Raw genomic sequence first — 109081 nt, 5'->3', positions numbered from 1 at the left:
TCTCAACTATCTAAACATTAAAAATATATATGTATTATGGACTACAGGGGCGCCTGGTTGGCTCAATCAGAAGAGGGTGCAATGCTTGATCTCAAGGTCGTGAGTTCAAGCCCCACATTGTATGTAAAGGTTACTAAAGTAAATAAATAAATAAACTTTTTTTTTTTTAATTTTTTTTTCAACGTTTATTTATTTTTGGGACAGAGAGAGACAGAGCACGAACGGGGGAGGGGCAGAGAGAGAGGGAGACACAGAATCGGAAACAGGCTCCAGGCTCTGAGCCATCAGCCCAGAGCCTGACGCGGGGCTCGAACTCACGGACCGCGAGATCGTGACCTGGCTGAAGTCCGACGCTTAACTGACTGCGCCACCCAGGCGCCCCAATAAATAAACTTTTTAAAGTAAATAAATAAATTATGGAGTACAGAAAAGAGTAAGTTGATGTTTGTCAATAATTTCAAACGTATTAATCAATTTATGTAATTTTGGGGTGCCTGGGTGGCTCAGTCGGTTGAGCGTCTGACTTTGGCTCAGGTCTTGATCTCATGGTTCTTGATTTCGAGCCTCATGTTGGGCTCTGTGCTGACACCTCAGAGCCTGGAGCCTGCTTTTGATTCTGTGTCTCCCTCTTTCTCTTCCCCTCCCCTGCTCATACTCTGTCTCTCTCGCAAAAATAAATAAACATAAAAAAATTATATGTAATTTTATGAAAAGGTAAAAATAAGACCACATTGAAAAAAATACATTGTTTAAAAAAAAGAAATCCTAGTAACTCGGTAGAGTCAGATACAGCTAGTATACTGATTAAAAGACATAAATAAGTACCAACAATAAGAATTCTGGTTAGGCTAGTTAGATGTTTGAATAATCAATATAAAGAAGATTTTATGTTTTAATATTTGCAGATCTATGTTACAATTTTTAGAATTTTATTTTTGAAAAAAGATTTGAGTAGATCTATTTATTATATGTATTCTAATAAATTAAAAACTAATTTATCTTTTAATAAATATTTCAAAATGTTAGGGAGCATCATTGAAAAGATGTGACCACCAGTTGACCTGAGAGCTGGCCCTGGGTGATCAGAGGATCCTTACCCCCTGCCCTGTGTTTGGTATGTGGGTTCCACTTGCCTTTCCCACTCCCAGAGACTGCTTCAAGGACATAGCCTTGAGATAGTGATGTGGTGCTGAGAACACCTGAACGGTATATGTGACTAAACCCAATTAGGCCATCTTTATAAACTCTTAAGGTGCACTGGGTGCATGCAGGGATCCATTCGCCTTGCTGCCTCCCTAGTGTGTAAGTTCCCTTTGCTTATTAAAACTGCCACCTCCCAACCTGGAGTGACTGCCTCTTTCTTCCTCTCTCCCTGCCCTCTGAGTATGGAGCTTTTTTTCAGATTTCACATGGGAAGCTCCTGAGAGGGTTTCAAACCAACGAAAAATATATATAATTTTAAGTATTTCAGCACCAACTTTCATTCCCCGGAACGTCCCAGTTTCAACAATAAATTATTTGGTCACCCTATATTTGGAATCATATACATTTTGCATGTGTTTTCTTTTTCCAACTGGCATTTTATGTTTAACATTTTCCCATGTTACAAATCTTCAAAACATCCCATGGAGTTTTCCATTTAAGATGGGCCTGTCCATCACTCTGCACTTGTCCCTGTCCTTCCTTAACAAGACTTTAAATAAACAACTCATCTTGAAAGTCAAAGACAAAGATCTAATATGCTTTACCGTGTTAAGATTTGTTCTTTTCCATTGATGTATTGGCGCTAGAAAATTGTTTCTATCCACCCCTTCCATGAATATTTTTAAAATGTTTATTTCTTTGGGGGGGAGGGGCAGAAAGAGAGAGGGACAGAGGATCTGAAGCGGGCTCTGTGCTGACAGCAGACAGCCCAATGTGGGGCTTGAACTGCAAGATCATGACCTGAGCTGAAGTCGGTCGCTTAACCGACTGAGCCACCCAGGTGCTCCCTTTACTTGATAATATATTTTAGGCAGTTTACTATGTAGATAAATTTGGCGATTTAGAGATTTTGCTTAAGCAATCCATTAACAGGAAGAGCAATGTTTTGTTTATCCTATCCAGCACATCTATATGAATGTTTAGAGCCTTCCAGTTGTACAAAATAGTGTAGTCCATGGGGAAAATTCCTAAACACACAGAGAGAGTTCTCACTCTTCTGAGTGTGAGTCTGCAATTTAAATTGATTTTTTTCCCCAAAGTTGCTAACTTCTCAGGAAAATCTTTCCCTCAAAGTTTCAGAAAAACAGGCTTTGCACTTCACATAATTTTATATATCCTGTATTTGCTTCGTTCAACAAATATTTATTTAATGACTACTAGATGCAGTGTCCTGGAGATTAAAATCTTACTGACACATTTATTGTTTGATTTCCTCCTCAAGGACTAAGTTATTTTGTAATGCTGGTGCCTGCTAAACATTCTACATTTCACTAAATCAGATGACAGGATAAATAGGACTTCCGGTTAATGATCTATTTGAACACATTTTTTTTTTTTTCAACGTTTATTTATTTTTCGGACAGAGAGAGACAGAGCATGAACAGGGGAGGGGCAGAGAGAGAGAGAGGGAGACACAGAATCGGAAACAGGCTCCAGGCTCCGAGCCATCAGCCCAGAGCCCGACGCGGGGCTCGAACTCACGGACCGCGAGATCGTGACCTGGCTGAAGTCGGACGCTTAACCGACTGCGCCACCCAGGCGCCCCTGAACACATTTTTTAAAACACATTTTAAAACACATTTTATTGGTCGCCATAAAATTTCCAATAATATCTACTAAAATGAGAACATAGAAAAGTAGACTCCAATTATTACTCCCTATTGGAAAAATGTGGTTTGTTTTTTACATTCAACAAATGCTTTTTGACTGTTTACTATATACAAGGTATAGTAATAGGTGTTTAAAGATGTAGTTCTTTTAGGTTAATATTATACAGATTGTGACTTTTTAAAATTTTATTTTTTGTTATGAAATATTTGTGTCCTACAAGACAGAATGAAGAACATTAATTAACACCTACACTTACATATCTAACACCTAGCTTTAAAAATATAACATCACTTGAATATACATCTCCAATATACCTTTCCTCAATCCCCAAAGGTAACTACCATCAGCAATTTGGTGTTTATCATTCTCACAAACATGTTAGTATTTCTACTATATACATTTATATCCATAAATAATATATATCCCTTTCATCAAGTTTTAACACTTTATTTTTTTTAATATAATGTATTGTCAAGTTAGCTAACATACAGTGTATACAGTGTGCTCTTGGCTTCAGGAGTAGATTCCCATGATTCATCTCTTACATACAACACACAGTGCTCATCCCAGCAAGTGCCCTCCTCAATGCCCATCACCCATTTTCCCCTCCCCCACACTCCCCCCACCAACCCTCAGTTTGTTTTCTGTATTCAAGAGTCTCTTATGGTTTGCCTCCATCTCCGTTTGAAACTATTTTTCCCCTTCCCTTCCCCTATGGTCTTCTGTTAAGTTTCTCAAATTCCATATATGAGTGAAAACATATGATATCTGTCTTTCTCTGACTGACTTATTTCACTTAGCATAATACCCTCCAGTTCCATCCATGTTGTTACAAATGACAAGATTTCATTCTTTCTCATTGCCCTCTAGTATTCCATTGAACATATAAACCACATTCTGTTTATCCAATCATCAGTTGATGGACATTTGGACTCTTACCATAATTTGGCTATTGTTGATAGCACTGCTATAAACATTGGGGTACATGTGCTTCTATGAATCAGCAATCCTATATCCTTTGCATAAATTCCTAGTAATGCTATTGCTGGGTCGTAGGATAATTCTATTTTTAATTTTTTGAGGAAACTTCACACTGTTTTCCAGAGTGACTGCACCAGTTTGCATTCCCACTAATAGTGCAAGAGGGTTCCCATTTCTCCACATCCTTGCCAACATCTGTTGTTTCCCAAGTTACTAATTTTAGCCACTCTGACCAGTGTGAGGTGGTATCTCAGTGTGTTTTTGATTTGTATTTCCCTGATGATGAGCAATATTGAGCATCTTTTCATGTGTCTGTTAGCCATCTGGATGTCTTCTTTGGGAAGGTGTCTATTCATGTCTTCTGCCAATTTCTTCACTAGATTGTTTGTTTTTTTGGGTGTCGAGTTTGGTAAGTTCTTTGTAGATTTTGGATACTAACCCTTTATCTGATATGTCGTTTGCAAATGTCTTCTCCCATTCCATCGGTTGCCTTTTAGTTTTTTTGATTGTTTCCTTTGAACACTTTTTTTTTTAGTGTTTATTTATTCTGAGAGAGAGAGAGAGAGAGAGAGAGCAGGGAAGGGGCCGAGAGAGAGAGGGAGAGATAGAATCCCAAGCAGGTTCCATGCTATCAACACAGAGTCCCATGCAGGGCTCAATCTCACAAACTGAGATCATGACTTAAGCTGAAATCAGGAGTCAGTTGTGAAAGAAAGAAAGAAAGAAAGAAAGAAAGAAAGAAAGAAAGAAAGAAAGAAAGAAAGAAAGAAAGAAAGAAAAGAAAGAAAGAAAGAAAGAAAGAAAGAGGAAATTAAAATCTGAATGGCTAATAACTATACAAAATATACTCATTTTCACCAGTAATCAGAAAAATGCAAAGTAAAACCACAGAGAGGTACAATTCCACATCCGTAATACTGCCAAAAAGCAACTGACTGAGCCACCCAGGCGCCCCAAGTTTTAACACTTTAAACAAAAGATATCATACTGCTGCTCATATCTTCTGCAATGTATTTTTGTCACTCATTATGTTCTTAAATTGTACTCACATTGATATATATTGATATATATAACTTAATCCTCATGAGGATCTATGTTAACCATCAGGTGGATGGATGGGTAGATAGATGATAGATAGATTAAATCAACCATTGTATGAACATACTACAATTTGTCCATTATCCTCTGAATTGACAGATAAGTTGTTTCCAATTTATCATGATTCAAACACTAGAATAATGAAGATTCTTGTAGAGGTCTTCTTGTGTACATGTATGATATTTATGATCTGTATCTGGGAGTGAAATTGTTGAGTTACAGGGCAAATGCACTTCAAGTTTATCAGATATTTCCCAAATTGCTCACCAAAATGGCTCTACAAATTTAATCTTGCACAGAAGTGTAGGGTCTGCTACTGATCTACTGATTCCCTCTTGGTATTGGCTGACTTTTAATTTTTGGCAGTATTGTGGATGAGGAATTGTACCCTCTCTGTGGCCTTGCATTTCACTGATTACTAGTGAAAATTAGCACATATTGTATTTTTATTAGCCATTCAGATTTTCATTTCCTCTGTCCATTTTTATTTTCTTTTTTTTAGAGAGAGAACTAACAATTATATTGAGTATATATACTATAAACACAGTATATCTCTCTATTTATATTTAGGCCTTCTTTATTTTTTTTAATTCCAGGATAATTAACAGTGATATATTAGTTTCAGGCATGTAAGATACTGATTCAACAATTCTATATATTACTCAATGCTTATCAAGATAAATGTACTCTTAATCCCCTTCACCTATTTCACCCATCCACCAACCCACTTCCCCTCTGGTAACCAACCACCTGTTTGTTCTCTACAGTTAAGAGTCTGTTTTTTGGTTTTTCTCTCTTTTTTTCCTTTATCCTCTGTCCATTTTTTTTTTTCAGATTTATTTATTTTTGAGAGAGAGAGAACACAAGTGGGGAAAGGGCAGAGAGAGAGGGAGACAGAAGATCCAAAGTGGACTCTGTGCTGACAGCAGCAAGCCTGATGCAGGGCTCGAATAACAAACCGTGAGATCATGACCTGAGCTGAAGTTGGTCACTCAACCGACTGAGCCATCCCTGTTCCCCATGCCCATTTTTCTATCATTGCTTCCTTTCTTTTTTTCTTTTTTTAAAGTAATCTTTAAATTTACTTTATGTGGGGTTCAAGCTCAATGAACCCTGAGATCAAGAGTTGCATGCTCTACTGACTGAGCCAGCCAGACACCCCTGTCATTGTTTCTTTTGCTTATAAGTTTTGAGTTCTATTTAACAATAAAACTTTGTGATATTTATGGAACCACAGAAGACCCCAAATAGCCAAAGAAACCTTGAGGAAAAGAAGGGAGGCATCACGTTTCCTGATTTTGAGCTATACTATAAAACTATAGTGACTAAAATAGTATGGTACTGACATAAAACTAGTCAACTAGACCAACGGCAAAGAATCGAGAGCCCAGAGACAAACCTAAGCATATACAGTCAACTTATATTTGACAAGGGAGCCAAGAATAAATCAACGGAGAAAAGACAGTCTCTTCAATAAATGGTGCTAGGAAAATAGGATATTCATACATAAAAGAATGAAGCTTTACCTTTATCTAACACCACCCACAAAAACTAACTTGAAATGGATTAGACTTAAATGTAAGACCTGAAACTATGAAACTCCTAGAACAAAATACAGGAAAAAGCTTCTTGAAATGGGTCTTAGAAATTATTTTTGTGGGGGTGCCTGGGTGGCTCATTCGGTGAAATGTCTGATTCTTGATTTTGGCTCAGTTCATGATCTCACAGTTCGTGGGTTTGAGTTCCACATCAGGCTCTTCACTGACAGCATGGAGCCAGCTTGGCTCCTCTCCCTCGTGCAAGCACACAAGCACATGTGCTCTCTTTCTCTCTCAAAAATAAACAGTTTTTTAAAAAAGAAATAATTTTTTTTTGGAAATCACACCTATAGCACAAGCAACAGGATAAAAAATAAATAAGTGGGATTACATCAAACTAAAAAGCTTTGCACAGAAAAAAAAATCAACTAAGTGAAAAGACAACCTATGAATGGGGAAAAAAAACCCACATTGGCAAACTATGTATCTGATAAGGGGTTAATATCCAAAATCTATAAAGAACTCATTCAATTCAATAGCAAATAAATAAATAAATAAACAAACAAACCAAATAATCCAATTTTAAATATAGGCAAAGGACCTGAACAGCCATTTTTCCAAAGAAGATACATGAAGGGCCAACAGGTACATGAAAAGATACTCAACATCACTAGTCACTAGGGAAATGCAAATTAAAACCACAATGAGATATCACCTCACACCTATTAGAATGTTCATCATCAAAAAGACAAGACATAAATGCTAGCGTGGATATGTTCAATATCACTAGTCATTAGGGAAATGCAAATTAAAACCACACTGAGATATCACCTCACATCTATTAGAATGGCCATCATCAAAAAGATAAGAGATAAATGCTAGTGTGGATGTAGAGAAAAGAGAATCCTTGTGACCTCTTGGTAAGAATGTAAGTTGGTACAGACACCATGAAAAACAGCATGAAACAACCAAGACATGGAAACAACCTAAGTGTCCATCAGTGGATGAATAGATACAGTTGTGGTACATAGATAAATGGAATATTACCCAGCCATTATGAAAACAAAACAAAGCAAGGAAATCCTCGTTTTGACAAAATGGATGAATCTTGAAGGCAATATTCTAAATGAAATAAGTCAGAGAAAGAAAGACAAATACTGTATGATCTTACTTATATGTGGAACTGGGAAAAAAGAATCCACGAAACTCATAGAAAACTGATCAGATTTATGGTTATCAGAGGCAGGGATGGAGGGTGGGGGAAGTGGATGGAAGCTGGAGACAAAGGAGAGGTGCTTGACTGCCAGTTGGCAAAAGCAGAGTTCTAATACCAGAGACTGAGTAGCTAGGTGACGTCATATTCACCTCTCCCTCTAAGGTCAGGAACACAACAATGTCCACTCTCACCACTGTTATTCAACATAGGATTGGAAGTCCTAACCTCAGCAATCAGACAACACAAATGAATAAAAGGCATCTAACTTGACAAGGAGGAAGTCAAACTTTCACTATTCATAGACCAAATGATACTCTATGGAAAACCCAAAAGATTCCACGAAAAAACTGCTAGAACTGATCCATAAATTCAGCAAAGTCACAGGATATAAAATCAATGCACAAAAACCAGTTGCATTTCTATACACCAATAATGAAGAAGCAGAAAGAGAAATCAAGTAATCAATCCCATTTATGATTGCACCAAAACCCATAAAATACCTAGGAATAAACCTAACCAAAGAGGTGAAAAATATATACACTGAAAACTACAGAAAACTTATGAAAGAAATTGAAGAAGACACAAAAAAATGGAAAAATATTCCATGCTCATTTGGGTGAATAAATATTGCCAAAATGTCCCCTGCTAGTGTATGCTCTCTCTCTCTTTCAAAAATAAACATTTAAAAAAAAACCGGGGCGCCTGGGTGGCGCAGTCGGTTAAGCGTCTGACTTCAGCCAGGTCACGATCTCGCGGCCCGTGAGTTCGAGCCCCACGTCAGGCTCTGGGCTGATGGCTCAGAGCCTGGAGCCTGTTTCCGATTCTGTGTCTCCCTCTCTCTCTGCCCCTCCCCCGTTCATGCTCTGTCTCTCTCTGTCCCAAAAATAAATAAACATTGGAAAAAAAAAAAAAAAAAAACTTACCTGAAATAAATAAATAAATAAATAAAGGATTCCTAGGTATTTTATATTTTTGTTGTTGCTATTGCAACACAAATGATAACATTTTTAAAAATTACAATTCCTGGGGCGCCTGGGTGGCGCAGTCGGTTAAGCGTCCGACTTCAGCCAGGTCACGATCTCGCGGTCCGTGAGTTCGAGCCCCGCGTCAGGCTCTGGGCTGATGGCTCAGAGCCTGGAGCCTGTTTCCGATTCTGTGTTTCCCTCTCTCTCTGCCCCTCCCCCGTTCATGCTCTGTCTCTCGCTGTCCCAAAAATAAATAAACGTTGAAAAAAAAAAAATTTAAAAATTACAATTCCTATATAATGTCTGAGATTTACCTCACTATAAGGTTTGACTTCAGAATCATGTTAATGTTTTATGTATTCAAAAAATAAAATCAATGAGCAAGCAAGGGGAGAAAAGATAAATTAAATACTAACAAGAAAAAAATACCCCAAACTATATTTCAAATGAATAATAAACACTGAATGGGGGAAAAATTAATGTTTGGAAGAAGTACTTTGACTACATATGAAACTACAAACTATATAGCTTAAAGACAAAACAACACAAGTAAATAATCAAACTCCCAACTGGTAGATATTTGTTATCATTGGATGGGTATAGGAATTCTAAAAATATGAAACAATGACAGAAATGGTTTATAACCAACTGAATAAAATAAGAATCCATGAATCCATTTTTATAATAAAAAATAAAGGAGATGGAAATTTCAACTTGTAAATGCAGATGTAATAAGGGAATTTAAAGTCACCATTCATTGGGGCGCCTGGGTGGCTCAGTCGGTTAAGCGGCCGACTTTGGCTCAGGTCACGATCTCGCGGTGAGTTCGAGCCCCGAGTCGGGCTCTGTGCTGACAGCTCAGAGCCTGGAGCCTGTTTCCGATTCTGTGTCTCCCTCTCTCTCTGCCCCTCCCCTGTTCATGCTGTGTCTCTCTCTGTCTCAAAAATAAATAAAAACGTTAAAAAAATTTTTTTTTAAATATATATATAAAGTCACCATTCATAATCATCAAAGTAATAACTCATTTTTAAAAGAAACATTAATAATTCTAAAATTAGCAGGTAAAAATTTGATGAGGTATAGGACATTTATATAATCTCAAAACACCCTCACATATTATTTATTAATTACAAAAAAAATTAACTTTATAGTGGAGAAACTTGGCGGGCTCTATTTTAACCAAGGGTTCAAACTTAACTACAGCACCAATGAGATAAACTGACATCTTTGCCCACTGATATGATGTGTTGAGAGGGACACAATATTACTTCTGTGGCATCTCTGCCAAAATGTATAAAATGGATTTGATCATGAGGACAGAATATACAATGCAAATGGGGGGATGCTTTAGAAAATACCTAGTACTCTTCAAAAAGGTCAGTATCATAAAAGATTTTTTTAATTAAGAAACTATTATAGATTAAATGAGACTACAAAGATATGATGACTAAATCAAAGGGTGATCCTGTATTGAATCAGTTGAAATGGAATGAATAATTCTATAGTTTAACTATCTAAAAACACTACTGATAGAATTCTGACAACTGAGAGAACCAAAAAATTAAAATAAATTAAAAACCACGTAAGTAAAAAAGCAGGCAATAATTAACTCTAAGAAAAACAAAAAAAAAATGGTACTATAAAGGAAAAATACTTGAATAAACAACAAGCAATATTCACTTAACAATGCAAACACTATTAATTTGACTGAAAATGAGATAAAATTATATTTAAAATATGGGGATAGGGGAAATGGCCAAGAAAGTGGCCTTTATATAATCTAATAGGAAAATCAACAGGATTTTCCTCAATAGAAAATCAATTGAGAATGTCTAAAATTAATAAATCAAGAAATAACAGTATAGAAAAACAAAACTGAAGGCATCATGACTCCAGATTTCAAGCTATATTACAAAGTTGTAGTCATCAAGACAGTATGGTACTGGCAAAAAAAACAGACATATAGATCAATGGAACAGAAAAGAAAACCCAGAAATGGACCCACAACTATATGGTCAACTAATCTTCAACAAAAGCAGGAAAGAATATCCAATGGAAAAAAAGATAGTCTCTTCAACAAATGGTGCTGGGAAAACTGGTCAGCAACATGCAGAAGAATGAAAGTGGGCCACTTTCTTACACCATACACAAAAATGAATTCAAAATGGGTGAAAGACCTAAATGTGAGACAGGAAACCATCAAAATCCTAGAGAACACAGACAGCAACCTCTTTGACCCTGGCCACAGCAACTTCTTACTAGACATATCACCAAAGGCAAGAGAAACAAAAGGAAACATGAACTATTGGGACCTCATCAAGATAAAAAGCTTCTGCACAGCAAAGGAAACAATCAAACTAAAAGGAAGCCTACAGAATGGGACAAGATATTTGCAAATAACATATCTGATAAAGCATCAGTATCCAAAATGTATAAAGAATTTATCAAACTCAACACCCAAAAAACAAACAACCCAGTTAAGAAATGGACAGAAGACATGAATAGATACTTTTCCAAGACATCTGTTCCAAATGACATCCAGATGGCTAACAGACACATGAAAAGATGTTCAACGTTACTCCTCATCAGGGAAATACAAATCAAAACCACAATGGTTTTTGACCCAAGCCAAAGATGCTTAACTGACTGAGCCACCTAGGTGCCCCTGATTTTTAACTTTTTAAATCAAAATAATATACACATACATACTTAAATGTTCAGTTAATACTCAAAAGCTTAAAAAGAAAAAACATCAGTTCTTTACCTGTCACGCCTCACACCTGTCAGAATGGCTAAAATTAACAAGAAACAACAGGTGTTGGCGAGGATGTGGAGATAGGGGAACCCTCTTACTGTTGGTGGGAATGCAAACTGGTGCAGCCACTCTGGAGAACTGTATGGAGGTTCCTCAAAAAACTAAAAATAGAACTACCCTATGATCCAGCAGTTGCACTATTAGGTATTTACCCAAAGGATATAAAAATACAGGTTTGAAGGGGTACATGCACCCCAATGTTTATAGTAGCATTATCAATAATAGCCAAACTATGGAGAGAGACAAAATGCCCATCAACTAATGAATGGACAAAGAAGATGTGATACACACACACACACTGGAATATTACTCAGCCATCAAGAATGAAATCTTGCCATTTGCAACAACATGGATGGAGCTAGAATGTATTATGACAAGTGAAATAATCGGAGAAAGACAAATACCATATGATTTCACTCATATGTGGAATTTAAGGAACAAAACAGATGAACATATGGAAAGGGTGGGGGGAAAAGAGAGGGAAACAAACTGCAAGAAACTCTTAATGACAGAATACAAACTAAGGGTTGATGGAGGGAGGGAGGTGGGAGATGGGCTCGATGGGTGATGCGTACTAGGGAGAGCACTTGTGATGAGCACTGGGTGTTGTATGTAAGTGATAAGACATTGAATTCTACTCCTGAAACCAATATTGCACTGTATATTAACTAAAATTTAAATTTAAAAAACAGACACCATATTATTTACAAATATAGAGGTTAATAGCAGAAGAAATAGCTAAAAGTTGAAAGCATTTACCTCCGAGGAGCAGCAATGAAGGGTGGGGAACTGATATTTTTTATTTTTAAGCTTTTGAGTATTAACTGAACATTTAAGTATGTATGTGTATATTATTTTCAACGTTTATTTATTTTTGGGACAGAGAGAGACAGAGCATGAACGGGGGAGGGGCAGAGAGAGAGGGAGACACAGAATCGGAAACAGGCTCCAGGCTCTGAGCCATCAGCCCAGAGCCCGACGCGGGGCTCGAACTCACGGACCGCAAGATCGTGACCTGGCTGAGGTCGGACGCTTAACCGACTGCGCCACCCAGGCACCCCTGAAACCAATATTGCACTGTATATTAACTAACTAAAATTTAAATTTAAAAAACAGACACCATATTATTTACAAATATAGAGGTTAATAGCAGAAGAAATAGCTAAAAGTTGAAAGCATTTACCTCCGAGGAGCAGCAATGAAGGGTGGGGAACTGATATTTTTTATTTTTAAGCTTTTGAGTATTAACTGAACATTTAAGTATGTATGTGTATATTATTTTGATTTAAAAAATTGAAAATCAGGGGCACCTAGGTGGCTCAGTTAGTTAAGCGTCTGACTTTGGCTTGGGTCATGATCTCATGGTTTGTGAGTTTGAGCCATGTCAGGCTCTCTGCTGTCAGCACAAAGCTTACTTCGGATCTTCTGTCTCCCTCTCTCTGTCCCTCCCCTCCCTTGCTCTTTTCAAAATAAATAAATAAACTTAAAAAAAAAAAAAAAGTACCATAGTACAAATCAATTTCAAGTAAGGATAAACAGGCCCATGTATTTCTCAATAGTCCTTGAGCAATAGTGTACCATGGCACAGAACAAGTATTTATTTACATAAAGAAATAACATCAAGACAAGTTGAATTGTTTTCAGTCTACTCTGTTTAATAAGGTAAAGAAGAATGACGCAGTTTGGAAATATCCTCATCAAAAAATGCTTAAAGTAATAAAAATTCATCACCTAAAGGAATAAGCTTTGGTTATCTAGAATGCAAACATGTTAGTTCCTAATAAGGATTACTGAGACACTAATGATCCATTTCAGACTTTGTCTTCTTCATTTCAAGAGCCATCAAACCAGTTTTCTTTAGACTGCCTGGGCTGGTTTGGGCCAAGATCTAGTCAATATGTAGTCTGCCAGTGACGTAGGTAAATAAGACAGAGGAATGAAGAAAAACTGAGAATCCCAGCCAGCTGAATATCGAGTACGGGGATGCACAGATATCAGAGCGTGTTCCATGCAGTCAGTGACCAGGTTCAGGTTTGTGCTACATCTCAACAGCCCTTGTTTGATGCCATTGTGATCTGTATCCAAAAAGAGAAATGGTGGTCAGCAATCTTATTCTTTGGATTTTAATGTTAAGCTCCAGTTATATACAGTCACAGAAGTCTAACTACATTTAATTTCTACAAGGATTAGGCTAATCAGACCTACGCTTCCCAGTGGCAGCCAATAGCCAAATGCAGCTGCTGAGCACTTAAAATATAGCTAGTATGACTAAAAACTGAATTTTTAAATTTTCATTTTCATTTTAAACCTCAATTCCATCATTGGAAAACATTTTAGCATTTTTGGAACAACATAGGTATGTGAATCTACTTTTGCAACTGGAAACATTTTAACAACTTATTGAGTTATAATTCATAAGCCATAAAATTCAGCCATTTAAAGTGTACAAGTTGGGGTGTGTGGGTGGCTCAGTTGGGTAAGCGTCAGACTCTTGATTTTGGCTCACAGTTCGTGAGTTCGATCCCTGCGTCGGATTCTGCGCTGTCAGCTTGAGATTCTCTGTCTCCCTCTCTCTCTGCCCCTCCCCTGCTCCCTCTCGCTTTTAAAATAAATAAGTAAACATTAAATAAATAAATAAATAAAGTGTACAAGTCAATGACTTTTAGTATATTCAGAATTGTGCAACCACCCACCCAATCTAAGTTTAGAACATTCTCATCATCCCTAAAAGAAAACTTGTACCTATTAGCAGTCACTACCATTTTCTGCCAACCCAACCAGTCCTAGGCAACCACCAATCTACCTGTTGTCTCTGGGGATTGCTTTTTCTGGACATTTCATATAAATAGAATTATACATTGTGATCTTTTGGGACTGGCTTCTTTTCACTAAGCAAAATGTTTTCAAACTTCATCCATGCTGTAGCATGTATGAGTATTTCACTCCTTTTTATTGCCAAATAATATTCATTATATATATATATATATATATATATATATATATATATATATATATATACACATATATACATACATATATATATATATGACTATATTCATTATATGACTTTATATTCGTTATATGACCTTTTGTTTACCCATTCATTAGTTGGTAGACATTTGTTTCCACTTTTCCACTTTGGGGATATTATGAATAACGCTGCTGGCAACTATAAATTTTATTAATCTACAGATGAAGTGTTTCCTAGGAAAATTTAGCATCCAAATTGAGATATGCTATAAGTATAAAATACATATTGGGGCACCTGGGTGGCTCAGTTGGTTAAGTGTCCGACTCTTGGTTTTCGCTCAGGTCATGATCTCATGGTTTATGAGTTCAAGCCCCAAGTCAGGCTCTGGGCAGGCAGTGCCATGCCTGTTTTGGATTCTGTCTCCCTCTCTCTCTGCCCTGCCCCGTCTGTCTGTCTGTCTCTGTCTCTCTCTGTCTCTCTCTCTCTCTCTCTCTCTCTCTCTCTAAGTAAATAAACTTAAAAAAAAACACATACCAAGTTTCAAAGACTAATAAGAAAAAGAATATAAAATACCTTATTAACAACCTTTCATTGATGATAAATAAATGAATGCCAAAATCATAGTATCTTGGATAGGCAGGATTAAATAAACTGTGCTAATAAAATTAATTTCACCAGTTTCCTTTTTTTTTTTTTAATGTGGGAACCAGAAAATTTAAGATTACACTTAAGATTACACAGAAGATTACACTTAAGATTACACAGAATCTGAACCAGGCTCCAGGCTCTGAGCTGCCAGCACAAAGCCCAACGTGGGGCTCGAACTCAAGAACCACGAGATTGTGACCTAAGCCAAAGTCAGACGCTCAACCGACTAAACTACCCAGGCACCTCTCAACTCCTTTTAAATCATGAAATACATATATCCTTTTATATCCATATATGCTTTACATAATGTCACTACAATAAATTCTGTTTTCCTCTTCATTTCTATTGTCAAACTATTATATATCTACAAGAGAAAAAAAATTCCCTAATACACAGTTGAAAACCTTAGGTGGGGAAAAGTTTACAACAGTAGCTGGCCCTCTGGCATGTTAGGAACTGTGGTGCCCTGGCCTGCTATGAGTTCTGAGAGGCTCAAGCACTGTTTTGTGCAGCTTTTTCTTGACCCAATTCTCTCCTGTGTTAATGGTCACCCTCTTAGGCCGGAAGACAGTGCTGTGTTAATGGTCACCCTCTTAGGCCAGAAGACAGTGCTGTGTTAATGGTCACCCTCTTAGGCCAGAAGACAGTGCTGTAGGTTGGGAGTCTTCTATCTGCCTTCTTTTCTCTGGACTACAATGTCACTCAAAGCCGGTGACAGGGCTGCTGCTACCCACCCATCACAGGATCCTTTCATGAAATGGAAAGGAGAGCTGCTGCCTTGGGCCTTGGCAAGCTGCTGACTTCTTTGAAGAAAAAGCGTCGCTTTCCCCAGAAGCTGAAACCCCATATTGATGTGCATGACTTACTTCTACTAAGAAGACTGCCTTGCCTTTACCCCCAAATTGCCTCCTCTTCCAGGTCCTAAAGATGACATTCTTACAAGAAATTGAACCATCTCACTCCCATGAAGCTCCTAAGGCCTGCACATGACTTCTAGTCTCTGGACACAGTCAATAGGGCCCTGCAAAGCTGGCTCTCACCCACTGCCCTCTACTCACACACATACACTCACCCTCCTCCCACAGTAAGAATGGAGTTGTAGCTGGGCCCTTTGTTACCAAAAAGACTGTATTTCAGTTGTGCAGACCTCCCACGCCAGCCTTGCCAAACTACAGAGGGGCACCCCTTTCTCGAGACCCAGAAGTTCCATGTCTCTAACCATGTAATACCTCCCTAGTGCTCAGGTGGCCAGGCCTGTAGGTGACAAGGCAGCACAGGCCTTGCCCCTAAGCTGTCAATATAACTTCTTCCTCATCACCAAGCCAACCATGAGAGCCCTGGGACCTTCTCAAATCCCTCTGGTCCCAGGAAGGCTTTGTTTCCTTAAACAGTTCTTAGTTCTCGGTTCTCAGAGCCTGCCAATCATTCCCCACCAACCCTCTTTCCCCTTTCTCATGCAAGGTTATCAATTATCCTATGAAAAGAAAAGCTCACAGGCATCAAAAAACTTCTGTCCGTAGGCCTCCTTAATATGCGCAGGGACTTCTTCCCAGGCTTGCTTTATTCTCCCTAAGGACCACGGCAGATCTGTCATTCCAGTTCTGAAGTAGCCAGGTTCAACGATGCTGATTTTCACCCTAAAATGTTGAAGCTCACGCCTGAAAATAAAAACCCTCGAGTTAACTCTTGATTGAGAGACAGCACATTTCAATGCTCTCAGGGAGGAAACAAAACAAAACAAAACAAAACAAAACAAAATGGGTTATAAAAATATCTCTACTGAATATTTTAAAGGATAAAGAAATGGAGAGGAAAAAACCAAAATTTTAAATATCCCTAGGTCCAAAAATTGGGACATGATTATATAAACTGCCATAACCATTCAATTCTACAGCCCCTCTTTTCACAGAGTTATTAAGTACCTACCACATGTTAGACAGTCAAGCCATGCAGAATACAAGGAATAATAAAGAAAATTAGCATTTTTAGAGCAGCTACTGTGCTAAGTATTTTACATGCACAGTCTCAGAAAATTAAGGCTCAGTTGCTTGCCTCAAAAAGCTCACAGTAAAGGAGTCCAACAAGTAAGCAAATAATTATAACACAACTCAAAAGAATTATAAAGCAGAGGTATTCCAGGGGCTACATGAGCAGAGAGCAGAAGGTACACAGATTTTCTGATGGAGTCAGGGAAGGCTTCAATGAGGAAGAATGTTTCAGGTGAGCCTTGAAGGATAAAGAGGAGATTTCCAAGTAAAGAAAGGGGAAGAGAGGAGTAGCAGGTAATAGGAATTGTACTCACAAAAGCATGGGCCTCTGAAAAATGACCATATGTTCTAAGACTCCAAGAGAACATTAACAGAATATGATATGGGCATTAAAATTGCAAGTCATTGGTCATTCCAGAATATTCATGTTAGTTCAACAAACAGTTCCAAAATATTGATCAGGGGCTGACTATGTAGCAGGCACTGTGCTAAGCACTGCCTTCACCAGAAGTAGGATGGCATTGTGCACCACAGGAGAGGTATACTCTAGGTGTTCAGCAGACAGTGATAAGGGGTGTTCCCTAATCTAGAGGTTCAAGTAGCCTCACTGGAGCAGATGAAGCCCAAGCTATGTCAAGGAGAAATCTTTGAAATAATGGTCCATAAGAATATAGAACACAAAGCATCATGACCCTCTAAAGCAGAGAGTGGTTCTCAAATTGTGCACCCCAGATAAATGGCAACATCAGCGTCTTGGGAGCCTGTTAGAAATGCAAATTACTGGGCTCCAGTCCAGATTTATTAGGTCAGAAAATCTGGGGGTGAATGTGTTTGAATAAGCCTTCCGGGTGGCTCTGAGGCATCCTAAAGGTTAAAAACCACTATTCTAATGGAAGAGCCTACCTTATCAAAGCAAAATCTAAAACCTTCCATGTGAGAAAGATTCTCCAGGTACCTGTGTGTGCTGGGAAAGAGGGAGGGCTATGCAAGCCACCCTAAAATTTCACTTCCCCTTGTAGCTTCCTCACTGTGATTCCCATCACACCACAACATCTACATTCCCTTTAAAACTCCAACTCAGGGGCGCCTGGGTGGCTCAGTCGGTTAAGCGTCCGACTTCGGCTCAGGTCACGATCTCACAGTCCGTGAGTTCGAGCCCCGCGTCGGGCTCTGGGCTGATGGCTCAGAGCCTGGAGCCTGTTTCCGATTCTGTGTCTCCCTCTCTCTCTGCCCCTCCCCCGTTCATGCTCTGTCTCTCTCTGTCTCAAAAATAATAAAATAAACATTAAAAAAAAAAATTTTTTTTTTAAATAAAAAAATTAAAAAAATAAATAAATAAAACTCCAACTCATATGTGGGACAAAACTTCCTTTCCCTGTTCAGCCTTAGCACAATTAAGGCATGCTGGAATTTTCTAAAGGAACTCATGATTTGAATATTGGATGGACAGGTCTTTGTTCTTGGTCTGGGAATGAGTCAAGGGGTTTGAGAAACCAGTTGTGAGTGGTGGTATATCAGCAGGCAGCAGCCCCATGGAGATAAACAAAATGTCAGTTAAACTGGAAGCCAGGCAAAGCGCTCATCACATGGTAACAACTCATGTAACTTCCTCAGTTATTTCCCTATTCCCTTCCTAGGCAGATAATACAATATGTATATTATAAGAGATATCTACCAGTCATGGCATGTGGTAGGCTAAATAACAGCCCCCAAAAGTAGCAGGTCCTAATCCCTGGAATCTATAAATGTTACCCTGTATGGCAAAGACTTTGTGGTTGAGATTAAGTTAAGGATCTTGAGATAGGGAGACTATGCTGGATAATCTGGGTGTGCACTAAGTGCAATCACAATTATCCTTATAAGACAGGCAGAGGCAGATTTGAAGGCCAACAAAGAAAGAGAAGGTAACATGACCATGGAGGCAGAGATTGGAGTGATGCAGTCACAAGCCAAGGAATGCAGAGAGCCAGCAGAAGTGCAAGAAGCAAGGAACAGATTCTCCCCTAGAGCCTTCAGAAGGAGGCTGGCCCTGTCAACAACTTGATTTTGGTCCAGTAATACTGATTTCAGATTTTGGCCTCCAGAACTGTGAGAGAATAAATATGTGTTGTTTTCAGACACTGTAAATTACAGCAGTCATGGGGTACCTGGCTGCTTCAGTCAATAGAGTGTGAGACTCTTGATCTTGGTATTGTGAGTTTGAGCCCTATGTGGGGTGTGGAGAATACTTAAAAAAATAGAATTCTGGGGTGACTGGGTGGCTCAGTCGGTTAAGTATCTGACTTCAGCTTGAGTCATGATCTTGTGGTCCGTGAGTTCGAGCCCCACATCAGACTCCGTGCTGATGGCTCAGAGCCTGGAGCCTGCTTCAGATTCCATGTCTCCCTCTCTCTCTGCCCCTCCCATGCTTGTGCTGTCTCTCTCTGTCTCAAAAATAAATAAACATTAAAAAAAAAAACAGAATTCTAAACAAAATTCACAGCAGCCATAGAAATCTAATACATGGTGCCTAAAATATTCACAGCTGGGGTGCCTGGGTGGCTCAGTCGGTTGAGCATCTGACTTTGGCCTAAGTCATGATCTTACTGGTCCCAAGTTCAAAGCCTGGAGCCTGCTTCAGATTCTGTGTCTCCCTCTCTCTCTCTCTCTGTTCCTCCCCCACTCACACTCTCTTTCTTTTAAAAATAAATAAACATTAAAAAAAAAAAATAGGGGCACCTGGGTGGCTTAGTTAGTTAAGTGTCTGACTTCGGCTCAGGTCATGATCTCGCAATTAGTGAGTTCGAGTCCTGAGTTGGGCTCTGTGCTGATGGCTCAGAGCCTAGAGCCTGCTTCGGATTCTGTGTCTCCCTCTCTCTGCCCCTCCCCTGCTCACACTCTATCTTTCTCTCTCAAAAAGAAACAAACATTTAAAAATAATAATTTAATTAAATTAAAATTAAAAAATAAAATAAAATATTTGTAGCTCATTTCCATGTGTGAAACTGTTCTAAAGTTAGCCCCTGACAAAGGGAAATCTGAGCAGCAATATTTTTTTTAATTTATTTATTTTGAAAGATAGAGAGCAGGGGAGGGGCAGAGAGAGAAGGAGAGAGAGAATCCCAAGCAGGCTCTGCACTGTCGGTGCAGAGACCTATGTGGGGCTCAATCCCATGAACTGTGAGATCATGACCCAAGCCAAGATCAAGAGCAGGACGCCTAACCGACCAAGCCACCCAGGTGCCCTGTGCAGCAATATTTTGTGCCACATGATTACACTATCATGTCCACAGCTGACTGGACCAGGGAGGGTACTTGATGAGAGGAAAGCCCACTTAGGACTGGAGAGTGGCTCTGCCTATTACTACCTATGTTATGACCACGGGAAATTATTGACCTCTGTGCCTCAGCTTCCTCATACATACAATAAGGATAAAAATAATATCTTCCTTGGGGCGCCTGGGTGGCTCAGTCGGTTGAGCGTCCGACTTCGGCTCAGGTCATGATATCAGTTTGTGAGTTCGAGCCCTGTGTCGGGCTCTCTGCTGACAGCTCAGAGCCTGGAGCCTGCTTCAGATTCTGTGTCTCCCTCTCTCTCTGCCCCTTCCCTGCTCATACTCTGTCTCTCTCTGTCTCTCAAAAATGAATAAACGTTAAAAAAAATTTTTTTAATAATAATAATAATAATACCTTCCTCATTGGATTTCAAAGAAGATAAATGACTTATTAGATATAAGGTACTTACAACAGTGCCTGACACATAATAAGTGCACGAAAATGTCATGTAATAGGTCACCTGGCACACACAGAAAATGAACACAGCTGATAGAGTCCTCTCTCTTAGGAACTAAAATGTACAGGGAATATAAAAAGGAACCAGCTGATAGAGAGGGACTAAGGCTGAAACAATGCATGAAAAAGAGAGAGGAGGTAGAGGCAGGGCCATTAGGTCGTGGCAAACTGAAGTTCTAAGAGAAGAAGTTCTTAGATAAAGGAAAGATATACAGAGTAAAGCAGATGAGCACCCAGAGAAAAAGAGAGTCACCGTGGAGAAGCAATGACAGTCTCACTTTGGGGGGGAAAGAAGACAGTTATCTTCTCTTCAGAAATGAAATTTTATTGAGGTGCCTGGGTGGCTCAGTCGGTTAAGCGTCCAACTTCAGCTCAGGTCATGATCTCACGGTTTGTGGGTTCAGGCCCCACATCGGGCTCTGTGCTGACAGCTTGGAGCCTGAAGCCTGCTTCAGATTCTGTGTCTCCCTCTCTCTCTGCCCCTCCCTGGATTACACTCTGTCTCTCTGTCTCTCAAAAATAAATAAACACAAAAAAAAATTTTTTTAAGAAATGAAATTTTATTAAAGAAAAATCTCGAGAATTAAACTATGATGTGGTGGCAGGACACAAAGACCTAGGGTCAAAACACAGTTCTGCCAAGTGCTGGTTGCGGCAGGTGAACTTTAGGAAAGAGACTTGAATCTGAGCCTCAGTTTCCTATATAAGCCAGATTAGTAATAGTATCTACAAATCAAGATTTTGGGAGTGATGAAATAAGATAATGTAGGTAAAAGCAATTATCACAATGCCTAAGACATATTTAAGGTGCTCAACAGTTGCTTTTGTTTTAACTTAAGAACATTGCCTCAGGAAAAAAAGAAAAAAGAAAGAAAGAAAAAGAGAACATTACCTCAGAACATCCGAAAAGGCTTCTACACCATACTTGGAGCTACAGTAAACTCCTCCAAAGAAAGCAACTCTTCCCAGAATGCTGGAGACATTAACAATCCTCCCCTGTGCTTTCCTCACCAAGGGAAGCATGCTCAAGGTCACCTCCATCAAACCAATGAGGTTCACTTTGAGGACATCCACGTAGGTCTCTATCTTCAGCCACTCAGTGCAGCAAAGTGGGTGAAAAATGCCTGCGTTGTTGACCAGGCCCCAGAGTCCTAAAACGAAGTCAAAGCAGGAATTCAGTTTCAGACAAAATTGACAGAACTATTTACCTTGATCAATCTTCCTAATGACAACAACAAAAAACGTTAAATAAAATATATTTTTTAATGTTCTGAAATACACCAGTTAACAAGAAAGTAAAATGGGTCAGGCCAAAAGCTAAGAAAAGGCAGGAATCCAGAAAGAGTAAATAGAATATCGATGCCCACTTTTGACTTGAGGGTATTTGCCAACCAGTGTAAATGTGAATTTCAGTATGGTCTCAAAAAACATACACAGTAAGATATGAGGTCCAGGGCCCATCTAAGGTAGGAATCCTAATAAAAAACACTTTCTTCGTTAAACTGGGACTTTTAATGGTTATGCTATCAGTATCAGAGTGAGACAGAAAGTCCTTCCAGGGACTGAAAGTAAAACTGTCTTGGGGCACCTGGGTGGCTTAGTTGGTTGAGCACCCGACTCTTGGTTTCAGCTCAGGTCATGATCTCATGGTTTGGAAGTTCAAACCCCACATCAAGCTCCGTGCTGAAAGTGCAAAGCCTGCCTGGGATTCTCTCTCTCTCTCTCTCTCTCTCTCTCTCTCTCTCTCTCCCCCTCTCCCCCCTTCGCTCTCTCTATATCAAAATAAATAAATAAACTTTAAATTAAAAAACCTGTCTGTCTTGAACTTTGGTGTTGTGGAGAGGGGGCAAGAATCAACACTGAAGAATCGTAACCACAAGCCACCCCTCATGAGAGTTTGCAGCAAAATTCCCACTATCTGGGTAGTCCAAAACATCAAGCCAAGATTCAATTCAAGATGGTCATGGCTTCTGAGCGTGCCTGACACCTGATAGAAGGAAACATGGATCCTCTCTGGAGGAATCTTCATGTCAGACTACAGGGAATCACCAGAGAGCTACTAAGAAAAATTGCAGTTCACCGTCACAAATCAAAATACACAAAGAAACAAGGCATTATACGCAAGAGCCAGCAAAATGAATAGACAGCAGAAAAAGACTCACAAAGACATTAGATACCAGAATTATAAGACATATAATATAAAATGTGTATGCTAAATATAAGGGGCACCTGGGGTACTCAGTCAGTTAAGTGTGTGACTCTTGGTTTCAGCTCAGGTCATGATCTCATGGTTTAAGAGACTGAGCCCCATGGTGGGCTCCTCACTCACAGAGTGGAGCTGGCTTGGGATTCTCTCTCCCTTTCTCTGCCCCTCCCCTGCTTGTACTCTCTCTCTCTCTCTCTCTCTCAAAATAAATAAATAAACGGGGCGCCTGGGTGGCGCAGTCGGTTAAGCGTCCGACTTCAGCCAGGTCACGATCTCGCGGTCCGTGAGTTCGAGCCCCGCGTCGGGCTCTGGGCTGATGGTTCAGAGCCTGGAGCCTGTTTCCGATTCTGTGTCTCCCTCTCTCTCTGCGCCTCCCCCGTTCATGCTCTGTCTCTCTCTGTCCCAAAAATAAATAAACGTTGAAAAAAAAATTAAAAAAAAAATAAAAATAAATAAATAAATAAATAAATAAATAAATAAACTTTTAAAATAAATAAATATGCATATTAAATATAATTTTAAAATAAAAGAAAGATTAAAACGATTAATAAAGGTATTATAAAACTGATCAAGCAGATCTGGAAAAGAACGAAAAAGAACTTCCAGAAATAAAAATCTTAACAAACTGTAATTTGGTAGACAGATTTAATAGCAGATAGACATGGCAGAAAACAGGAAGTATAAGCTGGAATGTAGAAAAAGGAAACTATGCAGAATGCAGCACAAAGCAAAAAAAAAGAGATGGAAAATGTGAAAGAAAAGAGACATAAGAACACAGTAAGAACTTCTTTTTTTTTTTTTTTTTTTTTTTTCCAGAGAGCAAGCCAGGAGAGGAGCCCCATGCGGGGCTGGATCCTATGTCTCTGGGATCACGACCCAAGCAGAAATCAAGAGGCTCAACTGAGCCACCCAGGTGCCTCAAAATAAGAAACTTCTAACACGTATCTATCAGAAAAGAAAAAAGAAGGGAAATGGAACAAGGGCAATATCTGAAGTAACAGTGGCTGAGAATTTTCCAAAATTGTTGAAAGACACTAATCCATAGATTCAAGAAGCCAAACAAGTCCCAAGCAGTATAAATAAAGAAATTCACATCTATATAGCCAAAATAAAGCTTTAGTAAGATCAAAGAAAGAAGGATGCCTGGCAGGTTCTGTCAGAAGAGCATGCAACTCTTTTTTTTTAATTTTTTTTTTAATGTTTATTTATTTTTGAGAGAGAGAGAGAGCACAAGTGGGAGACAAAGAGGGAGACACAGAATTCAAAGAAGGCTCCAGGCTCTGAGCTGTTGGCACAGAGCCTGATGAGGGGCTTGAACCCACAAACTGTGAGATCATGACCTGAGCCAAAGTTGGATGCTTAACTGACTGAGCCACCCACGTGCCCCCAGAGCATGCAATTCCTGATATCAGAGTCTTGAGTTTGAGCCCCAGGTTGGGTGTAGAGATTACTAAAAAAATAAATAAACTTTAAAAAAATTAAAATAAAATCTTTCCAATGTTTAAAAAAAATCAAAGAAATAGAATATCCTTAAATAGTCAGAAATAAAAGAAAGATTATTTACAATCTTACAAGGTAACAATTGGGCTGACAACTGACAACAGCAACAACAGAAGCCAGAAGACAATGAAACGATATCTTCAATATGCTGAGAGACAATAACTGTAAACTTAGAAATGCTTATCTAGCAAAAATATCTTTCCGGAATAAGGGCAAAATAAAGACACTTTAAGAAATGTGAAAAAAGAAGGGTGCCTGGTTGGCTCAGTCTATAGAGCATGCAACTCTTGATCTCACAGTTGTGAGTTCAAGTCCTGCCTTGGGTATAGAGATTACCTAAAATAAATAAATAAATAAATAAATAAATAAATAAATAAATAAATAACATAGAAATGTAAAAAAAGGAAGAAAAGAAAAACAGGGACACCTGGTTAGCTCAGTGGGTTAAGCATCCAACTTTGGCTCAGATCATAATCTCACAATTCATGAGAATGAGCCCCAAGTGTGCTGACAGTGTGGAGCCTGCTTGGGATTCTCTCTCCCTCTCTCTCTGCCCCTCCCAACTCATGCTTTCTCTCTCTCTCTCTCTCTCAAAATAAATAAATAAACTTAAAAAAAAAAAAACAGATTTTATCCACAACACTTTCTAAATTCTAAAGAATATATTCAGTCTGGAGGGAAGTAGTTTTATTTTATTTTTTTTAAGATTATGTTTTTAAGTAATATCTCTATCCAGTGTGGGGCTTGAACTCAAAACCCCCAGATCAAGAGTCACTCCCTCCACTGACTGAGCCAGCCAGGGGCCCCTGGAGGAAAGTAATTTTAGATGGAAGATTCTAAAAAGAATGATGAGCAAACAAAGTGGTAAACAGGAAATAAATCTAAACAAACATTATATATTGTAGGGCCAAAAAAAAAATAGAAATAAAATATATAACAGCAATGCCATCATGGGGGGGGGGGGGGTGCCGGGCAGGGGACAGAGTTCAAGTGTTCTGAGAGCCTTGAATTCATCAGAAGAAGGCAAAGATGTTAATTTTACACTTGAATGATTAAATATACAGTTAAAATTCCTAGAGAAACCACTAACGAAACAGAATATATTACTTTTGGGGCTCCTGGGTGGCTCAGTTAGTTAAGCGTCCGACTTCGGCTCAGGTCATGATCTCGCGGTTCGTGGGTTCGAGCCCCAAGTCAGCTCTGTGCTGACAGTTCGGAGTCTGGAGCCTGCTGTGGATTCTGTGTCCCCCCTCTCTCTCCATCCCACCCCTGCTTGTGCTCTCTCTTTCAAAAATGAATAAACATTAAAAAAAAATTAAGAAACAGAATATATTACTTTCAACTTAGTAATGGAAAAGGTGGAATAAAAATTCAATCAATTCAAAAGTGGGAAAAGAAGCAAGAAAAAATGGGACATATAAAAAGCATAAAAAGAATGTCATAGAAATAAATCCAAACATATGAACAATTAAGTAAGTGTAGATGAGTGAAATGTCCTAGGTAAAAAAAAAAAAAAAAAAAAAACTGCATTATTTTTTTACGTGTAGCTATATGCTATTTACAAGAGATTCATTTAGAACATGGGGATACTAAAATGTTGAAAGTATAAGGAAGGAAAAAGGCTCTGAGGGAACAAGTGTGTGTAACTGCAGGAATAGTGACATAGTGCACAGAGAGAAAGACTGAAACAAACAAAACAAAACAACAACAACAACAACAACCAGATTTGGTGAGGAAGAGGTAAGGTAAAGAGTCTTCCTTTAGGTTTGGTGAGTTTGAGGCACCAGCAGAAATTCCAGATGAGCAGTCCAGCAAGTAGTTTGAAATTCAGGTGTAAGGAACAAGTGATGATTTTAATATCAAGGGCACCAAAGTAACGAATAAAACTATGAGTAAATGAGATCCATTCAACATTTGTTGAGTCCTTAACAGGTACCTGGGAATATGTCAGAAACTGGAAATACAATAATGGGTAAGGGGGGCCCTCAAGGAGCTCACACTCTAGCAAAGTGTGAAACAATACCAATAACCATACAACAGAAATAAAGTGCTGTGCAAAGCGCAGAGGCTGTAACTATGTATAATTCCTAGCTCTGCCTGGAGTATACCCAAAAACAGGAAAGGATATATTGAAATCAATTTCCAAGTCAATTTTCACATGTAAGGCTGACTGAAGGAATGACTATATTTTAAATGGTAGCCAAGGGGAGAAGACTCAATTTCTTAAGAATACCTTGAAAATTCTTCAAACACAAAGAATTGTGGTTTTAAATATTCCATTGGCAAGGTGAGATAACAGCTTCAAATCTACTGGGCTCATTTTTCAAGGAAAATTGTTAAGGAAATGAAACACCACATAAGATCACGACTGTCCTTCAAATGGAAAAGTCAGCCTTTTAAACCCTGCTTTTGAGATCTTATACAGAGAGAGAAAACTTTTAACATCTTGATGCCTAAGTAAATGAAAGGAGAAAATACTTCTCTATACCTCTGTCTCCCACACGCTCCTTCACCCACTCGGTGGCCGCAGAGATGCTCTCTGTCTTGGTGACGTCCAGGATCACCGTCTCCAGCCTGTCTGACGTCTGGTCTCTCAGCTGCTCTGCCCCCTTCTCCGTCAGACACGCGGCCAGCACCCTCAAGCCTCGCAGGTCCAGCTGCCTGGCCAGCAGGTTCCCGAAGCCCGAGTCACAGCCCGTGATGAAGACGTACTTGTCTCGGAGGTCGCTCACCACCTGCCTCTCCCGGTACCAGCGCAGGAGGTAGTACAGGCCCACGAGGGCCGCCAGGTACAGCCACATGGTGAGGGGATCTCCTTCCCCTTCAAAAGAAAGAGAAGAGCTTTTATTTTATTCTGTCCTTTTTCCTTTAACCAGTTACCTATTGAGTATATGCTTTGTGCTAGGCATTGCCCCAGGTGCTGGGGACTCCATCTTCAGTAACACTCAAGGAACCACAGTCTAGAGAGGGAACTGGAAGGAACCAAACAAGTGCAATGCATTGTAGGGGGTGCCATACCGATATACACATAGTCTAATGAGGCTGCAAACCACTGCCCACAAAGTTAGAAATGGCTTCAGAGATGCAGTGATGTTGTAAATACTGCCTATAAGATAGCTAAGCATTCAAAAAGTAGACCCAGATGAAAGAACATTCTAGGCAGCAACAGTGTGTACATAAATGAAGTGGTGAGCAGCATAACTTCCTAATACCTATAAGCAGTTCAGCACCATGCAGTACAGAACATACAGAGGTAGCGAAGGCTCAGACTATGCGGTTCCTTGTGGGTCACACTAAGGAATCTGGACATTGTCTTATAGGTATCCAGAGTGTGCTATTATTGGAAGGTATTAAATAGAGGAGTAAGATTAGCGGATTTAGTTTTAGAGAGATCTGTCTCACAATGGGAGTGGAAGGTATATTTAAATGGACTGTGATGAAGGCAAAGAGATCAGTTAAGAGACCCAACTGTGCAGCCAAAGCAGCTTGTAAATAAAGACCAATCAGATGCATTGTTGAAATGATTATGCCTACATTTCTTCATGTAGTTCTAGAGAAACAGCCACCATTTTGGCACAATTTAGTGTTGGGTGAACTAACACATGATTCATAAAGACATAAAACACCATCAAAGATGGGTGAATCCATTAGGACATCATAAGGCCTGCACCCCAATGCCTGCATAAGGTTGGGTCGACATAATTCAGACTCCTTGGCTTGGCATTCAGGCCTTCCCGGTGCTCTGGCCCTTGACCTACTCCTTAGCCTTCTTTTTTACCACATCTCTCTTATACCTTACTCTTTACTCATAACAAGCAGCTTTCAGTACCCCCACACAGTACAGGCCTTTCATGCCACAGTACACAATTCTCTCAACAATTGCTTCTTTCCCAGACATCATCCACTTGGCAAATAACACTCATCTGTTAGTACTCAGCTGAATTAACATTTTCATTCAGCAGACATCAAGTTAACATCTCCTATGAGTCAGACACAATGTTAGGCACTGATACACAACAATAGACACAACAAGTTTCTATTATTCATTGAATTCACTGTCCAAGTGTGAAGGCCAACAAGAAAACAAAGCAACAGAATAGAAGTAAGGACAGGATGCTGTTGGAGCACTCTGGGGAGATCTGAGAAGGTTTCTAGAGAGAGTAAAATAGAAGTTGAGATCTAAAGGATAATACAATAATAATAGCTAACAACAATAATAGCATAACACTTGCTGTGTAACAGGTCCTGTTCTAGGCATTTCACATACATTAACTCTGTTCTCACAACAGCACTGTAAGGCAGGCCCTGTCATATCCCTGTGTTAGGTTCAAATGCCAAAACAGAATTAGACATGCAAGTGATTCCCTGGGGAAAATACCATTAGAGGATAAAGGGGAAAGCGTAGGAGTAGGTGATAATGCAGGTCTGATGCCTCCAAAAGAAGAGAGAGAAGGAAGGAGGAGTTGAGAGTAAGCTCCTTAAACTGCAGAACAGCAGCCAAGCCAATTGGGGATCTTTGAGTAAATACTGCCCAGGAGAATCCCACACTGGCCAGTACTGGCTGGGCTCTAGTACTGCCACCATACTCAGTCAACTGGTTGGCAGTGCCCAGAAGTGTGCCTCAGTATACACACCATATCAGATCTAAAGGCAACAGCTGGAGGCTGTGAGTAATGGCACTCCTCAAAGCAGATTCTCTTGAAAAGACATTTGAGGAACACACCTCCATGACTGCCACATTATTTTATAGATGAGCATTGAGAGATTAGGTATAGCTCTGGGCAAGTTGGGGAAGAGTGGTCCAGGCATAAGACTTTCCTGATCCCTCTTAACCTGACCCCTGGCCTAACAAATTAGACCACGCCCTCCCTGGCATCCCACGGCAGCCTGCACTCGCGTGTGTATCCTAATGTCCGCTAACTTGTTGCACCGCTTCTCCCCACTTGTAAACTATAAAGCTTTTGTGAGCCCGGTCTGTGTATTCATCCGCATCCGGCACAGTGAATGGTACATAATTAGTGCTATGTTGTTAGATAAATGCTGTTAGATAAATAAATTCGATGAAACTATCCGGGGCGGGGGAAACAAAGGAGAAGAAAATAACCAGAATAATGAGTCAGAGAAGTAGGAGAAAGCAAGCCAAAGGAAGCCAAGGGAATAGGGGCTTAATGCAGATCAACTCTGCCACATGGAGGTCCACTGAATATAGCAGGTTACTGGTGATCTAAATAAGGCTCTTAGGGAGTTAACAGTAAAGAAGTCAGACTGCAGTGGGCTGATGGATGGACTGGAGGGCAGGAAGCGGAGCCAAAGAGAGATTCATTTCAAAAGAGTCTGAGGAAAGAAGGCAGTAGCTACCAGGGGATTGAAGGGTTGTGATACTGTGATTTATAATAAGAAATACATATATGGGTGCTAAGCATCCGACTTCAGCTCGGGTCGTAATCTCGCCGTTCATGAGTTTGAGCCCCGTGTTGGGCTCTGCGCTGACAGCTCTGAGCCTGGAGCCTGCTTCCGACTCTGTGTCTCCCTCGCTTTCTGCCCCTCCCGGCCTTGTGCTCTTTCTGTCTCTCTCTCAAAATAAGTAAGCATTAAAGGGGCGCCTGGGTGGCTCAGTCGGTTGAGCCTCCGGCTTCGGCTGAGGTCATGATCTCACAGTTTGTGGGTTTGGGCCCCAAGTCGGGATCTGTGCTGACAGCTCAGAGCCTGGAGCCTGTTTCAGATTCTGTGTCTCCCTCGCTCTCTGCTCCTCCCCTGCTCGTGCTCTGTCTGTCTCTCTCAAAAATAAATAAATAAACATTAAAAAAATAAGCATTAAAATTTTTTTTTAATGGGATAGGTATTGAGGAGAAAACCTGTTGGAATGAGCACTGGGTGTTATATGGAAACCAATTTGACAATAAATTTCATATTTAAAATTTTTTTTTTTAACGTTTTATTTATTTTTGAGACAGAGAGAGACAGAGCATGAACGGGGGAGGGGCAGAGAGAGGGGGAGACACAGAATGGAAGCAGGCTCCAGGCTCTGAGCCATCAGCCCAGAGCCCGACGCGGGGCTCGAACTCACTGACAGTGAGATCGCGACCTGAGCCGAAGTCGGACGCTCAACCGACTGAGCCACCCAGGAGCCCCAATAAATTTCATATTTAAAAAAAAATTTTTTTTTAAATGCCCATACCAAAAAAAAAATTTTTTTTTTAAATGGGAATGCAAGCTGGTGCAGGCACTCTGGAAAACAGTATGCAGGTTCCTCAAAAAGCTAAAAATAGAACTACCCTAGACCCAGCAATTGCACTACTAGGCATTTATCCGCAAGATACAGGTGTGCTGTTTTGAAAGGGTACATGCACCCCAATGTTTATAGCAGCGCTATCAACAATAGCCAAAGTACGGAAAGAGCCCAAATGTCCATCGATGGATGAATGGATAAGGAAGATGTGGTATATACATACAATGGAGTATTACTCGGCAATCAAAAAGAATGAAATCTTGCCATTTGCAATTACGTGGATGGAACTGGAGGGTATTATGCTAAGTGAAATTAGCCAGTCAGAGAAAGACAAAAATCATATGACTTCACTCATATGAGGACTTTAAGAGACAAAACAGACAAACATAAGGGAAGGGAAACAAAAATAATATAAAAACAGGGAGGGGGACAAAACATAAGAGACTCATAAATATGGAGAACAAACAGGGTTACTGGAGGGTTTGTGGGAGGGGGGATGGGCTAAATGGGCAAGGGGCATTAAGGAATCTACTCCTGAAATCATTGTTGCACTATATGCTAACTAATTTGGATGTAAATTTAAAAAAAATAAAATTAAGTTAAAAAGAATTAAATAAATAAATAAATAAATAAATAAATAAATAAATAAATAAATAAAATTCTATAATTATAAAAAAAATTAAAAAAAGAAATATATATATATATATACAGTCTTTGTCCATTTCTGGCACAGTGTTCCTAAAACACTTGGAATTTCCTAAGTGATGTCTTGTTATGTTAATGAGGTTACTTTGGGATCACACCTAAGGATGAGGGAACCAACAATGTGGAGGGTTAGAACGAGTTCCACCCACACCTCCGCCTCTGGGAAGGGGAGAGGGGCTGGAGATTGAGTTCAACCACCAATGGTCGATGATTTAAATCAGTCATGCCGATGTAATGAAGCTTCTATTAAAAAACAGAATAAGGTTCAGAGAACTTCTCATGGACGTTAGGGGAGAGCCACATGCTGGGAGAGGGCATGAAAACTGCATCCTTTCCCCATTACTTGCCCTATGCATCTCTTCCGTCTAGCTGTTCCCGAGTAATATCCTTTTATAATAAACCAGTAATAGTACGTAAGATATTGTTGTGAGTTTTTTTTTTTTAATTCCAGTAGAGTAAACATACAATGTTATATTCATTTCAGGTGTACAATATAGTGATTTGACAATTCTCTACGTTGCTCAGTGCTCATCACTGTAAGTGTGATTTTTAAAAATTTTTTTAATGTTTGTTTATTTTTGAAGGAGACAGAGTGAGAGTGGGGGAGGGGCAGAGAGAGAGGGAGACACAGAACCCGAAGCAGGCTCCAGGCTCTGAGCTGTCAGTGTAGAGCCCAATGGCGGGGCTTGCATTCACGGACTTCAAGATCATGACCACTGACTGAGCCACTGAGGCACCCCAGTGTGCTCTTAATCCCCTTCACCTACTTCACTCATCCCCTCCACCCATCTCCCCTCTGGTAACCAGCAGTTTGTTCTTACAGTTAAGTGTTTCTGTGAGTTCTATGAGGTGCTCTAGCAAATTAATACAACCCAGAAAGGGGGCCATTGGAACTTCAAATGTGTAGCCAGTCAGTTGGAAGCACTGGTGATAATCTGGGCTGGCAACTGGCACCTGAAGTGGGGGTTGGGTAGCAGTCTTGCAGGACTGAATTTTTTTTTTATTTTTAAGATTAGTTTTCAGGGCACCTGGGTGGCTCAGTCGGTTGAGCATCCGACTTTGGCTCAGGTCATGATCTCACAGTTTGTGAGTTCGAGCCCCACGTCGGGCTCTGTGCTGACAGCTCAGAGCCTGGAGCCTGCTTCAGATGCAGTGTCTCCCTCTCTCTGCCCCATCCCTGCTCATGCTTTTTCTCTATCTCTCAAAAATGAATAAACGTTAAAAAAAAATTTTTTTTAAAGATTAGTTTTCTATTCTTTTTTTTTTTTTTTTTTAATGCTTATTTATTTTTGAGAGAGAGAGAGAGCAAGGGAGGGGCAGAGAGAAAGGGACAGAGGATCTGAAGCGGGCTGTGCGCTGACAACAGAGAGCCCACAATGCAGGGCTCCAACCCACGAACCATGAAATCATGACCTGAGCTGAAGTGAGACGCTTAACCACTTAACCCGACTGAGCCACACAGGCGTCCCCAGGACTGAACTTTTAACCTGTGGAATCTGTGGAATCTGATGCTATCTCCTGGTAGAGAGTGTCAGAACGGAGTTGAATTGGAGGACATCCAGCTGGTGTCACAGAGAATTGCTTGTGGGCAGGGAGAAATCTTCCCCCACTCCCCCACCAACACATTTGTAATTGGGTCCAGAACCACCAAGGGTGTAAGGGAGTAAACCTGAAGGAGCTAGTGAGGGAGAGAAAATAGTTGACAGAGATATTTAATGCTCCCTCCCTCTTCCCACATCTTTTCCCCTCTCCCGCCACCTCCCCATTCTCTCTCCCACCCCAAGCTTTCAGTCTTTCTCCAATCGGAGAGCCTTGTGTTCTGTAGTCAACTGCTTCTGTTCTGCCCAACCGGCATTCTCTGGTGCACTGTAGTAACAGGGCTTCCTCCTGCCTGTTAGTTGACTAAAAGAGTAATTTTCTGATGCTAATCAAAGATGAAAACCCATTTCCCCAATTAGAGGGAAGTTTAGGCCGCACAGCCTCCCTGGGTATTACTATTCAACCATGGCATACTTAGCAGCAAGAAGACTGCACTGGGAGAAGAGATTGGCCAGGCCAGACAGAATCTCCAAACATGGGCCAAACCAGAACACCAATCAAATATCTAAAATATCTAAAGATGCCTTGACTACTTCAAATATGGAACCCAAAGTAGCCTGCTTGTTTCTACAACCATTCATCTACAAAAGCTGTGCAATCATTTATGTTTCCGCCTTTGACCCAGGAGATGTATATGTTTTTACTGCTCTTTCTTGATTTATCAATGCTAGACGTTTTCAAGTGACTTCCTGTTACGGTAATAAGAACTTAGCTTTCTGACAATATTGTCAGTCCCTTTCCTTCTCCTCCACATGCTGCTGCCTGGTTAATTTTCTTTAAGGAGTTTTGAAGTTGAACTCAGAAATACCTTTATAATCACAATGCATAAATTAATATCTACTATTTACTCCAGGCCTGACCACCTCCCCCACCCCCCACCAACTTCATCTTCATTGTTTGAAGATGCTCCCCCACGAAAATCCTGAAAGTTGAAACAGCTCTGACTACAGCCCCCTCATCTTTAGGGCTTTTCCCCTCCTTCCCTCACTCCTCCCTGTCTCTTTCCTCCCACTGTGCTCTCTCTTTCTTCAGTCTATTATTACAGTCCTCTTATGGCTTCATTTACCACCTTACACAATCCCACGGCCAGCCACTTGAGGGGTGTTTTCCTGGCACCCCCAAAGCCTTTACCATCCACATTCCTAGTGCCAAGCGGAACTAGAGAAAGGCCAGAAAACAAACTGGTTATTTCTACAACAAATCAGTGATATCCCATCTTGGTTGGACTTTCATTTATACAAGATAAATCCTCTATCTGCCTCTATCTGACCCCTGTCCTATGTTTTCCCAATAACACCTGTTCCAAGTCTTTCCCAACCTTCTCAATTTCCCAACCTCATGATCGTCGGGCTCTCCTTCCACAGATGAGCTCACATCTTGCCTCCTTGCCAAAATCCAGATCAGCTCACCTTCATCCTCCTCACTTCCAAACCAATGGCCTGCACAATCTAATTCATACCCACATTTTGCCTCACGTTTCAGGGTATGCAACGTCCACTGCAGACATCTCTGTTCTAAATGTCTCTATACTGTCTGTCTTCTGGGCTGCTTCTTTGGTCTTTCCTCCTCCATGCTACCCTCCCACCTCCTAAATAACCATCCTCTTACCCCATATGGTCAAAATATTCAAAGAGCGTAAGTATGGGGTCTCTATTGTCTCATGGCCCATGCATTCCCCAAACCCTTGTACTCCATCATCCATTCCCATCACTCCCTGGAAACTCAGAGCTCACCAAGGACCTAGCAGCCAATTCCCAAGGCCTTTTATCTTTCTTCCTTCTCAGATATCACTGCAATAGTTAGCACTTTCTTTTTTCTAGTGATTTTATCTGATTCTCAGATTCCAACTGGGTCTTGGGTGAAGGAAGTGATTGCTTTCAGATCATGCCATGCGTTTGTTGGGGCCTGTCCATGACTCCCATCACCCACAGGGAAAGTCAAAACTCCTCAGCTTGGCACATAGTAATAATAGTGAACAGTCATTTAGAACTTAACTTGTGCCAGGCACTGTTCAAAGCAACACACACACATACAGATCCTCACATAAAAACCTCATGAGGTCTGTGCAATCATTGTGCCCATTTTTCAGATGTGGAAACTGAGGCACGGATTTAGGCAAAAATTAAGTCAATTGTCTGAAGCCAAACAGACGATGAGTAGTAGAGACAGGATCAAATCACTACACCCTACTATCTCTCCCCTGAACACTTTCCATGGTCTGGCTCTGGCCTACTTTTCACACCTAAGCTCCCTCCTCTCACAGTCAGAAGCCATCACCTGCTCCGTCTTGACTACCCAATTCTGGGAACACGTTCCATCCTCGACTTCCAAGATACTCCGCTTGCCTGGTTCTCCTGCTTCCCTCACGGCATCCCTTTCCTTCCTCCCCCTCGGCTCCTCCTCTCCTTCCTTACACCCTAAATGCAAAGATTCCCCAATGTTCTGTCCCAGAATCCTTCCCTGCCTGCTCCTCACTCCCTCCTTGGCAATCTCATTCCCTCTTAAGGCTTCAACTCTCCCCTCCACACAGCTATCCAGATCTATAAGCCCGACCTGACCATTTTCTGAGGCTCTGTCCTGCATTTCTAATTTCCTTAAATACCCTCCAGCCAGACGTTTAGCCAGATACTCAATATATCCAAGGCAGAACTCATCATCTTCTCTCCTAAAAATGCTTCTCCTCTAGAATTCCCAATTTCTATCTGTATTACATTTTAGTCTCAAGGCTCTGACAGTTCCTCTTCCTTGCCAAATGCATCCCTTGAGGAGATGAGGCTGTCAAGGAGCATCTGTCCCCTCCTCTTCATTCCTATGGCCACATCCATTGTTCAAGCCTTCAACACTCAGTGCCTCTTGCTTGGCCTATCATAGAAGCCTTCTCACTACCCCCACTGCGTCAGTCCCTTCCCCTCTCATCCACACAGTGCTCTCTGGTTAAGTTTCCCAAAGCACAGCTCTGCTGATCTTACTGCCTGAAAAGCACTGAACCTACTAAAAATCATCTAAATCTACGTAAAACCTTTTTTGGGTGTACAAGGCCCACTCACACTGCCTATGTTCCATCCAAACCAAAAAGCTTGTTGTTCTCCATTTTTTTGTGCTCTGTTCTTCCCACTCCTTTTCCATAAATGCCCTTGTTGCTCACCTCTGCATGTCAAATAGTATCTTGTCCTGGGGCGCCTGGGTGGCGCAGTCAGTTAAGCGTCCGACTTCAGCCAGGTCACGATCTCGCGGTCCGTGAGTTCGAGCCCCGCGTCGGGCTCTGGGCTGATGGCTCAGAGCCTGGAGCCTGTTTCCGATTCTGTGTCTCCCTCTCTCTCTGCCCCTCCCCCGTTCATGCTCTGTCTCTCTCTGTCCCAAAAATAAATAAACGTTGAAAAAAATAAAAAATAGTATCTTGTCCTGCAAGATTCAGCAGTTCACACTTCCTCCATACAAAGCTTTCTCAACCAGCAGATAGATCATCAACCAGCAGATAGATCTGCTCTCCCATAACAATCTATTCATACCTCTCCCATGTAACTCAGCTCTCCACCTGGACTGGTATGCCTGGCGCGGTTCTGTGAATGATTCATCTTTATAACGGACACAGCACCTACACCAAGGCTTCAGTCCAGGATGTAACTGAACTGAATAAACAATTATCCACTTCTGGAAGACCCTGTTTGTTTTTAACAAAACCAAAAAGCAATGCCACTGCACCCAACTGATTGACTACGATTATATGTCACTGTTGTATTCCCTGCATAATTTGTCTTTTTCTTGAAAGTAGTAATTATAATACAATACACAGTACATGTCCCTGCAGGCCTTTTCCTTCTCTGTAGATACTTTTTTTAATTTTAAAATGTTTTTTCTATTTATCTTTGAGAAAGAGAGAGTGGGGGAGGGGCTGAGAGAGAGAGGGAGACACAGAATCTGAATGAAGCAGGCTCCATGCTCTGAGCTGTCAGCACAGAGCCCAACGTGGGGCTCGAACTCATGAACCTCGAGATCATGACTGTAATGCCCGATGTTCTAAAACCTCCCACAAAAGACCACCAGAGTCGTGAGTCAAAGCCAAGCGGCAAGGGTCGTTTATTACAGGTTCGAACCTGGACCTCTGCGCACTCGTTGCCGGTGACGCTAAGAGGCCTCGATCAGAGTTGGTATAGGGTTTTTATAGACAGGGACAAACAGAAGCAAGCAAGATTACAGAAGCGAAGGACGCCAGTTAGTTTGTGTACAATTACTATAGTTACTCATTTCATTACATATCAGACTACATTCATTTAGGGAGATTTATAACCCATTCTACTACACGGCGGGTTACATCCAGGAAAGGTCTCACAATGCTCATAGCAATAGCAAACAAAACAGACTTCTCAGCAATTGTATTTCTTGTCAAAGATCCACAATACAGGTCCCTCTGACCCCTGGGTCCACTTGGCCCCCAGGAGGCATGCCAGATGATGACTGAACCTAGTCGGTTAAAGTAAGGCATGGGTTTCTAAGGCCCTCTTGGCCCCCTTCCTGGCACCTCGGACCCAGGCGAACACTTTTCTTCAAAACCACAAATGATTCAGGGAAACAACTAAGAGGTCGTGTCCCTGTAACTGTTCCACTTGAGGTGTTGAGAGATAAATGGCCTTTCGTGGAAACAGCAAGCAAAACAGACTTCTCCACAATACAGGAAGAGAGAACTTAGCTTTAAACTGTTTGGATTGCTCTTTTCAGTGACCTGAGCGGAAGTCAGATACTTAACCAACTGAGCCACCCAGATGCCCCTCTCTGTAGATATTTAGAAAGTATCTAATTCCACAAACACACATAGAAGCAAGTGTAAGCCAAGACAGCACTACTCAACCTGACCATTCTGCCTAGCACCTGGCTGCAAAGCCTTGCCCAGTCTTTGGCTCCTCCATCTTCCTCACGTTTCACACTCAGTCACTTTCCAAACCCTACAGATTTCTCTCTTTTTTTGGCAATTTTATACCTTTATTTGACCATCAGTGACTAGTTCTCATACACATTAACTATAGATTTTTGAAAGTGGTGGCAGGTACACAGGTAACCAACATATAGAGCTTGTTTGGTGAATCTTCATCCTCATTATGTTTTCTGGACAACCACGCATAGATATGGTATGGAACATTCTGTAAGGGTTAAACTGTGGTGTAGGGCTAACCTGTAGCCTTGGGAAATAACAGCTTTGTTTTGACACTGTAGGTTAAGAGATAACAGCCTTGTCCTATCAATCAAGGGAACAAAAGTTCAAGGGAAATCAACTGGATTGGTGTTTCATTGGATCGGGGCAAGGGCATGTTGAGAACTTTGAGAAGGTGGGCCAGAGGCAGGGTCAAGGAGGTCAACTGGCTGCGGCTTAACCGCAGAAGGTCTGAACTGTTTCCACCCCCATCTGGGGACTATTTCTTTGTTCTGTTCCCAGGTGATGATAAGATGATGTGGTCGGCTATAAAAACTCTGTACCCTGGCTGTTCGAGGCCGCACTCTGGTCAAGAGTGTCGGTCCCGATCGGGTTGGCCTTGCCTCTCATTGCAATAAACTTTGTTGTGACTGTCACTGGTGCCCGCAGCATTCTGTTTCAGGAGTCGTGTGGATGCAACAATTCCTTATTCCTTTAGCCCACATTCCTTAGTCCTTTAGCCCAGAGAGCTTTGTTAAGCCTGGTTGTCAACATGCACATCTGGAGCTCCTATCTCCTCATGGCAAATTTCCAGATCTCTTTGAGTGCCTGAGGGGCACTCATCCATTCCGTGGATGATACTCAATCCATTCCGTGGATGCACTTGTGAACGTGAATGGTGTGTTCTCTGGTCACTGCCTCCTTGATGACAGAACAACCCTCCTTCTTCTCACCACCCTTCTTTGTGGGAGCTATTCTGCTGGACCTTGGTTGGAAAGGAAACCAAACCTTACAGATTCTTTAATACTATTTCTCACTCCTCTGCCCTTTCTTACACTCTACCTGGAATTTTCCTTTCACTCTTCTCATCTGGCCTAAAGCCTCCTCTTAAATTTTTTTTTTAATCTTTATTTATTTTTGAGAGAGACAGAGCATGAGTGGGGGAGGGGCAGAGAGAGAGGGAGACACAGAATCCAAAGCAGGCTCCAGGCTCCAAGCTGTCAGCACAGAGCCTGACGCGGGGCTCGAATCCACGAACTGTGAGATCATGACCTGAGCTGAAGTCGGACGCTTAACCGACTGAGCCACCCAGGCACCCCTAAAGCCTCCTCTTAATTTGTCTCCTACTTTCCAGTTCATTCTACACACCACTGCTGGGTTAACTTTTCTCAGGCCCAGTCTTAGCCATGTCATTCCCCTTCAGCATTCCCCAGGGGCCCACCAGAGAAAGTATAATCCCTTCACCAGATGATTTTAGGCCCTGCATCTATAATCCAACTCACAAAGGCCAGTTTGCAGTTGTTAAATAGAAAATCACAAGCTCAAAATGGAGTCACTTACATTAATGCCCCAAACCATAAACCAAGACTTAATACATCACCTGCAGTTTGAACTCCCCCCACTCCTGCCGGAATGTAATCTTTAACCAGCCAAACTGGATTTCTTGGAAGTAATCCTCTCATAGACGCATTCCTCCTTAGAAGGGCAACCTTGCCTAGACAATACTTTCCTTTTTATAATACATTTCTCTTCATGCAATGCCCTCTCTCTGCCTTTCCTTTACTGAAGCTCAGTGAAGCTCCCCTCTGCTTGCTAGATGGGATGCTGGTTATTTAAGGGCAGAAAACTTAGGACAAAATCTGAATGTAAAAGAAAAGAAAACGTCGTAGAACTTTTTTTTTTTTAATTGTGTAAAAAAGGAAGTGAGAAGGAAAGCTGGTAAAAGCAAGATAAAAGGGGCCAGCCAGATGTCCAAGGCTGGATACGCCCCTTACTTGTTTTTGGCTTCTGTAATCTTGCTTTCTTCCTGCATCCACCAACTGCCCTCACAGCACAACTGGTAAATGGCCCCTCCCTTTTTTCCTTTTTTTTTTTCCTCTTGAGCCCCTGCAATCCCACCCACAAAGAGGCTGACACCAAGGCTCAGGGCTCAGCCTTTGGAGGTGACTCTGCTAGGCTGGCACCTGTGTGAAATAAACAGTCTTTCCTGATTCCCCAAGTACATGTCGCTTGTCTCTTCCTGGGCATCGAGTATTTGCTACAACAGAAGTTGTAAAAGGTTTGTGGAAAAGGAATCATTGACAAGGAAGTTTAATGTGTGGTCAAGCTAGCTAAGATTAAAAGAATTTGTTTAAGACTGAGTTTTAATGTCAAGAGTATACTGGTGCAAAATTAGGATTTTGGTTTTCCTCTGTTAAAAGGATGGTTTTCTTAGATTATTGGTCTGTCCTTAATAAAACACTGTAAAAAAGGTTTATCTTTACCTTTAATGTAATTTGCCTAGAGAAACAAAGGTTCTATGTTTTATCTTTATCAGATCTTTCATTACTCAGAAGAAAAAAAACTGAGTTTTTTTAATGTTAAAAGAGTCAAGGCTTTTTACAACTATTTAACTTTCTGCATTTGTCCACAAAGTCCTAATGTCACTTTGGTTAAATGGATAACTGAGTATTGTTTCACAATGACCTATGATCCTATTTGACCAAACGTTTTAAAGTCTCTCTGATATCTTTTGACAAACTTTCCAAAATCAAATTCTAAAGAAGTCTTTTGACCGCAAACATTTAAGTTTTCCTAAAGGTCCCTAGAACATTTTAAAAGATTTGTTCTCCTCATAAAAGAGAAATATGAAACCAATTAGGTTTATTTGGTATGTTAGACTTTATTGTAAAATAAGTGATGCTAAACCTTCCTTGATTATATTTATGTAGATACATGTTATGTAAATAAGTGTTCTACAAATTGTATGAAACCTAGAAATTTGATATGTCCTAGAATATGCTATCACTTGTAATTCTAGTTATTATCTTGAAGTGTTGTGTAACAGAAATAACCAAATTTCATTGTCAGTCACATTGTAATGAACTCTAATCAGACCTTTAACCATGACCTTTTTAAGACATTTACACACAGTTACTGTTTTACTCAGTTGTTTTTACAAATGCTTCCTGCAAATGTGTTTTACCTTCAGAGAAGTTCATGAAAAGGAATCTAACAAGTACTCCAGAATATAGATTTCTGATAACTTTAGATCATACAACTGAACTGGGTAAGAATTTCCAAAACTAGCGGAAAAACTGTATTCAAACAGAATAGGAATTAATAACACAGGATTAAATGAACTGAGAAAGAGGATTATAATTTTTATGACTCTTGTTTAAAACGGGGGCACCTGGGTGGCCAGTCAGATGAGCATCCTACTTTGGCTCAGGTCATGATCTTATAGTTCACTAGTTCGAGCCCTGCATCTGGCTCTGTGCTGACAGCTCAGAACCTGAAGCCTGTTTTAGATTCTGTGTCTCCCTCTCTCTCTGCCCCTTTCCTGCTCTCAGTTTCTCTCTCTCTCAAAAATAGATTAAATAAAATAAAATAAAGTAAAATGAAATAAAATAAAGTAAAATGAAATGAAATGAAATGAAATGAAATGAAATGAAATGAAATGAAATGAAAATACATACATAAAACATCATTGGTTCTCTAAAATTTTGCTTTTTAAGGGGCGCCTAGTCACCTGGATGGCTCTGTCAGTTAAGCATCCGACTTCAGCTCAAGTCATGATCTCACGATTCATGGGTTTGAGCCCTGCATCAGGCTCTGTGCTGACAGCTCAGAGCCTGGAGCCTGCTTCGGATTCTGTATCTCCTTCTCTCTCTGCGTGCCCTCCCCCCCACCCCCTCACACTCTCTCTCTCTCTCTCAAAAATAAATAAACATTAAAAAAAAAATTTTTTTTAAGGGGCACCTGGGTGGCTTAGTCAGTTGAGCGTCCAACTCTTGATTTCAGCTCAGGTCATGACCTCAAGTTGTGACTTCGAGCCCTCCATCAGACTCTGCACTGGCAACATGGAGCTAGCTTGGGATTCTCTCTCTCTCTCTCTCTCTCTCTCTCTGCCCCTCCCCTGCTCATGCTCCTCTCTCTCTCTCTCTCAAAATAAATAAATAAATATTTAAAAATTTGTTTTAAATATTGCTTTTTCATATTTCATATTTAAACTACCAACAATTTGGTAATATATAACTTTGTGAACAAAGATTAAACATTTACTTTCTCTCCCTACCCAATCCCTCCAAAAACTCTTGAGTATTCTTTTCATGACAAAATAACTAGCTATTTACATAAATTCAGTGAGAATCTGTTCTCCTTTTAACAGGACATAGTTAGAAACATTGGTTATATTACCAAAGCTTTAACTGGAATGTCATATTTTTTTAACATTTTTTTAATTTTTTTTTTTTTAATTTTTTTTTTAAATTTTTTTTTTTTTTAACGTTTATTTATTTTTGAGACAGAGAGAGACAGAGCATGAACGGGGGAGGGGCAGAGAGAGAGGGAGACACAGAATCGGAAACAGGCTCCAGGCTCTGAGCCATCAGCCCAGAGCCCGACGCGGGGCTCGAACTCACGGACGGCGAGATCGTGACCTGGCTGAAGTCGGACGCTTAACCGACTGCGCCACCCAGGTGCCCCTTAATTTTATTTTTTAAGAGACAGAGTGCAAGTAGGGAAAGGGCAGAGAGAGGGGAAGACGCAGAATCCAAAGCAGGCTCCAGGCTCTGAGCTGTCAGCACAGAGCCCCATATAGGGCTCAAAACCACGAATGCGAGATCAGGACCTGAGCCGAAGTCAGCCGCTCAACAGACTGAGCCACTCAGGTGCTCCTGGAATGTCGTATTTTAAAGAGATGGGCATGGACTCCAAAATGACTAGACAGTTTGAAGGAACAAAGGGTAACTTTACAGAGTCAATAAAGACCCTTAAACAAAATCAACGTGGCACCTTGCTTACAAGTTTCCAGCAAAGCAATTTTACAAAGAGCCTATATAGTCACTCACTATTCATTCTTGCTGCACTTACATAAATAATCAGGCAAAGTTTAATGCAAACAAATTAATTTTACTATTTAAAAAATGAGGGTAGTTTTGGAGAGAGGAAATTATGCTTACATCTTTATAACCAGATTCTAATCTGGTTAATTGTCTTTGAGGTTCTGTTATATACCTGTAAATTGGACTGGATCCTAAATTCTTCTAGTCTCCTCAAAAATCTGGCTACAACTCTCCAAATTAATGTTTCCAATTTTCTCCCACCCTTCTGGTTTGGAACAGGTAAGAGAAAAGAGAAAAACAGGTAAAAGAAAAAGAAAAGAGAAAAGTTCAAACTGCCTTTGAACCTCCTTAAGAGTGACTCCATCACGTCCTCTTCACTACCCAGATGGCAGCCAAACTTCAGGGAATTAAACGTTGGACATGTATCTCATAGCTGAATAAGGTCCCACCTGACATCCGGTCCTACCCAGGCACTGGAGACTTCCAAATCAAAGTGACTAGGAAGAGAAGTAGCTGACATTGAGGTAGACTGCTTCCTCCCAAGATGCCAGATCAAGACTTCATACTTTAAATACAAAACCCTTTCTTCTTCCCTTTCTTTCCTTTACTCTGGCACTCACCTGGAAAGACAACACTATCATCCACATCTCTTGGGCCATGGCTAGGAGTGAAAACCTTTGCCTTTCAGACTACTGGATTTGTCATCAAAATCTCCTACCTGTCCATTTACAGTGCTACCTTAGTGGAATTGGTTTGTGCCTTGTCAGGGTTTGCCTTTGTCCGTGGTAGTTATCATTATCCATGGGGCTACAATGCCTAGATAGCTGGCACACAGCTGGGCAATGCCTCTTAGGTTATCTGTGTCCCTAAATTTTCACAAGTGAAACAAGACATCTCATTGGTCAGTTTCCTTGGACTGTCATTACCAAATTAGAAAAAACCTACCCGGAGGCATTCATGCCTTAGGACTCACTTTTTTTGGAGGGCCATACTTTCCTGTTTAGGAGTAAATATAAATGAGAATATGATCAGAAACTTCTCCCTAACTCTTGAAGATATTGCAGAATTTTGCTAAAATAATAGCTGCCCAACAAGGATCCTTAGACTCTCTAGTCAAAGTTGTTCTTCATAATAGGATAGCCCTTGATATCTGTTAGCTGAACAAGATGTCTCTGCTGTGGCCAACACCACGTGCTATACCTGGATTAACACTTCTGGGAAGGTTAAAACTCAGTTACATAAGATCACTGAATAAGCCACTTGGCTCAAAAAGGTGACTCCTTCCATTGGGTCTTTGATTTATTTGATTTTGATTGGTTTGGATCTTGGGGACCATGGCTTCAAAGTACACTTCAAACACTGGGAATTATAATAATCATAATAATCTCCCCGGTGTGTTGTATTCTCTCAAAAGTTTTAAATGCAGGGCACCTGGGTGGCTCAGTCAGTTAAGCACTGACTTCAGCTCAGGTCATGATCTCACAGTTTGTGAGTTTGAGCCCCACGTCGGGCTCTGTGCTGACAGCTCAGAGCCTGGAGCCCGCTTCGGATTCTGTGTCTCCCTCTCTCTCCGCTCTTCCCCTGATCATGCTCTGCCTTGCTCTCCTTCAAAAATAAACAAACATTAAAAAAAAAAAGTTTTAAATGTATGTTCACAGCCACTGACCACCAACCAAATGATCTCCTTAAGACTAGAACATCAGAGGGGCGCCTGGGTGGCGCAGTCGGTTAAGCGTCCGACTTCAGCCAGGTCACGATCTCACGGTCCGTGAGTTCGAGCCCCGCGTCAGGCTCTGGGCTGATGGCTCAGAGCCTGGAGCCTGTTTCCGATTCTGTGTCTCCCTCTCTCTCTGCCCCTCCCCCGTTCATGCTCTGTCTCTCTCTGTCCCAAAAATAAACGTTGAAAAAAAAAAAAAAATTAAAAAAAAAAAAAAAAAGACTAGAACATCAGAAAAAGAACAAAGAGGATAACTGACTCAAAAATTGTGAACCTGAAGTTGTAACTTGTGGATATCTCAGATTAGGCAAAAACATGTCATGACCTTTGAATAACAAAAGATCAACAAAAGCTGTTTTAAAAAGAAAATGGGGGCACCTGGGTGGCTCAGTTGGTTAGGTATCCAGCTCTTGATTTCAGCTTAGGTCATGATCTCATGGTTCGTGAGTTTGAGCCCATAGGGCTACTCGAGGACAGCTTGGAACTTGCTTGGGAATCTCTCCTCTTTCTCTCTGCCCCTCCCCTACTCATGCATGTGCACACGGCTCTCTTTCTCTCTCAAAACAAAATAAACATTAACAAAAACAAAAACAAAAAAAAGAAAGACGAAGAAAAAGAAAAAACAAAACCACAAGGACACCTGGGGTGGCTCAGGGGGGCAACCGACTCTTGATCTCAGCTCAGGTCTTGATCACAGGGTCATGAGTTCAAGCTCCACTTTGTTCCTGAGTTCAAGTACCATGCCCAGCATGGAGCCTAATAAATAGACAGACAGACAGACAGAAAGAAAGAAAGAAAGAAAGAAAGAAAGAAAGAAAGAAAGAAAGAAAGAAAGAAAACCACAGGCCCAAAATGGTGTCACGTAGGTCAAGTCCCCAAACCAGGGCTTAATACTTAATTTAATTGTAATTTCATCCTCCCCGAGAAATACAGGCTCAACCAGTGAGTCAGGAATTTTGCAATCAGCACCTATGAGCCTGCCACTTGGGCCTTTTCCATCCCCCAAAGGAAAATGGGGTAATTTGCATGGCAAGATCCCTTATTCTTACCCCTAAGGGAAAGCAACCTTGCCTAGAACAATCCTTTTCTTTTACTAATAACTTTCTTGCTTCACCCTCCTTCCTATAAAAACCTCCCATTTTGTATAACTCCTCAGAGCTCCCCTCTACTTGCTAAATGGGATGATGCCTGATTCATGAATCATTTAATAAAGTCAATTAGATCTTCAAATTCACTGAGTTGAATTTTGTTTTTTAATAGCTATGAAAACTACAGAATGGTAGCTGAGAGTGGTGCTAATGCTTTAAATTTTTATCATATCTCAAAAAAAATTTTTTTCTATCATGTCTCACTTAAACTGAGAGTCTGATCAAGAGGGGGTAATTTTAAAAAGAAAACCACAGGCCCCAAATGGAGTCACTTATGTTAAGGCCCCATGTCTGTATACCAAGATTTAATACCTAAGCTAACTACAGTTTCAACCTCCCCGGGAATGTAACTTTAACCAGCCAAAATTGAATTTCCTGGTCAACATTAGGAGATAATCCCCCATAGACCCTTTCCCCTTAGGAGGGCAATCCTGCCTAAATAATACATTCCTTGCTAATAATTTTTTTTTTTAATGCACTCTCACTGCCTTTAGAAATCTTTCTTTTTCCAAGGAAACAGCTCAGTACAGCTCCCCTCTACTTGCTAAATGGGATACTACCCAATTCATGAATCATTTAATAAAATCAATTAGATCCTCAAATTTACTCAGTTGAATCTTGTTTTTTAACAAATCAAGTTAGAAAACTTATTGTTTCTCAAACTTACCAGTGTATTTCTGCCTCTGGGGTATTGCTCTTGCTATTTCCTCTACTTGTTCATTGAAACAGACATTTATTAAATGTGTGCCATGCCCTGGGTAAGCACTGAGGATACACAGATGAGTAGAAGAGTACCAGAGTGCCAATCCTTAAGAAGCTCACAGAACTAGTAGGGGATGTAGAAATAGAAACAAATTATTATTTTTTAAATAAACATGAGGTTGTCTTCAAGATGACATGCTTTTTTTTTAATGTTTATTCATTTAAAAAAAAAATTTTTTTTAATGTTTATTTATTCTTGAGACAGAGGGAGACAGAACATGAGTTGGGGAGGGGCAGAGAGAGAGGGAGACACAGAATCTGAAACAGGCTCCGGGCTCTGAGCTGTCAGCACAGAGCCCGATGCGGGACTCGAACCCACGAACCGTGAGATCATGACCTGAGCCGAAGTCGGACGCTTAACCGACTGAGCCACCCAGGCACCCCAATGTTTATTCATTTTTGTGAGAGAGAGAGCGCACACACAACAAAAGAGAGAGCATGAGTGGGGGAGGGGCAGAGAGAGGGGAACAGAGAATCAGAAGCAGGCTCTGCTTTGACAGCAGCAAGCACGATGTAGGGCTCGAATTGACTAACCATGAGATCATGACCTGAGCCAAAGTCGAATGCTCAACCAACTGAGCCACCCAGGTACCCCAAAATAGAAACAAATTATTAAGAAAATGTGGAGAAGACAACAAGAGAAAGCACCTATTTTTGCCAAAGGATTAAGGGAAGACATATTGTTAGAGGTGAACAGAAGCTCAGCACACAAAGCAGAAGGACAAGAAGGATACCCCAGGCAGCAGGAACAGGATGTAAGAAGGCAAAGAGGTTTATAAGGCTAGAGGCCATGGAATAGCAAGAGACAATGCTGGAAAAAAATAGGTAGGGACCTGATCAGGAAAGCTGTTGGATGGCATGCTAAAAAATGTAGATTGTGTCCTACATTTTCTTATCCATACATTCAATAAACATTTATTGATCACCCACTATGTGCCAGGCACTGCATTAAGTGCTCACTCCTCATTCACTGCTGGTGAAAACATAAAATGGTGCAGTTGCTTTGAAACCTTGAAAACATTATGCTCAGTGAAAGAAATCAGCTGCAAAAGACCACATATTGTACAATATGATTCAATTTACATGAAATTTCCAGAAGAGGAAAATCTATAGAGACAAAGAGTAGGTGAGTAGCTGCCTAGGGATGGGTTGAAGGAATTTGGAGGAAATGGGGGGTGAATGTTAGAGTAAGGGAATTCTTTTTAGGATGATAAAAATATTCTAAAATTGATTTTGGTGATGATCACACAACCCTGTGAATATATTAAGAGCAACTGAATTGTATACTTTAAATGTATGAACTATACATGTGAATTATATCTCAATAAAGCTTTTAAATAAGTAAAACAGGGGAGCCTCAGTGGCTCAGTTGGTTAAGTGTCTGACTGTTGATTTTAGCTCAGGTCATGATCTCACGGTGGTGAGATGGGGCCCCACGTTGGGCTCCATGCTAAGCATGGAGCCAGCTTGGATTCTCTCTCTCCCTCTGCCCCTCCCCTGCTTGTGTGTGTGCACTCACTGTAAGTAAGTAAGTGAGTAAGTAAATAAATAAGTAAAATAAACGATAGACATAATAAACATGTTAGAAGAGTGTATGCACTTTGGAAAAAATAGGAAGAGCAGAATAAAGGGCATCAAGAGTACTGGAGGAAGGATAGTTTGTAGCATTAAATACAGTGGTCAGAGTAGGCCTCATGGAGAAAGCAACATCTGAACGAAGACATGCAGATGAAAGAGTTGGCCATGCAGTGGGTTTGAGGAGGAAGGGAGGACTTACAATATACAAGAGGCAGATGTCCTAGGACCTAGTGATTAGATGGGGGAGTCCTAGGATGACTTCCAGTTTCAAATCCCTGGAACGCAAGGACGGTTCAACATATACAGCAGATCCTAGACTCCACCAAAAAACTGTTGGAACTGATAAACAAATTCAGTAAAATTGCAGGATAAAAAAAATCAACATATAAAAATCAGTTGCATTTCTATGCACTAATAATGAACTACCTGAAAAAGAAATAAAGAAAACAAACTCACTTTACAATATCATCAAAAACAATAAAATACTTAGGAATAAATTTAAGCAAAGAGGTAAAAGATCTGTACAATGAAAACCATAAGACTTTGATGAAAGAAATAGAATACACAAATAAATGGACAGACATCCCATGTTCATGGATCAGAAGAATTAATATTGTTGGGGCACCTGGCACCTGTCTTAGTGACAGGGCTCAGTCAGAAGAGCATGTAACTCTTGGTCTGGGGGTCATGAGTCTGAGCTCCACATTGGGTGTAGAGATTGCTTAAAGCAATAAATTTAAAAAAAAAAAGGGGCGCCTGGGTGGCGCAGTCGGTTAAGCGTCCGACTTCAGCCAGGTCACGATCTCGCGGTCCGTGAGTTCGAGCCCCGCGTCGGGCTCTGGGCTGATGGCTCAGAGCCTGGAGCCTGTTTCCGATTCTGTGTCTCCCTCTCTCTCTGCCCCTCCCCCGTTCATACTCTGTCTCTCTCTGTCCCAAAAATAAATAAATGTTGAAAAAAAAAAAAAAATTTAAAAAAAAAAGAATTGTTGGAATGCCCATACTACCCAAAGCCATCTACAGATTAAAGGCAATCCCTATCAAAAACAAAAACAAAAAAATAAAAAATAAATAAATGCAATCCCTATCAAAATTCTAATGGCATTTTCACAGAAGTAGAAAAAAGAATCCTAAAATTCTTAGGGAAGCACAAGAGACCCCTAAACAGCCAATGTAATTCTGAGAAAGAAGAACAAAGTTGGAGGCATCACACGTCCTGATTTCAAACTATCCTACAAAGCTATGGTAATCAAAGATGCAAGTTACTGGCATAAAAACAGACATAATAGATCAATGGAACAGAATCAATGGCCCAGAAACAAAGCCACATACACACAGTCAATATATATATATATATATATATATATATATATATATATATATATATATGAGCCAAAAAGACAAGAAATAACAAGCGTTGGCAAGGATGGGGAACAACCCGAATGAGGCTGAGAGGAGAAAAGGCAAAGTCTTCTCTGGGAGAAGTCTCAAGGAGATGAGCAATACTGAGGGCTGGGTGCTGCTAAATAAGTGTTTTCACTGAGCTACCTCCTTGGGCTGGAGATGACTGAGTCCAAACATGACTCTATTGGTGTTTCCCCTGAACCTTTTCTTTACCAACGGTGCAGTCATTGACCCATTCTATCCTGGAGACTTGGTCCTGAGACTATCTACATGAACTATATAGAGGTCAGAGGTCACTCTGGCCACTTCCCAGCCTGAGATTTCCTTCCTCCTCTCCCCATTTAGAGTGAGCTCTTCTCCAAGGGAAGTTATTTATATTTGTGAATGGGGCAATGTAAGTATGAGGAAAAAGGAGAAGCTAGGGGAAGAGGAAACAAAGGTGTAAGGAGGGTGTGGGGAAGTAGGCCATGTCCAGGGGCTCCAGGAAAGCAGAGATGGTTTAATCTCTGCCTAAGCACCCACTAGGGTGTCCCTCCTTTGTTCCTCCCTCCCAATTACCAGTCTCCAGATTCCATTCCCCAGCCCAGGTCTTAGTGACAGGGCCCCAAGGAGAAAGCAGGAGGGTTTGGAGCCCAAGAATTGACCTTTCTGGTTGCCTGGGGATCTGGGTACATATATGGTCCCTAACCACTGGCATGGATATTAGAAATGTAAATATCAGCTACTGCCCCTGATTGGTTTCTCTGCAACCCAGAAACCCAAAAGCAACCAGCCATGATACTCTGTCATCTATCCCTCAGTAGAGCAACAATAAAAACCTGATACAGGTGTGAAAAGGAGGGAAGATTAGCAATCCTCAGTGTTAGGCTGTCTGCTAAACTGGGCTTCCCTAACCAGCCATTGTGCTTGTTGTGTGCCAAAGACTCTCACATATAAATCTGGAGATGTTTCAGACTTCCGTGATTTTCCTCTTTAGCAACAGTGCAGAATGTATTTCATTTGTCAGAACACTAGTTGATATCAATGAGACTACCTGGCTAATTCCCTGCCTACTTTTCCTTTTCCTCCTTTCCAAGAATCTCACTGCATGAGCTCCTCTGCCCCCAACCCTAATTTTGTGGACACCATAAAATCATGAGCATGGATTCTGAGGCCAGATTACCTCGGTTCAAATCCAGACTTTATTGTTTACTTGTTGTGTGGCTTGGGGCAAGTGGATTAACCTCTCTGTACCTGGCTGCACATCTTCAAAATGGGAAAAGGACAGCTCAGTGATTTGTTGAAAGAGTTAAATGAGTTAACACAAAAAAATACTGTATTATTGTTAGATATTATTAGTATTATTTTGGTTGCTGCTGCTTTATCAGTGCCATTCTAGGCCTTTCTCTATAAGCCCTACCTCTTCCTCCAGAATTCAAAAGAAGATTTCACCATGAGAACTCAAACTGTCTGGTGCATTCAGCCACCACTTTTTCATAGTATGTGAAACTCCATGTATTGCAACGTCCTTAATCATTTCTATCAGCTCTTTATCACCATACTGGACCATGCTAGTTCACCCTGACTTTCTTCAATCTCAAGCAGAGGATCTATCTCTCTGCAATATAGTGCATGGCAAAATAAGAGGCAGCCTTTATTCCCTCCTTTCAAATCTTCAGACCTGGGTTTGTCTATAAACTCCAATCAGTCTAGTCATTGATCCTAAGAGCAAGCCTATAATCAGTACATGGATTCATGGACTGATCCACCACAACATTCTTTCTTCCCCTATTGGACATACAGACTAGATGTCAGTCAAGCCAATAACTGTTTATCATTACAGATGCCACTATGCACCCACCATAATGTTTTAACTGAAAAAAAGTTGACAATGTCAAGTGTTGGCAAGAATATAGACAAGCAAGCATTCCCAGTGAAAGAGTAAATTGATTCAATCAATTTGAAAAAAAATGGTTTGCCCTTATCTACCCAAGATAAAGATCCACCTTCTTATACTAAAAGATTCCACTTTTAGGTACATAATAATGATGGCAACAAACTATGTGCATACGTGCATCATAAGATGTGTTCATAGCAGCATTATGCATAATAGCCAAAAGCTGAAAACAACCCAAATATGCACCAACAATAGAATGGATAAATAAGTTGAAATATGTTCACACAGCAGAATGCTATACAGTGACAAAAATGAACAAACTACAGTTATACACAATTAGATGAACGAATCTCACAAATATAATATTGTGACACAAAAGAACTTCGTGTAGATTCCACCTACCCAAAGTTATAAATAGGCAAAAGTAATTTATGTTGCTACCAATCAGATTCATGGTTACCCTTGGGGAAGAGAGTGGGGTCAGAGATTGAGGGAGGTATTAGGGGGTTGTCTGCAGTGCTGGTTAATGTTCTATTGCTTGACCTGTATAGCTGTAACTTAAGTATTAATTTTGTGAAAATTCACTGAACCATCCACTTTTGATCTGCATGTGGACTCAAATTAGGAAAATAAAAATACTTCTAAAAAAAAGAACAAAGGGGCGCCTGGGTGGCGCAGTCGGTTAAGCGTCCGACTTCAGCCAGGTCACGATCTTGCAGTCCGTGAGTTCGAGCCCCGCATCGGGCTCTGGGCTGATGGCTCAGAGCCTGGAGCCTGTTTCCGATTCCGTGTCTCCCTCTCTCTCTGCCCCTCCCCCGTTCATGCTCTGTCTCTCTCTGTCCCAAAAATAAATAAACGTTGAAAAAAAAATTTTTTTTAAAAAGAACAAAGAAAAAGAAAAATACTTCTTTAATGAAAAGAAAAGAAAAGAAAAGAAAAGAAAAGAAAAGAAAAGAAAAGAAAAGAAAAAGATGGGCGCCTGGGTGGCTCAGTCTGTTGAACACCTGACTTCATCTCAGGTCATAATCTCACAGTTCATGAGTTCAAGCTCCACATAGGGCTCTCTGCTGTCAGGGAGGAGCCTGCTTGGGATTCTCTGTCTCCCTCTCCCTGCTTGTGCTCTCTCTCTCTCTGTCAAAAATAAATAAACATTAAAAAAAGAAAGAAAGAAAAAAGTCTGAGGCAAATCACTTCTGCATTTGCTTGCAAAATTCTTAACAAGAGCAATGTGCATCTGTACAGTGTGCAAGACCCCACATAATAAACCCTGTCATGCATTTAGTACTAGGAGAGACTTTGTCTTTTCTAAGTAAATAGTATGCTACTGATTATTTTTAAATTACCTAGTTCTTGATATTATCTTAGAAGTTCAAAGCCAAATTTAATGTTCATAGTTAATTCTCTTAGTCTTTTTTAAATTCGTTTTTAATTAATTAATTTTTTAGAGACAGACAAAGAGTGCAAGCAGGGGCGGGGGAAGCAGGAGGGGGAAGGTTAGGGAGGGAGGGAGGGAGGGAGGGAGGGGGAGAGAGAGAGAGAGAGAGAGAGAGAGAGAGAGAGAGAGAGAATTCCAAACAGGCTCCACACCCAGCACGGAGCCCAACAAGGGGCTCAATCCCACCACCTTGGGATAATGACCTGAGCCAAAATCAAGAATCAGATGCTCAACGGACTGAGCTGATCAGAAGCCCCTCTCTTAGCCTCTGTAGACAGCATTTTTTCTTCTCTCTTCTATCACTTTGATTTTCTATTTCTTTTTGTACTCCTATTTGCATTTTTTTTTTTAAATACGGAACCCTTCACAAATTTGCGTTTCATCCTTGTGCAGGGGCCATGCTAATCCTCTCCGTATCATTCCAATTTTAGTATATGTGCTGCCAAGCGAGCACTCAATTTCCATTTTAATATCCTTAGTGTATATGTGTCTTTTACTTTAGGTTACCTCTAACTCTTTTTGAAGATGTTCCATATGTCCAAGAATAAATTTTAACATTCTCCAATCTCAGCCCCATTCCAAAAAGTGACTTAAGTTCTGCCAAATGGGAAAAAATTAGCAAATACTCCAGCAAAAGGCATTTTTTTTTTTAATATCACACTTCATTTCATATCATTATATAAGATCCCACAAAGAGAAGGAAAAATGTTACCTGAGGAATTCTTGTTTGGGACTATATGTCAGATTTCAAACACTTCTTGTTTAACAGCCTTTGGAATTTTCCTTCTTCTCTGTTCTCCACAGAACAAGTGGGAAGTAATAATGTAACTATTAAACCCTGTTTACTGGCCAAGTGAGGGAGGGAGGGAGGGAGAGAGAGAGAGAGGGTGAGAAAGAGAGAGACAGAGGGAGAAAGAAAGAAAGAAAGAAAGAAAGAAAGAAAGAAAGAAAGAAAGAAAGAAAGGGAAAGTTTCACCACTTCCCACTGCTAAGGGCTTGCTTGCAATGGGAAATGGGGTGGGCTTGTTGGGGGTGGGGTTAGGGCAGGACCCAAACTAGACTACCAAACTTTAGCAACACAATTCTCACGATTTAATTAGAGAAGGCCCCTTTTGCTTACCCACAGTTTCACAAACTTACCCCACAGCTACCACTAAAACTATGAAAGAGTTGATTTTCACCAGTGTCAAGAAACCCAGTTTAGGAGCATACCCAGAGGTTCCTATTTGCAAGTGTAAAACCATCCTCAACTTTTAAACAATATTTTTCCAAACAACAAAGAAATGAAGATTTAAAAGCAGAAACAAAAAGGTGATGAAATTTTCTTCAGGAATCAAAGCTGAAAGATCTTTTAAGAAAATGAAAAATTGGGGGGCACTTGGGTGGCTCAGGCAGTTAAGCATCCTACTTCTTGATTTGGGGTTCAGGTCATGATGTCATGGTTTGTAAAATCTAGCCCCAGGTCAGAATTCTCTTTCTTCCTCTCTCTGTGCTCCTCCCCAGCTCTCATTTTCTCCCTCTCTCAAAAATAAATAAATAAACTTTTTTTTTTTTTTTTTTTTAATAAAAGGAGGGGTGCCTGGGTGGCTCAGTCAGTTAGGCGTCCAACTACGACTCAAGTCATGTCCTGCAGTTCATGAGTTCAAGCCCCATATAGGGCTCTGTGCTGACAGCTCAGAATCTGAAGCCCGCTTTGGATTCTATGTCTCCCTCTCTCTCTGCCCCTCCCTCCTTGCACTCTGTCTCTCTCTCTCTCTCTCTCTCAAAAATAAATAAACATCAAAAAAAAATTAAAATAAATAAATAAAAGGATGTAGCAGGATTCTCGCACAGAGTTGTGACACCGAGGCTTTTCTTTCCAGGAAGCAACTTTATTCCTGCCGGCACCACTCAGTCAGGTTCATACCTGAAGAACTGGGCCCCGAAAGTCCCGTGGCATAGTTTTTTTACACATTTTCTGTTTCTTTGTCTCCCATATATGGTAACACACACAAACATGTAGTCTGATTAAGTAGTCTCAGTTTACAAGGTCATGAGGGATGTTGTCACATAGGTGCATAGCCCATGTTACCTTCAAGTTTTTGGGGGGGGGTTCCCCCTTTTTTCTCTTTTGTTTTCTCTCCTTAGGGAGGGAACCCTACCACAAGGAAAGAAAAAATTGGGACACCTGGCTGGCTCTGATGGTAGAGTGCATGACTCTTAATCTTGGGGTTGTGAGTTCCAGCCCCACATTGGGTATAGGGATTACTTAAATTTTTTTAAAAATCGTTAAAAGAGGGGCGCCTATGGGGCGCCTGGGTGGCGCAGTCGGTTAAGCGTCCGACTTCAGCCAGGTCACGATCTCGCGGTCCGTGAGTTTGAGCCCCGCGTCAGGCTCTGGGCTGATGGCTCAGAGCCTGGAGCCTGTTTCCGATTCTGTGTCTCCCTCTCTCTCTGCCCCTCCCCCGTTCATGCTCTGTCTCTCTCTGTCCCAAAAATAAATAAACGTTGAAAAAAAAAATTAAAAAAAAAAAAAAAAGAGGGGCGCCTGGGTGGCTCAGTCGGTTAAGCGTCCGACTTCGGCTCAGGTCACGATCTCGCGGTATGTGAGTTCGAGCCCCGCGTCGGGCTCTGTGCTGACTGCTCAGAGCCTGGAGCCTGTTTCAGATTCTGTGTCTCCCTCTCTCTCTGACCCTCCCCCGTTCATGCTCTGTCTCTCTCTGTCTCAAAAATAAATAAACGTTAAAAAAAAAAAACCAAAAAACATTAAAAAAAAAATCTTTAAAAGAAAATTTTCAAAAAATCATTACCAAGACCTCTCCCCACACACACCCCCTCCCCAACCCAACACACACACATCACTGACTTGGGAGTCTAGTACTGGAGACTTGAAAGGGCTTCATGAATCCCACTGGGCAGTGGCCCCTTCCACTCCCCCATGCTGCCCACCCTCCACCTTCTGCCCTGCTTTCAAAACATCTCCCTCTTGTGGTAAGAGCCCGGGCCACTCTACTCCCTTGGGCCAAGCTGGCAGTTCTCACCAGTGTCATCCTCGCTCAGCTGGAGAATCAGATCTGTTATAACCAAAATGAAAAGCAGAAAGAAAAGAGCTGCCCTGGCCAGCCAGAGAGTTTCCTGATCCCTTCAGCCCCCACCCTCTGATCTAAGTTGGAATACTAAGATGTAAAAGTCTGCTGGAGTAAGGAAGAGGGGAACCTGACTAATTTAGGCAGAGCCCACTCAGATTGCCCATCTGAGATCAGCTGCTTGAAACCTGGGGTCTCGGCCTTCATACAGTCACACACCCTGCCAAAGAGCTGCAACTGCTTAGTCTTGGGGCCTGCAGCCAGGGTGTGTGTCTGTGTGTGTTAATAACCCCCTTTTTTTTTTTTAATGATTTCTTTTTTCCTTTTTTTTAGAGACAGAGTATGTGTGCAAGTGGGGGCGGCAGAGAGGGAGGGGGAGAGAGAGAGAGAGAGGGAGAGAGAGAGAGAGAGAGAGAGAGAGAGAGAGAGAGAATCCCAAGCAAGCTCCACGCTCAGCACAGAGCCAGATGCAGGCCTCGACCCCATGACCCTGGGATCATGACCTGATCTGAAATCAAGAATGGGACGCTCAACCGACTGAACCACCCAGATGCCCCTGTTAATAACAGCTTTATTGAGATAAAATTCACATACCATACAATTCACCCTTTCAAAGTGTATGGCTCAGTGAGTTTTGGTATATTCACAGGGTATCTATCTTCAGAACACTCTTCACCCTAAAAAGAAGCCCTGTACTCTTTAGTAGTCACTCACCATTCTTCCCCTCCCTAGCCCCAGGCAACCATTAATCTAATCTCCAGATCTATAGATTTGCCTATTCTGGATATTTCACATAAATGGAATCACACACTATGCAGCCTTTTGTAACTGGCTCCTTTCATTGAACATAATGTTTTCAAGGTTCATCCATATTGTAACATATATCAGTATGCAATACTGTGATTTATGAGAAATATTTTTCACATATGTTTGGTCTTCATCATGTTTCTGGCACACAGCTCCCAAAGCCCTTGAGATTTCCTGAGGGATAAAGAGCAATGGGTACATCTTTCCTTATAATGTTTGACCTTTTGTCCTCAGTCTCTGAAATCACTTCAGAGCCCTGAAAGTAAAAGGGGTGACATTATTCCTAACAAGCCCCTTTCCACCACAACTGGGTTTATGTTAATGAGATGACTTGGAAAACACTTCCTTGGTTGCCTCGGAAATCAACCAGGAATAGAAGGTTGGAATTTTTAGTCCCACCTTCAGACCTCCAGGGAGGAGCAAGGGGTTAGAGATAGAGTATAATCACCAACAGCCAATGATTTAATCAACTATGCCTACATAATGAAGCCACCATAAAACCCAAAGGGGCAGTGTTTAGAGAGCTTCCAGGTTGGTGAACACGTGTAAACTAGATTCAGGAAGATCTGGAGATGGCATGGAAGTTCCATGCCCCTTCCCACATACCTTGCCCTGTGTATCTCTTCTTCTGGTTGTTGATTCATATCCTTTGCAATAAATTGGTAATCTAGTGAGTAAATGGGTTTCCTGGGGTCTGTGAGCAGCTATAGAAAATTAATCAAACCCAAGGAGGGATTTGGGGGACCCTCTGATTTATAGCCAGTTGGTCAGAAGCACAGGTGATTACCTGGGCTTACGGTTGGATCTGAAGTGGGGCAGTCTTATGGGATTGAATCCTTAACCCATGGAATCTGATGCTATCTCCAGGTCAATAGTGTCAGAATCGAGCTGAATTGTAGGACATCCAGCTGGTGTCTGAAGAATTGGTTTGGAAATGTGGGAACACCCCCCACCCACATTGGAATTGGTATTAGCACCCTGTCATAACTCTTCCCTCTCGGTTCTTAAGAAATCATGCTCTCCCAGCTCTCCTACTCATTCACATTGTCTTTTACTGGCTTCTTTTCCTCTACCCACTTTTTTTTTTTTTTAAGATTTTATTTTTAAATAATCTGTACACCCAACGTGGGGCTTAAATTCACAACCCCGGGATCAAGAGCCACATGCTCTACTGACTGAACCAGCCAAGCACCCCCTCCTCTACCCAGTTTTTAAAGTCAATGTCTTTAAGAGTTCTATCCTGGCCTTTCTTCTCTTCTCACTATACACATCCTCAGTCATCACCAGCTTCAACCCTGATCTGAGTGCTAATGACTTGCAAATCTCTGCCTTCAGTCCAAATCACTCCTGAGATCTAGCTCCTCACATCCAAGTGCCTGCTGAACATCTTCCACCTGAGTTCACCCATTCATTTCATAAACAGAATCCCTACTATGTGCCAGGTCCTACCAAATTACCGGAGATAGTAGAGGTGAGTAAAATAGACTTGATATTTGAAGTTTTAGGACTTACAGTCTTAGTAGGAAAAATAGACATTAAATATCTATTCCCACAAATAAATACATAATTACATACTAATGGGGACTATGAAAGAAAAGCATAAGGTGCTTAGGGGGTATCACAGCGGTAACTCAAATTCAACTTTTCAAAACTGAAATAATGATGCCTCACCGCAATCTGATCCTCCTCGTTTTCATGTTATTTCCTATCCTAAATGTATTCAACAAGCACTCAAAGAATGTAGTAAGTGCCCGCTAGGTGCCAGACAATCCCCTTCTCTCCAGTTGCCCAAGCCTGAAACCTGAGAAATCAACCTAGACCACTTCCTCATTCCCCACATCCGTTCAATATTAATTCTACCTCCTTAAATCGGTTATGTCCACCCAAATTCCTCCATCTCCACTTTACTGCTTTAGTTCAGGCCATAGGTATTCATCACCTAGATTCTAGTAACAGTTTCTGGGGATTGCTCTGCCTGCGGTTGCTCTCTTCCCTCTGATCTGCCCTCCACAAAAACACAACTTTGATTATGCTTCTCCCTGGCTTAAAAGCCTTCCATGGCTCCCCACTGTCTTCTGACCAATCCAAATTCCTATGGGGGAACAAGGCTTGATGTGTTTTCATTTGAATATGCTATTCTTTATTTTCAGCAGTCTGCAAGGAGAAAGCTAGACCCAAAGAATATGTAGTTTTATGACTAATAAGAAAACCCATATAATACATATATGGGCAGGTTACTTATCAAAAAACTGATGGGTTCACTTGCAGTTTAGGTGGAAAAAATTTAATTTTATCTATGATATCAAATATATAGATTAAAAAACAATTGTAATGTCCCATAACATGTTTTATCAGCTTTGTGGCCATCATTTGCTTTGTGGTTCAAAGAATCACCTCTATAAGATTAAACTAAAACTTTGCCATTAAACAAATATAGTGGTGCTCTTTATTACTTTTCAGTAGTTTATGATAACAAGAGATTGAACCTATCATAATTCAACTTAAATATGACCTTGGCCCCAACTAGATAGTCTCTCTTTACTATGCTCTTGCATCATCAGAACATATTCTCTAATATTCTCTTTCTTACCTTATTAAAGAGGAAGATAACTAGCACAGGAGTGCTTCAAATTTTCAACTTACTTATTTCAACAAGATTATTTACTCCCAAGACTTCTCACCAAATACTGATGTGATCAATATTTTATTTTAATTTTAACCAAAGCTGAATGGAAATGGAAGATAAATAATTTTTATTTCCACACTCCCTCACTTGGCATGCAATGCTTTGGCCATGGCTTGCCTCTCAGCCCCATCTCTCACCAGGCCTTCCCTTCAAGTCTGAGCTCTGTCCATATGGAACTACCGGCAGTTTCCTAAAAGTGCCATTCCATTTACAATTTTGTGCCTGTGCTCCCCGTACCAATCTTACCCAAGTCTTAAGGAAAATGCTGATGCCAATAGACAGCTGGTTTACAAATGCATCTATAACACTTGATTACACTTTTTGATTTGTGTCTCTGGCCCCTACTAGGCTGTAACTTTCTCAGAAACAGAAACCATGCCATTAATTTTCCCCCCAGAACTAGCTAAGTGCCCAGTACAAATGTTCATTAACTGTGCATCTATCTACCAAATAAATCATCTTTTTTTACATGCTAAAAACACCCAGAATAACAATAGGAGTTGAACTGGAAGGAAAATCCAGGAGGTAAGTGTCAAAGTCTGCAAATAACTTCGGGAGACCTGGGACTGATGGGTTACGCAAAGAGGATGACAGTAGATGTAAGTAGTAAAAGTAAACAGGATGGTACCTAGTGTAAGACTTGAAGGACAAAGGTACCTCTGTGGATGAAAGCACAAGGGGAAACCAACTGAATGGCAATACTGCCTCCCAGTGGCAACTAGGATAAAAACCTCCATACCAGAGCACTTGCACCGAATAGCTTTCTCACACTGAGTGGTTCTGGCCTATGAAGTGTGCCAGGGACCTCTCACTTTATCTCATTTCATTCTCACAACAACCCCTTGTAGAGACACAGCATGTAGCTTAGGGGTTAAAAGCACAGACTGTGGATCCAGGCTATCTGGCTTTCCCACTTATGAGCTAGTGTGAACTTGGACAAAGTATTTAAATTCTCTGCATATTTCTCAATCTATAAAATAGGGATAATATTAGTATCTACCATATAGGGTTCTTAACGAGGGATAACATTTTTTAAATTTTTTTAATGTTTATTTTTGAGAGAGAGAGCACAAGCAGGGGGCGGCGGGCAGAGAGAGAAAGGGAGACACAATCCAAAGCAGGTTCCAGGTTTTAAGCTGTCAGCACAGAGCCTGACGCGGGGCTCAAACCCACAAACTGTGAGATCATGACCTAAGCCGAAGTCGGATGCTTAACCGACTGAGCCACCCAGGCGCCCCACAAAGGATAAAAGTTTTTTAACAATTCTATACATTACTCAGTGTTTACCACGATAAGTGTAGTTACCATCTGTCACCAACAGTGTTATTACAATCTTATGGACTATATCCCCTATGCTGTGACTATTTCTGTGACTATTTATTTTATAACTGAGAGTTAATACTTCTTAATCCCCTTTATCTATTCCACCCATCCCCTACCCACCTCCTCTCTAGCAACCACCAGTTTGTTCTCTGTGTCTAAGAGTCTGTTTCTTTGTTTGTCTTTTTGTTTCTTAGATTCCACATGAGTGAAATCATAAGGTATTTGTCTTTCTGTCTCACTTATTTCACTTAGCGTTATATTCTCTAGGTCCATTCGTGTTGTTGCAAATGGCAAGATCTCATTCTCTTTTATGGCTGATTACTATTCCATTGTATGTGTCTATAAATATATCACATCTTTACCCATTCATCTATTGGCGGATACTTGGGTTGCCTCCATAACTTTGCTACTGTAAATAATGCTGCAATAAATATAGTGGTGCATATATCTTTTCTAATTAGTGCTTTCATTTTCTTTGGGTAGATACCAAGTAGTGGAATTAACGGATCATGGTATTTCTATTTTTAATTTTTTGAGGAAGTTCCATACTGTTTTCCATAGTAGCTGCATCAATTTACATGTCCACCAGCAATTCACAAGGGTTCTTTTTTCCCTACATCCTTGCCAACACCTATTTTTTCTTCTCTTCTTTATTTTAGCCATTCTTTTTTTTTTAATACTTTTTTTTTAATATTTATCCATTTTTGAGAGAGAGAGAGAGAGAGAGAGAGAGAGAGAGAGAGAGAGCAGGGGAGGGGCAGAGAGAGAGGGAAACAGAATCCCAAGCAGGCTCCATGCCATCAGCACAGAGCCCAATGCGGGGCCTGGACCTATGACCCATGAGATCATGACCTGAGCCGAAACCAAGAGTCAGACGCCCAACCGACTGAGCCACCCAGGTGTCCCTATTTTAGCCATTCTGACAGGTGTAAAGTAGAGGGGAAATTCTCAAAAGGGTACTTCACAGCACAGCAAATGTTATATAAATATTAGCTATTATTATTATTCCCTTTTTCCTGATGAGAAAACTAACATTAAATAAATTGAGCATACAGTAGGAACTCAATAAATATAACTTCCTTTGCTTTTTTTCCCCTTATATCTTGGCCCCTTCAGGTGTTGCATGCCTTACTGGTCCTGAAATTCAAATAGGGGACCCTCAAATATCCCAAAGAAGTCAATTCCTAAAAGTTAAGTGTTTAAGTGTTGGACTCCATTTCGGCTCAGGTCATGATCTTACAGTGGTGAGATCGAGCCCCATGTCAGGCTCCATGCTGAGCATTGAGCCTGCTTGAGATTCTCTCTCTTCCTCTGCCCCTCTCCCCACCTGCACTGTCTCTCAAAATAAATACACACTAAAAAAAAAAAAAAAAAATTCCAGAGACAAGTGGTTCTGGAAAAGAGCACTTTTCACTCTGGAAAAGAGTGAAGACTTTCCCAATAACAAAATTCACCCAAAACAAAATGCATAGGGATTTAAAAATCAACTAAGACTTGTGCAGGAAACCAGATTTTAAGGAATATTCAAATAAGTATAGTCTGCCCAGAGCCTGCTTTTGACCACTTTGTCCACAGGAGCTGAGAGACCAGTGATCATTTTCAAGATTAGGCTAATAATAACTTACTAGAGATTCTATTTTCTCCTTTCTCTTCTATCGCTATTGGAAACATAAAATTCATGAAAATAATGGCTTTCAAATGACATATTTTTGTGATTATAGACTGCCCACCCCAGTCCACATTTGCAATGAGGTGTATCTTTACTAGGTACAACTGATTGGCAGATTTGTACATTAGCAGCAAACAGGCTCCTTTCCTACTCGGAAAGCTCTCCATGATATTGCAAGATCCCTGGGGTGTTCTATTTGAGAGACTGAATATACAAAGAGTACCCAGATAATATATAAAAACAACAGAATTCTGAGGGTACCCGGGTGGCTCAGTCAGTAGAGCATGCAACTCAGGGTCATGAGTTCTAGCCCAATTTTGGGCACAGAGTTTACTTAAAAACCAAAAAACAGAACTCTGACCCACAACCTGAATAAGCCTACCCAGGAAACCAATCCCCTTATCTATAATAAACAGCTCAGGAAGCCAGCCTGCTATAAGTCAGACTTACAGAAGTCAGACTGCTGTCTCTAGTGATAGTTTAGGAAGCCAAACCAAAAGCCCTGTAGCAACTGGCCCGAAATGGCCAGGACTTGATTAATAAATGACAGCCTCCCTAGATTTTGTGGCCACTTCCAATTTAGGACCAACCAGAGGAAGCCAAATATGAGCCCCGAATCAATCACATAGAATGCCCCTGCTCCTAGTTAGTCCAACTACAGCTTTTCCATGCAAACAAGCCTGAAACCTTCTCCCCTCCCCCTCCACTATAAAGCTTTTCCACTCTTCTGCCTGCCTTTGACTCTGCCAAAACTCAAGTGTCTGCAGCTGACCTCCTTGCTATATAGCAAGCTCCGAATAGTCTTTGATTTTCTCATTAGGTTGGTCTTCGTTTATTTCCACATATCGTACCTAATAATTCTATGAAGAATTAATTTTCAAACCCTCTTAAAAAAGATATTGGCTTACATTGTTCAAATGCGTTATTTCTAAGACATTCATACAGTTAGCAGAGAACATCATTTTCTCCTTCATCTTAAGAACCTAGGCTCAAGCGCTCACCTTTCTGCACAGCTTCCGGGAAAGGGGGCAGCTTCCTTCTACCCACAGGGGCGGTGGACCTAGTGTCGGTGCTGATAGGCAGAGACTGCGCCACGCCCAGGCCAACCCCCAAGAGAGAACTACAATTCCCAGCAGCCGGCGCAGACGCCCGGCCACGGCCACAGCGCGCATGCGTAGTGACAGAAGCTCCGGCTGTGTGATTCCCGCCAATTCTTGTCGTAGTCCTGCAGACAGTGAGCCCCGTGCTCCATGGAGACGTTTGACCCCGCCGAGCTGCCGGAGCTTCTTAAACTTTATTACCGGAGGCTTTTTCCCTACGCCCAATACTATCGCTGGCTCAACTATGGTGGAGGTGATGGAAGCCGGGAGCGGAGTGGGTAGTGGCTCGGAAGGGACGGTGAGGAGGTTCTGGGAGGGTACCTTAGAATGACAATACGAAGTGCTTCCTATGCACTAGGCTTTGTGCCAGGCGCCTTCGCGCATTATCTCGAGACCTCGCCACCACCTCTGAGGTGTAAATGGGCCAAGAGAGGTTAGGGTAACCAGCCTCCGGCCACAGAGAAAGGCCGAGCCGCTGCTCCTTCCTCTACCTGGTCAGACTGACATTCGGTGCCCCGTTTACCGGCCGCGGCGCCTGAACCAGGGAGATTACCGGGTCATAGCTTTAACTACAGAGGCCTGTTCTGTATCAGGGACAAGCGGAGCATCTCCCGGGAGAGGAGAGGTACTGACCTCTTCGCAGCTGAATTTATTAGTGCCCACCGAAGAGAGACAGATGGCATTACATATTTAAAACACTTAATGCATCTTTTTCTTCATTTTTACTTTTTCCTATCAGATGCAGGATAGTAAGCCCCTTCAAATTAGGAAGACTTTTTTTTAGCATGTAGCACAGTGTTGAGCACACAGGCTTATTCAAAATATCTTCTCATTGGTTGATGTTATAATGCCCTGTGCTAAATAAAATACCAAATTAACTTTAAAATTGTATATTTATTTTGCAGTGACAAAGAATTACTTTCAACACCGTGAATTTTCATTCACATTGAAAGATGATATTTACATTCGCTACCAATCCTTCAACAACCAGAGTGATCTGGAAAAGGAGATGCAGAAAATGAATCCATACAAGATTGATATAGGCGCAGTATACTCCCACAGAGTAAGAAATCAATTTTTTATGTATTATGTTTCATTTTTTAAACCAAGAATGGGTTGGAGCCCCCCATTGTTTTGAGGTTACATTTTTAGAGTTAATTCTAGTTGAAGAGCCACACTTTATCTTCTTGCAAGTAGATTGTAATATTTTTGTTGTTGTTCTTGATACTCTACATTACTGGTTGGAAATCATTTGGAAATGAATTGGTTGTATTCTCACTAGGACAAAAAAATTGAGTATCAGGCGAAAAAACTAAATGAGGGACGCCTGGGTGGCTCAGTAGGTTAAGCATCCGACTTCGGTTCAGGTCATAATCTCATGGTTAGTGGGTTCCAGCCGGCGTCAGCTGCTGTCCTGACAGCTCAGAGCGTGGAGCCTGCTTCGGATTCTATGTCTCCTTCTCTCTCTGCCCCTCTCCTGCTTGTGCTCTGTCTCTGTCTCTCAAAAATAAGTAAATGTTAAAAAAAATAATAATAAAAATTTTTTAACAATTTTTTTTAATGTTTATTATTATTTTTTTTTTAATTTTTTTTTCAACGTTTATTTATTTTTTTTGGGACAGAGAGAGACAGAGCGTGAACAGGGGAGGGGCAGAGAGAGAGGGAGACACAGAATAGGAAACAGGCTCCAGGCTCTGAGCCATCAGCCCAGAGCCCGACGCGGGGCTCGAACTCACAGACCGCGAGATCGTGACCTGGCTGAAGTCGGACGCTTAACCGACTGCACCACCCAGGCGCCCCTAATGTTTATTATTTTTGAGAGAGAGAGCACAACCAGGGGCCGGGCAGAGACAGAGAGGGAGACACAGTTTGAAACAGACTCCAGGGTCTAAGCCGTCAGCACAGAGCCTGACACGGGGCTCCAACTCGGGAATGGTGAGATCATGACCTGAGCTGAAGTCAAACAGTTAACTTACTGAGCCACCCAGGTGCCTCCCCTGAACTTTATTTTTTAAAAAGACTAAATGAGGATGTCAGCGTGGTTTAAATGAGGGAATTTTAAAAGAATTACATTCTCTTCCAGCTTTGGAGTTTTTTGTTTTTTGTTTTTTTTTTAATAATGTCTATATTCAACATGACACTGAGATCTGGAGTCACATGCTGTACCCAATGAGCCAGCCAAGCATCCCATGAAGTTATTCTTGATTCCTCTCTTTCTCTCATACTCCTATATCTGTTTCCATTAGGAAATCTCTTTAGGTCTACCAAAATAATATCTGAAATCCAACGACTGGTACCAGTGCCACTACCACTGTCATCATCTCTCATCTGAATTACTGTAAAAACTTCCTAACAATTTGCTCCTATGGACTCTAGAGTCTATTCTCAACACAGCAGCCAATGATCCTTTTAAAACAAGTCAGATTCTGGGGTGCCTGGGTGGCTCAGTCGGTTAGGTGTCTGACTTTGGCTCAGGTCATGATCTCGCGGTCCGTGGGTTCGAGCCCCGCGTCGGGTCTGTGCTGACAGTCAGAGCCTGGAGCCTGTTTCAGATTCCGTGTCTCCCTCTTTCTCTGACCCTCCCCTGTTTATGCTCTCTCACTGTCTCAAAAATAAATAAATGTTAAAAAAAAAAAAAATTAAAAAAAAAACAAGTCAGATTCTGTGATTCCTCTGCTCAAAACCATTCTCTTACGGCTTCTCATTTCACTCAGAGTAAAAGCCCCTCTCTCTGCCTTACTCACTCCACTCCTGCCACACTGGCCTTTGCTCAAACAGTTTCCACCGCCCAGAACCCATTTACCAGATACCTTCTCGGTTCCTTCCTTCACCTCCTCACATCTTCATTCAGTGAGGCCTACTGCAACTTGCCCCACTCCTCCTACCCATTGTCACTGATACAGTCTAAATGCCTAGAATAGTGGCTGGCAGAGAGAGTACACTGTAAATACTTGTTGAATGAATGAACATACCAAAATTGCCCTTCTTTCTCTCCTTAAAAATACACACATGGGGGTGGGGGGCGCTTGGATGGCTCAGTCGATTGAGCTCCCGACTTCGGCTCAGGTCATGGTCTCACGGTTCGTGGGTTCAGGCCCTGCATCGGGCTCTGCTAACAGCTCAGAGCCTGGAGCATGCTTTAGATTATGTGTGTGTCTCTCTCTCTGCCTCTTCCCTGCTCATGCTCTCTCTCTCTCTCTCTCAAAGAATAAATAAACATTTTTAAAAAATAAATAAAAATAAAAGTACACACATGGGGGGAAGCACCTGGGTGGCTCAGTTGGTTAAGCATCTGACTTCAGCCCAAGTCGTGATTTCACAGTTTGTGAGTTCGAGCCCTGCATCTGGCTGTCTGCTGTCAGCAAAGAGCCTGTTTCAAATCCTCTGTTCCCCTCTTTCTCTCTGCACTCCACTGCTTGTGCTCTCTCTCAAAAGTAAATGAAACATTTAAAGAAAAAAAAATACACACATGGGGGGAGAAATACATTCATGTGATAGTAGCTTTTGTATGGAGATTTTCCATGTCTCATATAACTTATTTTTCATATCAATCCTCATTATATTTTTACAAGGAGAAAACAGGCTGATAGAACTTAAATAATTTGTCCCAGGAGACACAGTTTCCAAATTGTAGACCTGAGACCTGAACCCAGGTTTTCTGATTTAAATCCCAAGGGAAAGGGAGAAGACATTTAAAAAGGCAGGCAAGAAAAATGCTTTGGAGCAGTTTACTTCTCTTTATTTTTTTTTTAAGCTAGTTTATTTTTTACTTTTTTTTTATTTAGATTTTTTTTTTCTAATTTTAGAGAGAGATAAAGTGCAAGCAGGGGAGGGGGCAGAGAGAGAGAGAGAGAAAGAATCTCAAGCAGGCTCCATGCTCAGTGCGGAGGCCTGATGCTGGACTCCATGCCACGACCCTGGGATCATGACCTGAGCCAAAATCAAGAGTTGGACACTCAACCAACTGAGCCACCCAGGCACCCCAATTTTTTTTTTTTTTTTTTTTTTTTTAGTAATCTCTGTGCCCAATATGGGGCTTGAACTCATGAGTCACATACTCTACCACTAAGCCAGCCAGGCATCCCTACTTCTCTTTAGGGATAGAGATTAAAACAGAAATCTCTAGGGGTCCCTGAGCAGCTCAGTCGGTTGAGCGTCCAACTTGGGCTCAGGTCATGATCTCACAGTTCGTATCTTTGAGCCCCACGTGGGGTTCTGTGCTGACAGCTTGCTCAGAGCCTGGAGCCTGCTTCGGATTCTGTCTCCTCTCTCTACCCCTGCCCAACTCGTGCACCGTCTCACTCTGTCTCTCAAAAATAAATAAATGTAAAAAAAGAATTTTTTTTTTGAAACAAAAAACTGAAATCTCTATAGAAGGGCCAAAGTGTCGCTCTATTCCTTCTCTTTAAGGAGAATAAATGAAGGAGAATAAATCTCATTTTTTTTTTAATTTTATTTAAATCCAAGTTAGTTAACATAGTGTAATAATGATTTCAGGAATAGAATTTAGTGATTCATCACTTAAATATAACACTCAGTGCTCATCCTAATAAGTGCCCTCCTTAATGCCCATCATCCATTTAGCCCATCTGCCCAACCAGCACCCCTCCAGCAGCCCTCAGTTTGTTCTCTGTATTTAAGAGTCTCATGGTTTGCCTCCCTCTCTGTTTTTATTTTTCCTTCCCTTCCCCTATGTTCATCTGTTTTGTCTCTTAAATTCCACATATGAGTCAAATCATATGATATTTGTCATTCTCTGACTTACTTCACTTAACATAATACATTCTAGTTCCATTCACATTGTGAATGGCAAGATTTCATTCTTTTTGATCCCCAAGTAATATTCCATTGTGTATATATACCACATCTTCATCCATTCATCAGTCGATGGACATTTGGGCTCTTTCCATAATTTGGCTATTATTAATATATTGTGCTATCAACATTGGGGTGCATGTGCCCCTTCAAATCAGCATTTTTGTATCCTTTGGATAAATACCTAGTAGTGCAATTACTGGGTTGTAGGGTAGCTCTATTTTTAATTTTTTGAGGAACCTCCATACTGTTCTCCAGAGTGGCTGCACCTGTTTGCATTCCCACCAACAGTGCAAGAGGGTTCCCCTTTCTCCACATCCTTACCAACATCTGTTGTTTCCCGAGTTGTTAATTTTAGCCATTCTGACAGCTGGGAGGTGGTATCTCATTGTGATTTTGAAATGTATTTCCCTGATGATGGGTGATGTTGAGCATCGTTTCATGTGTCTGTTAGCCATCTGGATGTCTTCTTTGGAAAAGTATGTTCATGTGTTCTGCCCATTTCTTAACTGGTTGTTTTTTGGGTGTTGAGTTTGATGCCTTTTATCAGATATGTCATTTGCAAATATTTACCTTTTAGTTTGGTTGATTGTTTCCTTGCTGTGCAGAAGCTTTTTATCTTGATGAGGTCCCAATAGTTCATTTTTGCTTTTGTTTCCCTTGCTTCCGGAAACATGTCTAGTAAGAAGTTGCTGCGGCAAAGGTCAAAGAGGTTGTTGCCTATTTTCTCCTCTAGTATTTTGATGGTTTCCTGTCTTACATTTAGGTCTTTCATCCATTTTGGGTTTATTTTTGTGTATGGTGTAAAAAAGTGGTCCTGGTTCATTCTTCTGCATGTTGCTCTCCAGTCTTCCCAATACCATTTGCTAAAGAGGCTGCCTTTTTTCCATTGGACATTCTTTCTTGCTTTGTCAAAGATTAGTTGGCCATACATTTCTGGGTTCTTTATTCTGTTCCATTGATCCATGTGTCTGCTTTTGTGCCAGTATCATACTGTCTTGATGATTATAGCTTTGTAATACAGCTTGAAGTCTGGAATTGTGATGCCTCCAGCTTTGGTTCTCTTTTTCAACATTACTTTGGCTATTTAGGGTCTTTTCTGGTTCCATACAAATTTTAGAATTGTTTGTTCTAGCTCTGGGAAGAATGCTGGTGTTATTTTGATAGGGATTACATTGAATGTATAGATTGCTTTGGGTAGTATAGACATTTTAATAATATTTCTTCTTCCAATACATGAGCATGGGTTAATTAGGCTTTTTTTTTAAGGGTCTCTTTCTCTTTCCATTATTTTCTGCTCCCCAGAGGCAACCACTTTCTTTTAGCTGATTCTTAAGGTATTTGCCGCCTTGTCTGTAAGTAACATTTTTATATTTCTCCCATTTTTCTATTTTAAGCATTATCTACTGACTTTCCAGTCTGGCAGATGAGAGTTTAGCTTTCTTTTACCTCACTGCCTACCCTCACCTCACCTTCCCATTTCCACATGCTTCTAATATATTTGTTAGATTAAAAATCAGGGTCGATCACTAAGTCAACCCCAAACTCCTTGCCAATTGTCTGAATATCCCAATGTGTTCAGACCTAACAGGTAGTTTGTCAATTTCACCCTGAAAAGATTTCCCTGGCAGACTTCTGACCCCCAAGCTGGACTGATTGCCCTCTAAGCCTGTTGGATAAATATGATCTTGTAATCACCCCAATGTCCTTCCACCTCTCTCCTATTTTGGATCCTGTGTTACCCAAATCCTTTGTTCTCTTTTTGGTTTACTTCCTTGTTCTGGTAGAGCACATCCTCCCTGAGCTTCCTGAGAAAAGATGCATGGAAGACAAAACATTTGATACCTTCTGTATCTGGAAAATACCTTCATTCTACATTTATGCTTAACTAATGGTTCAGTTTCTAAATCATTTTCCCTTAGAATTTTGCATTACCTGCTTGTTTCCAGTGTTGCTATTAAGACCCCCATTCTGATTCTTGTCCCACTGTGTTGGATCTGAAAGCTCTTAGGATTTTCTGCTCCCCTCTGTCCCTAATGTTCTAAAATTTCGCTTGACATGCATCTTTTTGTACCTATTGTGCTAAATACTTGATGGACTCATGATCATGAACTCATGTCCTTCAATTCTAGGAAATTTCCCTTTTACTTTTTTTTTTTTTTAGATTTTATTTTTGAGTTAAAAAAAAAGATTTTATTTTATTTTTTTATGTTTGTTTATTTTTGAGAGCAAGAGAGACCGACTGTGAGCCAGGGAGGGACAGAAAGAGAGGGAGACACAGAATCCGAAGTAGGCTCCAGGCTCTGAGCTGTCAACACAAAGCCTGATGCAGGGCTTGCAAACTGTGAGATCTTGACCTGAGCTGAAATCAGATGCTCAACCAACTGAGCCACCCAGGCTCCTCCATGATTTTATTTTTAAGTAATCTCTACACCCAACATGGAGTTCAAACTTACAACCCAGAGGTCAAGAGTCTGATCTTGATCTGAGCCAGCCAGGCGCCCCTACCTTTTTTTTTTTTTTTTTTTTTTTTTTCCCCAACGTTTATTTATTTTGGGGACAGAGAGAGATAGAGCATGAACGGGGGAGGGGCAGAGAGAGAGGGAGACACAGAATCGGAAACAGGCTCCAGGCTCTGAGCCATCATTCCAGACCCTGACGCGGGGCTCGAACCCACGGACCGCGAGATCGTGACCTGGCTGAAGTCGGACGCTTAACCGACTGCGCCACCCAGGCGCCCGCTTTTTTTTTTTTTTTTTTTTTTTTTTTTTTTTTTTTTTTAAATACAGTTTGTCCTATGTATAATTTTTCTCTGGTCTCTCCAGAAATCCTAAAGTCAGATATTACGTGTCTTAAACTGATTCACTAATTTTTTTTTCCTCCTGTTTTCTATTTTTTTGTCCTTTGGCCCTACTTTCTGGGGAATTTCCTCAGAGGTTTTCACTTCTGCTATTATATTTTAATTTCCAAGAACTTTTTTTTTCATTGATATGTCTTATCTGAGGATATCAATGATAGTTGTTTTTTTTTTTTAATTTTCTTCTGTTGTACAGTCTTGTTTTCTCAAGGTTGCTTTTTTTCCTGTTTTTTCCCCTCTTTCATATTAGAGGCTTGCCTCATAAGTCTGATAATTTCTTGCATGTTGCTTATATTTAAAAATAGAGTACTCTTATGTGGATCCTGAGAAACTTAACAGAAACCCATGGGGGAGGGGAAGGGAAAAAAAAAAAAAAAAAAGAGGTTAGAGTGGGAGAGAGCCAAAGCATAAGAGACTCTTAAAAACTGAGAACAAACTGAGGGTTGATGGGGGGTGGGAGGGAGGGGAGGAGGGGAGGGTGGGTGGTGGGTATTGAGGAGGGCACCTTTTGGGATGGGCACTGGGTGTTGTATGGAAACCAATTTGACAATAAATTTCATATATTGAAAAAAATAAAAATAGAGTACTAAAAAATCTGATTGGAAGTTCTGTATACATGACTGAGATTTCTTTATTACAAGGTGATCTGGCTTGGTCATCTTTTTGGGAAGAAGCTCTGTTGTCAGTTTCTCTAGCTCTTTGCTTGAATGAAAACTCCACTAGCACAGAGATCTGTTTTGATCACTGATCTATATTCCTAGAGCCTTTAACAGTGCCTGACACTCCTGATCAGATTCTTCAGACAGGAATCTTCTGATCTCCTCCCTGGGTGGCAGCGATAGGGTATAGATGTAGGGGAAGAGGGCAGGGTCTCAACTTTCCACATGTAAATGTCCACTTAATCCCCTGTATATCAGTACAACACATCTTTCTTTAGCTGTACCTGTTTTTCCTGCCTCTCATCCCAGTCCAAAGACCCACTGTTTGAGGTTCTCCAGATAATAATTCAGGTGTCTTTGCACTGTCACCTAGCTCTGCAGAGTAAATGGAAGAATCTGGGGAACTGCTTCATAAAAAGATTTTTAACCAATACTCTTATTTTTAGTCTTAGCTTTACCAACACCACACACATGCACGCACGCACGTGCGCATTCTTACTCCAGAGATACCAATTGTGACCAGAGTTTTTTAGGGATGCTGAGGTGTAAATTGGGTTGCTTCTTATCTTTCCTTACTGAGAGCTTAAGATTCAGCTTTTATGGGTATCTTATAAAAATAGTGGTGGTATCTTCTCCTCTTTGGTTCTTTCTTAAAAGACATGCTTCTTTTTTTTTTTTTTTTTTTTTTTTTTAATGTTTATTTTTGAGAGAGAGAGCGCACAAGTGGGAGAGGAGCAGGGGCCGGGGGATAGAGGATCCAAAGTGGGCTCCGTGCTGACAGCAGCAAGCCCAATGTGGGGCTCAAACTCACAAACTGTGGGATCATGACCTGAGCCAAAGTTGAACGTTCAACTAACTAAGCCACCCAGGCTCAGGAATGCCCCAAGACATGCCTTTTTTTTTTTTTTTTTTTTTTTTTATTTTTATTTTTATTTTTATTTTTATTTTTATTTTTTTTTAATATATGAAATTTATTGTCAGATTGGTTTCCATACAACACCCAGTGCTCATCCCAAAAGGTGCCCTCCTCAATATCCATCACCCACCCTCCCCTCCCTCCCACCCCCCATCAACCCTCAGTTTGTTCTCAGTTTTTAAGAGTCTCTTATGCTTTGGCTCTCTCCCAAGACATGCCTTTCTTAAGAAAATCTTTACTATCCAAAAAAAAAAAAAAAATCTTTATCATTTTTGTGCAAGTTTAGAAGAGCAAGATAAGTATCTGTATTCAGTCTGCCTTCTATGCCTGGTGATCCATAACCTCAAAGGAGGCTACTTACAGCTTAAGCCAAAGGCTCAGTTTGAACTAATTGAGATATTTTGGATTATTGAAATATTTTATTTATTTTTTAAAGATTTTATTTTTAAGTAATCTCTACACCCAGTGAGGGACTTGAACTCACAACCCTGAGATAGAGTCGCATGCTCTACTGACTGAACTAGCCAGGCACCCCTATTGAAAAATTTTAAATACATTTTTGTTACTTATATGTCCAGTAACAGTTAAAGGTCCTTAAAACAGCTTACAATAGGGCATTAATTATTTGTATGTACTTTCTTCCTTATCAGAAACCTAAAAATAACAAATATTTATTATTCAATGTTACATGTCAATTATATCTCAGTAGAACTGAAAAAAATATTTATGGCAATATAGATTTATCAAAACCTGTTTTAAGTAAATGTATACTGTCATCAATTCTGGATGCACAGAATCCAAATTAATGAACTTTAACTGAAATAGAATTGGCATTGTATTATGGTTTCTTCATTTCTCTTTGGCCACTTTTTTTGTGTGGGTGGAAAACAGCATAATTGGCAGCATGACAGCTCTTATAGAAACTGATTGAGGGGCACCTGGGTGGCTCAGTCGGTTAGGCATCCAACTTCGGCTCAGGTCATGATCTCACGGTCCGTGAGTTTGAGCCCCGCGTCGGGCTCTGTGCTGACAGCTCAGAGCCTGGAGCCTGTTTCCGATTCTGTGTCTCCCTCTCTCTCTCTGACCCTCCCCCATTCATGCTCTGTCTCTCTCTGTCTCAAAAATAAATAAACGTTAAAAAAATTTTAAAAATAAATAAAAAAAAAAGAAACTGAATTTTTTGTTTGGGTTTTTTGTTTGTTTTGGGTTATGTGTGTGTGTGTGTGTGTGTGTGTATTTAAAATATTTAAATATTTTCCCCCTATCTGTAGCCCAATCAACACAATACAGTGAAGCTGGGAGCTTTCCAGGCTCAGGAAAAAGAATTGGTGTTTGACATTGACATGACAGACTATGACGATGTGAGGAGATGTTGTAGGTAAGTGCTGCATGTCTTGCTGGTAGGGTGGGTGATGTCACTAACAGTGAGTAATGATGCCTCTGCTCCAGTTCTGCAGACATATGTTCTAAGTGCTGGACCCTCATGACGATGGCCATACGCATAATCGACCGAGCACTGAAGGGCAAGTATTGGTAGTGTCTGAGGGGGGTCAAATGCAAGAATCTATTTTCCTCTGAATATTTGTCTGTCTGTACCATTTAAAAATTTTTTTAATGTTTATTTATTTTTGAGACAGAGAGACAGAATGTGAGTGGGGGAGGGGCAGAGAGAAAAGGAGACAGAATTCGAAGCAGGCTCCAGGCTCTGAGCTATCAGCTCAGAGACCAACATGGGGCTCGAACTCACGAACTGTGAGATCATGACCTGAGCCAAAGTTGGACGCTCAACCGACTGAGCCACCCAGGCACCCCTATCTATACCATTTTATAGTCAACTCTCATAAATTTTGAACATGTTTCCTTGAAACATATGGCCAGAAAATAAAAGATTAGAATAAAGTTGTAGTTCAAACTCTAATAAAGCTGTTGATCAAACCAGTGAGTTTTTTTCCCAGTTCAGTCATCTATTGAGCAGCTCTTTGTGCTACATACTGTCCTAGGTGAGGGAAAGAAATATGAAAGATAATGATTACCTCAAGTATGTTATGCAGTCTAAGAAGAAGACGAATAAAATTGAAGATTATACTTATGTTGAGTAATATGCCCAGCATTCCCTGGAGATCTAGAACAGCAGGAGTGCATACAGGAATGGGAAAAGACTGGATTAGAAAAGGCTTTCTGGAAAAGATAATGATAAAAATGATAATGGTATTAAAAATAGCTAACTCTTGTGATCACTTCAGCAGCACATGTACTAAAAATAGCTAACTCTTATCTAGGGTGCTTATTATGTGCCAAGCACTGTTCTAAACACTTTAAATTTATTAACTTTTTTTAATATCCCTAGACTGGGTCTTTAATGATAAATGGCAATTGGTCAGGGAGAGAAATGGAAATACCGGGGCATGAAGAAATTCTTGGCAGAGAGACCAGAATAGGTATTGACATAAAGGCAAAAGCATGGAGGACACAGAAGACTAAAAATAATTCAGTAGAGTTAACATGAGTACATGTGGATAAGAGGTAAAAATGAAGCTAAGGAAGTAAGCAAGAACCAGGAGTTTATAAATTTATTTCTAGATTTTAAAACCTATTATTTCTCCCCTCCTCAGAGGACTTTGGATTTAAGCATCGTCTCTGGGTATATTCTGGAAGGAGAGGTGTTCATTGTTGGGTCTGTGATGAATCAGTTAGAAAATTGTCCTCTGCAGTACGTTCTGGGATAGTTGAGTATTTGAGTCTTGTAAAGGTAAGATCTTAATGATAATTTACATTTCTTTGTTTGCTAGATGTTACCAAGCCTGAAATGTTTAGTGACAAAATTAAACTTTTAGAGCATCCACATTCCAGAGTAGATGATCTTACCAGCAGATCAAATAATCATAGTAGCTACATTTTTTAAGATCTTTGTTTGTGACAAAAGGAAAATTACTTTTCTGGTTCAATTATGTGAAGTAAAGGTAACCCAGAAAGTTACAAGTATTGAGACTATAAAATAGCATCTAAACTTCTATATGTTGACAGTTTTCTTTTAATCAGTATCTTTAGAACACATTAAAGAAATTTTTAAGTTATTTCATTTATTTCATATACATGAAGTTCTTTTTTGATGGTTTATTTTTCAGGGTGGTCAAGACGTTAAAAAGAAAGTCCACCTAAGCGAAAAAATTCACCCTTTTGTCAGGTCTGTTGAAAAAGACTCTATGCAGTTTAAGTTGTGTCTGATTTACCTTTAGAATTGCCTTGTTATCAGTTTTCCCTACTGGGATAGCACTTTACAAAGATAATAACTAGAGTTCATTGAATGACTACTTCATGCTACAGTATTCATGACAGATGTTTTACAAATGTTCTCATTGGTTTTAACAATAACTTCATGACGGTCATGATGGTATCTCCATTTACAGATGAAGAAAGTGAGATTTGAAAAGATTGTATAAGTTTCATGGCACCATACAAGTAATTGTTAAATTCAGCATTCATGTCCTGGTCTGCCTAATTTCAAAACCCATACTCTTCCCACTGAACTCATTACTTCTCTGGGTGAAAAGAGCTTTGCATTAAGAGTTAGAATCTCTTGGGGCACCTGGGTGGCTCAGTCTGTTAAGCGGCCGACTTCGGCTCGGGTCATGATCTCACGGTCCGTGAGTTCGAGACCCGCGTCGGGCTCTGTGCTGACAGCTTGGAGCCTGGAGCCTGTTTCAGATTCTGTGTCTCCCTCTCTCTGACTCTCCCCCGTTCATGCTCTGTCTCTCTCTATCTCAAAAATAAATAAATGTGTAAAAAAAAAAAAATTAAAAAAAAAAAAAAAAGAGAGAATCTCTAGGGGCGCCCGGGTGGCTCAGTCGGTTAAGCATCTGACTTTGGCTCAAGTTATGATCTCACAGTTCGTGGGTTTGAGTCCCACATTGGGCTCTGTGCTGACAGCTCAGAGCCTGGAGCCTGCTTCAAATTCTATGTCCCCTCCCTCTCTGCCCCTACCCCGTTTGCTCGCTCTCTCTCTCTCTCTCTCTCTCTGAAAAATAAATAAACATAAAGAGTTAGAATCTCTATTCTGCAACTTATTAAGACCTTAATAAAATATTAGAGCCTCTATTTCCTTAACTATATGACGGGAAAAACATCTCCTTCTATCTGAGAGTTGTGGCAAAGATTAAATGAAACAGTAGATGTGAAGTCTGCAAAATGCTAAGCACTATATAATTGTCGAGATGTAAAGCAAGTAATTCATAGTAGAAACTATAGACTCTATCCCACATTCTACTACTGATGTATTATTATGTTGTCCTGGCTTGGTTGCTTTCTTGTTACATATTTATGATGCTATTAACCTTCTAAGTTGTAGAGCTTAAGAAGTAAACATTTCTTGGGGCACTTGGGTGGTTCAGTCGGTTAAGCATCCGATTCTTGATCTCAGTTCAGATACTGATCTCAGGGTCGTAAATTTAAGCCTGTGGAGCCTACTTTAAAAAAAAAAAAAAAGTAAACATTTCTTGAATATCTGTTCTAAGCCAGGTACTATCTACAGTAGGTTCTTCCCCCTTAGAATGTCTTAGTTAACTCTCATAACCCTGCAAAGGGGTATTATTCCCATTTTACATAGCTAAACTCTATTTGTATTTTTCTTATTAGACTAATACATGCTCATTAAGAAATATTCAGTAGAAGTAACATTAGCCACCCAAACAGCAACAAAAGTTATGCAGTGTATATATTACAAATAGTATTAGGACTTTGTTATTGTTATTCCTACAGAAAATCTATAAACATAATAAAAAAATACTTTGAAGACTATGCCTTAGTTGATCAAGATATTCTTGAAAATAAAGAAAGCTGGGATAAGATCTTAGCCCTTGTTCCTGAAAATATCCTTTCCCAAGACCATTTCTATGTGAGCTACATGTATTTATCTATGATATAAATGTGTTCTGCCTGCATATTCTCATATACGTACTCTTACAAATTTAGTCTTTTTACACAAAACATCTTTTTCTGCATTTTAGTATCTCTAGTTTGGAATATAGTAAGAAATGAAGCCTTTTCAGAAAGAAATTTCCTCATTTTGGAGTTTGATCCTCATAGAATTAATGGATACTTAAAGAATACTGAATCATATAGTCAAAATTTGTACAGACCAGGGAAAGCTTTACATTAAACCAAATATTTATTTTGGCATTTTTTCTGTCATATCAGTATCATATTTTTACAGGAGATTTTTTAAGGATATGTGTTCAATTAATATTTGCATTTTAGAGGAGCACCTGGGTGGCTCAGTCATTTAAGCGTCCGACTATCAATTTTGGCTCAGGTCATGATCTCATGGTTTTGTGCATTCAAGCCCCACATCAGGCTCTGTGCTCACAGTGCAGAGCCTGCTTGGGATTCTCTCTTTCTACCTCTCCCCTGCTCATGCTGTCTCTGTCTCTCTCAAGGTAAATAAACTTAAAAATATACATATTTGCATTTTAGAAAACAATAATTTCTAGTAAACTTTCAGTTATCTTTGTTGTAACACATACTGGAAATAAGTTGTTCATTAATGTGTCATAAATGAGTGTGTTCCTTAATGACTCATCACCAATTCATGAGAAACTTCAACAAAACTTCCAAAAGCATCACAATTCACTTCAGCGTTGGGAGTATTTGAAGAAAACCATCAGCTCTCAGGTATATCCCATCGAAATCTCTATTATAAATATAATAATGTAATTCTTAATTAAATTCTGATTGTTTTGCTTATTAGTAAGTTAAAGATTATTGAAAATCATTTTTAACCACTTTTAAAGAAATCCTCAAAAGTTCCTACTGATCCTCATGCTAGACTTGCATCTGTTTTTAGGATAATACCAAAAACGACAAATGTGGACCCTGGCTTGAATGGGAGATCATGCTCCAGTACTGTTTTCCACGGCTGGATATCAATGTTAGCAAAGGAATCAATCATTTACTGAAGAGCCCTTTTAGTGTTCATCCTAAAACAGGTACAATGTAAAGAAAGTAAAGAAAACTAGAAGGAAAATGAAAGTTTTAGTTGTTGATTAGTAGCTACCAGATGAGTTTCCACTACATAAATAATTTTCATCTGGGTTTTTGAGGTTCAGTGTTAGAATCGTAGAGGTACTTAGAACTCACACGATGGTAGTTCTCACTGTACAAATGAGAAAACAGTGGTCCGAGAGGTTAATGGGACTTGTCTACAGTCATAAAACAAATTGCAACAGAGCTAGAAACAGAATTCAGTTCTTAAACCACAGAGTTCTGTGCTGTTCCCACTATGCTTCCTCCCTCAGTTCTTTTTCCATACTTTTAGCTTTCCTCCTTCACATTTTTCTTAGGTGTTTTGAAGGAATGAAACTGACTTTAAAATAGATATAAAGGTGGCTATATTGACCTAAACTTTGCTTCGTCCAACCGGGAGACATATGCAGTTGTATATAGTTGTCCTTTTTAGGACAACTAATATCCAATAAGTAGTCAATAATCCAACTCTGCCACTTGCTGTGGGATGTTAGGCAAACTACTCTCTGTACCTTGGTTTTCTCATCTGTGAAATGGAGATAATAATAGTACTTACTTCAGTGGGTTATTGTGAAAATCTAAAATGTAAAGTGCCTAGAAAAGTGCCACACATTCAATCCTCCCAAATTGCCTAGTTTCCTTTAATAATCTATAATGATTCTCTAGTCCATATATTTGGATAGCTCCTTTTCAACCTTGTCAATTGTGTGTTTTCAGCTTCTTTTGATAATAATCTTAATATTTCTTAATATTTTTTTAACTTAATTCTAAAACTTTAGTGGGTATCCCCTTATTCTAAAATTCAGTTTCAGTAAATAATTATATTCATAGGTGTATACATTTTGATTATATCTTTTCCCCATTAAGTAGCTGCAGTTTTTACTGTCTTCAATCAGCAACTCCCAATTCTCTTGATTATCTTAACTTGTTATTTACCTGGCATTCTTGAGACTCATCTCATTTTTGAGATGTGATGAATTTTATGTGGTATCCCAGGTGTAGATATTGTAAAAAGGTAGTATAATGCTATTTTATTCCCAAAATGCTTTCTAAAGATTTCCAACATACAGGTGTCTGTTCTGATCTCAGCAAATCAAGATAATGAAATGAACTATTTTTATCTATGTTGTTTCATTTTCAGAACTCACTAAATTTGATATCATTCTGTACTTCTGTATAAAAGGATATTAGGAAGAAGGAGATAGAAATAAAAGTAGAGATAAGAGCGCTATGTAATAGCTCAACAGTCTTTCATACTTATTTTTTGTTTTTTTTTTTTTTTAAGAGAAATAAAAGATGCAGCTAGTGTGGAAGTAATTTCCAACTACTGATTTTAACAGATAAGTCTAACCCTTTTTCTAAGCCTTAGATTAAAATTTAGCCAAAATAACACATAGGAGACAGCCCATTATGATCTGTATTTCACAGTCATCAGTTTATAACTTTTGGTCCTTACAGGTCGCATTTCTGTGCCTATTGATGTACAGAAAGTGGACCAGTTTGATCCATTTACTGTTCCAACCATAAGGTATGTTCCAGATCATTGATCATTCCTTTTTTGTTTGTGATTGGTTCCTGAATTTGAAGTAGATTGGACTAGATCCCTTCCAGAGAAGCAGCTGCTCTGAGGCTATATGATGATGCCCTAGTAGAGCAACATTTCCTAGTGAGTTATGCAGAACACAAGTTGCTGTTCTCTAATAAAAAGATTATAAGTTCTGGGGCACCTGGGTGGCTCAGTTGGTTAGGCATCAAACTCTTGGTTTCAGTTCAGGTCATCATTTCGTGGTTCATGAGTTGAAGCCCTGTGTTGGGCTCTGCTCTGGCAGTGCAGAATCTGCTTGGAATACTCTCTCTCCCTCCCTCTCTCTCTCTGCCTCTCCCCTGCTCACACACTCTCTCAAAAAAAACATTTAAAAAAAAAAAAAAAGATTATAAGTTCAAATAAGTTTGGGAAATAACCACTTTTAAATAAAAAGTTCTCCACTGTAAGATTTCCCAGTTTTTATTATGCTAACATACATGGAAAACTCCATGCATATTAGAAAATTTTCTATCCATATTAGAGATTGTGATTTTTAGAATATCCCAAATTTAGTTGGTCACACAATTTTTTCACCAAAAATCTTGTAGGATTCACGTGCTGTCATACACTAGGTAATGTTGACCAAGAAACAACTTTAAAATTCTCTTATTCTAGGGCAACTGCCTGACTCAGTCAGTAGAGCATATGACTCTTGATCTTGGGCTTATGAGTTCAAGCCTGATATTGAGCATAGAGTTAAATAAAAAGGAGGGAAACTCTTTTATTCTGTTATTTGTAGCTCCATCTGCCGTGAACTGGATACCATTTCCACTAATGAGGGAAAGGAGAGAAATGAAGCTGAATCTGATATCAAACATAGAACCAGAGGTATGTCAATATACTAAAATCTCACTTTAACATAAGTTTTTTATATAGACATCCTTCTGTCAGTCCAGTAATTCTTTCTCCTTGGATTCAGCCTAGAATGGATTGTTTATCCTGAAACCAGCTCAGTAACAAATAATGTCATAACAATGTTTTTGTCCTTTTTTAATCAGTTGCTCAAATGGTGATGTTGAATCCAATTTGAGTCCATAGATATTTCTAAGCATCATCTAAATGCCAGGATCTATACTTACAAGATTAAATTGTCAATTGGTGTGGATCATTGTTTGTCACAGTCTTAGTTACAACAGCTATTGATTTAACAACCACTATGTATACAGTACTTTTGCTCTTTATTTTTGATGTATCCAGATGAGTGTTATGGTAAATATAGATCTAAACTGTGGTTGAACTGTATATTCAAGAATATGAAGGAACTAGAGAATTTATAAATCTTCCTTCTCATAGAGGTCAAATCTTTATATACCAACACCCAAGAGACATCCTACAGCAACAGAGCCAATAGAACTTTCTGTGATAATAGAAATGTAATGCACTTCCCAGTGTGGTACTCATTATCCACATGTGGCATAATCCACTTGAATTATCAGAAACTGGATTTTCAGTTTCTTTGTTTGCTTGTTTGTTTTTTAAGTAAGCGTCACACCCAGTGGAGAGTTTGAACTCACAACCATGAGATCAAGACCTGAGCTGAGATCAAAAGCTGAATGCTTAGGGCGCCTGGATGGCTCAGTTGGTTGAGTGTCCGACTTAAGCTCGGTTCATGATCTCACAGTTTGTGAGTTCAAGCCCCACATCAGGCTCTCTGCTGTCAGCACAGAGCCAGCTTCAGATCCTCTGTCCCCCCTCTTTCTCTGCCCTTGCCCCTCTTGCGTGCTCTCTCTCTCTCTCAAAAATAAATATTAAAAAAAAAAAAAAAAAAAGAGTTGGATGCTTACTGACTGAGCCACCCAGATGCCCCTTAAATTCATTTATTAGCTATTTTTCATTTATATAGCCATATGTGTCTAGTAACTATTATAACGGACAGGGCAGATCTGTGATCTCTGATTGGCCTTTCTTGGTCAAATGTTGCTACACTACTTTCAAAACCCAAGCTCAAGGGGCGCCTGGGTGGCTCAGTCGGTTAAGTTTCTGACTTCGGCTCAGGTCATGATCTAGTGGTTCGTGAGTTCAAGCCCTATGTTGGGCTCTGTGCTGACAGCTCAGAGCCTGGAGCCTGCTTCGGATTCTGTGTCTCCCTCTCTCTGCCCCTCCCCCACTCACACTGTGTCTCTCTCTCTCTCTCTCAAAAATGAATAAACATTTAAAAAAATGCAAAAAAAAAAAAACCACAAGCTCAAATATCAATTCATTAAAAAAAAAAAAAAAAAAAAACTTCATCTATTCCAGCTCTAACATAATACCTAACATTGTACATTCCACTATTAATGTTTGTAGAATGATTACAGACATTTGATTTAAAGTATTTGAGGGGCACCTGGGTGGCTCAGTCGGTTGAGCGTCTCTTGATTTCAGCCCAGTGCATGATCTCAGTTCGTGGATTCAAGTCCCACATTGGGCTCCACACTGGCAGTGTAGAGCCTGATTGGGATTCTCTCTTTCTGTCCCTCCCGTGCACTCTCACTCAAAAATAAATAAACTTTTTAAAAAATAATAAAAATAAATCAAGTATTTAAAAAACGTCTCCGGGGCGCCTGGGTGGCTCAGTCAGTTAAGTGTCCGACTTCGTCTCAGATCATGATCTCACGGTTTGTGAGTTCGAGCCCCATGTCAGGCTCTGTGCTAACAGGTCAGAGCCTGGAGCCTGCTTCGGATTCTGTGTCTCCTTCTCTCTCTGCTCCTCCCCTGTTCATGCTGTCTCTCTCTCCTTCAAAAATAAATAAAAACATTAAAATAATAATAATAATAATAAATTAAATAAATAAAAAATAAAACACATCTCCAACATGAAAAATCAGAATAAACCGGAAAAAGGAACTCAGAGAAAACAGACAACGCAAAGAACAAAGAAAACCTCCCTTTCTTTCTTTCTTTCTTTCTTTCTTTCTTTCTTTCTTTCTTTTTTAAAGTAATCTCTGCACCCAACATGGGGCTCAAACTCACAACCCAGAGATCAAGAATTGCATGCTCTGCTAATTGAGCTATCCAGGTGCCCTGAAAACTTTTTTTTAAAAAACTAATATCCTCGGAGAATAAGAAAATAGTGGAACCATGAAGCAAAATTAGATTGCTATGAAAAGAGACACTTAGAGAACAAGAAAGAGGACTTAGAAATCGAAAACATAATCATTAGAATAAAAAATTCAATGGAAGGGCTGGTAAAAAAAAGTTGTTTTGTTATTGTTTTAAGGAGGAAAAAGATAAGAATGGTTCAGGAAGTCTAATACCTGACTATGGGAGTTTCAGAAAAAGAACAACCAGGGAGGGAAAAAATATCAAAACTGTATAGGAAACCATCCCAGAAATGAGCCCTTTATTGAAAAGTCTCAGAATAATAAGACAGACCTACACCAAGGCACATTATTTTGAGATTTCAGAACACTGAGAATTAAAAGATCTTAAGAGCTTTCTCACCCCTTCTTGTTCCTCTCTCCCAAAAAGCCACAGACCTAGGAAGAATAGCCTTGGATTTCTAAACAATGGAAGTGTTCATTTGTTAGAAATAAGTTCTAGAAAAGAAAAGTGGTTGCCATTCAAGAGGATTGAGAGGTCAGAATAAAGTAGAGAGCTGCTATTTTTTCTAACATGTTAGTAGTATTTTACTCCTTTTAACAACATGTATATATTACTTTAGCACAATTTTTTAAACTTAATATTGTCTCTTGATGACATCTTTTTCTTTTGTTCAGAGATTTTTTTTTTTTTAATTTTTTTTTTTTTTTCAACGTTTATTTATTTTTGGGACAGAGAGAGACAGAGCATGAACGGGGGAGGGGCAGAGAGAGAGGGAGACACAGAATCGGAAACAGGCTCCAGGCTCTGAGCCATCAGCCCAGAGCCCGACGCGGGGCTCGAACTCAGGGACCGCGAGATCGTGACCTGGCTGAAGTCGGACGCTTAACCGACTGCGCCACCCAGGCGCCCCTTTTTTTTTTTTTTTTTTTAATTTTTTTTTATTTATTTTTTTTTTGAGATTTTAAAGAGAAATATTCTAATAACTATAACTTCAAAATTTATACAATATTTACTTTCAAAAGTAAACTAAACTGCCTATCATTTCGAGTATTCATAAATAGCCTAATTGCCATCAGTCAGGGGTGCTTCAGAGATGGTGGGAGGTTGGAACACGTGAAATGTAAGTTCCTTATTATTTCTTTAGTTTCTGCAACTTTAAGCCTTAGTCCTTTTTCACACTAGTACTATTTATTCCTGCCCTTCTTCCCAAATCCTGGAATGATCTCTACTGTCCTCTCTATCTAATTATGTCTTTTTTATAAGACCCACTTCATAGCCACCTCAGTCAATCTTGATTGGTGAATTCTTTGGACTTACAATTATCCATATGCCTGTTTGGCCTTTAATTATATATTGTTTTCTATTACTACATATAGGACCTGTTTTTCCTGTTCATTTAAAAACTTCTTGAAACCAAAGAGTTTGGCTTATACTATTTTAGAATTTAGCATAGTACTTGATATATAATGGGCAGTAAATATTTAAGTAATTATTGAGTGCCTGTTATATATTCTACTATGGTGAAATAAGCATATAGACCTATATCCAAGGAGCTTAGAATCCTGAATTAAAGGTTTCAAAGTACTATGTGGTTGGGGCACCTGGGTGGCCCAGTTGGTTAAGCATCTGACTTCAGCTCAGGTCATGATCTCACGGTTCGTGGGTTCAAGCCCTGGGTTGGGCTGTGTGCTGACAGCTTGGAGCCTGGAGCCTGCTTCTGATTCTGTGTCTCCCTCTCTCTCTGCCCCTCCCCTGCTCATACTCTGTCTCTCTCTCTCTCAAAAATAAGTAAGTGTAAAAAAATTTTTTTTCAAAGTGCTATGTGGTTGATCCCAAACTAAACTGTTTCTTTGGTTTACATTTATTGCTATAAGAAAATTCATATATAAACATGTAGGACAAAATATATTTTCATAATTGCCACAGTTTAGATTTTCATCCTTAATACCCTCATCAAGATTTCCTTGTCTAGTTCCAAGTACATCAGACAGGTTTACTAAAAAACTTTTTAAGTATAGTTTCTTTTTTTTACTCTTTTCAGTGAACTATTATGAGGACTATTCCATGCAGACATGGCATGCTACCAAAATCCAAATCTCATCTTGTGCTCAATCAGATTTTCTCCCCTATTGGGTATTATAGATTATATAATTAAATAGATTAAGATTCTATATTCAAAATTTTATTGTGTAAATTCTTTTTAATTTTTATAAATCAAAAAATAAATAAAATTTAAAAAAATTTTTTTATTGTTTATTTATTTTTGAGAGAGAGAGAGACAGAGCATGAGCAGGGGAGGGGCAGAAAGAGAGGGACACACAGAATCTGAAGCAGATTCCAGGCTCTGAGCTGTCAGCACAGAGCCCGACATGGGGCTCGAACCCGCGAACCATGAGATCATGACCTGAGCCAAAGTCTGGTGCTTAACCGACTGAGCCACCCAGGTGTCCCATAAAAATATGGTTTTTATAAGTCAAAAAATACTGTACTTAAGGCATATGACTATAAACTTCTGATTGTCTCCAGGTAGAATGACCCTGACTTCACATTCTTAATGTTTGTTCTGTTAGTAAAACTATTCATTACTGAAGTCACAATTTCTTTCTTTTTTTTTTTTTTTTAAATATTTGAGAGAGAGCGAAAGCAGGGGAGGATAGAGAGAGGGGGACAGAAGATCCAAAGTGGGCTCTGTGCTGATAGCAGAGAGGCGGATGCAGGGCTTGAACTCATGAACCATGAGATCATGACCTGAGCCAAAGTCGGAGGCTTAACTGACTGAGCCACCCAGGCGCCCCAGTGAAGCCATAATTTCTAAAGAAAGGAATGTTGTATGGGACTTAACACAGACTCACTAGATTATGTTGGTCTAATATTAGAAAGCCTGACTACAAAAGTGGATGTGTATGGGTGGTTTGGATATTTTAGAGCAGCACTGTCTTAATACAGTAGCCACGTGCGGCTATTAAGCACTTGAAATGTGGCTAGTATAGGGGTGCCTGGGTGGCTCAGCTGGACTCGATTTTGACTCCTATCATGATCTCACAGTTCATGAGGCTGAGCCCCTCGTCAGTCTACATGCTGACATCTCAGAGTCTGCTTGAGATTCTATCTCTCCACCTCTCTGCCCCCACTTGTGTTCTGTCTCTTAAAATAAATAAATAAATTTAAAGGGGTGCCTGGGTGGCTCAGTTGATTAAGTATCCAACTTTGTCTCAGGTCATGATCTCGCTGCTTAAGAGTTGGAACCCCACATTGGGCTCTGCTGACAGCTCAGAGCCTGGAGCCTGCTTCAGATTCTGTGTCTACCTCTCTCTCTGCCCCTTCCCTGCTCACACCCTGCCTATCTCTCAAAAATAAATATTAAGGGTCGCCTGGGTGGCGCAGTCGGTTAAGCGTCCGACTTCAGCCAGGTCACGATCTCGCGGTCCGTGAGTTCGAGCCCCGCGTCAGGCTCTGGGCTGACGGCTCAGAGCCTGGAGCCTGTTTCCGATTCTGTGTCTCCCTCTCTCTCTGCCCCTCCCCCGTTCATGCTCTGTCTCTCTCTGTCCCAAAAATAAATAAACATTGAAAAAAAAATTTTTTTTTTTAAATAAATAAATAAATAAATAAATATTAAATTTTTTTAATTTAAGGGGCGCCTGGGTGGCGCAGTCAGTTAAGCGTCCGACTTCAGCCAGGTCACGATCTCGCGGTCCGTGGGTTCAAGCCCCGCGTCAGGCTCTGGGCTCTGGGCTCAGAGCCTGGAGCCTGTTTCCGATTCTGTGTCTCCCTCTCTCTCTGCCCCTCCGCCACTCATGCTCTGTCTCTCTCTGTCCCAAAAATAAATAAACGTTGGGAAAAAAAAAAATTTTTTTTTTAATTTTTTTAATTTGAAAACAAATAAACTTAAAAAAAGAAATGTGACTAGTATAAACAAGGAACTGATTTTTTAAATTTAACTTTAATTAATTTAAATTTCAAAACTGATAGGGATGCCTGGCTGGCTCAGTTAGTGGAACATGTGACTCTTGATCTCAGGGTTGTGAGTTTGAGCATCACATTGGATGTAGAAACTACTTAAAAATGAAATCTTAAAAAAAAAGTGTTTTAAATAAGTTTTAAAACTGATATTTGATTCAATTATTGGAAAAATTGTAAGTATGTTTGGGAAATTTGGGTATATGAGCCTACTTTTCAACTGTATATTATAATTTAAATCTAAATATAGATGAAGTATTGCTCATGATAATACATCATCTACATTGAGATGCATTTTAAATACAAAACACTAGATTTCAAAGACTTAGTATGAGAGAATGTAAAATATTTCAATTTTTATTACTTTAAAATAATATTTTAGATATACTGGATTAAATATTAAAATTATTTTACCTTTTTAATGTGACTACTAGAGTATGTAAACTACACATTTCTTAATATATTGGACAACACTTTTTTTTTTTTTAATTTTTTTTTTCAACGTTTATTTATTTTTTTTTGGGACAGAGAGAGACAGAGCATGAACGGGGGAGGGGCAGAGAGAGAGGGAGACACAGAATCGGAAACAGGCTCCAGGCTCTGAGCCATCAGCCCAGAGCCTGACGCGGGGCTCGAACTCACGGACCATGAGATCGTGACCTGGCTGAAGTCGGACGCTTAACCGACTGCGCCACCCAGGCGCCCCTGGACAACACTATTTTAAAGAACTCTTGAAAAAAAACTTAAAGTTATACTTTCGTGTAATTCTCACTTCCAAAATGCTAATTATAATGCATGGCCTTCATAATTTAGATTATAAGAAGACCAGTCTAGCTCCTTACATAAAAGTTTTTGAACAGTTTCTTGAAAACCTGGATAAATCCCGAAAAGGAGAACTTCTCAAGAAGAGTGGTAAGACTATACTTTTCCCTTTTGGCTATTTAGATCTTAGTACAGGAAGTTTAAAGTATCCAGCAAGTGATTAATTTTAGAGCTCTAGCCTTTGCCCTCCTAAAACAAGTTATAGATTTAGCTTACTATCCTTAGTGTTTTAAAAATTGGTCACTTAATTCAATAGATATTCTATCAGGTACGATGTATCAGGTATCATGAGGGAAACAAAAATTAGTTATACAAAGATGAATTCCACACCATGCCTCCTGCCCTTAGGAAGTACTAACTGATACAAAACAAAGAAGTATAAAATGCCAAGAGATCTCATCTGATTCTGAGAACCTGAGATTTCATATGAAAAGAGTGATATTTGAACTCTTCAGTGAGTTGCTATACAGATTCTAATCCCCAACGCCTATATACCATGCCTTAAGGTATGAGTATGATTTCCACAAGCAGAGATATGATGGGATAAGGGTACAGGAGTGGGAAAAGGTGACAGGTTGTTCATGCTTAAAGGAACAGCAAGGGCAAAAACATTAGAGACAAAAGCATCAGGTCACTCTGGAGGCCATCTAGTACAGCTAATCTTAAAAAAGATGTGTCAGGAAGTGATTGGATAGAAAACTGGAGAAGCAGACTGAAGCCAGGGTATAGATGGCCTTGAATTTCAGTCTTGAGAGTTTGGACTTAATTCAGTAGAGACAAGGAATCTATTAAAGGTTTTTGAGGAAGGTTTTGCCATGATTTATAGTTTAATCTAGCCAGATAAAACTAGCAACAAAAATCTGGGGGGATATAGGGGATATAATAGAGCCCAAGAGGCCAACTGGGCTATTACCATTTAGGAGAATAGCACTGGAGATCTCTAAAAGGTACAAATACTAGAGCCATCCTTGAGAGGTGGTAATGATTTGGAAGCAGAGAGATGAAAGAGGAAAGTTAAGTGTTACAGAAGCAGCCAGGGGAAAGTTTCAAGGAAATTATAAAGTGTCAAATGCAGTATACAAGTGATAAAATCCTGTTGGATATTGGAACCCAAAGGAGATACCAAGAGGACAGCAGTGTCAAAGGAAAAGTTATTTGAATAGGAGAGACCCAAGCATATGTGTAAGCCAAAATGAAAAAAATCAGCAGTGAATATTATTCAGGAGATTGATGTATACCATAGAAAACTGTGGCCATGTTACAGAAATACAAACTCCCTTTCCACTTCATTTCTTAATAAAATTCATGATGGTTAAAAAGTAGTGCCCAAGATAATGCTGAACTCATAGTAGCCACTCAAATATGTGCTTGTTGAATGAACAATGATGACACTGAACTTGGAAAGCCTCAGTGAACCTGCCATTCCAACTGGCCATATTAAGTCCTTTGTACTCTTGTTCTGTACTAGCTCAGCCTGTAATGTGGGCTTCAGCAAGTGTGAAAGCAAATCTTTATGCATGATGTGAATTTAATGGAAGCATTAACCAAATCAGAGTGTGAAAATAAATGGGATTTGTTTTGTTTTACTTTACTGTCCTTTGATAAGAATCTATTCTATTTCAGATTTACAGAAAGACTTCTGAAGATAACAACTCTCCTCAAACCATTGTAGATATCTTCTACCTTCAACCAATAACCAAATACTTCAACAGCATTTAATTAATATGGTGGAACCATATATGTGTTTTAGTGCTCAAAGCAAAATGTCCTTTTCTTGAAAAATAATTATGTTGAAAAGATTCCTGAAACCACCAAAGGAGAGTGTCCAGGTTTCTCGAAGAAGCAGTAATGAGAGGAGCAAGTGGATTGCAAATATTTGTAAAAGTTAGTATCATACAAAGATAATTCTAAGATTTTTGATATACCTTTTACCAGTTGCCATATGTATTTTGATCTACTTCTACCAGCTGCCGTATGTAGAGGCAAGTGAGCAGTAATATGCCGAAGACTTTAATCTCAGCTCAGATACAGCCTCCATATTTCTGGACTGAATATTCTAGGTACATGAGAGCTTTGTCCTTAAGTCGTAGACCTTAAGTTAAATTAATTATACCTAGAGTATGTATTAGGTCACTTCTAATTTTGCTTACTGGTATTTTTATTACCCAGGCCACACCCCACTGCTCATCTTTTAAAAATCATTTTAAATTGGGCATCTAAACATATGAGTTACTAGATTACAATATTAGGGCATAGTAGAGTGTTTTTTTTTTACAACTGTTGCATTTGTAGCTCCTAACTTCTTTCCTCAGAAAATAACTGGATTAGTCAACACCATAGAGCAGCAGCTTAGAATAACCAATTTCACCAACATAAAGCCTATTTTACTTGTCAAGACACTTCCCTTTCTACATATCCAAATACTTAATTTTAAAGGTTTTGTTTCTTCCATATTTGAATTTTTGCAATAGATTCTGAAAGTCAGATTTCTTTTGCCCAGTTTTACAACCAAGCTAAACAAAACAGTCATTCTGGTTTACAGTCCATCTTCTGAGAAACACTGAGAAGTCAAGCTATCAGGCTGGTGCTTTCTATGATTTATGAAAAATTTCCTTCCTTTATATTTCCTTTAACATTGTTTTCTCTGTAGCCACACATTCTTTTTTTTATCTTTTGGTGTATATGTATAAAACAGACTTTGCAGTCAGTACACCGAAATGCCTTGCATTTCCTTCTCTTTTCTAATCTTTTAAGAAAAAACATTAAATACCACTGTGCAAAATTCCTTGTTATTTGAGCTTCTATTTACTATGTATTGTTCAGTTTTTAGGTTTGGAAACCAGTGGGTCAGTTAAAAATTCCTGAATACAAAATTACTAAAGACTCATCACTCCATCTTAACTCAGAATGGGAATGTAAAGGCTGGTGTTATGCTTTCAACAAGAGATATTTCAAGCTTCCAGTATGTCTACCATTATTTTAATGCTTTAATATTAAAGCCCTTGGATAAAGCTGCTGTACTAGCCCATAAAAGTAGTTTCAGAACATATTGTACTCATTGAAAAGAATAAATATTTTTACACTGTATGTTAATTAACTGGAATTTATTTTTTAATTTTTTTAAACATTTATTCATTTTTGAGAGAGCGTGAGTGGGAGAGGGGCAGAGAGAGAGGGAGACACAGAATCCGAAGCAGGCTCCAGGCTCTGAGCTGTCAGCACAGAGCCTGACGTGGGGCTCGAAGTCACAGATCGCAAGATCATGACCTGAGCCGAAGTCAGACACTTAACCAACTGAGCCACCCAGCCGCCCCTAACTAACTGGAATTTAAATGAAAACTTAAAAAAAAAAAATTTTTTTTAAATAATAAAGTCCTTTTTTTTTTTTCAAAATAAATAAATGTTTGGTTCATTAAAGATAGCAGAAACATGCTCAAAGACTATTAACTTCTCTATTCTCTGATTTTGCCAACTCATCGATATATAAGAATTGCAGAAACAAAGGGCACAGAACTGGTTTCCATCTCCATACTTGCCCAATTCATAAAGAAACCCAAAGAAAGAAAATACATCTTTCCTTAGCTAGTCATTAACAACAGAGAAAAGTCAGTGAGCTGGATGGGAAAGAAAGAGGAGTGGTCAAAATAGCTTTACTTATCATCTAAGGAGATGATTGGCTATTACCCTTTCTTCTGAAGGTAAATGGACTGTGCTAACAAATCTTCCAGGTCACATATTTATTTAGAAAAAGTAACAGCACTTTTTAAGTAATGTACATATATTACCTAATTTAATCTTCCTAATAATTCTATGAAGTAGCTACTATTTTCCCCATTTTATAGGTGAGGAAACTGAGGCACAAGCAGGCTAATTAAATCACCCAAGGTTACTACAAGGTGTCCAAGCTGTGATTCAGACAGAGTATGGCGACAGAGTCCATGTTCTTTATATAAGTAATCTCTACACCCAACATGGGGCTTGAACTCATGAACCTGAGAGTAAGAGTCCCATGCTCTTCCAACTGATCTATCCAGGCACCCCTACTGAGTTCATGTTCTTAATTAATCACTCCACAATATTGCTTCCCCTATCTGAAAAGAATCTCAGAATTTCTCAATTCTGGTAAACCCCACTATCTCATTTAATCCTAATTTATTAATGCTCACATCACAAGTAGTTTTCAGAGCATAATGTCACGGCTTCCCTTAAAAGACAGCCACAATTGTCTTAAAGCCATTAGCTCAAATAGTGTTAGCTGTTTTTAAAGTAGTATATTTGTAGGGCTGAGAGAGATGGTATGAAGGGTCAGGGCCCATGGCCTTTTCGTGATCAAAACGCTGAATTACATTCTCTTTTCAGGAGTCATTTTGTTTTCATGTTTTTAATGTTTATTTTTGAAAAAGGGCGGGGGGGGGGGGGGGTCGGGGAGAGACATAATCCAAAGCAGACTCCAGGCTCCAAACTGTGAGCTCTGAGGGGAGGGGCTTGAACTCAGGAACAGTGCTATCGTGACATGAGCTGAAACCCACTGAGCCACCCAGGTGCCCCATCGACTTTACAGAAATCTTACCATATAAAGCATGAGTTCTTAACGTGGGGTCTTGGGACTACTAGAATGGATGAGTTTCAGGATATCTATTTGCCCAAAATACAGGAAAAAGAATTGCCTATGTGCCTACGTTTTTTCTGAGGAGGGTAATTATATATAATAGTTTCAACATCTGTCAAAATTGTGTATTCCAAAAATAAAATAGGGTTAACCTACGTCACTGCTACCTTACAATGATGTGAGTACAATCCGTGGCATTCAGTATTATTTAGTATCTCCTATGTCCCCTCATTAATTGAAAAGGGGTAATTAAAAAGTCACTGCAATACCGCTGTGGCTAAGTTACTGACCAGAGGGCAGAGGGTGCCTGTTTCATGACAATTTCCCTTTGGGTATCAAAATGCCTCGACTTAGGGGATGGGAAGAGGTCGGCTATCTAAGGACTGCCCAGCTATCTAAGGACTGCACAGAGCTGAAGTTCCTGCCAGGCCAGGGCGTTCTGTTCTGAATTCTTACCCTTATTTAGACCTCGTCACCATCCCCGTCAGGGAACAACCGGAGGGGTCACTCGTTAAAGGAAGTGACTGGCGGCTGCTCCTGACCCGGAATCGGATCCTGGTCCCGCCCCCTCCACCAGGCTTCCTTCTGCAACAGGCGTGGGTCACGCTCTCGCTCGCTCTCTTTCTGCCGCCATCTTGGTTCCGCGTTCCCCGCACAGTAAGTCCTGTCTTCGTCGCTACTCTGTATCCGCAGCCATCCGCCTTTTTGCGGACTGAGCCGCCCTGGGGACTGAGAGCTAAGGGGAGTTGGAGGCTTTGTGGGACCACCGGGTTCCTCCTCGCCTCTGGGAAGTGTGGCCTTGGGGCCTCCGGACAAAATGGGGTCTGTGGTTGATATCCTAGCAAAAGCAGAGCAGAAGGGCCGCGGGCCGGGCATGGAGGCCAGTGCTGGGGAGATGAGAGCTGTTGCGGTGTTGGGGGCCGAAGCGGAGTGCGTCTGCTGTTAGGAAAGGTTTCATAAGAACCCGGAGGAGGTTAATGGGGTCACAGCCTTGGAAACCCCCCGCCCCCCCCCCGACACACAGGCCGTTCTTAATTGTGACAAGCGAGTGTTGGGACTTAAGGCGCTTTCTTTCCCCCTCCTGGTTCCCGAAAGTCGACAAACGGGAGTCCTGGAGGTGCCAGCCCAGGCAGAGTGAGTGTAGGAGGGGAGGTTGTGCAGCGTAGCGTCTGAAGTCTCCCGTGGTCGGGAGCCAGACGAGGATGCTCTCCCTCGGGTCGAGAACGCAGTGATGATTGTTGCCCTTGTGGGCTTCGGCGTGTGGAGTAAAAGGAACCCGTGGGCACTAGAAGTCCGTTCTCTGCGGAGTAAAGAGAGGTAGAAGGTGATTTGCTTGATCAGAGATCGGAGGGTCACGTCTTATTTCTTACCTATACCCAGCAGCTTTGGGGAGGGTTGTCCCGACACCTTCATGATTTTTTGCTTAACAGCCCTTCGCAGAGTTTTTAAGAATATTTGACTCTGGGTTGGGCAGCAGAACGGATCCCAGTCAATTCAGGCCTCCTTTTTATTCCCTTCAGAAATGCCTGGTGAAGCCACAGAAACCGTCCCTGCTACAGAGCAGGAGTTGCCACAGCCCCAGGCTGAGACAGGTAGGTTCCCCTAGTCCCTTGCTGTTCATTCAAACTGTAAGAATGACCCTAAGACCATTTGGTGGGTAAAATGACAAAGGGAATACACTTCTGTTTTTCAGAATTAAGTCATTAAAGATGGGCTGTAGCTTTACCAGGGAGGAGAGTCGCTGATACTAACTGCTGTCCTGGAGGGACTTCATTAGGGAATGGAATGTAAACAGTATATTTAAGTATTAAAATCTCCCTGGCCCACTTTGTGGGTTATGGTAACTGCCTCAAAGGGCATTCTGTGGAACCCTCACCTCACATAGAACTGAGCTGGGAAGGGGCTCGGTGATTCTTACCTATTGGAACTGGCTGACACACTTGCAGGCCAAGGAGACCTGAGCTTTTGTGAAGTTCTAGCCAGCAAGTTGCACCAAGGTTTTAGGTGGCAGAGCTTGGCATTGTGCCTTCATCACATGTCTGGATGAGATGTGTCCTACTGGGCCCCAGGGCACTCGTATGTGGGTTAACTTATTTTATGAGTTGGTGTTGAGATTTCTGGTGTGCTGAAATAATGCCTGCATCAGTAGCTTGCCAGAACCCAATATTGAAATAAACGTTTCTTTTGACTACTTCTTCATCTTTGAAATTAATGGATGTAAAGGCAAGTTTTGAATAGTGGTTAAAATGTATCTCTAGAAAACTTAAGAGATAGCGAAAAAATATTTAATGATATTCTTGCTGCGTCAGTTGTGCTGAAATAAAGGGAATCTTCGGGCTGCAACTTACATTCTCACTGTCTTTTGTTGTAATTATATATATTTTTTTTAACTTCACCTGTCACTTAAGGGCAGTTTCTTTCTCTTTCTGGAATTAAAATAGAGTTGTTTATAGTTAAAAGCATTGAGGTTCTCTCCCCCCACCTGTCTGATTTTAGCAGCTGAAGGGATTAATACAGCTGCTAGAAAAGAAAAAGGAGGGGGCCTCTGAGCTAGTGAACAAGCTGTATGAAATCCTTGAAGTACAAGGAATTTAATGGAGGGAGAAAATAAAGGACTGGTCTCAAACAATCCTGTAATTCAATGCTAACCAAAACCTTATTCAACAATTTGATTTTACAAATGTAGAGACTGAAATTTAGATGAATTTCAAATAATCTGTTTCAAGCCTCAAAACTAATGCCATTTGCTTCTGAAGCAATCCTTAATGCTGGTAAGCTTATTTCTGAATAGTTTGAGCTTGTACAGTTGGTTTAATAATAAGAGGGTGCCAGTGATAAAACACTCTGAATTTTTTTCTGTAACTATAATTAAGTGATTACTATAATGAAAAAACTAGCCCAAAGAATTGGTTATAGTGTCTAAAGCAGGTAACTTGGGCCTTACCCCATCTTGAAATCCAGTCAGAGGAAAACATTCTAAGTTTCAAATTCTGAGTAATGTGTTAGGAAGCATTTACACTGTAATCATAAGACTTTGAATTACCAACTCTCCAGGAAAAACTGGTTGAGCCGCCTGTCTTTTCTGTAGTTGGATACTGGTTGAATAAATTGTGAGTTTGGATGCTGTGGGTTGTTTTGTTTTCATTTTTTAATTTCCTTCTAGGTATTGAGCATTTGTTGGTCTAATCCTATGCTCCAAATAGTAAGCATGGTAGTTTTTCATCATTCAGAAAATCTTTTGCTGAGCTTTACTCTAGTAAAGCTAGAACATTGGTCTATTTTGGCAGAATGACATACTTATCCAAATTAAGGGGTAGAAAACCAGTGTATTCCCCACTCCAGTTCCCTTCTTCCAAAATAGAACCACAGTCTGGTTTAACAAGTTGGTCTACAGTTTCATAATACAATCCCTACCCTTGTGACTAAGCTCTCTCCCTGGCAGTCTGGTTCATCTTAGATTGATGTCTGAAGGGCTAACATTACCTAGGAAGGTCTGTAGAAACTATGAAGTAAAACCCATTTGTGGTTGGTTTTTTGTTTGTTTTGGGTGAGTGGGTAAACGGAGGCATAGAGAGGCAGAGTGACTTAGTTCTTAATACTTCATATTGAATTGTGTGCCAGATACCACCTTCCTAAAACTTTATTCTAAGAGTCAGATTTTTTTCTTACCTTAGTGGAAGCCTGAGCATATAAAGACTTGTTTTTTTTCTCATTTAGCTCCGACTCCTGGTCGTTATCACCACTCACTGCCTTCCTTGTTCTGATTCTCAGTGTCTGTTTCACTGAAACAGACTGATCCTTGGGGGACAGAGTAGAACAGCTATTCTTCTAGTGGTATTCTATGGCCTATAAGAAAAACTTAGGGTTTGTTTGAGGAAGGAAGGGAGGAGGGCACATCTGGGAAAGGATGGAAAGCATGCTATTCCCAACCCCACTCTTAGGCCTGTGCTCCCCATTTAGAGACTAATAGGCTGCTTAGACTGTTCTTTTCACCTTAAAATTGTTTTTTGTAGGTTTTGTTGGTTTGGTTTGGTTTGGTTTGGTTTTGGTAGGACATGGGAGATGGGGAGAGGGATGTGTTCTTACTGGACCACTGAAATATGTTTGGGGAAGGTTGCTGTTGCCTGTCACCTTTGTCTAATCCTGTGTGGTGACTTTCATTCTCAGATTAAAAAATTCTGTGTTTCCTGTGAGGCATGTTGTACCAAGTTGGGCTGCATAACTCACCTTTGTTTTTTTCCTTCCCTCTCCTTCTTTATTCCCCTTTTTTGCTTTTCTCCTCCAGCTATGCTTCCTGTGTCTTCAGCCTTGAATGTCACTGCTGCCTTAGGGCAGCCTGAATCTACCCTTCCCCCTTCTTGTTCCCTGGCTCCCCAACAATGCCCTCTGGCAACCCCTAACCAGCCTTCCCCATTTCTTTCTCCCTCTAGTGTTGCTTCAACCCCTTTTGAAGCTCCTTTTCCCCAGTCATCCTCTGGGACAGCCCTGCCTTTGGGAGTTGTCCCTTCCCCCACTGACACCCCAGCTTTCCTGCCAAACCTACTAGGGCCTCCCATCTCCCCAGCTGCCTTAGCTCTGGCCTCTCCCATGATAACTCCAACTCTGAAAGGCGCCCATTCTTCTTCAGCTCCCTTGGCTCTGGTGGCCTTGGCTCCCCACTCAGTTCAGAAGAACTCTGCTCATCCACTTAACCCTCTTAGTTCACCTCCTTCGATTGCTGTGACTAAGTCAGGGTCAGTGACCTCCCTGTCATCTCCCATTGCTTCCTCAGAACCAAAGACCTCTCCTATTCAAGACCCCTTACAAGTAGACCCTCAAAAAATTACCCCCGTCCCTCCAAGTATAGTCAGTGCTGTTCCTGCCCATGTTGGAACTCCCTTGGCCTCTGTTCAGTCTGGAGTAGCCTCATGTCCTCAGATGCCACCCACCACTCCCCTAGCCATCACTCCCCCTCAGTTCAGAGACATCCCTGTTTCCTCAGCTCTGACTTCTCAACAAAACAAGGAAAGCCTCAGCCTAAAGGGACCCCATAGTTCACCTGCTGCCTTATCTGTTTCAACCCAGTCTATTTCTGTGTCTCCCAACATCTCTCCAGTTTTTCTCCCTTCTCTAGGCTCTCACCCTGCACCTTTACATCAGAGTTCTCTTGGTTCTCCTATTCAGCCCTTAGGTCAAACAGGCCATAATGTTCTGTCAGATGCTATACTGAATGCCACTTCTGCAGATCATTCTTCCACAGGGACCTCTTACCCTTCTCAGAGATCTGTAATTCCTCCCCCTCCTTCCAAAAATGAGGTGACTTCTGCTGCTGTGGCTGCTTTTCCAGCAGGGACTCGAGATTCCCCTTTGACTCTTTCTGTTGACAAAGATCCCTCTGCTGTCACTGGCATAGCCTCCTACAACCCCTCTGGTTCATTAAATGTAGCTACCTCTTCTCCATTATCTCCTACAGCCTCTCTCATTCTCAAAGGTTCTCCTGATGCCACTCATCATCAGCCTTTGGTGGCCCAAATTCCTGCTTCTCCAGAGAGTCCAAGCTTGAAAGAAGCTCCTGTTTGTTCTGTTGGAACCACCCCGTTTGTTATGGCTAACCCCTCTACAGTTTCTGCAGCACCTACTACCTTTGAGATAGCTACTTGTGTCTCTCCTCCAGTTTCATCAGGTCCCATAAGTAGTAAGGACTCCACTTCCCATACTGCCCTTGTTATAACTCCTGTGGCTCCCAAAGAGCTTCCTGCTCCTCAAGTAACAACCCCTCTGGGAATACCAGTCTCTCCTCCTCTGCCAGCCCCTGAGAACCCCAAAAGTCTCCCTGCATCAGTATTGGTAAAGTTACCAACACAGAAAGATCTCCAGACTTCACCTGCCTCTGGTGCTGGAGCCCCTGTTTCACCAGTCCAGGCAGGACTCCCTATCAAGAAAGACCCTACTCTAATACCATTGGCCCTGGCAGCCCCTGAAAATCCCCCCTCTTCCCAAAGTACATCATCATCATTGGAGATCCCTCTTTCCCCTGAAACCACCTTAGCAAAGAAAAGCCTTGTAGAGCCTCTCCCTCTAGTTATGCCAGTCAATACTACTCCCTCTCCTCTGGGTGTTAACTCTCCAACCTCTGTAATCAAGACAGATCCTTATGCAAGCCCAGACCCCACGAGTCTGCTTCCCAGAAGTTCTCTCCCTACCCCAACCATGGCTACATTTTCTGCTGCCACTGCTGGGGTGGCTCCTACCACTATAGCCAGCCCTTTCCTAGGAGCTGTCTCTTTGGCTCATAAAAGCCACCCAGATAAGGAGGTTAGTTCCACTCTTACTATTTTACCTTTGGTTCCACCAGCCTCCGAAAGTTACCCTGTGGCTCCAACTGTGACTTTACCCCCCCAGAATGTTTCTGCTTTTCCAGCTGCCATGGCACTGGCCCCCGAAATTCCCAAGTCTGAGCCCTTTCCCTCTCTTCCTCCTCAAGGTGCAAAGAAAGTTCATGGTATTTCTCATACCTCGGCATTGGAACCTGTGGCTTCCTCTCCTGAAGGGCACCCAACCAAGGACTCTGGTTCTTCTGTTAATACATCTTCTCAAGGAACTTCCCTAGCTGACTCCACATCTCGTTTAGGGACTAGTGTGTCTCCCCAAACTAAAAGATGTCCAACCAAGAAGGGTTCAACTACTTCTACCTTAACTCTTTCTAAAAGCGTACCTGCTATCCCTGATACTCCTCCTGGAAATCACTCATCCCCTATTTCTCCAGTTGAAGCTTCCTTTCTTCCAGAGGCCAATCTTTCTTTTCAAGTCCCTAAAGGGTCATTGGCCAAGAAGCATTCCCCTACTCCATCCCCCAAAGAGGCCCCAGATACCCCATCTCCCAAAGAGGCCTCCACTCCCCCAGCTGTGGCTCCTCCCTCCCCCAAAAAGTCCCAAGCAGCTTCATCCCCCAAGAGAGCCCCAACTACTCCATCTCCCAAAGGAACCTCCACTGCCCCAGCTGTGGCTCCCCCTGCCCCCAAAGGGGGCCCAACAACTCTATCCCCTAAAGAGACATCCACTCCAGCAGTGAATCCTTCCTGCCCCAAAGGGGGCCCAGCAACCCCATCCCCTAAAGAGCCTTCCACTCCTCCATCTATGACTCCTTCCTCCCCCAAAGAGTCCCCAGCTACCCAACTTCCCAGAGGGGCCCCTACCCCAGAAGCTGTGGCTCCTGCCTCTCCCAAAGAGTCCCAAGCAACTCCAGCCCCCAAAAGAGCCCCAGCTGTGGCTCCTCCAGCCCCCAAAAAGTCCCAAGCAACTCCAGCCCCCAAAAGAACCCCAGCTACTCCATCTCCCAAAGGGGCCTCCACTGCCCCAGCTGTGGCTCCCGCCTCCCCCAAAGGGGGCCCAGCAATTCCATCCCCTAAAGAAACCTCCACTCCCCCAGCTATGACTCCTTCCTCCCCCAGAGAATCCCCAGCTACCCAACCTCCCAGCGGAGCTCCCACTACCCCAGCTGTGGCTTCTGCCTCTCCCAAAGAGTCCCAAGCAACTCCAGCCCCCAAAGGGGGCCCAGCAACCCCATCCTCTAAAGAGACCTCCACTCCACCAGCTAGGACTCCTCCCTCCCCCAAAGGGGGCCCAGCAACCCCATCCTCTAAAGAGACCTCCACTCCACCAGCTAGGACTCCTCCCTCCCCCAAAGGGGGCCCAGCAACCCCATCCTCTAAAGAGACCTCCACTCCACCAGCTAGGACTCCTCCCTCCCCCAAAGGGGGCCCAGTAACCCCATCCTCTAAAGAGACCTCCACTCCACCAGCTAGGACTCCTTCCTCCCCCAAAGCTGCCCAACCTCCCAGAGAGGCCCCCACCCCTCAAGCTGTGGCTCCTGCCTCTTCCAAAGAGTCCCAAGCAACTCCAGCCCCCAAAAGAGCCCCAGCTTCCCCACTTCCTAAAGGGACCCCCTTTGTCCCAGCTGTGGCTCCTCCCTCCCCCAAAAAGTCCCAAGCAACTCCAGCCCCCAAAAAAGCCCCAGCAACTTCGTCTCCCAAAGGGTCCCCTAATGCCCCAGCTGTAGCTCTTCCCTCCCCAAAGAGTCCTCAGCTACCCAACCTCCCAAAGGAGCCCCCACTCCCCCAACTGTGGCTCCTCCCTCCCCGAAAGGAGGACCAGCAATTGTATCCCCTAAAGAGGCCCCCACTTCCCCAATGACTCCTCCCTCCCCCAAAGGGGCCTCAGCTGCTTCATCTCTCAAAGGGACCCTTACTCCCTCAGCTGTGACTCCTTCCTCCCACAAAGAGTCTCCAGAAACTCCAGCCCCCAAGGGGGCCCCAACAACCCCACCTCCCAAGCGGGCCTCCACTCTCCCAGCTCTGACTCCTTCCTCCCCCAAAGAGTCTCTAGCTACCCCATCCTCCAGAGGGACCTCAGCAACTCCATCTCCCAAAAGAGCCCCAGGGACTCCATCCTCCAAAGGAACCTCAGCAGCTTCATCCCCCAAAAGAGCACCAGCTACCCCATCCTCCACAGGTGCCCCCACTCCCTCATCTGAGATTTCTCCCTCACCCAAAGAGGCCCCTATATCTCCAGTTTCAGTTACTTGTCCCTTGGGGTCCACTGCCCCTCAGGCATCTAAAGGCCTACCAATAATGAAAGGTCCCACAGCTCTCAAACCAGTACTTGTTGCCCCAGCTCCAGAAAGTGCACCAGTTGTCACAGTTCCCTCTGAGAAAGATCCACTGGCCAAGAAGAGTTCTGCTACTCCACCTCCTGTGTGCCCCGATCCCTCAGCCAAGAATGGTACTAAAGGACCCCTTTCTACATTGGCTCCAGCCCCTCTACTGACAGTCTCTGCTCAGAAAGCCTCTTCTCCAAAGACTCCCAAAACCCTTCCTGTTTCTCCGTTAAAAGGCAAAGATTCTTTTCATTCCCCAAAGAGCCCCTTGGCTCTTGCTCCTGAGTCTGTGACCTCTACCCCTCTAGCAACAGCTTCCTCTGAGAAGGTCCTTCCTAATGCTGGATCAGCATCTGTCTCTCCAGCACCCACCCCACCAGTCTCTCTGCCTCTCCCTCCCTCCCCAGTTCCCCCTCTGCTTCCTAAACAGCAGTTTCTGCCGTCCTCACCTGGGCTGGTGCTGGAATCACCCTGTAAGCCCTCAGCCCCTGCTGATGAGGATGAGCTGCCGCCTCTGATTCCCCCGGAACCAATCTCGGGGGGAGTGCCTTTCCAGTCGGTCCTCGTCAACATGCCCACCCCTAAACCTGCTGGGATCCCTGCCCCAACCCCCTCTGCCAAGCAGCCTGTTCTGAAGAACAACAAGGGTATTTGCCTTGGTTTGCTGTGTGCATGGTGTGTCGCCCACACCCCTCCTGGGGCTACCCACCGATACTAACCCTAGGATGCGCCGCTTTCTCCAGTATATCTGCTTGTGTTTGGACATAGAACATAGAATTATACCATTTTAAATGTAAAAGCTCTAGGTATATGAAACAATCTTGGTTTTCATCACCTCAGATAGTGTGTTTTGTATTATCTTGTGTAATGTGGTCCAGGCTAACCCTGGATCTGCCATTGTTCTTACCTGAATAATCTGACATTGAAAACCAAGACCTATTAGACCCTTTAATTTGCTCTAATCTCTGCCACATGACTAACTTTGTCCCTGGGCCTGGGATTTGCTAAAATGCTGGGAAATATGGAACTATTTGAGTTTCTTTTTACTTCTTAGATTTAGTAATGACCAGTGCCCAAGGGACTCCCTTTCCAAGACCTTTTCCTAGCCTGAGAATGGTGCAGGTGTATGCTTTTTTTTCCTCTCAGTAGTCTTTATTGATGCTTGGCCTTTTGATTGAGGTAAATTTAAAATGTGTGAATTATATTTGGAAGATGGGAGAGAGAGGTCACAGGACAGAATCTAACAGGTGAGTGTTAGAACTACAGGTGGGCAATCATTGAGAATCTTCAAGCTAAGTTCATTAGACCAAATTGCTAGAGTAAGTGGTTTGAAAATAAGGCTAAATGTGTGTACACAACTGTTTCTGGCCTTCCCCAACCCAATATAAAGGATAAGAGGAAAATGTCCTCTCTGGCCTGCCTCCACAATGTGAACTTACTGCCTTTTCACCTAAATATAACTGGAGATACCTTGTCTGCCAGAACCTCTTTGGGATGGTTGAGCAATTGGGTAGAATTTGGAGTTAGGTAGGTCATTGGTATTTGCCGGTGCCAGTGAGTAAACACCTTGAGAGAAAGGAAGCAGTTACAGTTTATAAACTGCTTGGCCTGTAACTAGTAATTACCTCATTTCTGGGGCCGGGTCTTTAATGGATGTGTACACACTAGTTTGTGACTAAGTTGGAGTCTGTCAAGCTGGCTTCACACAAGTCAGTTGGTTTACACTTAACTTTGTGAGGTCTAGCATAAGCCAGTGACCTCTAGTCCAGGCAGTCTATGGTGAGGTGCCTCCTCCTCATAATGTACTTTAAAATAGTAAAAGTTATTTGTCATCTCAGGGTCTGGAACAGAATCGGACAGTGATGAATCAGTACCAGAGCTTGAGGAACAGGATTCCACACAGGCAACCACCCAACAAGCCCAGGTCGGTATTCTCTTATTCACTGGTCAAAATACTTGTGCCAAGGAAGCATTGGAGAACGAGAATTGATCAGAGGAGCTGACTTAAGTATTTGGAGAAGTGTAGCTTCATAAAGGGAAAACCTCAGGATTTTGGTATCTGGGCTTTATTTACATTCCAGTTTACTCATAGCTGTTTTATCTTCTTAGCTGGCAGCAGCAGCTGAAATTGATGAAGAACCAGTCAGTAAAGCAAAACAGAGCCGGAGTGAAAAGAAGGCACGGAAGGTGAGATTTTAAGTCATAAACCAAGAATTAAAGCTTCTGATGAAGCAGCTTTAGAGAGGGGAAACTGTAGTGTTAGTATCATATTTATATATTTATTTTTTTGTTAGTATCATATTTAAAGTGACAGAAATTATTATGGTAGAAAACCCAGGAGCCCGGGAAGCCAATTCTGTATTATATAAACTTAGCCTAGGAAAAGGCTTTGTTGTGGTTGTAGTTACTACTGTGTTCTTTACTTACTGAAGCTGCTTTTAAAGAAATTAAAAACCTGATGTTTTCTATTTCTTAGGCTATGTCCAAACTAGGTCTTCGACAGGTTACAGGGGTTACAAGAGTCACTATCCGGAAATCTAAGAATATCCTCTTTGTCATCACAAAACCAGATGTCTACAAGAGCCCAGCTTCAGATACCTACATAGTTTTTGGGGAAGCCAAGGTAAAGAAAGTTTTCCTGTGTGTTACAGATGTTTAGTAGCATCATACCCAGGTGTAGTAAAAAAAATCTCCAGACATTTGACAGATGTTCCTGGGTCAAAATCCCCTCCCAGTTGAGAACCACTGTTCTAGAGCTAAGCTACTACTCTTTCCACGGTGATGTATAATCTTAGTGAGGGCAAGCAATTTAAAGCTACCTAGTAAGTTAACCTGAAGTGGTTTTAGATTGAGAATTTGGAAAAGATATAAATGATTTATTTCATTTACTGCAGACTGATCTATTCACATAAGTCTATATTTTCTGCCCTTTAGATCGAGGATTTATCTCAGCAGGCACAACTAGCAGCTGCTGAGAAATTCAAAGTTCAAGGTGAAGCTGTCTCAAACATTCAAGAAAACACACAGACTCCAACTGTACAAGAAGAGAGTGAAGAGGAAGAGGTACATAGGAAAATATTTTATACTTTTAATTCTCCGGTTTATATTGGTGGAAGGATTCTGTATTGCTTTAAGCTCTCGAACTGCATTGAGTTAAATAGTTTCTGAGTTATATTAAGAACTAAATTCGGTGCGGGGCTCCTGGGTGGCTCAGTCACTTAGCATCCGAATTTGGCTCAGGTTGTGATCTCCTGGTTTGTGAGTTTGAGCCCTGCGTCAGGCTCTGTACTGATAGCTCAGAGCCTAGAGCCTGCTTCGGATTCTATGTCTCCCTCTCTCTGCCCCTCCCCTGTTTGTGCACTCTCCGTCTCTCTCAAAGAATAAATAAACGTTTAAAAAAAAAAAAAAAAAAAAAAAAAAACAGATTCGGCACACTTGGGTGGCTCAGTCAGTTAAGTGTCTGACTTTTGATTTTGGCTTAGGTCATTATCTCACGGTTCATGGGATGGAGCCCCATGTCAGGCTCTGTGCTGATAACCAATTCTTTCTCTCCCTCTCTTTCTTGCCCCTCCATGTCTCATGTGTTCTCTCTGTCTCTCTCAAAATAAACATTAAAAAAAATAAAAAATAGATTCAAGAGACTCCTAACTCGCAAAGAACTGCTAGAGTTGTTCTTGCCTTTAGTTTATTGTTTTTGTTTTCTCTCTCTCTCTCTCTCTCTCTCTCTCTCAGGTTGATGAAACAGGTGTAGAGGTTAAGGACATAGAACTGGTCATGTCGCAAGCAAATGTATCAAGAGCAAAGGCAGTTCGAGCCCTGAAGAACAACAGTAATGATATTGTAAATGCTATTATGGTAAGTGTCCAAGCCTTTATCCTTTATTCCTTAACTCTCTCTTCCCTGACCAATTATGGATGACTTTATTTTCTGTGGCTTAATATCAATCAGCCAGTTAGGAAGCTTCAGAACAAAATCTATTCTGTATTACCTCATATTTTAGTGTCCTGAATTCTTAATCTGCCTATAACTACTTCTAATGATTTTTTTCTTTTACAGGAATTAACAATGTAACCGTCTGAAAACGAGGACCCTTTTTTGGTGTTTCAAAAGAATAACTGCAGCTTGGTTTGAAATTTGTACTGTTTCTATCATTAATAAAGTTATGGCTTCTTGTTGGATGAACTCAGTAGGTGCTTAGTCTCTTCCCCCTCCCTTCCCCCCCGACCCCAAAAATGAAGGCTCTAGAAATGAAAACACATTAATTACTCTTAAGACTTCAACTTCAGTTGAAAAGATTTAGTACAAGGTTGGAGAGCGTACATACATAATGGATGTGGATGAAAAGATTGCACTTTGTAGAAAATGAAGAAGTAACTCACGAAGGGAGTTTTTGACTTCTATACAGAGCACAAACACTGCTCCTAAACAACACTACAGACATTTTAGTGTACAAAATAATGATTAGGGTAGACATGATTATGCTAGGAAAATAAGTAAAAACTAGGCAAATTGATACATAATGATTAGCCAGTGTGTGATAAATATATATAACTCCAGGGGCACCTGGGTGGCTCAGTTGGTTAAGTGTCCAGTTCTTGATTTTGACTCCGGTCATGACCTCCTCACAGTCGTGAGTTTGAGCCCGTGTCAGATTCTGCAATGTGGAGCCTGCTTGGGATTCTGTCTCCCTGTCTCTGCCCTCTCCTGCGTGCTCACACTCGCTCTCTCGCTCTCTCTCAAAAATAATTTTTTTTTTTTAAACATTTATTCATTTTTGAGAGACAGGGACAGACTGCAAGCAGTGGAGGAGCAGAGAGAAACACAGAATCTGAAGCAGGCTCCGAGCTGTCAGCACAGAGCCCGATGTGGGGCTCGAACCCCCGAACCATGAGATCATGACCTGAGCCGAAGTTGGAGACTTAACCAACTGAGCCACCCAGGCGCCCCTCAAAAATAAATATTTAAAAAAGTATATATACATACACATAACTCCATATAAGTCCTATGAAGAGTAAAGTTTCTGAGTTTTGGTTGTTAGGAAATGGTTTGGGGGAAAAGCAGAGAACTAAAATTTGGAAATAGGAAGACTACAAGTAAATAGGCAAGAATCCTAAAACAAAGAAGTGATAATACACCTAGAAGGAATGTTAGAATGGGAATATATCAGATGAACTTGGAGGGCTTTGGAAACTAAAGTTTAGACACTACTTTGTTTTCTTTTTTTCTTTTAACGTTTATTTTTGAGAGAGAGTGCGAGTAGCGGAGGAGGCAGAGAAGGAGGATGACAAAATCTCAGGCAGGCTTTGCACTGTCAGTGCAGAGTCCAATGCAGGGCTTAAACTCCCAAACCATCAGATCATGACCTGAGCCTAAGTCAGGAGTCGATGCTTAACTAAGCCACCCAGATGCCCCTAGACATTTCTGTTATTGAGTTCAGTTTGTCTTAGTAATCTCTATACCCAATGTGGGGCTTGAACCCACAACCCTGAGATCGAGTATAATGCTCCTCTCAACTGAACTAGCCAGGTATCCCTTGAATTTGGTCTCCTTGATTCCTATGAGAGTAGGTATTATTTTAACACGTGAGTGGAAGCTGAGGACCAAAGAGATGAAATGACTTGCCCAAGAACAGCTACGGAAGAGCAGGGCCTTTTCATTGTGGTAGCCTCCATTGATAGAAAGTGGTAGACTCCTGGAGAAGCACAAATTGCCATTGGGCTGAGAATGATGACTCGTTTCCATTTTACTGGGGTATAATCATTTGCTGAACAAAAGTCTCATGAAAATGATAGGTGCCTTGGCTGCCAAATCTGAGCCTAATTCTTTTTTTAATTTTTTTGATGTTTATTTTTGAGAGAGACCGCACAAGCAGGGGAGGGGCCGAGAGAGAGACGGAGACAGAATCTGAAGCAGGCTCCAGGCTCTGAGCTTTCAGCACAGAACCCTATGCAGGGCTCGAACTCACGAACCATGAGATCATGACCTAAGCTGAAGTCAGACACTTAACCGACTGAGCCATGCAGGGGCCCCATAAGCCCAGTAATTCTTATTTAGGGATGTTAACTACTACTAACCTTACCCTTCACTCCTGCAGAGTTAAACTGCCAATTCTTGGTTACTTTTTTTAATTTTTTTTTTTCTTGGTTACTTTTTTTAATTTTTTTTTTTTCTTGTATTTATTTTTGAGAGTGAGGGAGACAGAATCCCAAGCAGGCTGCATGCCGTCAGCACAGAGCCTGATGCTGGACTCAGAATTTAGGAATGAACCCGTGAGGTCATGACCTGAGCCCAAATTGAGTTGATGTTTAACCAATTGAGACACCCAGACACCCTCTTGGTTACTTTTTTGGGGAGGTATCTTGTTCAAGGCTATTACTGCTACCAATGCTATAGTTCTATTTCTTCCCACCTCAAGGACTCTTTTCTTCAGCCATTAATCCCCCAAAAGCATTTCTTTTCACCACACTTGAAATGTACAACTAACTTTCTATGTCACAGAATGATCTCAAATAATTTTGGCTCTCAAGGAATGTATATAATTGGAGCAAAAACAAAAATTTTGAAGAATTACTCTCCTGGTTCTTAAAATGATTAAGCCTGTATTCAAATACTCAATAGACCATTTAACAATGATATTTTAAGTAACCTCTGACTTCATCTTTTAAAAAACAAAAAGCACGGGGCGCCTGGGTGGCGCAGTCAGTTAAGCGTCCGACTTCACCCAGGTACGATCTCGCGGTCCGTGAGTTCAAGCCCCGCGTCGGGCTCTGGGCTGATGGCTCAGAGCCTGGAGCCTGTTTCCGATTCTGTGTCTCCCTCTCTCTCTGCCCCTCCCCCGTTCATGCTCTGTCTCTCTCTGTCCCAAAAATAAATAAACGTTGAAAAAAAAAAAAAAAAAAAAAGCACCTAGATGGCTCAGTCTGTTGAGCATCCAACTCTTGATTTAGGTGAGGTAATGATCCAGGGGTCTTAGAATTGAGCCCTACATACAAGCTCCATGCTCAGCGTGGAGTCTACATGAGATTCTCTGTCTGCCTCTACCCCCTCTCCCATGCTTTCCCTCTCTCTCTTTTTCTCTCTCCCTCTATCTCTCAAATCAAACAAACAAAAAACCAGGCGCCAGGATTGCTCAGTTAAGCATGTGACTTAAGGTCATGATCTTAAGGTTTGTGAGTTTGGCCCCACATCAGGCTCTTTGCTGTCAGTGCAGAGCCTACTTTGGATCCTCTTTCTCCCTCGCTCCCTGCCCCTGCCCCACTAGCTCTTGCTCATGCACACACTCTCTCCTCTCTCAAAAATAAACATTAAAAATTTTAAATTGAAAAAAACCCTGATACTCCAAAACATGTATAGGATTGAAGAATCTGAAATTCACAGGTTATTTACTGAATGACCCTTCTGATTTCTAAAGGAAAAAAAAAAAAAAAAAGCCAGTTTAGTTAGCTATGCTCTCACCATGTTTCTCCATTAGATTTTCCTTTTATTTGGGAAATACTTTAAACATGCAGATAAAGGACTGTATGAACTTGTTACCCAGCTGTTTTGTTTTTTAGAAATTAAGTCCTACAGATACATATGGAGACCCCTGTATACCCTTCCTCATTCCTATTTTCCCTCCCTCA

At 40.9% G+C, this 109081-nt stretch overlaps 3 protein-coding genes and 1 non-coding gene across 16 annotated transcripts; 2 read left to right on the top strand and 2 right to left on the bottom strand.

The window, feature by feature from the left end:
• Positions 1 to 13061: 13061 nt before the first annotated feature.
• Positions 13062 to 63570, bottom strand: HSD17B6 (hydroxysteroid 17-beta dehydrogenase 6). Of its 7 annotated transcripts, XM_045465502.1 has the most exons (6): positions 36441 to 36603; positions 36190 to 36209; positions 27000 to 27332; positions 21698 to 21956; positions 16541 to 16704; positions 13062 to 13502 (listed from the first exon to the last, which is right to left on the bottom strand). In XM_045465502.1, exons 3-6 carry the CDS (start codon positions 27310 to 27312, stop codon positions 13285 to 13287), a joined length of 954 nt encoding a protein of 317 aa, XP_045321458.1. In that variant the 5' UTR covers positions 27313 to 27332; positions 36190 to 36209; positions 36441 to 36603; the 3' UTR covers positions 13062 to 13284. The 7 variants fall into 7 exon arrangements, with proteins under 7 accessions (XP_045321458.1, XP_045321459.1, XP_045321462.1 ...); XM_045465503.1 differs by lacking the exons at positions 36190 to 36209; positions 36441 to 36603 and adding an exon at positions 63464 to 63570; XM_045465506.1 differs by lacking the exons at positions 36190 to 36209; positions 36441 to 36603 and adding an exon at positions 52457 to 52480.
• Positions 39704 to 91302, top strand: PRIM1 (DNA primase subunit 1). Of its 4 annotated transcripts, none has more exons than XM_045465499.1 (13): positions 39704 to 40009; positions 64468 to 64625; positions 74081 to 74187; positions 74259 to 74332; positions 75422 to 75558; positions 75935 to 75993; positions 77565 to 77674; positions 78388 to 78476; positions 78649 to 78790; positions 80286 to 80355; positions 81152 to 81240; positions 88207 to 88305; positions 89839 to 91302. In XM_045465499.1, the coding sequence occupies exons 2-13, from the start codon at positions 64572 to 64574 to the stop codon at positions 89856 to 89858; spliced, it is 1050 nt and encodes a 349-aa protein (XP_045321455.1). In that variant the 5' UTR covers positions 39704 to 40009; positions 64468 to 64571; the 3' UTR covers positions 89859 to 91302. The 4 variants fall into 4 exon arrangements, with proteins under 4 accessions (XP_045321455.1, XP_045321454.1, XP_045321456.1 ...); XM_045465498.1 differs by lacking the exon at positions 39704 to 40009 and adding an exon at positions 63609 to 63815; XM_045465497.1 differs by lacking the exon at positions 39704 to 40009 and adding an exon at positions 63618 to 63836.
• Positions 53261 to 53366, bottom strand: LOC123592258. The gene has a single exon (XR_006709657.1). It is a non-coding gene; the product is annotated as a U6 spliceosomal RNA (small nuclear RNA).
• NACA (nascent polypeptide associated complex subunit alpha) lies at positions 89986 to 105641 on the top strand. Of its 4 annotated transcripts, none has more exons than XM_045465495.1 (8): positions 93370 to 93481; positions 94345 to 94416; positions 103298 to 103383; positions 103569 to 103646; positions 103936 to 104082; positions 104394 to 104522; positions 105192 to 105314; positions 105516 to 105641. In XM_045465495.1, the coding sequence occupies exons 2-8, from the start codon at positions 94347 to 94349 to the stop codon at positions 105528 to 105530; spliced, it is 648 nt and encodes a 215-aa protein (XP_045321451.1). In that variant the 5' UTR covers positions 93370 to 93481; positions 94345 to 94346; the 3' UTR covers positions 105531 to 105641. The 4 variants fall into 4 exon arrangements, with proteins under 4 accessions (XP_045321452.1, XP_045321451.1, XP_045321450.1 ...); XM_045465493.1 differs by lacking the exons at positions 93370 to 93481; positions 94345 to 94416 and adding exons at positions 98582 to 99896; positions 100910 to 102106; XM_045465496.1 differs by lacking the exons at positions 104394 to 104522; positions 105192 to 105314; positions 105516 to 105641 and adding an exon at positions 89986 to 90099 and having other exon boundaries at positions 93291 to 93481; positions 103936 to 104020.
• The last annotated feature ends 3440 nt before the right edge of the window (positions 105642 to 109081 follow it).

The sequence above is a fragment of the Leopardus geoffroyi genome, chromosome B4 (assembly GCF_018350155.1).
Source record: "Leopardus geoffroyi isolate Oge1 chromosome B4, O.geoffroyi_Oge1_pat1.0, whole genome shotgun sequence".
NCBI lineage: Eukaryota > Metazoa > Chordata > Mammalia > Carnivora > Felidae > Leopardus > Leopardus geoffroyi.
This window is presented reverse-complemented; position numbering and strand designations above follow the sequence as displayed.

Bases quoted from the DNA above. Each gene is read 5' to 3' on its own strand.
- PRIM1 (XM_045465497.1), top strand. From the start codon at position 63,713: ATGGAGACGTTTGACCCCGCCGAGCTGCCGGAGCTTCTTAAACTTTAT. The intron at 78,477-78,648 runs GTATATCCCATC...ATCTGTTTTTAG, and splicing joins AGAAAACCATCAGCTCTCAG to GATAATACCAAAAACGACAA. The intron at 81,241-88,206 runs GTATGTCAATAT...TTCATAATTTAG, and splicing joins TATCAAACATAGAACCAGAG to ATTATAAGAAGACCAGTCTA.
- NACA (XM_045465493.1), top strand. From the start codon at position 98,888: ATGCCAGTCAATACTACTCCCTCTCCTCTGGGTGTTAACTCTCCAACC. The intron at 99,897-100,909 runs GCCCAGCAACCC...CTCCCAAAGGAG, and splicing joins TCCTTCCTGCCCCAAAGGGG to CCCCCACTCCCCCAACTGTG. The intron at 102,107-103,297 runs GTATTTGCCTTG...TTGTCATCTCAG, and splicing joins TGTTCTGAAGAACAACAAGG to GGTCTGGAACAGAATCGGAC.
- HSD17B6 (XM_045465503.1), bottom strand. From the start codon at position 27,312: ATGTGGCTGTACCTGGCGGCCCTCGTGGGCCTGTACTACCTCCTGCGC. The intron at 21,957-26,999 runs GTATAGAGAAGT...ACTTCGTTTTAG, and splicing joins GGAGCGTGTGGGAGACAGAG to GACTCTGGGGCCTGGTCAAC. The intron at 16,705-21,697 runs GTAATGTTCTCT...TTTTATTTTCAG, and splicing joins GCCTTTTCGGATGTTCTGAG to GCGTGAGCTTCAACATTTTA.